Consider the following 121,896-nt stretch of genomic DNA (forward strand, 5'->3'; position numbering starts at 1 on the left):
GCGGAGACCACAGCCATTCTTATTTGTTTGTTTCGGTCGCGTATCTTCCGCTCTAATCGCCTAAGCTAAAAACTCGCCGAATTGCGGAGGAATTTTCAGGCCAGAAGCACGAGAGTGGATCTTGATAAAATCCCGCCGCCCCCGAGAAGCCTATTTCCTCTCTCCGCTCTCTCTCTCTCTCTCTCCTATTTCGCTATTATTTTTATCTTCCTCCTCCGAGAAAGAAGGGAAAAGACAGTTAGAGACAGCGGAACGGGCGGAACGCGTCTCAGATGAAAACTCTCGATTGTGGCTTGCTGCGCGTCCAGAGAAAAGCAACCCTCTTGCCATCGCTTAGCTGCATAATGCACCGCTCAGAGTCGACGGTTTCGACTACCGGAATTTCAGGGCGGGTAAAATTCGACCGCAGTTTCAAGCGCGAAGACCCGCTTGTACAACGCTCGAATCGTTCCTGCGATATTTTTCGTGATTCGTAAGCGACTTGGTATAACAAAAGTGCAACCTTACCAATTCGGCGTACAACAAAGTTGAACGAGGGTTCCTTTTATCCCTGGGAATATCTCGGCGGACATCTCGTAGAGCATCTTCTTGTCTGAAGAATGCCGAATAATTTGCTCCGGTTGTTTCTGTCGTCCGTCCCGCCGTTCGCCCCCTGTGGAAAGATAAGGGGGAACCGCAGCGGGTATTCGGCCTCTGGAATCCGACGGATTTGTTGCGATAAAGACGTGGAATTTCACGAACACATGACGCATCGGTCACACGCTAATTATTTCAGAGTAGGTGCTTGAATCCGCGGTGTTTCATCGAGACGAATTAGATTAATTGGAAGAAGTTTTTTTTTCACTTCTAGATTTTGTTATAAGCACGTTGTTGAGTTGTTCTTTCTTTATTTTTTTTTTTTTGTTTTTTTGCCAATTCTCAGTCTCTCGAAACTTGATGAAGTAGAAGAAGAAAGTGAAATAAATTGGTTCGGGGTGAACGGGAAACGTATGCTGCGGTCTGGATCCAGCTGATGGAATGTTTTTTTCCACCTATCGACGGACAAAACAGGGTGCGTGATTGAAAACTCTATCTGAATAAAATATCAGCCGCATCACGTCCCGCGAGCTTGTACCAATAAAGAAACGAGGCTAAATGGGAAAATAAACAATGGAACCTCGTTAACCAACTCGGATTTAAACTTTTCGAGGATACGGTAGATTGCCGCGTGAAATCTACTCTAAGAGATGAAAAGGACCCTCAGATTTGGGCCCGTTTACCTTACCGCACCGTGCCCCTTCTAGTTCTTCTCCGCTTTCTTTTTCGCCTGGGCCTTAGTTTCATCATATCCTTGATAAATGGTTGGGCAACTTACGAACCTCTTCGAGAGGAGATGAAGAACCTGGTTTTATGTTTTCACGGTGAAACTATCTTCTTACACCGTCGAGAAAGTGAGAGAGAGAAAAACTCGGTTTGAACAAAGTGTTATAACCTCAGGAATAATCAGGTCTATTTTTGAAGGGCCATCAATGGGTTCGAGCCTCGAATGGATCACGAAAGAAAAAAGCTTTCTTTTTAATTAGCGTCGAGACGTTGAGGCAGCTGCATTTTTCCTGATTCGCGGCCATCATCCCCATCCCGCAAAATCAGTACAGCATGGAAAACTCGCGGAGACAGTCCGTCTCTTTGCTGGACACCCCTAACACGACCAACGCTCAATCACAGTCTCGTCATCCGACGGTGTGGACCGCAGCCGAGGGGCAAAAGATTCATCAAAGTCTCACTCCCACGCAGAGCTCAGTGTCACGGATCGTCTGCGTAGAAACATTGCGCGAAGCCTAAGGTCGCAGCTGGTTTTTATCCCCAAGATTGATCGGCGCCCCTGATTGTTTCAGACGGCAGACGCTTCGCGGGAAGGAATTGAGAAAGACAAAAATGCGCTGCTGGACACTGCAGGGTGTTTAACCGGGGAGGGGAGGTTGAGGGAGATGGAGAAGGAAGACAGAGAGGAACTTTCTCTGTAAATTTTAATGAATTTTAATGCGCAGGGGGGTTATTCGAAGAACCCTGCAACGGTGGGTTAGTATACCGACTCCGTTACTTCCCCACTGTTCTCACCTTGCAGGTTGGTCAGTTTTGTTGTACGGTACGCAATGTATGGACTGTCGCATAACTTGTAATAACAGAGTTGTACAAAAGCTGCGGTGAAATGACGCTGCTGTTCTCGGTGTGAAGTTTTATTATTTACTTTTTCGTCGTACCCCCAGCAGGAGCGCGTGATCGAAAGCGGTCGATCCTGTATTATAAGAGAGCAATTCGTATACAAATGCGATACTCGAGTGACTGCAGTCCATAACAAAGCCATTCCGACCCGGACCAGTTCCTAAATCGTTATACCCACTCGTACCGTCGTCGTTTTCCCCCCTACGAAGCAATCCCCAACGACGCGAGCCCGCAGGGGTGAAAGTCTCCCCCTGCGATCGGCCTCAGACAAGGTGCTCGACTCCCATTTGGAAATCATCTTTTTCCGACTTGTATGCGCCGCGTCAAGTGTAACGGACTCGAGAGCGGGGGGGGGGAGGGGGGGGGGGAGGGAGGAATGTTTCGATGAGGGAACAATCGGGGGAAAGGCAAATGCAGCCGACAATCGGACGGAGATCTATTTGTCTAGTTCTTTCGCTGTGTTATAACAATTGTCCGGTTGATAATGCCGAGGGAAATATCATAATAATTGATGATTCAGCATGCATGGCGTTTATGCGGCACGCAGACTGAGGAACGAGTTTGGTTCTTTAAGAGCCACAAGACGCAGAACCGTGGGGTAATATCAGCCTGACAAACGAGGTGTTTATTCAAATAATTTCAACCCCAATTGAGCGCGATGTATGCCGACTCCCGGTTACCCGCGTCACCCGTTTGCTGTTTGTTTTCTTTTTTCTTTTTTTGTGACAAGTGTAACGAACGCCGAAGCCGCTCCGCGATCCCTGAGTTTCCACGCTTTTAGCCACTTGATGGATGTTCTATTTATGATGATCGAATGAAGCATCTCAACCCCTCGATCGTTTCCGGAGCTAGAACAGATCGGCATTAGCATGTTAAGTTCATTATCGCATACTCCGTTCTCTTTTTTCCTGTAAGTCAAACCTCGGTATGTAAAAAAAATTGCACTACGACGATGTGGGTACCAAGGTATTCATGGTTATACACACTTCGTATGTAAATTTATAATGGCAAGCCACGCACATGATGAGGTCGATGTAAAAAATAACGATCAGTTGGTACACATTTGTGAAAAATTTGTCGACATAAGCAGTCAGCAGTGAAATACGATATTATATCTACCAGGACCGACGTAAAAGCCTCGCCCATGTAGAGTTAAGAGGTAATGACTTTTGGTCGAGAGTTCACCTCATACCGAAGTAATTTATTGAGGTCTGGAGCCATTCTCGAGTCCGGTATATGTATGTATGAGCTTTAGTTATTCAAACAATAGCGCGGCCTGAGCTCGTTTGCGTCACATAAACTTCGGCGTTTGAAGACCGTGCAGCGGGGATTAACTTCGGAATGTCTAATTTTTATTCTGAATTTTTTTGAATTCCTAATCGCGGTGCGGTGACCACCTAGCGAGTGTGCGGAGGTACTCTACTGGTCGTGTATCTTTACATACAATGAAACAATCCTGCATATTTAACCAGAAATCGACGCGTGTTGTATTTCAAATATCCGTTATTACGTGAGTTGGACTCTGAGAAATTGCCTTCCCTAATTGACTGGTTTCGATTTAATTATAATTATTTTTCCCCGTAGTCTTGCGCCGCGTACCCTTTACCCGGCATCAACGGCAGCAGTGACGGAAAATTCTCTTATATGCTGCCGGATCGTCACCGATTCTTGCATATTTAATTAGCCGGTAGTATAGTAGCATGTCTTTAAGTACCTTTTTTTCTCACATTTTATAATACCTCGACTCCTGCCTAATTAAGATGCCACTCAATTAAGCCGGGAATCATCCGCGGAGTGTCCGCCAGTCAAATTAACCATAATTAACGATTCAATTATTTCTTAAATGGCTGGATATTATTAATAGCGCGAATATATCACTTGGGACTGCTGCGCAAGTCCGTCTTGTACATACCTATGGGAAAAAGAGAAGAAACTATCAAATTTAATAAAACCACCGCGGTGACTTTGACGCGTAAAGTTGCGTGTCGCAACTAGGCGTTACCGGGGATGCAAAATCGGTGCGCCCATTGCCGTTGGTTGGGAGTTGGGGAAAAAATCCTGGCCCCCCGTCCGCCGTCATTAAGCCTCATTTAGTATCCACACCTCATTACAATATTGCGGCATGCAACCGCGCCGGCACACCGCGGATTCGGATTAATCAACAAAAAGCTGCTAACGACGACACGTGATACTTACGCGACACGAAAAAACCGCAGCCTCTAACCCGAGGCACTCGTTCATGAACTCAACGCTTTTTGCTCGTCAATTCAAATGCCTTTTCCCCCCGTAGAATCGGCTACCTGTACAAGCCGGAGGTCCACGAAGCACGAGAGAAGAGATGCTGAAACGGAAGCAGCCGTATCGGTCAAAGGGGTCTTTCAGACCTTTTTTCCGTCCAAGCTTTACGCCGTTTGTTGCTGGCTGCTAGACAAAAGTCCGCGACGTTCTCCTGCGGCACGGAAAAGTTTTAATCCGAGTAAATGAAGATCGCACCTTTACAAGCTCTTTGCTGACGTTTACGAATGACCTCAATTAAACGGGTTTATCCGCGCCACCAGGGGGTCCCCGACGTCGAGAAGAAGCCATTCCTACATGACAACGTAAGATCCCCACGGGGTGACTCCACGCACCTAAACCCGGGGCCCCGTCGGCCAACCGCAGAGAATGCACAAAGCGGTCCTTCGGGCAGGGAAGGGTTGTGGTCAGTTGTTCCAGCCCAGAAACTGGGAACTGGCCGGTACTCTTCTCTCTAACACCGAGCTTAATTTATTCATCAAATAAAACGCAAGTGAACCGTTGGAAACGGTTCAAATTGACGACGGAACTCGGGTAATATTTTAAGGTCCACGGTTATTTTTCCCAACAAGTTTACGTTGCGATTGACTTTTCTGAGCATCAGACCAACGATGAAAAATTGTCATTTATTCGTTTTCACGCACCTAATGTCAAGTGCTGATGGCCTGCAGTAGACCAAAATGTGATTTATTAAGCCTAAAGCTCCTTTCACGTCACTACCGGATAATTATTCTGAAAAAACCAATTTTTTCAGAATGTAATTCCAATCTCCATTTGTTCAAGTCGGTTGATACCAGTACCTTTGACCAGCTGAGAAAAAGAGATTGTTTCAAATCCCTCTTCCACGACTGTTGTTGCCTTGTAAGTGGAGGTATGTAGGCTGTACTGTTTAATACAAGCATATCCTGATGGATCTATAATACAGTAACTCTCCATTTGGCTGGCTAGCTTTGGGTTTGTAGCCGGTGGTGAGGAGCGAGAGGCTGCACATGCTATTGATGGAATGGTCACGGTGTTGATAATATGCAACGTTCATCAAGACTGGTATTGATCGAGTGAACCCAGCCCCGACGTAATAAGGCCCTTTGTGATCGACGAACGTATTTTAATAACACCGATAGGGTCGAAGATACTCGGCTTCCTAAGTCTGACGTGAGTATAAACTGATCTGAGTTGGAGTAGGTTAGAAATAAAAAAAATTGTTCTTCGGGCAAATGGTTCAGACTGGTTTTAAATTCGGTGAGGTTGAAATATGTCTCATCATTTTTCTGCAGGTTGTAATAATATTCGAGGTGTTAATATCTGGTGATCTTTGCAGAGGACCGTCTTCTTTTTCCCTTTTATTTTTCATTCTTCTTGTTTTTCTCCTCAAACACCTATTACCTGCTTCAAACGAGAAGGGGGGGGGGGGGGGGGGGGGAAATTAAGTGGGAAACGCGGCCCTCTATATAATTCCTCGAATAGCATGTCAAAATGGCGCCCACGCGCCTCCGTATATTGTTAGCTTTTCATTATCGTCTCGTTTTTATTTCAACCGTCTTAGAAGAACCTTATTAAAGCGAGGGACTTGTTTGCATTGTCTAACATTATAACAACCAGCCAGCTGCTACGCGAGGAAATCAGAATTTCACATAGATACAGACATTGGTTGGGTAGAGGTTCTTCGCTTGCTCACAATTTCACTTGGGTGAAATAACCAACGCACACACGTACGCACACACACAATGGTCGATGATACGTAACGGTAAAACGATATCGTGAGCAACTATTTTTTACTTCACTGCACTATTGTTTTTTCTATATACTATATTCGTTTTCATACAGTCTTGGCTCTTTTGGAGATAAAAAATAGGCCGCTACGTGCCGCACAAAGAAAAACATTCCGGTTCATCATTCACGTCATACCTACTCTCCTTACACGTGCTCGATGATTGCGATAGCGTCGTTAATGCAAACGATGATGGATAAAAGGCCGAGTCGTCTATATCCGTCCTCCGCAATACGTGCACATCCATCGATCCGTGCAACGCGACCCGCGTCTGTATTTCAGACAATTAAGTGTCCAGACACAGGATATCCTCCCACCTCAAACGCGCCCTGCATGTTTTTAGGCACAGAAATAGAATTTCCGCTTCTCCTCCACCGCGGTCTGCACTTGGCCCAGCGAAAATGCAAGATTCGCGCGCACTTGTCGCAGATTGTATAATTTTTCGTACCCAGAGACAGGCGTTATCAACAACTGCAGATCGGACCCTCCGACTGGAAATCACTTCCTCCTCAGTCGACCCCTGGAATCGAGGTTGACAGGGGGAAGGGGGAATTGGCGCAAATCCTTCCTGTCGCAAACTGATGGGATATAATGCTCGTACAGTGGACGGATGGACAAACGGACCGACGTTGATTGGAGGCGTTGCGCGTGTCAGGTTTGTCTAGACGCTGTCTCGTCAATATTATAATAGTAGTTCACAGTCTACGGGTCACTACAGGGACAATAATAATCGTGGTGCGTTTGACGTGATTTTAAGCCGCGATGAAACGATCCTGCGGATGCTGGATGATCGATTAATTTTCCAAAACGATATCGCGGGACGGACGTAATTACAACGAGAAAGAATAGAAGGTCCGAACGATCCCCGGACCGCTGAAGCATATACCTATAGGTAGGTAAATTCGAGACCATCAACTCTTTAGTGGTGTTTCAAGGAACTATGAAACGAGTATCTCGAAGGTGCGTTTAGTGTCTATAAAAGCCGCGGAATTCCGTGATCAAATTGAATAACTTGGCCACAAACTTGTCGCCCGGTTTACGGCCCCTCGTTGTATATAACGTCATAACGTTTATGGTAGCCAGTGTGTCAGTCTCCACGCTCGTTGCTCGTGTATGGGTTGTGGGACTCGTCTAATACACTCGGTTTCACACGTGCGGTCAGTCTTCGGCTGCGCAGCTCGGCCGCTAGGTATAGAAACGTCACAATCGCGTATATGGCCACCGAGCAATAAAACTTCTTTCTCGGACCGTTTGCGTACATACCTACTAGCTGTCGCATCGAAGTATCGCTGTTTTTCTCAGCGACCACTATTCCTCGATCCGCGATCCCTGCCGAGATTCCCATGCGCTATCGCTTTGCCTGCACCGGCTCTTGCAGCTTCTACGAAAACGCAAAACGCAACTCTTCGCTGCTTCGACGGATTCGCCGCACGCTGCACGCGTCCCGGTAGAATAAAAATCTAGGTTCACATTGCTTGCGATAAAAGTGGGAGAGAATCGTCCCAAGTACGTTCAAGGTATCGGACAGCCGTATTCGGCGGTCTTGAAACCCCCCTAAAGCTCCGGGTGTCGACGTTCTCGTGACTCGCCGTTGCCGTAATTTTTTGAACCCCGAGATCGGACGATTGTGGATGTGCAGTGGGAGCACAGAGATTGGAAAACCCGTGCATCAGTGGGAAGCAACTTTTATGAACATAGCATAGCCGCTAATCGAGTCAGGCCCAACAATAGACATGAGCAAAGACTCGGACGTATCGGGCTGCGAGTATAACTTATGAGATCAAACTCACGAGAGGAGAGGAATAAAAAAAAACGTGGCTAGTAGGTAGTACGTGTCCTGTATATTGGTCGTCGCGGTGAGCTGCGGAGAACGCTGCGGAGAACGCAGAGATCGATTAATCAGAAAAAGATCGATCCACATGGGATCCGTGAAGGCATTTCAACGCTCTCGAGACAAGAACGCGTGCTGCTCTTGGTTCTCTGTTTCGATTGCGCGAGTCGGTACATACGTGAGAGTATAGAAGGAGCGGGAGTGAGAGAGAGACCAAGATGAAAGGGGAAAGAGAGAAGGATAGGGGGAGGAGGATGCATCGAGGGGCAAATAGAAGAGCAATATCTCTTCTGGAGAAGTCGGATGAAAGGCGCTGGCGGAGGAGGCGAAGAAGGCGAAGGAAGCTGCGGAGGCTCGAGAAAGACGGAGACGTGTACACAAGAGGAGAGGAGAGGAGAGGAAGACAGAGGAGAGAGGATACACGACGGGTAATCTATGCTGCTATCTCGTAGCGCACGCGTGTCCAGCGAGATTCCCATCCGCCGCGTCGCTCGCGAGTCGAGGCCACCTGCCGTCTCCCATTCGATAGTGGGGGTCGGGATTCAGAATTCAGAATTCGGGGGCCCGCGGGTTCGGGACACCGCATCCTGGATGAAACCACCTTCCATCTCCACCGACGAGTGCGGATCTTTGACAATCGCGGGAAGAAACTCGAAGGACCCTTAGGCGGCGCGACGGATCCTGGAATCGCGCGAATCGACCCAAGGTCTGAAAACCATTGTCAGATCTGTAAGGCAAAATTGCGCAGGGGTCTGAACCGATCGTGATGCGAAGTAGTGTAATAAGAACCAACTCGCTCGGACGCGTTTCGTGAAACTATTCGGCTTACTTGCAATAGCGATTTTTTCCGAAACTCTGCCACGGAGAAGAGCGTAACCATGATTATTCGGCATGTCGTATGTCCTTGAATAATTTATTGAGTAATGGCCTGCGGCTGTTATTCCAATTGAAGAACAGAAGGACGGGGATTTCAGTGGTCCATTCACTGACCGGCTTTGCTATTCAAAGTGGCTCTTATACCACCACGGGACGCTTGTTTCTCCCGAGGAGAGATACCTACTCAACTTGCAAATTGGCAGCAAACGCCGCGGGTAAACAGGCGTCCATGAGTGTACACATTTCCACGGGACAAACTCGATTGAATTGTATAATAACCCATAAAATATACATTGCGAAATAGCGATCGCGCTATATTCGTTCCTTCGTTCCTTCGTTCGCTCAGCAGATTATATTATACCTCCGCGTATACCCGCGACATACGTTTTACGCGATTCAATTCCATTAACCGCCGATTTCTCATGCGGCAAAGACGCATGTATCGCAGATGCGGCACCTCCGCCGCATTCCCGTCCCGTCGGAGACGTGAATGAAGCGCGGATGTAATATTCGTTGTAAATATTTATAAAACGTCGCGACGCAACGGATGCGCTGCGAGGTGGTTGTTTTGCCGGGGACGCGACGTTTATGATCTGATTACGGCATGCGAGTCTTCGAGGCCTTGCCGCTGAGCTTAATATAACTTTTCGCGCCCAGCGACGACGCCGGACGCGTTGAATTTCGGAAAACAACCGGACGTCGCCGGATCGCCGCTCGCCAGTCTGGGCAACTCCCAACTCCTCCGACATCTTTTTTCCCATTTGTAGCACGAGCTCCTGTGACACGGTCGCTTGAGCTCATTACATTTTTCTCCGCGGCTGATCGTCTCGTGCCTCCCCAACGAATCCTCGACGTAACGTCCCTGCAGCGTCGCGACATCGCGATTACACGGACTACTGGCCGAGGAGAGAATCGTCCGGCGATATCTCAGGGCGCGTGCAGGACTCCGCTGGCAAGAACATCGTCGAGGCGGTCGATCTTCCGCCCGGTTCCCACAGGCTCCAGTCGACCGCGTCTTCGTCTCGTCCCCGATCGGATGTGCACTGCGGTTTTGTGGTGCTCCAAATGAGTCGTCGCCGATTCGTGGGCGAACGATTCTACCATTTTTCATTCGCACGAACTTTGGTGCTATTTTACTTCTCGTGATTTTCTTGCTCCTCTCTTTTTGCCCCCAGACTTTTTTTGGCTTCAGCACCTTCCACTGCCAGATGGCCGAGGCTACGCGGGAAAATGCGATACTCCGTGCCCGTGCAGTGTGTTATGTTAATCTTCAGCCGCATGAAAAAGGAAAGCGTCTCGAACCCTTCAACGCTGACTGATTGGCGTATGTAAATTTTTTAATGACGGATCAGCCCGGGCTGTTGGCAGACGTGTGACGTCATGCTGGGCCCGAATATCGAAGCAGTTTTGATGAATACGAGAAGGTTAGCTCTTCTCCCCGAGGGCATTAGGCCCACTGCAGGTCCCTGCGACGGGGCCCCGAAGCAGTGAAAGAAGCGCTCATCTATCAATATTATACCCACTCGCCGTGAGACGAACAGAGTGCGGAGGGAGCTGTTTTTATTAATAATTTTCATGAATTTCAATGGTATCTAACGCGAAAAAGTCGAAACGATCCCTTCGTGGCCGTTCAAGTTTGGCCAAAGCTGGCACCGATGCTCCGGCCTGTCGGATTCGGCCCTGCGGAGGAAAGAGAAAAGAGCTTCGGATCGTAACACGGGGCATGAAGTAAGATAATAAGATAATTATTATTTTCAGTTTACGAGACAACGAGCCGTGTACACAACACTACGGTCCCCGTCCGCGGTAACGCGCTATCGCGAGATCAAAGCCATTGTGATGCCCCATGGCCATCTTTTATTCCGAACATGAGAGTTATCAGGTCTCATACAACGGCGCTCCTCCTCTGCCGACTTGTGAATATATATCATCTCCGATAAAATCGAGTTGCGCGGGTCAAGAATCTCATACCCGGATACTCGTGAGCGATCCAACAGAGAGACTTCTTCAACCGACTAGATGAAGTATCCGCCCTGCGCTAATTCGGTCAATTATTCACACCAATTACTCCATACAAGTCTCGATTAAACCGATGTAAGTCGTAAATAGACGCGCCTGTCCTCGTACCGAGTCTCTCAACCCGACGCTGACTGCGGCAGGTGAGATCTGCTCCCCTTATCGTGTCCGTCTTTGTCATTGGGTTATACACACGCGATGATCGTTGCTTCTCGTCGACTCGAACTTTACATAAATACATATTTCTGTGTCACACGCTTCTATCTTATACCTACGCATAATAGGCTAGAATGGGATGAGGATATTTTTACGCAGCAAAATACAAGAATTTTATCCATTCAGATGACAGCGGTCGCATACCTAAACTCTTACATGCGAAGCGGCTGGTCTCATGCCATACAGCTGGATGCGGCTGATTGTGGTTATTTTGACTCTTGAGTACAAATATTTATCTTCATCCCTCCGCGCATTCACACACCACATGTGGTATTAAAACCCCCCGATCATTTTATTGGTAAAGGCATTAATCTTGATCAGGAAAGTTTGAACGCATAAATTTATTCATGGCGCATACCTACGTACACCGGCCTGGGGTTGAGTCAATATTTAAATTATTACTATTGACCATTCTTTGATTAATGGCCGGCTTGCGCGAAGCGTCGATATACCTTTCTGCGGCCTACGCCACGTTCCTTTCAATCTTAAGATGTCCTAAAAATAACGAGGCGAGAAAAGAAGCTCATCGCGAATTTACCCCGTCACGCTCGGCTTGTGTGCAATAAAATTTTTAACGGTGATACAGATGTGGCTCGGCCGTACGCGCGTATTAGTGATTCCGCAGTCGCGGCTGAACAATGCCGAGTGAATGATACGATGAACTTGGTACGTACATATATACGTATAATGCAGCTGCAGAAGAGTATTTATCGCCGACGGTTAAAGCTCTTGGAGACAAAAACGTATCGACGACGAATCCGGCTCCGAAACTGTCAGCCGTAACAAATTGTGACTCCGGTTGTTGGACGCCCGCCGTTGTTCCGTGATTAATTGTAACGACGTTCGTATGCTAAAAGAGATTTTTCTGTTTTTCTTTTTCCTCGCTTTTTCATTCATTCCTCCTTACCTTTTTTTCCCCACCCCCTCCCGTCGGAATATTTGCATGTCAAGGTGGATTGATGCCCGGGCATTCGGTATATCGAGAAGAAATGCATCTGAATACTCTATCGTGGTCACGAAAACGAGTCCAGAAGCGGACTCGGCGCTACTTTAACTTTCAAATATCGTCTGCCGTGCCGGTCCGATTCCGATTAAACGTCACCTGAATATCGAGTCCGCGGCACGTCGGATGCAGGAATCGATCCTGCGGCGTATAATAAACGTGCATTCATGAAAATCAAACGCGCCCGTGAACAGCGCGAATCCCCCTTTTCCTCCCATTCGTCCTTCTTCTGCTTATATTTTTTTAACCTCGGTCTCTTATCCGATATCGAGAATAGATTGTAATGCATTCGAATTCCGTAGAAAGATATTCCGGAAGTAGATTGCGCCGCGCGCCTCGAAGCTGCTCTCAGATTTTTCCATCGGCGCTCCGCAATCCGGGAGCCGTCGAACGTCGCTGCAGCCATCCTCGGTAGACAAGACAACGATACGGACAATAGTAAGATATAATTTAATCGCTCCTTTTCTTCCTCCTTTTCCCCGCTTCTCGTTCCTTCTGTGAAATGTCAGAGATACATGGCATGGCGGTCGCGTTTGCCCGCGTCAACGTAACTCGGAAAGAAGAATTGAACGAACGGTTATATACGGGGAGTCTTCGAGGTCTGGAACGAAGGACGTGCCTGTCCGACTGCCCGACCATGGCACGGTGAGACTGAAGAGGCTGGTATCCACCATGCGGCAAGAACCCGGAGGGATATTTCATCACGACGAACATCTGCATATTGCTATATCAACTCGAAGAAACGTCGAATGGTCCACGGGGGCATAAAGCATCCAAGGAAACATCGTAAACCATGTGATATCATCTTCCAACTTCGGCTTTGTCTCCGTATCCAGCATTCGCTTCCTCGGGCTAGCCGGGTACCTCATACATCGTATCCTATCGTTCCTCACGGCCCTCCCGAATACCTGTAACGAAAATGTTTTTCAGGAGCAGAAACTACGACTCCCCCGATGCAACTCAACCGATTATTAATTGGCCAGACACTCGCGAGGTATTTTCAAAATCGACCGCAAAAACAGCCTCTGTTCCTTTTCACTTCCCTGGATTCATCTCGCGGATCGAAACGAGGGCGCGCAATCGGCTGTCTCCGCAAGTCAGGTCGCGCAGTGTTTCAGCCTAGCTTCCTGCAGTTAAGAACGAATGTATGAATGTATACGGTGCGCCAGAATTCGAGGGAACGAGCACCGTTTCACAACCATTACACCTACCGGAGCGGAACCGTGATGTTTGCAGAGGGACCTTGTGAAGTCTTCCGGCGTAACTCCATCCAGGCACTCTCTCGATGATGCGTGTACTGGCGGAACCTCGTAAAACACCGTGAGTAATTTTTGAATGAATGCTTCGTTTTCCGTGGGCTTAGACGAGAGGGATAGGATGTGTGTATACGGTATACGTACGTGTAGGAAGGTACCTACCGTTTTCGTTGTTAACCCCGCGTCTGCGGAGGCGCCACAATATTCTTACGAACGTTCCTCGGTCCCCTCGAACGAAAGCATCTTTGTCTGCCCCCCAGCAATAACGAGTTTCGTGGCGGCTTGACACGACTGGGTTTCGACTCGGGTTGTGCCGAAGATAGCCGGGCCCATAGTGGTTTTTGGGCGTGTGTACCGTCTACCCACCTACCTATTTTGAGAGAGAGAATGGAAGGGAGAGCGAGAGAGAGAGCAGCGCGTTACACGGCCATACACCTGCCTACGCGCGAGGGGGCAGTTTCGGTAATAACGTATGAAAATAAATACACAAACCCGCGGTGTAACTGCAGAGGTAACATTATACGGACGTAACGTCTAGCTGAAAAGTGACTTTTTGTCGCTGGGTTATTACGCCCCGGGTTAGCCGGTGCCTAGGCAGCCTGCAGCGGGATGCGGTCCGGGTAGTAGGCGAGATACCCGGCTCGAGCTATCATCGAAGCGTAACTTTTTAATGCGGGGCAAGATTCTAGAACGTAATACACGCACGCGGCCAGCTATTAACAAATGCCTTGCGTCTAAGTGCGCCGCGCGGTGCCCCGCGGGCGAATCAATTTAGAATCAATCTTGTAACCGCGGTCGAAAACTCTCCGCAGCTCCGAACCATGACTCGGAGAATCCCCTGCCCGCGTATACGATCAAGGATCGAGGATGACCGCTCCGGGCACAACAAATTAGTTTATTCCTATTCTATCCTTTCCCCCGAGTAGCTCGGACTGCTGCCTGCGCTCCGGGCTCGTCATCCTGCAGAATGCTAGATCGTCTCGAGGTTCGCTCTTTTTTCCGAATCTTTGAAAATCCAGGTCGGATTAGAAACTGGAAAAACTCGGACCTTCCCAAATCCAATATTCATTTGAGTCCGATGCGGTTTAACAAATCTAACCATGAACCCACCCCTTTCACATCTCGTTCGCTAAGGAAGGGTGTAAAATACCGCCGCAATGGGGTGGAGGATCGAACGGCGTGCAAGGGGCAGGACGAAAAGGATCGGGACGCAGCGCTTCATTGAATGAATAAAGGGCGATATCTTGGTCCCTTTGGAGTGTTTTACTATACTGGTCCCCGATCCCCGGAGAGTTTAATTATTCCCGGCATATTTACACCTATTTCTCTTTAGCGTTGACACGGGCTTGAATTTTTCCGGCGATTGAATTGCCGATAAGACGTTGTACCGGTCGACACCGCGCGAACTTAAAATTACTTATATTTCTTTGAAGGATTCCGAACGACGTGAGCAGCCCGCTGGTCAAACGGAACATCGGAAACCAATTAAAGAAAACAAATAAGCTTAGGTCTGGACGGCCAAGCTGTTCGGTGCCTGCATCGGATGCTCCTTATATGCGCGGAGGATGAGAGGGGGGGGTTGTTAAATTTGGTTCGTGGAACACCACGGTATCCTCTTCGGTCTAACGATATCCAGCTCTTCAATTAAAACTCGGAATTTAAACGCTCTTCTCGGTTCTGGTATTGATTTTCGATGTATCGGATTCAACGCCGACTTCTTTCATCCCAGGATCCAAATCCCGACGACTGAAAAGATCTTTTCCTTCGGATATGTCGATGCCTTTCCCGATCTCTGGTGGCCTGGAAGTAAGAATACGAGAATGCACTTGACTGCACCGATATCTTACACCGTCCGGTAGACGTAACACGAACTTGAGATGACATTTATATGTCCGTTAAAGATTTCCGTCACACCGCGAAACTGAATGAATAGCGTGAAGAATCGAACGAGAAGCATTGCGGAGAGCCTGAATCATCATCTCCTTGACAATGAAATTCCTGGGTAACATTATCTTGTGGGAAATACGGCGGGTACGTGCATGCAATACGGCAGGAGGATCGCGGAGATGTCGAACGTCCTTTCGAGGCTGTCGGCTATTGTGTGTTGTCCAGACGTTCGCGCGAGACAAAGTGGTGGGAACGGGAATCGTGCTGGAATCCACTGCAACGTCCATTGTTTCAATCGGCTGCATATTACAATACGTATGGGTACGAAGACGGTGATGAGGTGACGAAATATGCCCGAACAATCAACAACCTATACAGTGCTGCACGTCCACCATCGCAAGATTGCCTAAGAGCTTAAGCGGCGTTCATACCGCGTCTCAATATTAAGAATACGTACGAGGAAGGTTGCCAATCAACTGTTAATTCCAAGGTTCGTTCGATCCAATCTTGTCTTAAAAATAAAACAAATTGAAAACTTTCAGGCGTAACATTATATTTAAGCAATCCAAGTGACGATTGGAGGATTAGACAGGTTGCGGAATGAAGCGTAAAAGATTTTAACACCCGCGGTGCATCGAATATAGAGCTTGTGCTGTTATTTCTTGACACAATGCTTCGAATTATTTTCATTTGCATTCCGCTCAGCACGTAAGCGACACTCCCTGAAACGTGAATTCGATTTCTTTTCCGCCTGAGATATTCCGATCGCTGACTCATTTGATAAGTAACTACTTGTAAGCTCTGAATCGAGTTGACGTAACGGGCCGTAAGATTGACAGAATATCTTATCGTGAGAGTAACTCAAGGTTTTTTACCTGCGCAACAAGCCGTTCGATTGGTATGCATCGGTATTATATAATCACGCGTTGGCCAGTATTTGTTCATTACGCGGATTAAACCGGTGCGGAAGATCCGAAGGACAAGGGAAGGAAACGGGTCGCTTCGACAAGATTCCGTGGAATATGACCAGGAACGAGGAAATAAAAACAAGTCGCACCACTTTGGCTCTTCAGTTGTCGCGTTGGCTGGAATAGGATGCGTCGGAGGCGCGTGGTGCAGGCGGCGTTCGTCTTCCGAAAGGATTCTAATTCGAAAGTCACACGTGGCGAGCGGCATGGCACACGTGAACATCCGACCTCGGAGTCGCCCTCCGCCTACATCTTTACCCTAATATTCTCCAAGTTTCTGGGAATCCTACCAGACCCCAAGAACCTCCCACCCGGTATGCGCAGGCCTAACGTTTTCCCGCCGCGGGTTTCCCTCGGGACTTAATTAGCCCTAATTTACAGCGGAACGTTGCCCTCCGGCCCCGGAGACCAGGGCCTCTTCGGCGTGCGTTAACGCGAGTGTCTATCCACGTGGTGAGCTGCGAGGAGGCGAGTGAAGATGTCTAATAATCCCGAACCGGAGCGACGAATAAAAGTCTACGTAGGTGCTTGAAGCGGAGACGGAGAAAACAAGACCGAACGATCGCTACGAGCCGAGACGAGAGACATTCTATCACTTTTCACTCCCTGAAGAACAATCCCCGGCTCGGGCAGGCAAAAGACGAAGGCCGAGTAGCGGACCCGGAGAGAGCACTCAAATGCGAGGACAACAATGGACCCTCAACGTCCTCTCGTGATTCAATATGCATCTGATGGACGTGAAGAGAGATACCCCAAGCCCTTCTACTACGGTAACCTCCGCCGAACTACCGCGAAGACGTGGAAGGTCGGTTTTACGTCTTCTCTCAATAAGCGATCACCTGCCTCGATGTGCTGGCGTATCGTGAGACATTGAGAAATCACTCCCTGCTTTCTCCTTCTCTCTCCCTCTCTTTCTCCCTCTCTATATTTCTTCCTCTTATTCCATCGTGGAAAAGGTCACAGGCTAACCACGTCCGGGCATCACTTCATCGGGAGAAACTCACGTCTACGGTTTTAGGATGACCATATTTGAACCTCGATATTTAGTCGCCTGACGATATGTCTCAGGTCCACTGCTAACCCTTTAACGGCCAAGCCTCTTTCCCGTTGAAAAAAATCATTTCTCTGAACCGCGTCAAATTTTTCTCAATCAGAAGGTTTGAAAAATTACACCTTTCAAAAATGGTATTTTCGAAGCGAAGTTATTCAGTGAAAACTTTCTTTGGAATGCGTTACTATTTTTCAAATTATTTCAGAACTCTCAGATCGAAATTGAGGGAGATATTTTAAGAAACAACTGTTTCGCACGTGTAGATGATATGCTACAATAGCCGTTGAAGGGTTAATGTCTAAAACTTTATTTCACGCTCACGGGTTTGAGTTGATCTCGGTGACCTGTTTTTCAATAATGCATGCTTCAAGTCTCGTCGAAACAACCTCATCTCTCAAACTGAAGACACGTATTTTCGAAACGTAATGTCGTAAGCGTTGCGTCGAAATTCATTTTGATCGCCTATTTCCTGCAGAATGAGGCGGTAAGCCAAAAATTGGTAACAACAAAACGACGAATGACAGTAAGCTAGCACTGCGGTTTATTTCTAATTCTATGAAAGTAGTCGGCTCATAGAGTAAAGATGCAACATCGCACACGAGACAGCGAACGCGGTTATAATTCGCAAGCTAGTTGTGCTGTCTAGTAATGTCAACGACTCCGGACACGCATTCGCCGAGGATACAGGATGCCATGTCGCACCTTGGAGCGCGTGATCCGCTCATTAGAACCGAGGCTTGTCGCAGTTGCCCACGTGTGTTAAGAGTTAATACAGAAGCCGCGAGTAAGCGGAGAGCCGTGATCCGCCCACGCGGATAAAACGCTTACACACGGCTATGCGTGTGCGTGTGTATATTTAATTCAAATCCATCGTAGCGGGTCCGAGGATCCGCTCGAAGGTACGGACACGGACCTGCGCCAGCTTCCCTCCCACAACCCGGCTACCAATAAATTCCTGCCGGCTAGAACTCCCAGCCCGCGCCTTTTTCACGGGATCTTAATCCTTATCTACGGTAGCGCGGGGCCCACGGATGCGAGCTTTCGGTTTATAGGACCCAATAAAAGTCCCCGTACCAGTTGCCAGAAACTAATTCCAATCTCACCATTGTACACCGCGGACGGCGGCGCTAAGTACGAAGGGACAACGCGAACGCGGTGGACCTTTGACGGGGGTACGTGAGTTGGCGTAAGGGGGACGGGGGAGGGAAGGAATTATAAATGCACGGTTCGTTGATAGAAAGGTTGATATAACCACAACGCAGCCATTGTCGCTCGGCGTCTCGGTCGCCTGTCCGTCCAGACGTCTCGCTCTCGCGGAGGAGGCAACTGAGATACGAACCCAAAGAACCGTGCTCGATGCATACAGATAAAAGAGCCAGCCGTCAATTGACGCGGAGTGTCCTTTTGTCCGAGACACGCTGCCGAGCAGACTGGTGCCATCCTCGAAGTCAATGTCAACCGCGCCCGTCCCGGGCGTGTCAGAATGTCAATTATCAGTTTGTGTACCTCGTTCGAGAATGTCCTACCTGTGTAGGATACGTCCGTCTACCTATGTATGTATATGCCACTGCACGTAATGCGGTAGCGGCCAAAAATGGAGTCGACGAACGCCGTGAGTGCAATTGTGTAATTTTAACTCGTTTTTTCAACTTACCCAAAGGTTTCTGCACCTCGTTTCTTCGACGAGGCGGACACGTTTTGCGGCATTTCGCTCACGCTGCTGCGAGATCTACACTTGATAAAAGAATACTCTTTAAGTTGAGATGCGTTGGGCAAGAAGATTTAGTGAGTGCAACCTCAAGAGGGCGATATTCGTGTATACCAAATCCGTAGTTCAGGAAACGCTCTCAAAATATTTGACAAAAAACCCGCTCAGCTGCAAGGGTAAATTATAGATAGGTACTATTGCTGTTTATCCACCCGGTCTGCAGTTAATTATTATTAATAGTAAGCAAATGAAGAGCAGCAGCAGCAGCAGCCACTTGAGTGGGAGCATAATTAGGCGTGTGGTACAGTTCGATAGGTTAAAACAAGCCGGTACAGTCGCCGAAAGAGCATAAATCCCCATTTACAATGCAGTCAGAAGCCCCGGGGGCACACGTGTCCGCGGGTGACTGAAGTTCGCCGCAAGCCTCGTCCCTGCCGATGAATGGAACTCTTTGACTGACGAACGGAGGCCGCGTTATGCTCCGTCTGCCAGGCTGAAGTCTGTTTCCTGTTTTTGGCTGTGCCTCTTTTTTTTTATCGAGCTGGCACAGAAAGCCAATACGAAGTGTTATTAACGAGGTTCGGTCGTGCCACCAGCAGCGGCCAGAATGCATCGCCGGTCGAGAGTTTATATAACTATATGTATTTTTTCTCCTAGTCCCAGCTCACATCCCTCGACTCGACATTTTTCTTCTCCTATTTTTTTTTCTTTTTTTTGTACTCTTCTTCTTCTTCTTCGTGCCTTTTATTTTCTTCCTCCTCTCCTTTTCTTTACCAGTCGCAACAGTTGATATCCTCGATGACGCGATTCTCACATCCACTGAACTGTACTCGAACATCTTTTATTCATCTCACGAGAGTCTCTCATTGACTTTGGTTTCTCGCTTCCCACTCTGGCTTCTGTTCTACGCCCGCGCTCGCCCACGTTAAACTTCCGGTACTTGGAATCCTCAAAAGTTGCAAGATCCGTTTATTTGTCGCAATTTCCTGTCTGCGATCTGCTTCCACTTTTTTCCACCTGCGTGACATCCTCGCGACCAACTCGAAATCTCGCAGCTCGTCGGTGTCGAAGTTACGTCAATCAGCATGATGTCCTATGTAGAAGCTCAACTACAGGCACCGAACAAACTGCTCCTGGTTTCAACAAGGATGGAGTAATTGGACGGTCACATTCTCCGCTCATGGTAGTATCCCATAAACAAGAAAAATAGACAAGATCAGAACACTTTTGGCCCTAAATCCGAAGATATTATTTTCACAAGACAGGGAACAACTAGTAATTTTTCGTGCCGTGAACAAAGTGAAGGGGCGATGTCAAAGAGCCAGTCCGTATTGTTCGATTGTCGAGACGTGCAGCGGTAATTACAATCTTCGAAAAAAACGAAACGCCAACAGGCGATTAAAGAATGGCAAGCAGACTCGGAGCCGCAGTCGCTGGCGTTGACGTACACGTGACATTTAGTGAAAGAAGCATCTAATCGAAGGGGTGGTCCAATTCTCAAGCGACACGGGGTCGGCACGGTGCGAGGAGAAGCGGCATCATCTGGGATTAACGAGGCGTTGACGAACAAAAGTTAATGGGGGAAGAGTGACAAGGGAAAGCCTCGACAAGTACGAAGACGCGGCATACGGAGAACTCGATCGCGGAGTTTACACGAATGCGTTCCGGTTTCTCTTGCAGAGTATAACAAGGAATGCCGTCGAAGACGTCTCCACGGCGCAGAGGGCGAGATCACCGCCAGGTGCTGCCGCGGCGCTCGCGTCTCGACGGCCGAACGATTTTGGCAAAATCGGTTTCTTTTGCCTCGAGAGCGGCGATCGGATTGATGCGACTGGCCGCCGACTACCGAGGACAAAAACATGGCGGCACGCCGGCAATTAGCACCGGACACGACCCGCGCATTCCATCAGTCTCCGGTGGCCTCAGCGAAGGTCCAGGTCTGGTCAGGAAACCGCGACTTTAATGGCGGCCCGACGACCGGTAGGTGCAACAGATCGACGAATCGCGTTTCTCAATTGACAAACCGAACGCGGGGCTTAAGCGCTTCGACCAAAGCTCCTTCGCTCCGTCGCCGATTTCGTTCCAGTTGAAGCGGAACAGCTGTTGGCAGTTTTTTTAACATTTACCTTCGTTATTATCCCACGGCTGGAGGACCCAGTTCGCTATTCTCTCGCCGCCCTCGAAGGACTATCGCGTGGGTGAAGCAAAGTACCGAATTTTTCGCGTCCACAAAGAAAGGCTGAAGAATCCTTATTATACTCCGTACGTGAAATCCAAAGCGCAAGAAGCCTTTGTGCACCACGGAAATTTTACCCCATTCCGTTCGTCCGCCAGTTATATAGTCAGGGGGTGATTCTCGAAAGCCCTTATACCGTGTTATACCGATTTTTTCGTCAAACCTCGGAAATCGGAATGAAAAACCCGAACGCACCCATTGTACGGAATGCCTCTCACCGTTGTGCAACCTAGTCTTCCAATCCCACCGTCCCTCCCGAAAAAAAAACATCCCTCCATCCCCCGCAGGTGCTACCTAGCCAACATATCAACAGGTAGATTTCACTCCGAGGTCTAAATTCTCTCAGGTATAGATATATAGATATATTCAACAGATGCTTAGCTTTAATACTTCAGTGAAAGGCTAAAATAATTTCAGAAACGTAGCTCCACCATTATATTCACATTCGCGTTTACGTAATAATTAAGTTGGTCAGAATTGATTTCTGAAAGAAAAACGTGTACATGTCACGAAAGAACATTTCTATATAAAATCGATTAACCGCGCATTCTGCACTTTCATAACTCTACGATTGCACGTTCATTCTATCCTGTATCCGCTTTAAATTGAAGGTAAAATTTCACACCGTCCCCGATCACTTTCACGCGGAGAGAGAGAATTATACGTGAATGCTCGTATCCTGTGTGTTGTGGCTGTCTTGTATACCATTATTATATCCTCTTCCAGTTTCGACAATATAATACAACGTGAGCAAACAGCACGCGGGTAATGATAAAACGATTGCCTAACACTATCGTTTTAATCCCACCGGGCACCTACCAACATATCGGCTTGACTTTGTCCACGTGGAATATGGAGAATGATCCAGGAAACTTGGGCGTCTGGTTCCCACGTAATCAAGTGGGTAAGCTGGACCGTGAAACAATCGTAGAGACGAGTATTGGCTGGTTTGTTTGTGGCATATTGTTTTTGCGTCGGTGGAATGCCTAGGTGGCCGTGGAATCAATGCGCCACAGTGATGGGATTACGAATCGTTTGAAGGGCGGATACGCGTGGCCGGCGACGATCTCAAACGGCGGCATCCACTTAGACAACGCAGCCGTGCATAATTCGGGTAATCGAATATACAGGGTTAGTTGGAATGAATCGGGTTAGACACACTCGATATTATAAAATTAACCATCCTTCGAACGCCTGCGAGCGATATCCATTCGCGGCTTTGCCAGAAGCCGCGCTGCAGGGTTGTTTGGTGTATATATATAATATATAATTCATAAATTCATCCCCACGGATATGTGGTATAATTAATTTAACGGAGCACGCCTTTTTAACCTAGGATGAAAAAGCAAGGTAATAAACAAACAAAACTAAAGAGAATTTAGCTGATATGCACGGTGGATCGTTAACTTCGTTACAGCTCGTCAGGAACGCGCGTCCTGCCATCCGAATTACTCGCTTTTTGGACACCGAAGCGCTAAACTCCGAGCTCTGAAGTACAATTTGAACAATTGTTCCGCGGAAGGAAGTTAGCCGTGAATCAATATTTGGACCGAACGAGATCGAAGGGCTGATAAATATTTTCAAACACGTATGCCGGGTGAACAAACGAATGAGTGAAAGTCCCTTTGAAAGGATTCCCCTATCGCGAACGGAGGAAACTCGTTCGGCGCACAACAAAAGCCTTTTTCTGCCTCGTGTCATTGCGGGCACAAGGCCGACAATAATAAGGCCCCGCGTCGGCCGACGCCTGCGTCCACGTAGAGGTATATTGAATTTCCAAAAATCTGAAATTCCCTTAGCAGAGATTAAAATCGACAGCCAAGATTCCACAAGGGTTTTATAAGGTTCGTTGCTTTTCTGGGTTATACACCCTGATTCGAAAGGGGCGAAACGCGCCGGACTCCCTCTGTCCCACCTATACAAAATCCTGCCGACACACATGGCTGTTTTTTTTTTTTTCTTTCCATTTTTTCCTCTAATTCTTAACCCAGTGGGATCAGAGAATTCAATCGTGTACCGACTGCACGAGATTCTCACGCTGGCCCATTTCGAGAACGAGAAATTCCGTCGACATTGAAGATTGTGTAGAAAAAGCTGAAAAAAAAGTTGCGAAGTGATTGAGAAATCAAGAAGCGTGGTATGACCTCGAGCTCTGCAAGCACGGAGAGTTGTTACAGCTATTGAAGAATTATTCTATTCTAGCAATAAAATCATTAATTCACAGAAATTCCATTTTAGAATGATATTGCAAGGTTCGTGCGTGGTATGTAGTAGACTTAAGGTATCGCTTTATAAAATCATACATAGTATCAAAGTGAGAAACCAAAGTTTGGATGTTCGGATGTTCAGAAAGTGACGTCACCCAAATTTTTTTTTTTCTTGACGTCTTCGATCTATATAGACGAAAATCAGCTAGCCGAATTTCTCAGTCTGGAATCAACCGCGCAGTAGAGCGGACGTATGAGCATCGCGCTCCGCAGATTTCGAGTACCGGGTTCTCTATCCCCGTGGTTCCTGCACTCCGGGTCCACTACCTGGTGAAACTCGACTTCCAGGACAAGCGCTCCGTAGTTTCTGCGCTCCAGGTCTGCTACCTGGTGAAACTCGACTTCCAGGACAAGCGCTCCGTAGTTTCTGCTCTCCAGGTCCGCTACCTGGTGAAACTCGACTTCCAGGACAAGCGCTCCGTAGTTTCTGCGCTCCAGGTCCGCTACCTGGTGAAACTCGACTTCCAGGACAAGCGCTCCGTAGTTTCTGCGCTCCAGGTCCGCTACCTGGTGAAACTCGACTTCCAGGACAAGCGCTCCGTAGTTTCTGCGCTCCAGGTCCGCTACCTGGTGAAACTCGACTTCCAGGACAAGCGCTCCGTAGTTTCTGCGCTCCAGGTCCGCTACCTGGTGAAACTCGACTTCCAGGACAAGCGCTCCGTAGTTTCTGCGCTCCAGGTCCGCTACCTGGTGAAACTCGACTTCCAGGACAAGCGCTCCGTAGTTTCTGCGCTCCAGGTCCGCTACCTGGTGAAACTCGACTTCCAGGACAAGCGCTCCGTAGTTTCTGCGCTCCAGGTCCGCTACCTGGTGAAACTCGACTTCCAGGACAAGCGCTCCGTAGTTTCTGCGCTCCAGGTCCGCTACCTGGTGAAACTCGACTTCCAGGACAAGCGCTCCGTAGTTTCTGCGCTCCAGGTCCGCTACCTGGTGAAACTCGACTTCCAGGACAAGCGCTCCGTAGTTCTGGCTGTCCAGGTCCTTGACCTGGTGATTTTCGACCTTCAGGACTAATTTTCTGTAGATTTGGCTGTCGAGGTCCTCCACCTGGTGGATATCAACCTCTTGGACAAGCGCTCCGTGATTTTGGCTGTCCAGGTCCTTGACCTCGTGATTTTTGACCTTGAGGACTAATTTTACGTAGTTCTCGCTGTTTAGGTCCTGCTGTGGCGAGCGAGGATTTTAAAGTTAGTTTGGAATAAAGTGGCAAAACATCGTTGAGGAATTTCACCCCGAGGTACGCAGGAGCGGCAACAGCATCTCATCTCATTCCGCGACGCCCCATAAAAATTAATCCCGATCGTTAAACTCGCATCGTAACTGTCAAAATATACGGCCCAGATCCTGCGCGAGAAATCTTTCCTGGTACGGTGCGCGTGTACCGCCATAAAATAATTGTTCCTCACGAGCACACAACTGTCAACCGTGCACAGCGATGACGAACCGATCCACCCCTGGAATACCGATTCTAGTTCACTTTTTACAACATTATATAATATGGCGGGTGAAAAGTAGTTTTTTTTCCTTCTACATTACTGAGTGTTCTCCATTCTTGGCAGCCTCGGATATTTGTAAAGCTTTCAGCGGGACTCGGAGGAGGAATAACTAGCTAATCATTAACGGGGGAAACTGGGATTAATCAATCATTTTGAACTGAAGTTTGGATGGACAGTAGCGAGTCGTTGAAGGGAGAGACACCACGTATGTGCGTGGAGATACAAGGTATGCAGGGATCCGCCAACCTTCCACGACTTGTCGGGGCTTTGTCTATGGCACAATTTAAAGGTAACATATACGCACCACTATCGTAAAGGGGGATAATGGCCCTGAGGGAGCATTAAACCGAGGTATAAAGGAGCTCTCAGCCATACGCCATAAACTACCCTGCGTGCAACGAATTTGTAACATTTTATTTGCGAGGTACGAAAGAGCTTGAGCCAAGTAGGGAATGAGGTTATAGGCCATAGGGTACCCGGAACACGTGAGAGAGCAGATTTGCTACTTTGTACGTCTGTTTGACGACTGACATTTTTTATACTTATTTTCATTTTTATATTTATTTTTATTCCTTTTCGGACCGCTTCAGCCGAACCCGGGGGCTGTTTGGCAGCGGTGAAAAGCCGGCTGCCACAGCACAGATTTATGCCCGATACCCGTATGAGACACGAGGGCAGTTTTATGATCGGTTCCGTTACAAAGTTTACTCTTTGAAAAGCATCGTACCTGCAACTCGCAAGCCACCGGCTTAAGTCTGACAAAAGCATCGCGAAGTCGTTAAAGGTGCAACTCTCGTGCGATAATACCACCGAAATGCATAACACCTATGCCGTTTAATTTGTCGGCTTCACCAAATCGCCTTTTCTTCTCGGCCGTAAATTCAACTCTTTTCGCGATCAAATTCGAGCCAGCTTCTTCCTGGTGGAGATAAATAAACTTGAACACCCCGTTTCGTCGTGATTGTACCGACGGGCATTCGCACCTTCGTTAACCCGTTTTACAACACGGCTGAAGCAGCAGTCCTCCTTAAATGCGCGCCGATTTTTACGGACAACCGTCTCTCCTTCTCTGACAATAAGGGTCTTATCTCATTAACGGTTGGGTCTCATCTAAAGTACCCGCAGACCTTTTTCTTGCCAGCTAAATGGCCATAGAGTCAGAGGGTAAAGGGCTGCAGCCGTAGAGATACGAACAAATTATGCTATCGGTGCGATGCACATGTGCACTTCGAGTCGTTGGAGGAAGAAAGCGGAGATTCGGATTGAGGATTCCCGGTAAGAGGAAACAGATTTAAGGGAATTGATTACTTTACAGACTCGTTTCACAATTTACGGTGCTCCCATTCCTCGAAATTTTTCATTCCTTTCGTTTCAAAAATTCACTTCTTGTTAACTCGTTTTTAATTAGGGTTATCGGAAAATTTTCACAATTACCAGTTAATACGGCGCTGATTTCAATTGATACGCCAATAACAGGTGAAAAAATAAATGACAGAAAATGTGTTTTTTTTTTATCATTCGCTTCGTTCGACGTATTGGATAAGAAGAATATCAACCTTAACAAAGATCTTGATATTTGTAAATACAAATTAGTCGCGAAGCTGGAGACGACGATTCTTTTTCTCGGTGCATTCCGTAAAGCCGGGTTGGAATATTTTTTCGCTTGGTAAAAATCCAGTAGATAGAATCGACAAAGGCGCGATTGGAAGCCGGACATTATCGTATGCTTATGCGTGTATAAGATACACGTGCGGTGTAAGGGAACGCATCGCGTCGCCAATCGCGATTCGCTAATCGTTAACCCCTGGCCGAAGAGCGAATATATCGAGCCTAAAGATACCGGGGTTTTATTTATGTAGCGTCAGCGTTGGTTGGCCAATTAGGCGAGGGGTTGAGTAATAATTGGCGTCGCTAATTACGGTTCGGATGCACTCCTCCAGCCGATTTATAATAGAACCCCGGCTGGGTAGAAACCGCAGCGATGATCGGAGCGTTAAGATCTAGGCGAAGAACGTAGCGATCATTTGACTCGGCTGGACCAATAAATACATGTAAGGATGGTATGATCAACACGGATGAGCCGGCGCAGCGCGTTTTATGCAGACATTCGCACCTTCCTCTGTAATTATATCAACCTAAAATCAAGGATGAATTAACCGCGAATTAAGGAGCGTATAAACTGCCCTCCGTTATATACCCGCTTCGAACACTAACCTTGTAATCATAATCACGCGATAGGTATATAACAGTTTTACCCGGCGTACATAAGCTTATTGTATATATCCATGCATACCGTATACGTTTCACAAACGCGGCTGGAAAATCTCGTGTATATACATCAAATTTATTACCCCAATTTACTCACGGGCGTTAGCAGGATACGTGCAGCGAGGCCAGAGAATTACCTTAACTGGCTCCTTATCCGGGCCATTAAGAACCTCGCGTAATATTCGCTCCGAATGGAATATAATATTATCAAACCAAGCACAGTACAGAAGCTCTCCCGCAGATATTATGGGATAAAGCTAAGGTACGCTAATTTCATAGCAAACTCTACAATCTGATAACTTGATAAGAAAAAACATGAAATATACATACATCATTCTCAGTCGCTTTTTACTGAGCCGCGTGATCATTGAATTCCCACCCCTTCTCATAGTGAAGATACGAGGCGAACGAGTGCAAATAGTAATACATGTATACGTGTGTACATGTCAATGGAGAATTTAGGGATCGATTCAGTTTTTTTCGCCCGTATTGCATCAGCGATGAAACTACTTTTTTGAAGATTTATATCCGCTTCTTATTTGGCTCCGTATTGTCTTACCGGGCAGAAAACAGTTTGTTGTTCCCATCGTTTTTTGCGGTATAATTGCAGATTCTGCGGCCCGCTGATCGCAGTTCGCTCTTTCTTTAACCGGGGGCAAGAAACACTGCACGCTGCAGGGACCATCGAGTCGTTCGTGTTCGATGTTCCTCCTCTCGATCCTCCCCTGCCTTCTCTTCCTCGCGCCCAGTCGGCTCCCAAACCACCTTAAGATTCTTCCTTTCTTGCCGTATTTTATCGCGTTGGTCTCTGCCGCTTTTTTCGTGGTTACTTACAACGAACCGCTTAAAAATCAGTTAGTTTTTGCCCCAAGAAACCTTCGACTAATACGACAGCCCCGTTCTGTCGTATTTGTGCAGTCGAGTAATTCCTGCACAGCGAAGAATAAGATTATATGTATTTATAACGTTTTCATCTTTATTATTCATTAATTTTTTTCGGGCTACCTTGTATTATATATATTATATAGGTATACCTATGTGCGATGCACCAACCAACTTTCGCGATGCGAAAAAATTATACGATTTTATTACCGCACTTTTGATTATCTTTTCTTTTTTTTTTTTTTTTTTTAATCATTAATGGATTTTTTTCAACGCAAAGATTATTCGCGGCGATTTCTTCAAAAGAAATAGAACGACTCAGTGCCGGAACTGGCACACTTTGCCTGTTTTAACGTCCCGATAATTGATACGTGCTTAATAACCCTCCATATAGGTTTTGCAGATTGAAAATATCCTCGCAAATTTATGGTGGCAGATGTGGTCACATTATTAAATTCCATCCTTACATTCGACGCGTACGCAGGTATTAGTGCGTTTGTAAAGTGATACCTCGGTACTTTTTACGAACTGTGCACAGGTGGACTGCTAATTATACGCGTTAATTGCCCGACTGTTATATATATTATACACGTTATGTACCTACGACGATAATTATTAATCATAAATTATTACGGACGCATTATTGCGGATTTCTCTATCCGTTTCGATATGCACATCGCGTATGATATTCGAGTCCTCGTTTCAGTCTCAATTTATAAGCTGCAGCTTTGATACTTATATATTTATAGCGACGCTTATAAATAATTGCTCGAATGAAATAAATATCCCGTAATGGCAAAAGTGCATTTCGATGATTTAAACGTTCAATTTGTTTGCCAAGTGCAGCGTGGTCTGTCTGTTCCCCGTTATGCCATAAAAGAGCATGGGCAGAAACTCATTAATAAGCAATAATATCCTGTCAATGCATTTCTGATCGATATGGACGTCCCGCTGAGTCCGATCTCGCGACTGCAATTGCAGTCTGCTGGCAAAAAATCGTGCGACGAATAAGATTCGGACCGCATGCATGCGAGTATCCCTGGTGATATCGGATCGGCGGTTTCTCAGGGTGCGCAGAATTGACGAAAAAAAAAAAGAATCTTTTTACAGAATATAATCGCAACGAGAATTTGTCGCATTATGCAACTTTACATCTGCAAGTAAGTTTGGCGCGAGAGCTGCTGCATCTCGATCGGCTCGCTTATTCCCACGGGATTCTGCGAGATCAGAATCCAGATCTCCAAATAACTGCTACCGCCTCTGGAGGACTGTATGTCCGCAGCTTCAACCATATTCCAAAGAATCGAGTGCCCCGCAGTCTCTTCGAAAAAGACGTTCACCCACCGCTGTTTGCAAGCGGAGAGAGCATTTCGCGAGTTCATACTACGGCGCCGATATTTTGCAGTGCAATAAATTCGAGAGTCACGCGACTCCGCCGGATGCTGAGATAGCTCGGCCAAATCTGTACTCTCTAGCAATTTTCTTCTCGCGCTTATGTCTGTGCAGATTGTGATACGTATGTTCGAATCCGTAACTTTGAGCTGCTCGCCAAGCACAGATAATGCGGATATCCCTTTCTTCGATAGCATGAAATTAGAAATTCGTTTTTCTTTTCATCGATCGTCAGACACACGGGACCGAAAATGTCTGTTATCACTCGTTTGTCAAGTTCAACTCATGTTGACTTCGTTAAAACTATTTTATACGGGAATAATTTTCCCTCATAGTTGTGGGACTTGACGGAATTGTGATCTTCTAAGTTGTGGAATAATTATACGCCGCCTACCCGTACTGGATACCCTTCATTACCCGAAACCATACACATAGGAGTCGACCAACTTCCCCTCTATTCATCGACTTTCCCTCAGTAAAGGATCCTTTCATCCAATATTTGGCCAGACATCCCCAAGTGGGACATGTGTTTAGAATCACTCAGCGACAGCAGGTGCGACCTGCCTCCCTCGAGTGTAGTACACACATTATAACACTCCACACGTGAATTTACGGGTGGTCCATCCCCAAAAACGTGCGAGCGTTGTGGCGGCGACGGCGGCGGCATGGCAGCAGCAGCAGCAAGCCGTGTGTTTGTTGTCTCCTACCCCTATATACGGCGCAGCAAAGCGGCGAGCAGGTCTTGGTGATTGTTTATTTTGCTTTCCAATATTTTTTAGACAGAGGTCTGGTTTTCAAAAGAGCAACGGAACCATGAAGAATGGCCTGCGATACGTGAGTGCCCTGGATAGAATATGCCTGTAACATACGTATAACGGATATGCAACGACGGAGCTGCTGTCCAACAGACACGAATCCACGCTTATGTACATTTCCCAACAGAGACTGAATGAGGCAAATTATTGGGGTAAATAATATTCACACAGAAACTCCCTTTCAATATTCATTCACTAAGGTCCCTCTAATGATGTACGAAAAAGAAAATTCCTGCCTTCTCTATAATATTATTTGAATACATACATTTATATATATATATATATATTATATTTAATACATACATATACATAGGCAGTCACATACAGGAATAAACAGCCTGTTCATTGCTGACGAGTACCCGATTTTCATCGTATTTGTTTCTTTTTTAAGAATTGTTTAAAGAACAATAAGACAACAGTTCCTAACTGTAATCTTATAAAAAGATGAAATAAAAGTAAAATTTAATTATTTGCAATACCACAAACAGTACCGCGCCGTAACGGTAATGCATATGAAATAAAATATTTTAAATTGATCACTGTTTTGGTACATCTTACAGTTGTAATACAAACATATTGTAGAAACAGCAACGCAACTCAATTTCAGACTCATAAAAATTTACATGGAACGGAAGACGATTCAGCTAATTATTAAAGTGTACTATCACATTCGAATATTCGAAGACCCATCTTGGCAGGCTTATTATTTCAAGTGTCATTCGAAAATATCAGTTAAATGGTATGTTATTATTACACGAAACGGATTTCGAAAGGTAGCAGTATCATTCGGTATAACGCTTGAACGCACACGATTTCAAGAGTATTATTTGTAACGAAATTCAAACTGTCACATTTGTAACATTTTCGTACCCAGAATGAACTTGCATAATATTTCAATACCATTAGAAAATGGATTTACTGTTCGATTCAATCTATTAGATTAATACGTATGTGTAAGAAAAGGTAAAATTCTGCATTGAAGTATTAAATAAATAAAAAGGCTTTCAATATGCACATTTGAATTAAGTAGAGTCCCTGAGTTGGGGAATTTGGATCAGAAGCAAGCTCTATCTGTACATCAAGACGAATCAACCGGGGATTACAGTTAGTCTCTTGGTAACACAGAATTATCGGTAAGGTAAGGATCTGTTTCACCCTCTACGCTCTGCAGTACCAACAGAAGCAGGGTATTTTGTTGGATAATGTTGGGTCAGGTTAAATCACGTAGTTGCACATTCTGCCACACACAAAGCGAGACTCGAGGTGACATTTACACCATATGCACCCACGTTTAGTTCAGTAGTGAAAATATCGCAATTAAACACGGTCCAGGATGGGGAAAAAACGTGGAGAGACGCTGACACTCGAGAACAATGAAAACACACAATTTATTGGAATGCTCGTTGCTGTGTTTACCATATTTATCACGCTAGGTATAATATTACATGAAATAGATTAGTCTTAGGTTATGATTTTCGACAAATTATTGTGTTTCGTTGTGCACCGTTCCCGCTAATGCACCGCATTCAATTTACACAAGTACATAACATTTGAACATGTAAACATGCGCATTTTGTTACTAATATTGAAAAATCTCGTTGCTGCACGAATTTGTATAATACGATTCGATCTATATATAGACAATTAATCTCAGAGAGATAAGAGTAACAACAATTTTATGCATAATGTATGTACGTGGCATATGGTAAGATGATATATTGGCATTTCTTCCAACAATGCAGGTTACATCAAGCTAAATTAATATCGTGCCATTAAAAGCATAGATCTCATATTAAAACAATATCATAGAATTTACAATAGTTGTAAAATAGTATTAAAATAGTGAATAAAAAGAAAACAACTCTAGCTTCGTGATTGTGTACATAATAACAAAATAGATACATTATTGGAAATTGAAATATTGATTTCTTCCGTAGAGTCAAAAAAGAAATTGACTGTACACAGTTTGTAATAAAATTTCTTGTTTACAAATCCACAGTTTTATAACAACGACATCGACTTGAGCAATAATCATGTAAAAATATATATAGTTACATTGTTTTATTCAACCTAACTAATGATCTACATACTTTTAAAAATATGTGGCATCATTTTATTATTTTAGTTGTATTTGCTGTATGGCGTAGGAGAAGATCCGTTGGCCGAAGCCTGATCTTGGCAGGGCTTAGTAACGCTGGAAAAACATTGCTGTACGCTCGGCTCCTTCATTCCAAATATGTCGCGACACACACCTCTGTTAAAGAAAACATCGGGGACGTTACCATCAATAACGTAAATTTGAAACTAAACTTATTTCATGATTGCAATTTTTTCCACATTTTTAGACTAATGTGCTATGCTGTAAAAACATAAAATATTAGACAGAATAAATCTACTGTTCTCTTCTTTTTTTTTTCAGAGCGCTTTGCGAATTGTTGACATTCCTGGTCACGAGCGACTAAGGCAAAAGTTTTTTGACAATTACAAGTCTTCAATAAGAGGATTAGTCTATGTCATTGATTCAGTGACCATACAAAAAGATGTCAGAGATGTTGCCGAGTAAGTAAATAGTGAATTACCGTATTGTTCCGAGTACAAGACGGCCCTCAATTCTGAGACAGTATTTCAAGGTAGTTTTTTAGTTACCCGCACGTCAGACAACTCCGCATATAAAACAAGGTCAATTTTGGGCAGGTGCTGTCAACGACAAAAAACCTCCGCTTATATTCGGAACAATACAGCATACCATCATTTCCAATTAATTTCTCACGATTATGAATAGACTCCTCTTCAGCATTAATCAACTGTGATAAAACTTCGCCATTCCTGTACAGTTTAAATTTCTTATCTGTTACAGATATTTATATACGCTCCTGTCTGATCCTACGATTCAAAAAAATGGAACCCCCGTGTTAATTTTGTGCAATAAGCAAGATCAAACAACAGCCAAGGGATGCAGTGTGATTAAATCTTTACTTGAAAAAGAAATTAATTTGCTTAGAGTAACAAAAACTAATCAGTTAGAGACTACGGATGCCTCTTCGTCAAATTTTTATCTTGGCAAACAAGGTAAAGATTTTGAGTTTATTCATGTAGGCTCGAAAGTTGATTTTGCTGAAGCCAGTGCATTCGATAAAGATTCTGAGACTTCTGCTGACATTGAACAATTGGATATCTGGCTACAAAAGATAGCTTAGTACTTGAGATCTCATAAATCATGCTTACACCATATCGTTTCATTGGCTGTATCGAATCTACACGATTATTGACACAATATGCACATGGCCATATACGTGTTTTGCGACATGAATAATAATTTTTAACTTTTTTTTCTATTCATTATTATATTGCTTTATTTCAGAATACATATTGCATTTATTACTTAAATACATCATTACTGCCTTTAATTTGATTTGATATAAGTCGTGCTATCTGTAAGTTACAATTTTTACTCTAAAAATAAAAATTAATTACATTTAAAAAAAAGAAAATCATAAAAGAAATAGCGTTACGTTTTTGCAATGGTAAAAACAATGTTGCAACTTTGATGGGGGGGTGAAAATCACGGTGTGTACTATGCAGAAGACTTGCCTACCTCAAATTTTTTATAGTTTACATGGAAGTTATTTACCTACCAGAATTTTTAACTACCAAGCCTCAAAGCCTTAGCTTACACCAATAAATTATACAAGTATTAAATCTCTACGAGAAATACATAAAAACTAAAATGTTTATTACTTTAAGGAAACTCATAAAACTTTCACTGAATTTTGAAAATCGAAAATTAGTCATCTAAGATCGATAGGGGAAAATCCGAACATCAATTTCCACGTGGTAAGCCGTCCGTCATATTTACAGATGATATCTACTGTTTACCGACGCATGCTGCGACGTTGCCAGATTTACGAACGACAAGTTGAAGTTTATGTTATTGCTTCAATAGCTAAATTGTGACCAATTACTGAACGGTAAAACTTTATTGATTACGGAATACCTTTGAAGTGATGTAGAAGATTCGTATTTACATGACTCAACCCACGGTCAACTCAGCTTACCGCCGTGTTTATGTTTCACGAATAAACGTTACAGACACTAATAGTAAGCCCACGAATGAACCTGCAGTCAGTATTATACACATGTCACGAGTCGTGAAGAGCCCGAGAAGGCACGACTTAATTTTTCCGAACATCCGTGCGCTTTAATTCTTTTCCGAATTAATGAATCAGCCAAAGTATTAAACATGATATCGCATCTTTCGACAAACGTATCAATGCTTCGGCGCGCGACTGCGATCTTGACAGCCGACAGTCAGCTGTTCAATACGGTCCAGCTAGATGACAACACACTTTGCAACGTGAATATGATCGATATTCTCGAAAGCTTACCGACACGAAGTAAGGTGATGTTCCCTGACGTGTTGACACAAAGATTGTTCAAATACCAACTTGAACATGGTAGACAGTGTATTCCCAGTAGGGTCCGTTTTGTCCACAGTCATGTAAACTGGATAAATCTACGGAGGATCAAAGGTAGTAAAACCAGTTCAGGTTTAACCACGGTCCCGTGAGTTAGTAAAAACGTGGTAAAAACATACAGGGCTCTGCCCATTGCATTGCCTAAGCGGTCGCGACTCCCTATCGCCTGCTTGATACAAAAGTATGACTTAACCAATAAACGAGTTATTGAAAATAAAACACTGCAAATATATTGAAGTTGAATTTCGTACATAACTCTAATTAACCGTTATATTTGCCACTTTGACGAATGCATCTCACGCTCTATTGACAATTCTCACGTAGAATTCATGTGAAAATTCATATCAGAACCTTATACGTGAGTTTATAAAGCAACGAATGAAAATCTAGACTTTTTAAGTACAATCAACGAACAATCTTCGCTCGTCCCGGCGATACTAAACACATAACGGCGATTAGAAACAATGCAAAGCAATCCATTTCATCTATAATAAAAATTCAACGAACAATATGAATTAAGAAACGATCAACAATCGACGTATTCACGACAATAATGTACTTAATAGAAACAATTAATCATGTGACGTATGAAAAAGTTATTCAAAAAATTACGTACTATTGTTCACCATGTAATAGGTCTGCTGAACATACCGCATTAAAAAAAGCACCGAATGCTCTACTGCTTGCGATTGTGTGAAACACATAATTCATACACTATTCCAAAAATTTGTTTCCATTTCGTTGTAGTTTTACAAATTTTTAGATTAGCTGATACACTTATTTGCCAAACGTACAAATTTAATAAATTAGACCCCCATCTAAGACATTTTCAATCAATATTTCCGACTTCGGAAATACAATACAAAAAAAAAAAATGGGAGACTATGAAAACTTCAAAAAAGTCGTATAAACTTCAATTATTTCAGATTATTGTAGTCTGTTATTTTCGCAGATTATAATTTGTCTATTTTCAGATGTGTGATGACAGTGTTAAGCAAGTTTTCAAATGTTGTCACATTAAATTTTCGTTACCAGTATTCAAAAGGTAAGTGGTTGAGGAGCCATCTTAGCGATCTGAAAGCTTCTTTATCGGCGGGTGGCATACGCAATCCCACAACGCCCGTTTTCTTCGAAACAGTTTAAACGGCGTTCATTTTTTTGTATATAGTTGGAGATAGGCTGAACTTAGTTTAAACTTCGATTAACGTGGGAGAGATCGGGTCTAAGTCAATGCCACGTCAATGCTACGTCAATGCTGTAAGTCTTTAGTCAACACGGTCAACACGGAAGATAACAGTCCCATCCCCTTTCATAAAAGGTAGTCTTCAGTTAGCGACGCCGTGGGCACGAGAAACACGAACACGCATCTCTCGATTCTCTTGATTCCAAGACTATTCTGAAAATGGGAAAGTCTACTGTCTAGTGACGAATCAAAGCGCACTCTGGTTTTCGCAGTTTGAACATTTGTACCGCAAACAAAGTCCCCCCAATTTATTTCCTGCTAGTGCGTCTCAAGTTGAGAAGTGAAGGTTATTTTCTGCCTATTTTGATTTTCACGTAGATTTTTATCGGTTTTCAATATACTCTAACTACTGCTATGTTATCCAGTGAAAAAATACCGTCTAATGTAACTAATAACTATTGAAAATACTGAGATATCTTTTTTTCTCCTACGGCTTTCCAGTGTCAACTGAAAACATCCCAAATCAGATATTCTTGCTCTTTATTAACTCAATTATTTTAAAATTTCACGTGGAATATTTTGAGTTAATTATCTCACCCCCCACTTAGGTCTTCCATCAAAAATATCCAACCTGTGTTCTGTAATTAAACTGTGCTTAAATTTACTACATCAAATTGGTATTGAAAACTTATCGCATCATTTGTGCTCTTACTCAGCGCAGCCCGAGCAGGCTTGGTGAAAAATAGCATCTCGTGGCTTCTGCCAATCATCACTCAGTTTTCAAGAGTTATGCATTTAAATGAAAGAGAATATCTTGTGTAAAGGTTTTTTTAATTATCATCCATCACTCGATTAGATTTCCTTGTTTCTCTTAATGTACAGGCTTTCGTCAAGCGCAACGTCTAGTATTTAACTGTATGACGTGTATTTAGGGTAATTCTATACTATTGAACTTAATTTTGATTTTACTCATATTCAGATAGCTCGCTTTCAAAATGGCACAGCGTTTTCCTGTGCCAAATACAGGAAATAATGGCCCACCATCACAGCGATACCCTCCTCCTTCCGTACCACCAAATCTGAGACAATATTCTGGCCCCAACTTCCCGGTAGGCAAGGTTAATTTTGATTCTTTATTATTTACTAACTACTAAGTCTCTCTCTCTCTCTCTCTCAAACTACAGCGAGCAACTTTAAATTCACTCGAGTTATTATGATCCAATACTTTAATTGAAAAAAAAAAATGATTTTTCATGGCAATTATTATTAGAATATGACGGCTGAGGTTTTTTCTATTTGTAACATTTTTAAATTTGAAAAAACTCCTTTGTATCCAAATTGTCTACTGTTCTTTGGGTGAATGTCTCTTTACGCAGATGCAGCAAAGGTCAGGTTTTACCCCACCTCCACAAATGGGCAGCGGAGGCCCAGGACCTGGAGGAATGATGAGGCCAAACCAGCCATACACTAATATGCGCCAAGGACCTATGCCCACACCTCCAGGAAGCAAAAGATCTACTGAGCAACGGATACCAATATCTCAGCAAAAACCGTGAGTCCATTTTATTTCTATAATCTTAGATGTAATGGTTATTATTGCTCATTTTTTGAACATACCATGTAATTTACAACATTTCTTCGTATGCTTGTAACATTATAAAGCAAGTGAATGTTCAATTTGTCAATTTGTAAAGTTATATGATGCTTATGGTACTGAAATTCTTTGCTAAGTCTTTTTCGTTACTGTGTTTTTTTGTACGTTTTTCATGGTACAAGCCCTCACTGTTCTGGATTAGAGCTCAAACTAAGGTACAAAGTTTTTACCAGGCGATGCAGCCATCGTCATAACTAATTTTTACAAAAATCTTTTCAAAATTAATTTTGATTTTTGAGCTATGATTTTTCACGCAAACTCACTAGGTATTTTTGGAACAGTGATTTCTCACATTCCACGTCGAAGAAGAAGAAGAAACTGGCAGACAAAATTCTACCTCAGAAAGTACGCGATCTTGTACCAGAGTCACAGGCGTACATGGATTTGCTTGCTTTTGAGCGTAAACTTGATGCTACCATTATGCGCAAACGTTTGGACATCCAAGAAGCCCTGAAACGTCCTATGAAACAAAAACGAAAGTTGAGAATCTTTATATCTAATACTTTCTACCCAGCTAAAGAAGCTGGCGAAGGAGAAGAAGGTTCTGTTGCTTCGTGGGAACTTCGGGTAGAAGGAAGACTTCTCGATGATACAAAAAATGACCCCAACAAGGTATCAATGAGCCCAACATTTTCGTATTATACTGGGAAAAGCGGCATACATGTTTTGGGTTGTTTCATAGGTCAAGAGAAAATTTTCATCCTTCTTTAAAAGCTTGGTAATAGAGCTAGACAAGGACTTGTATGGGCCAGATAATCATCTGGTTGAATGGCATCGTACGCTGACAACTCAAGAGACTGATGGTTTTCAAGTTAAAAGACCTGGTGATAAGAATGTTAGATGTACAATTTTGTTGCTGCTTGATTATCAACCACTGCAGGTACATTTTATCATTAAAACATATTCAAATTGTATCAAGGTGGCGACTGACCGAGTAATCCGAGAAAACCAGAAATAGTCGGGGAGTTCCGTCTATCGGGAAAAGTCAGGGAATTATGATGGTCTACAGGAAAGAAACTGTACTTTTTTGATAAATTGTTTTCAAACTTCAACTAGGCTTGGTAAATTAAGTTAAGCTCGCTTTTGGAAATGTTACTGTGCAGTTTTTACACACACACATACACACGCGCGCGTACATAGCTTTTAGTCATAAAAACCACCCAACATTACCTGAGTTTCATGAAAAAAGGTCAGGGAATTTTAGTCGAGCAAAGTTGTCGTCACCCTATGTATGTAAACATCTAATTATGTGTAATAATTGAGACCCTACGTGCAACAGCAACTTAACTCGAGTTAAGATTTGGACAATGAAATATTGAAAATTATGATCTTATGGGTGTGTAGTGATATCAAAGGTTAGGACAATTTCGTCAAAACAAAAAACGATTGATTTTTTTCATTAAAACACCTGTACATCAGTTAACAAATACTTTATTCATATTTCATTGTCCAAAACTTAACTCGAGTCAAGTTCTTGTTGCACGCAGGGGTTCAATTGACTTATTGCCAATTTTGCAGTTCAAGCTCGACCCTCGCTTAGCTCGCCTACTTGGTGTTCATACACAAACTCGACCAGTCATCATCTCCGCTCTCTGGCAGTATATAAAAACACACAAACTTCAAGACGGACATGAACGTGAATTTATAAACTGCGACAAATATCTGGAGCAAATATTTGCTTGTCCTAGAATGAAATTTGCTGAAATACCTCAACGCTTGAACCCATTACTTCATCCGCCAGATCCAATTGTTATTAATCATGTCATTAGTGTAGAAGGTACGTACAATAATAATCATTGAGCATCTTTGTAAATGAATACAGTTTGATTGCCAAAATTGTTGTATGGAGTACATCAGCTTTTAATTTGTCAAACTTTTCAATTGATTTCAAATGTGGTTGTTCCTCGATTTGAAGAATATGAATCCAGGTATAATACTAATTCTTGCTCCATTGCCATTAAAACATTTTCATTTAGGTACAGAGACAAAGCAAACTGCGTGTTATGATATCGACGTTGAAGTAGATGATACGCTCAAGACCCAGATGAACAATTTCTTGTTGTCGACTGCAAGTCAGCAAGAAATTCAAAGCCTTGATAATAAAATTCACGAGACAGTGGAAACTATAAACCAGTTGAAAACAAATCGGGAGTTCTTTTTGAGCTTCGCAAAGGACCCTCAGCAGTTTATCAACAAGTGGATTATATCACAGACTAGAGACTTGAAGACAATGACAGATGTTGTTGGCAACCCCGAGGAAGAGCGTAGAGCTGATTTCTACTATCAGCCTTGGGCCCAAGAAGCAGTATGTCGATACTTTTACACTAAAGTTCAACAAAAGCGTGCAGAGTTAGAACAAGCTCTTGGAATTCGCAATTCATAAACCTCAAACTATCCCATAATTGCCAACGGTATCGTCAGTTAGGCATGCAATTGCCAACCAGTACACTTTCCTGAAGGACACGGTTTAATATGATAATTTTTTATGTGCTCATGCATAATTAAGGCGAACGATCCAAATGATTAAAAGAGTTCTGTGAATTTTTTTACATGATTATAACAATTAAATTCAAATCGAATGAATTATAGCCAAAATTACCCATATATAACTTTTATTGGCACGGCATTACCAATTTATTATACTACGTCAGGTGAATATGACTATTGCCTCAAGTACAAGTCAGGAAGGTAAAAAGCAGTAATACGATTATATAAAAATTGTATTACACTTTATAAATGTAATAAAAACCATACCATAGATAAAGTCGAACTTTTAACTGTCGATTATACTGCGTATTACCACAAATTTCTGATTATTGATGCTATTCAAATTAAGAAATACGTCAACGAGGTCTGCTGATGCAACTTTTTAATCATATTTAATAATCTTTCAGAAATGTATCGTGAACATTTAACAGTATTTATAACATTTAATATTTTTGCTAATTTCAATTTGCCTCCGTGCATTCAATGTCACTAGATTCATCATCAATACAGTCACATTATTGAAACTCATACCTTTGTGGTACATTCACAATATTAATTGAAGTAAAGTATGTGACTCTTTCACCGGGTATACAAAAAATAAGTCATGATTATACACATTATAGCAAATAAATAATATTGAGATACAGCCGATAAATTTTTGTGTTTGATATCGTCCTCTTGACAACATGAACTCATTTTTTAGTTCTTATATCTGATGCTGCTGAAGTTCGTAGTACTCTGTAATTATTGGATGAAAAAGTTGTAATAAAGCGAGCGAATTCTGTTTGGTGTTTCAAACATTAATTATTTGTCATATTTGTATAGTAAATAGTTTTACAGGTTTAATGTAGAGTATCAGAATAATCTACAGATTTCCACGAAATTTTTTCGTACGGAAAGGATGTCTCAAAGTGGACCAATCACACTCACACAGGGGTCAATTTACAGCGGTTATCATGATGCATGGAAGGACCTGTTGTAGCTTGAAAGGCCTGTTTCAAGGTATTCTCTATACACAGTAAAGTGAGGATGACAAATCCTTTGTCACTCAAAGTGCTTTTAGGAGATCTTGTGTGCATTCCTTCATACAGTGTGTGATATTCCAGAATCTGCTCCAAATTCGGATTTTCTTCCTATAGACTATACGTTTCTCAAAATTAGGTATTTGTGAATGAAAACTTGGATTTAAAACACAAAAAATGCAGAGTTCCAGAGCATAAACATTGTAATTTTATTTATCAGTTTTGATACCTGTCAAATGACAAAAATCACAATGCTTTCTTAATTCTATTTCATATTTCAATACAGATATACAGAATAATATTGAAATAATATATGCAGATAGTCGCATGGATTCATAACTAGTATCCAGGGCTCGTTATTTAAGGTCATTCAAAAAGTTTATCTTGGCTTCAAAGCATCCATCTAAATTATTATCCTCAAAAGATTTAAAATTTCGGAACCATCGTAGGAATCTTGATTGAATTTACCTGATTACAAACGTGAAACAGGATCAGACTAATTCTACATTTGTCTATTGGAAATATGATTGGTTGCATGACTAAAATTCTGTTAAATTTTTATAAAAAATCATCTAGTCATATATATTTCTATTAAAGAATGAGAAAAACTATTTTCTAAGCTTCCTAACTGCGGAAACCTATGACACTGCTTTCATCAAACTAGCAATGGGAAATTAATGTAAAGTGAATGATTTCAAAAGTTGAAGCGATAAGATACCGATATTTTTTCGAGCTAGGCGTATTCGAAGAAAATTACGAAATCTTACATTACAAACTTGATGAATAATTTGAAGTGCAGAATACAAGACATTTCATCTCGTGTGAATAAATTGTTTGAAAATAATATTCCAGATTACAATTATTTACTATAAGAAATAAAGTATTATATGGATCCACATAGATCTGCTCCCGGTGCGTATTGTTTTCATGTTACATACGTGAATTTGCTATGTATTTCTAGATGCTGTCGTTATCCAAGTTTAAGCTACAAGTTGATACCAATTTTTCTAATTGCTATCCTATGATACGTTGGTAGGAATCTTCACAGCTAAAAGCTCCTAGCTTATTTATCACAGCAGTAAGTAATTAGTGCAAAATTAGGTATTCGACTTGTGATGAATCTATTGATTGTTATAAAACTGTTATCAGTTAATTACTGTAATATGTGTATAGCCTGTTTTTCTTGTTGCAAGCAAATAGATCATTCACTGCTTCAATCAAACCTATACAGTAACGAATGATTTTCTCAAAATCCTAGTTTTCATATGTATGTGTATGTAACAGTGCTTAACTCGTCATAGATTAAATGCGGATGAACTAATAATTCAAAATAATACATTATTTATATGCAGGTTTCGCCAAGACAATAGGTGCCACGATAGGCATGCACATTGCTGTATATTTGACGATCAAGGTCAAAGATGCCATCACGCAGTGTTGGTTTGTTGGCAAGTTGCAAAGTTGTAAATCTTATTAAAAATTTAGTAGTTATGACTTAGTTAAAAGTTAACGGCTACAAAGTTAAAAGCTTAGCTGTTATAAATTAACTGAAAACAGAGTTTTGCAAGATAATTCAAAAATCAATATCACAGATTTTCAGTTGAGAATATTTGCTAGCAATATCAAAGATGTGATATAGATTGTAGAATTACTCTTTTCATACGCGAATAATTTCCTAAATCATTATTCTCAAGATTTTCAATCCCATTAAGATCTTTGTAAAAACGGAATCGTAGACTCGAAAAAAAAAAACCTTGAAATTCTATTAGTCTTGCAATATAAATTGCTATATTTGGTACAAAGAAAACCACATGCAGGATATATCTGAATTGTCTGCATTGATATTTTAGAAATCTTTTGCTCAATAACCTAATAATGTAACATTCAAGACTAGACAAGAAGGACAGCTTGGATTAGTTATTGACTAGATAACAGATTTTTTCTGATATTTAACTTAAATAAATAGTTGGTAGTTAATAGTACATTGTGCACCTCGAGCAAAAACGGGCGTTTGCGCACCACATACAAAGCTCAGAGATACTCAACTCTATAATAAGGTACAAAAGCCCGATTTTTCTCGAGGTCCACATACTATTTTCTTCAACAGTGGAGCGAACGCAAGTTTTTGCATGGCGGGTGATTCTCAGGTCGGTGCAAAACACCAGATTTAGTTTGGCAATGTGGGCAAGGGCTAACGGAGGCAAAAGAGGAGGATCCAGGAGGCGAAGCCCCCCTCACTTGACTATAACCAGGATTTAAAAGTTATACCTACATTTCATTGAAAATTCTTGAGAATACATACTTAAAATGACTCTGGTTATCGTATTTTTTCGAATTTCTCAATTTTCATTACATTTTTTATTTGAAACGAACACTATCGAGATAAAGCTTCCTATTTTAAATCTAATCGCTCATATTTAATGTCCTTTTTCTCACATTCTTCACGAAGACCCATAAGTAAGCCCTCCGACATGATTCTGAATTTTTTATAGAATTTTTAACTTATACTGTGTTCAACAAGAAAATAGAAACGTAGATTATTTTACTACTGGAACTGAAAACTTGATTTCAAATCGAATTAAAAATATTATAATCAATAACAAATCATGAAACGTTTTCAATCCTCCGCGTTTCACCGACCCAAAATCGCCCGTTTTCGATCCTTCCGAACGGAGCAAAAACGAGCGTTTCCGCACCGCTATTGAAGAAAAATATATATAATTCAATTTCACTTATATGAAGGAGATTCAATAATATGTTCAATAAGTATGCCCATTTTTTCAGTCTTTGGTACTTTGGTCAATGCGGTAAAAATAAAATCTGAACCCGAAAACAGTAATTCCATCTTTCTTTGTAACAGTGAAAACGGTGGTATTTGGTTAAAATTTTCTTACGTATTTGAACTCCTGTCTAGTCTTTAAAATGCGCCACGTATTACGCCAAAGAATACTCCCTGTGTTATTTCCTATGTTCATAATTCCGCATAGAAGTCATGTAGCTATGCTGGAGAAAGTGCAAAATCATTCCCACAATATAGGTATAAGAACATTAACTAAATATAAATAATTTGTCTTTTGCACAGCACAATCCATACATTCTTGAAATAAGAGATTTTATCGTGTTCTTACTATAGTGAGACTATAGTTGACTAGAATCAATAAGGTATATCATTATAAAGGCATACATTTTTTCGGTGTTAGGTAGTAACTGTTCATTTACTTGGCAGTGAAATCCGGCCAATAATTTAAGTAATAACGATGCGTTGACCCTTCGAACAACCGATCAAGCCACATTGGTAACCCATCAAGTAGTTTATCTTGATATAAAACATCATTCCTTGCCTGTGAATGCAAACATATTACATAGAAAACAAAGTTATGCATTAGGCCAAGAAGTTGCCATTATATGAACGCGAACCTCCTCATAGGATGCGTCAGAGTCACTGGAACTGTCGAATCCAATAAAAGCGCCAGCTTCTGCATCATCTGATCTCAGACTCAACTGCTTGGTCATTCGTTCCATGCGCTGCAATAATAATGAGAGTAAGTTAAGAGCTGACAAGAATATAAATCAACGAGACATTTAAAATGAAACAATCATTAGGCCTGTATTGTATTTCATTCCAAATTTTGGCAATTATTCTTACCTTAAAGCCTTTTCCTTTACTGCATTCCGGATGCTTTGCATGGTACATACAAAAATATTTCCGATGACCATTTAAAGATAACACGGTTCCGACACAATTCTTAGGATTTATGTTGAGCTCTCTTTGTTCGGGTAAGCTTAGGGATAAAATTTTTTTGTACCACTCTAGTCCACGTTCCAATGATAAGTGTCCAAACATTAAGGTCTTATTTTTTCTAGATAAAAATGTAAAAAGTAAAGTACAGCCATAATAAACTCATGATAAATTAGAACAATGGTGATAATTTATGTTACCTATAAGGCCACACAGCTCTGTGAAAAACTGGTAGGAGTTTCAATCTACTCTGAGCATCAACTAGTAGTATGATAGTTCGACAACCTGGTTTTAAGAGGCGTACGAGACCATTGTATTTTTCAGCTCTTACTTCATGCAATCTTAGCTGTGGCTGTGTTGGAAGTGGTTTTGTGTTTTGCTTGTACTCAGCACGTCTTGCCTGAACACTAGCCTCTTCCAATGTCCTGTAAATGAATCGAGTTCGTAAATAGGTGAATTACTTCACACTACATAATTCTCTGTTCAATATCAATTTTTGATGTGAAATAAGACAAATTGTAAAATGTATTCTCAATTTGGCTTACAATAAATGAGACATTCCGTAACCAGCAGCTCCAATCAGCAATAACGTAGCCAACACTGACAGTAAGGGCAACAATTGCTCCTTGCTTAAATTATCTGAAAGATAATCCACTGCCAATAATGCTCTACCAATCAGTCTACCAACAGTACCCTGTAATTATAAATACACGTTTAAAGTTGGTATTTGTTGAAAATAATATTTGTTGATACTTGTTAACGTATTTTTTATATACTTTCATAGGTATCGACACTAGAATGACTGACAGCGACAAATTTGTCCCTTTTTTAGGTTCACCACCGTATAAAGATAGCAGAACTTGGTTGATCTACTATAAAATGATTAATGAGTGATTATTTTTTAGGAACCAAATATTAGTTGAATTTTATGATAAGTTTCCATCACAGAAGCAGGTACACTTATTTTTAATATTGCTTTTTCACACATATTTATGGATATTGAATTAAAAATTAAGGTTTTTCAATCGATAAAGAAAATTTCCAAACATGTCCCAAATGTAAGTCAATCCCGCGTGTAAGTCGAATACGAATTTTTACGGCACTATTCACGACAAAAAATCTGTACTTATAGTCGGGCTATTAGCTATCGGGTATTTTGGTTTTCTTAATCAGAGTGTTTTGGTAAATACCTGTGCGTGTTCGTCAGTCAATTCTCCTACCTCCGCAGCATATGGCAATGCTTCAGAGGTACGTAGTAATCTTTGTATAGTTTGTTCCAAGCCCTGTCGGGTTTCATTCCACTGTGCATCACCTTGGGTTGTTACGAACCATCCATTTGGTAACCATTCATATTTCAAATGGTTAGTGTCACGCCTCCAAATTATAACAATATGTAAAAGCGGTTCCAGTGGACTGCCTTCACCGCTAGATAGTGCTGAGACAAATTCTGGCTGTGTTTCCTTGTACACGTATGTATATCTTACTCGTTCTATGCTGTAATAATAACATGATCAATTTGTGCTATTTCATTATTTGAACTATTTTCAGTATACACAGCTGTAAAATTAAACCATCTGCAAGTGCTCACCTGTAGGGCGATTCTAATGCCGCCTGTCTAAATTTATGCCTAGCTGCATCATGCAGAGGACTGTTTTGAGAAATTAAAATGGCACACAAACGCTTGCGAGGTCTTTGCCATTCTGGAGGACAAACAGAGTTTAGCATAGCCTGATTAGAGAGCCTGGGGAGTGTTAAAAACTTATTATTTGCAATGACGTTATGCATTGTTTCACTGGGTATGTCTTTCATGCTAACACAAGCGACTGGCTTCTCCGAATTTTCATTGAACAGCAACAGTGTGTCAAGATCTCCTGAGACTTTGTATTTCAATGTGATCGAGGTAGTCTCAGATTTCCCCACCTTAAATAATTCAAATAAAACTAAAGATTGTGTACCACTACTAGTAACTCTTAGAGTAGTCTTATTTAAAGAACAAAAAAATTGATATTAAGAATAATAGGTCCAAGTGTACCTGGACAAATCCAAAAGCAACTCTATCTCTGTGATGAAAAGCCATGAGAAGATATCGCAGTCTGACAGATTCTCGCCTCTCAAATACCAGTGCTCGAATCCTATTATCCAACCACCCGGACAGAAAAGTGTCTACGTTATTCTCATTTATATTCTGCACCAACTTGTATGGAAATTTGCTCCTCAGGAATTCTAGGTGAAAATATTGAACAAATCAAAAGTGAGATATAACAGATTTGATAGAATCTTGAATTTCATTTTTATAATTTCTTACCAACAACTTTTTGAACACTAAACAATGACTCTTTGTAAACACTTGCGCGTCCATCAAAAGTAACAGTCAAACATGGCAATGAATGTATGCCAAGTTTTCGAGCTAATGCAGGTTCTTTCTCCGCATGTGCTGTTGCTAATCCAACACCTAATGGTTCTAGTTCATCCATTAATCGACGCCAAGTAGGCTCTACTTGAAGACAGGCAAAACACCAATCGGAGTAAAATAGAATGAACTGCGGGTTTCGATAGCTCTTTGAAACGATTCCATTTTCAAATGCTCTAAAAAGGAACAGATAAATACATTCCAAAGACTTACTGAGGAAGAGATAATGAATTCGAAGTAGAGAATCTTCTAAAAGGTCGAAGTATTTTATCACAGAGTAGAATTTGTTTCGGAGCAAATTGACAGCAGAAAATTCTTGCCCACCGATAACTGATGCTCATTTTATGGAAGAGTGTGATATCTCGATTCTGGAAATGGAATCTAAAATTTCCTCCAAATAAATCTTCCAATGGATCAGGCATGTTGACGTGGCTGGTGTCACGTCTTTGCCGCGGCATACCTTCGTCAGTGATACCGTAATTGTCAAACTTTTTTCTCCTCTCTGGATCAGTTAATAGCTGTAATACATATTGGCAGATATGAAAACTAATTCTTATTGGAGTTTGAGTAATAATTTGAATTATATAAAATGAAATTAGTTTAATTACACACCTCGTAAGCCTTGATAATTTCAACGAATTTATTTTCCGCAGCTGGATGATCTGTTTTATCGGGATGCCTGTAAAAATATTGATCTGGTTAATGAACGGAAACAATGAATCATCGAGATTTCTTACCATTCCTTGACAAGGTGCTTGTAAGCTTTTCGTATGTCCTGTATGGTAGAGTGTCGAGATACTCCCAAAATTTCATACGGATTACCCAGGGGTTCAGCGGCCTCAGTCAAAGGTAGCAATTGGATAACAATAGAGAGCGTGGCTAAGACTAAAGATAGTCTAGCCAAGGATACAATGTTCCTTAAATTATTCTTCATCATTTGTATCTTGTTGTCAAACAAAGTGAAATCCACAAAGAAAAAATTAATGACACGAACCACTTTGGACACATTTAAACACTTCGTTTCGTAATTTTCGTTTTCCTTATTCCTTACATCAATCCTCCCTGCACGTGATCGACGATTAATACTCAATGCAATTATCTTTTCCAATGGGTTTCTTGACGCTGTAGTTGCGGAAGATTTAAACGGACATTTGTCGACAGTTTGAATACGGAAATAATTTTTGTTCGGAGTATTAACCATCAAGGGGGTTGACAGACTCGTAGGACTCGACATTTCATTATTTTTTCGTATACTTTCAGGTTTTGAATCAGCTGCGTGTAACGGACTGTATTACGAACGAATAAAAAAGTCTATTTATTGCGGGAACTTAAGGGGCGTGTTCACTGCATAGGCAATTATCCGTATATAATTATAAGCTATATGTCCGGATACTTGTGTACACATATATCTAACAGAGATATCGTTCTGCTACCTGTGCTACGTTTGAAACGGAATGACGGGATTATCTACAAGGAAATATTACGCTTCGTTCACTACCCTTGGACAGCGCAACGTCTGATTGTCGTGCACTGCGATTATTTGAGTATTCGAAATATTCTCGTTCGGATTCTACCGCGATTTATTCTTCTAAGATAAGGTTATGTGTCAGTGAAGTATGTTATTACTTTACAATTTAATAGACACGCGTCGCACGACATTGCTCTTTTATCCGTCTGCTTTAGCAGGTTATTCCTGCCCTTATCCGTGCTCTACTAATAATAACTCGACGGTCAACCCTACTTTGATCTTTATGTAGAATTTTCTTCAATATTTTTCACATGCCACTTATTACAGTGACGCCAACACACTGGCCACCGACACCTAAAATATTCCTAGATGGTTATCGACCCTAAAATACCTACCACCGACAAAAATCACACCTTGACAGAGCTTGCAGCAAAATATGCGCATAAACATGTATATTCAAATATTGATCCTTGGCATTGGGGGAGTAGGATGAGCAAATTCAAGCTGTGAGAAAATTGAATAGCATCCCAAATATAGTAATGGAGTAAGAATAGACATTTAAAGTCATTTTATTACATTTTTTGAACATAATTTACAATACCATTATCTGGTCATAATAATTATATGTATGTACACTGCAAGATTTTTATTTTCGTATCAACGCGACATTTGCGACATAATGTTATAAATTCAACTAACATGGTGCATGACCACATTACTGGACTTATCGCCTATACTAGTTGACGATTTTCCATGCTTCTTTCCTCTTCTAAATGATAAAACACTCGGTTTGCTACTTTTTCTTCTCCTCGCATTTTCGACCTTGTGGCCTGTTCTGTATTAATGTTGCATTTATATCTTTTTCACAATTAGAGTACGCCATACCTAGGCCAAAACCACCTCCTGTTATTATTGGCCACTTCTTTCCTGTGAGCAAAAGTAAAATGATGATTATATTGTGATGGATTAGATAATTACCAAAAATCATTTTCATGACATTGTGAACTTCACCGTTCATTTGTACTCATCAATACCAAATGGTATCCAATCGAAATGAAAAATTTCATTATAATGTTCGTGCTTGTCAATTGTTTGAAAATCTTGATACAAATCGAACGAATTTGTTCTTGAAGATTTTGTACATATGTAATAAGCCAGTGGTCATAACTCAGCGCTTCTGTAAGGCCGATTGATAAGCCAAATGACATGATGCAGGTTAGGAAATTGGTGGCTCCAAAATTTATCGATTATCAAATAATGTTATGACGAAAAGCACACGACATCTCAATTAATGTACAACGTTCAAAAAAGTATGACAGAATATGAATTTCGGAAATTATCAACTCACTTCTAAAGAAGAGAAGGGAGAATACGGATCCTAGGAACACACCACCGCCTGAAATCCGTCAAAACATGAATTAATTTCAGCTAAATATTGAGTTGTGTGAAACCTTTCATGGTTTCGTAGTAATATAATATGAAACGACCGTTCGTACCTAGTTTAAGAACAGCGTCCGTAAAGCAGCGATCCCATTTTCGCCCAATTTCGTCCTCAGTCCATGTTCCAGCCATTTTTCCTGCCACCAAAAAAATTGTTACGTCATAAGCATAACCGCTTGGTCAACCACCTAGAAATGATGGAGTGTAAGTACAGGATTTATTAATTACTTATTTATTCTTTAGATCTCTCCGAGTTGCTGTACCGAAACTTCGTTATTACTTTTGACCACGTGCAATAATCAAGTTACTTCCATTCAGACAGATTTGGTCAAGAATCTTTCGGCAAACCAAACGCAGCCGTGCTCGCGGCCACTTGATTTTCGTGTGGTAAATTCGATGAGTTCATTCTTTGTTATTTCATAGATGACGCCACCTCTGAACAGAATATTTATAGCTAGATATTGAGGGGAAGCTGGAGCAGTCTTCGAGTCTAAGGGGGTGGTAAAATGCTCTTGCAGTAGCAGGTTAGGGAAGAATGTAAACGCGGTTACTCCTGGAAAATTTTTTGAGACCAGTACTCTGCAGGTGAGTAGGCCTGGGCGAGCCCGGGGCCATAAGAAGCCGTGTCAATAATCCGATAGCTTCTTAAGGGCCGTGTTCGAATATTGACTGACAGTACTGTCAGCAATCTTTCATCTCTTTTGCGCTTCCAAGTTCGTGAATAGCTCTGACTCTGTCCTAGGGAATTTTGAGTACTGTCAGTCAATTTACGAACACGGCCAAGGACGTTGCATACTCCCGGCGGAACTGCTGCTTGCAGACGTTCAAGCGATGCAAGTTTTCTCCGTTATTTATAAAGATATCAAACTTCTATTAGCAGCATTTTGTAGGCGAAGGAGCAATCTGTGTCGTGTATTTTTCCGAATTTCAACTTTTTTTTTTCAGAGTCGTAAAAAACAGCACTGAAAGTGAGCAAAGTTCCCGTTGTAATAAAACAAAAACGAATTTTTTTTTCACAATTCTACGAAATACACGACACAGATAGATCCTTCACCTTTGATTTAGAACTAAGAGCAATAAAATCGAACTCAAGAGTTGCGAGAAAACTTGCACGAGCTGAAGCATGAAACAGTGGATTTTCACCGCGAAAAGCGATTGCTTGCGAGCGCCATCTCTGGCTTAAGGCGCCTGTCGTACGAACTAACGGCCGTAGCAGCAGTCTGCATTTAACACGTGCAAACCCGTAATTGGGTATTTGCATGGTTTTTATATTTCTTAACTTTTGATGTTTTTCGATTCTATAAATTTTTTTAGAATTTTTGAAAAAAAAATATTTTGTTTTTGTTTATAAGTATTTAAATAATTTAATAAATAAAAAAAAGGCAATATTTAAATGAATAAGTAGCTCCATCTCGCGTATGTGACGTCACAATGCTGAATTTTTTTGAAATTTTTAGCGCCAAGTTCTCCTGTAAGCACGCCGTACGTGTAATCAGCTGTTGCTCTGTGTTGTGATTGATGAAAAGAACGTCTGATAGTGCTGTTTATTATAAACTAAAGTTATTAAATTATTTAATATGTTATTAAAAAACGATTTTTGTTGGTGTATAGTACCATTTTGTGAAAATACTCAAACTAATGCTTGCTTAACATTCTTAGTATAATAACATTGACGTGATCATAACCTCCACACAATTATCCGTGTGAGTTAAAAAAAAAAAAAACACCACACAAAAATTGATTTCTATTTTAATTATTTTCACCGAAGTCTGACATTAATTATACAATGTATCAAACTTAAAGTTTAAAAAACTTACTTAAAATTTTTTTAGCGCTAGAAAATATTGTACATTACTCTTTGAGGATTCAAATAAACGCGCCAGTAGCAGCACAATGACGTCAAACCAATCACATTCCGTTTTATGTCACGTGACTTTTATGTGATTTAGGACCACTTTTATTAATTAAATTATTTAAATATTTATAAACAAAAACAAAATATTTTTTTTTCAAAAATTCTAAAAAAATTTATAGAATCGAAAAACATCAAAAGTTAAGAAATATAAAAATTATGCAAATACCCAATTCAAACCGTGAGCCGTGAGCGTTATTCGGTGTGTTCTTCGTGAATAAATATTAGTAAAGTATCTAAAACTCCTTGATAAGTGTTCATCAGTCATTCACTATGACTAAGATAAGGAAAGTGTTACGGAAAAGTAAGAAAAACGGCCAGGGTTGCAAAAATTTGGCGGTTTATCAGCGGGAGAGGTTGAGGTAAATAGAATGGCATTAAGTTTGCTTACATAGACTTGATCGTTTTCATTTTCAGGCCGACTAACTAACATGCATGTTTTATTAATTCAGAACACCGTATTTTCCTGACAATCTCTTGGAATTATTATTTAACGTCCCTTTCTCAATGTGTGTTTTGTCAACCTATTCTTCCGAAAATCATTTTCCATCTTTCGTCCACTTACGATTACAAACTTACCGATGACTTTTACCGCACACTGATCTACCTAACTGACTATTTGATTGTGATATTTGACATCTACTTGCCAAAGTCAATGCACAATACACTAATGAATTGAAAACCTGACGTGCTATCGAAGACATTGTTGCAGCGTAAAGTTCTGCCTTTTGCCAGCAATAGTAGACTTCAGACGTGCTCGACAACTTCCGATTCGCGACCCTCGTCATATAATTGAAGCTACAAATTCTGCGGTCAAATCAAAACACTCACCGACTGATGTTTCCACCCGTAAGAAAAAGAAAACGACAACCGACAGTACTAACGAGTAACTATACAGACGTTTTTACATATTTCTATATTTTTCCTTTCATTTATAACTATTTCACAATAATGTCACATACAGAAACTATTCTAGATTCAAGAATATTCTATTTCTTGGATCAAGAGTATGTTATTTTTTTAATAAAAATATCACATATTCTGGAATGAAGAATACTCAGCACTTGATTCAAGAATATTTTAATTTTTGATTTAAGGATTGTTTTCTTTGTGTGTAGCCCAATTTTTTATTTTTTGTGCCACAAATCAACCCTCGCATGTATATCCTGCTTGTTAAATTTTCATTTTCCAGTTACAGCCCATTCGAAATTTTGCATGGATACAACGTGTTTTGACATTATGTTTTCAAGCTCAGAAATTAATGAATTTCTGAATAATGATCTTTCATATTCGTTTGCTGAATGTTTGCATCTTTCATTCCATAATATTCATTGAAACAGTTTATTTTGAAGATTCGTTTTATTTCTATAATAATTACTTGTTATACCAAAGAAACGTCATAACTGAAAGCGAAAAGTATGGTATTCCACGCAATCACATTTATACATTTTATTTATTGACGCGTCATTACTTTTGATAATGATTTGTACCATAGATTTTACTGATTTTTCAATACGCCTTATCTATCAATTTCTAATATACTCCTGCATGTCCACTCAATTTTTTTGGTTTAATAATTTTCTTTTGAATATCTATTGATGTATGTAACACTTTTAATTTTTCCTGACATGGTTGAGAGGTTGAAACGGCATAGGGTGGGTCTCTTCATCACAGCGACCTCCACGTGGCGAGACCTGGGTCATTGATGGCAATGTATTTAGTAGGGATGCGCGATTCTAGATCGATTTGAGTCGAGAAAATAGATCTTTTGTATCGATACTTTACTAATCGATTTTTTCTAGAATCGATTTCAAGTCTGCAAGGATCGGATTAGGTTCTTCAATTAAAAAAAGTTTTGAAAATCTATTTTGGCGTTCTGTATTTTCTAAATAACATAGGTTTGAGAATACAAAAGAATCGAATAATTTCTAGCGCTGAATAAATCTAATATCACAACTAATAAAAAAAGCTTCCCACCTAGTCGGTTGGATTTGTGTAATATGTATATGAGAACTATTGCTGTGATAAACAAATATGACCCAAAGCAAACTATTGTTAAATATCAAAACTGTTGAATAAGTACTACATTTTTGTGACACAATTTTTAATCTTCAATATAGCTACTGGTTTCCAGTTAAACAAAAAAGTAAAAATAACGATCAATCTTTTGTATCCGATTTTTTGGATGAATCGATTTTTCCAAAATCAATTTTAATCGATTTTGAGAATCGATCTTTTGCTTGATATCGCCCATCCCTAGTATTAAGTCATGAATTAGCTAACTGCTGTTTCGGGTAATTTCTCTTGTACTATTTTTCACTTTACTGCAACGAGTTATGCAATAGATCTCTTGAAAACTCGAAAATTATTCAATGATTTCTGTAACTTATTATTATTTGCATAAGCAATAAATATTTGAAATAATATGTATACGTGCCAACCTCTCTTTGGATAAACGTATCCTAATCTCATCAACCTCGCGAAACTCATACGGGCTTCCAGTTATATTCCTCGCACGTCAGAACTTCAGAACGTTCAAGTGCAAGCGGCCTGGTCCCAACGGAGTGCAGAGTGGAGGGCCGTGACACGCGAGGGGCATAGACTTAAGTCCCGCCAACTCTTCCCCTTGGCCGCCTGGCTTGAGTCGCGCGGGAAGCCGAAGTTCCCGCGCGAGCTCGGTAGGCAACGTCCTTAATCGGCGGAAGCTATCCAACACAAAATCCCATAAGACCAGTAATCGTGAAATATAATCATTATACGTAATATAATTATTACATTTCAGTGCATAAGACTCATAAAACTCCATTACAGTAACTGTCTTTCAGTCTTCAGTCAACGCCATAGTATTTTACTGCCTAGGTCTTGACGAATAGGAATGCCTATAAAATAGGACATTCGCACTCGGTGCACATCAAGTAGCGCTACTCAGCTTTATTGGCATCCCTATTGCTGTTTACTGAAGATATAATTCAACGCTTAAGAATTTGACTGCAAAATACTGCGGCAGACTATTTTTCTAATTTTCTATATCCGATAATAGCAGAGAATACTATATACTTTGATAACAGCCGCGGTCTGCAGTACCGGCACAGCCAGCTGAAGTATGCCAACAGAGAGGGGTATTATCAGTAACATTATTATGAATTTGAATTCTATAATGTATACATTTGAGATAACAGAAAGTTTCTGATTTCTTTGGTTAAAATTTTTTTCTCATACACATTTTATTCGGTCTAAACTCCATAAATCTCATAGGCTTCGGTTCGTGGGTTTCAAATCTACGCCCGTTACCGTAACAACCGCTAGCGTTTTGCGCAGCTCGGTCTGACCAGGCGGGAAATGAGAGCACCAAACTATAAATCCGAGCAGGTGTCGCGCCGCAGCGTCATTCGTCTCCAGTCAATCGTCGACAGAAGACTGTGCTCGTTACTCGTCGCATTTGAGGAGCTCAAATTGTAGAATCTAGATCGCATAGTTTACTCAATCACACAAATTAATCAAGTTTTTGCTCGTATGCGCGCTGAGTTGAGACTTTTTAGTTCCGAGCGAAAGCGCGGCATTTGCAAGCTGGCACTCAACACGCAGAGATAAAAATCGCGTAGTGTTTAGTAATAGTAAAGAATTTTGTTGCAACTATTATGAAATACATCTGAGGTGTACAAAAGTATTTGTTTTACTAATCGTATTATTTTCCGTTTCAGGACAACGAATAAATTTTTTTACGAGTACGCTGATAAATATTGAGTATTCAGTCGAACGGGAAATTCATTTCAACTATTCTTGGTAGAAAATTAATGTAGATAAAAAAAAAAATACAATTCTTTTAATTAATAGAAATAATCGAGCTAGAGTATATTGAAGCAAATGTCATATTCGGCTCGACATATTTATTTATCAGTGTATTTATGTTTATAATTTTGTGAAATGCAGCTTTATCTGTTTTAGCTAATCAGTTTTTCCCCTATTGTCTGTAATTATAGCTTTTTCATATCTAAGCTATTTACTTTTTAATCTGTGCCAACTCATAAAGTTTTGTTCGCTGCACTGAAAAGAACAAATCTTATTGTTTATTTTTTCTGTCCGATACGGAAAAAAATGTAGTTTAGATTTTACATCTGTTGAGATGAATACATGGACAGCACTTGTTTGGAGTCTATAGTCTATAGTCAAATCTACATCAATTGTCGTAGATCATCCTGAGCATAGTGTAACTCGTATTACCGGATTTGTAAGTCTTGTTGCAATTGCTGTAGATTCAACTCCAAAAAAGTGCTCTCCATATATTCACCTCAGAAGGTGTAAAATCTACAATATTTTTCTTTCCGTGTAATCCTGATTCTCTGTTTCAGGTGTGCTAGTCTTTGCTCCAAGCAAGTAAAACTGGCTGTTGACTAAAATGAGAAAGAAATTTCGATCAGAGACAATTTTGATTTAAATTTATTGAGTCGATCATTTGATTATTTCAAAAATAATAATCATTTTCTTTTTTGGAATTGCCAATTTTTCTCTGTACAATGTCGACTGTTAGTTTTTACTTGAACAATACAGTAGGGGGACCGGGGTCGGTAAAACAACACTAATAATTCAAAAATTAACAAATAGAGCGGGGGGGGACACGAGGAGAGAATGAAGCAGTTTCCGTGTCCGAACATGGCCGTTTAAGTTCGGCGATGCTCCGAGGTCACCATACGCGAGCAAGTGGAGCCATTGTGTTTTTATGTATAAAAGTAAGTATTATTGTTGCCGTTATTTTGTTTTTTATTAACAAACTATGTTAGTTACGAATATTTTAATTTCTGATGTAAGAATTTCAATTATTGAAGTATAAATTGGCATGATTCTTTTTTATTCAAGTTGTTTGTTTCGAAAGTCAAGTCGACAAAACGTTTAAAAGATGTCCGGGGGATGGTAGCAACAATTTTTTTCAGGGTCGATTGAAACGTTTCATCCCATGTGTTTCATTACTTTCGTCATCTTTCATCAGCTTTCAATTGTATTTAAGGTTTTATTATTAAAATACTGTATACAGGGTGAGTTTTCTCCGGGGTCTGATCCGGGAGGAGCTTGGATGTGCTGAGACTCCGCCTTCTATTCATACTCATCCGCTTCAGAATAGTAGTGTGTAATTATAGAGCAGATACCCTTATCTCCAAACCTGTTTATGTCCACACGTATTCTGAAGCGGAGGAGTATGAATAGCAGAAGGCGAAGTCTCATTGTCAGCACATCCAAGCTCCTCCCAGATCAGACCCCGGAGAAAACTCAACCTGTATGTCATAAAATTGGCACAAATGTGATGTAACTAATTTTATTACTTTGTTCAAGTTCAGTATTTAATTGAATGAGACTGAATCTTGAGTAAGACGTTAATGTTGCGCATTATTCTGTAATTTTTGTCTCAATAATTAAGTTTATAACAACATTATTCTGCTAAAGTTACAACAGCCCCGAGTATGAAGTCGGTTAAACAGTTTTTCCAATTTTTTAAATAGCCCCCAGATGTTTTTTTGCAATGCAGATGATGCCACTATAGCCTCATACATTAGTAATCAGATAACTAAGATTCACTTACAGCATATTATCAATTGCACTTGGTTGAACTTTGGTTTGACTTTCCGGAAAATATTTCAACCATCCCCGGTCTCCCCTATTTTGGAAATGTTTTATTTCGATTTACAAGTGTTCCTTCTCACTTATGTTTGCAATTATTATAACTAATTATATGTTTCTCTGTTACAGATGACTTAAGTTTTATTGGCTACACTGACAAATCAATATTTCATTCTATTAACTATATTTTTTCTGCATTTTAACAATTTTTTCAGTTTCTCATGATGTGGTTTGGATTTTTCACCTTCTATACTTTATATCGCAGGTCCTGCAAGATGACTAAACATCTGTATTGAAATTATGTATAATATAATGATGCAGATGTATTAATTCAAAATCACTTAAAACATGAAAATTAAATTCCATTGGTTCTCGAACTAATAAACAATCTATTTTTTTTGTCATTATTTATCTCAAATTGAAATCACAAATTTTAGTTTCACATCTAGTTGCTTACCGTATTTTCATAAAGAAACATTATTAATATGAAACGTCTAATCAAGTCCGTAAATTTCGTTAAAATAATTCATGAATCTAATTGAATCTAATTTGAATGTATACTTATACTTGAATTTCTTTAGAAGACAAATATAAGATAAGAACAATATATGCTTAAAGGTAATACCAAAGCTCTATTACGCTTTCGAAACACCTCAGAGTGTATTCACAATGCTTCTCTTTATCAACAACGATTATTGTAGGCTTACCGTTAGACAAGACTAAAAGAGAGAACTGTCGAAATAGCATGAAGAATTGCGTTACTGCTGAGTATACTAAAATGAAGGTACCAGTATTTTGAAATGCAGTGGCAGATAAGCTTCAGATCTTAGTAATTTTTTTAATGCTTGGCGTTTTTGGTACCACTATCAGTTAATTAGATTCCATAGTAAATTTCAAATATTTAATCCAGGGAGAGATTTGCGAGATCTGAGGTTTTTTCAAAGAGAGCTGCCAAGAGAGTTTTTGTAAAACAATAAAAATGTTTGATAAATAGAATTTATATTTATTGACCCTTTACATGCAGTAAATATAATTATATCTTCAAATTTTTAAATTTATTCATTCACATAAAAATAGAATTTAATCCACTCGAATATATTAATATTACAATTGTGTAAGATGTATTTGGTCTGGGTATCTCCCAGGGTACAATATAAATAATGATAGTTGGAAGAGCGATAAAACACAGCCTAGAAAATTTGGTATTACAATGAAACCATCATTCAATAAGTATCCATACAATAGCCACTGGAACGATACTATTAAAGATGACAATATTATCGGGAATGGTAAAGTTTCGGCACTTTTAACCCTCATAACATGAGCCTGAAAAATATTCACAGTACATTATTATTCAGAAAAAATATGTCAGATAGGCATATATAAATTGGGATTCAATTAAACCGTACAAGCATGGATAATGGTGAAGCAAAAAATGCAATCGCGAGGCCAGAGCTAAGGAATCCAACTATCCGTCTCGCCTGAACTTCGTCAATCTCATACTGACTGTAGAGGTAAACTGATATTACAAATATGACAGCTGCGCTTAGCTGTTTCAACGTCAATGATTTCTTCATACTATATGACATGAATACGAGGACGTATAGCAACTGTAGCGAAATTCCAAAGATATTCACTACAATTATTGTCTGATCACCGATCAGCATGCCATACCTAAGTGCCAAACTGCATCTAAAATTAACGAAAATGATCAGTTTCAAAGTTTATGTAACAGATTTTTTTGTTTACAGCGTATCCATTCACATGAAAGCGAAAACACTAAGGCTAGCTTTGTATCATAATGTTATAGCTACCAAAAATATATAAAAACTGTGAATACAAAGTTACCTGACTTGTGACATAAATTCATTATATATGATACTATAATCTTACGATGTAAAACACGTCACAAACGCAAGTCCAGAGGCCTCACCAGTTGTTCCATTGCGAATGTATTTTCGGCACACCAATCTGCAATGTCAACCATCAGTAAATGTTTTCAAAGGTATTTAAACAAGAAACCCATACTTCTGTTTCCAGTTATTTTCAACTAGTAATAACCCAGTCTTTGCAATGTGTTAAACAAAAACACAGATAAAAATAAACTTATTTACTTGATCCAGCGATAACATCGCCTATTTTGATAGTGCACATTTATGAAACATATTTTTAATAATTTACGTAACTGTTATTTATATTTGGCATAACTAGGTTTTGGCTATCAAGGTTATGTTTATCTTTACCGAAATTAAGGTTAATGTTTCACTTACATGCCCGCTAAAAATTGTAGGATCGTTGACACTGAAGCTGTCACGGCGATAAATTCTTTGAATTCTAACCCTATCATATTATCGTAGCATACATTTTAAGTATCTATGTACGTTTATGTGTAAGTAGGATTTGCACCTAACTGTTGATCAATCTACCGGGATTCTAATCCGTGACACGATGCTATAAATTTTTATCGACGTGTAACAATCAATCCTACATTACTTTGCCGGCGAAGATAGAGTTGTCAGATTCAAGTTGGATAATGCAGAAATGATCTTGAACTTACTTTAATCACAAAAGGTTATAATATAGAAAATTGGATTATAGTTGGTAGGTACATTCGTAAACTGACTTAAACTAATGGCGACTTAAGTCTGCACCGTGATCTGTACAGCTGGCACATCTCGAACGGTACTGCACGGTACTGTGCCCAGATATGCAAGTTGACATTAATTTTTATGCAACTTTTACGAGTATTCGTACAAAATTTTAATTGTCATATTATGCTTCAGTAGGTAATTATCCACACAAAAGTGTAATCGTACAATGCTATAATAAGTACAGTCTATGCGTCATAATCTACGAAAATTATTCGTTGCAATAATTATAAGAATCCCGGATATTGCCTTGTTTTCTGTAAGCGAAATTGAAGATGATTGGCACTGCTAGCACATCTCGAACGGTACTATGACTCACTATACGAGTTAAATTAATTTTGATACAAGTTTTACGAGAATTCTTACAAAATTTGAATTATATTATGCTCGTTCAGGTCATCAACATAAAAGCGTAATCGTACTATGCCATAATTATGTAAGTACATGCTATGCGTCGTCATCTTACGAGATTTATTCAGTGCAATAATTATAAGAATCCCGGATCTTGCCTTGCTTGCTGTAAGCCCTGTAAGCGAAATTGACGACGCTGTTTGCCAATTCAGACTTGCGTGGGTATATTTGACGGAAAATAATCACGATTCGGGTTTCGCAACGCCTGTTTGTTTTCTGTTGAACACAACATTACGATTCGAACAAGGAAGCGTTTGTAAGTCTCTGAATAAATTCTAGAGTCATTTGTACGTCACTTGATGACGCGATTGATTGAATTGGTACTCATCACGAGAAATTGAGGCAATTACAACTGACGTCAAGTACTCATAGCACGGCACGCCCGAGTTAAACGCTTTGAATCACGAATTACAGAGCGACCACCGCGTAAACATAAATGTGTACACAAACTGCGGTTCAGCTACCAATTAAAATAAATAACAATTCTTGCGTTGTGTACAGCTTTATTTCGATTTGACCTATTAATTGACTCTATATACAGTAATTAGAGGACAGCCAATGTTCGTCATACAGTTAACTACGTTTCGTAGGAATGAACAGACAGTTGGCACTTTTACAGGGGAAGGATAAAGTCGAGTAGAATGCGGAAAAGTGAAATAAGAGATCCGAACCAGCTTTGTCAACAAAATATTTCTTATTATTGTCAGTTGCGGATATTATCTAACATAATATTAGCTGGTTTAGTTAATTTTGTCTGCATAAAATACATTTGTGTCATCAAAAACATACCTGTATACTCTACATATTTACAAATGAAACAGTAACGAGGCTTTTAACGCTTATTATTAAATATCTTGTATATGTATATCTTATATACAATTGGAACAATGATGTGCATTTCAATGCTTGTTATGAAATATCAACAAACTTTTAATAAGATTATTCCTTGGAATGTAGGAAGATATTAGTTTTTCTTCTTTTCTGGTACAGATTCTGATTCCTTGGTCGATTTTGACGGGTATATCACAAATAAGGACAGTTGTGCCGACAAAAGAGTAAAAGCAACGGCATTCTGAAACTAATCACAAGCAGATATTCTAAATGAAATTATTCCACAGATACTAAATAGTTATAATATTTAACAAGATCGATTAATGTAGTCGTTTTTCATTCATCGGAAAATCATCAATTTGTTTATCTATACAATAATGACTATAGTAAGCAGAATGTTATTTCTTTGCAAACTGAAAGCGATCTTTCTTGGTTAATATATTTCATTTTAACTTACTATTAGAAAGCCGTTGTCGATAATAAAGCCGTATAAGAGCCACTGAGAGGTCACCAGAGTACCCGTGAAAATTAGTGGGAATGGCATCCCTTCTGTGCTTTTGGACTTTATGATCGTACCCTATGAACAGAAAAATTATAATGTGATAAATTAGGATACTGTTGAAATTTGCGAAATTTATTAACGCAGTACTCTGAACTACTCCAGACAACTTTAATTGGAACTACTTCTTCATTTGTACAGGAATTTTTGAAAACGATTAATACTCTAGAGATAAATTTGCTAAATATTTTAATGCTAAATATTAAGTAATTTGATGTGCTATTTTATGCGTATCTTCAATCATTTTTATATTTCGAAATATCAGTGTGCACAATTATACTTACGATATTGAGGAGTGGAGCCGAAAGGAGAAGGAATAACACCGTGGTAAGGATAATTCCAAATCGGTAGGCTATTTTGTCTGGGTGTTCCATCTCCGCATAGCCAAGAATTGCTACTAGCACAGCAATTACTTTACCTGCTAAAGCAAGTGTACCAGTCTATAAAGATATTGAAATAATTTAATAAACTATTGCAGTTAAATGAAGCAAGTACTGTCATTGTTTCCTGATATTACATCTATGTATATGCTTTGGTAAAATATTGAGCACATTTGATACTTCACATAGTTACGAGTGCTTATTCTTATCAACGAACGATTAAATAAAATTTAAATGTTACACAACAATAAGATTACATAGACAGAAGGTACACTATCATATAAGATATGAGGCTTTCGTATAGTCATCATGAACGGTGTGAAGCAAATACGTATATTGATATGTGTGTGTATATATGTCATACTATTTATATATTGATATACCTTATCAGGGGAATAGGCATAATAGAAGAGGAAGTATCCAACATTCAATAGAATACCACATATATTAACACTTATCGTTGGTGTGTCGCCTAGAATGTAACCATACTTGAGTGTCATGATACCCCTGTTGATAATAAAATACTCAATTAGTTGCCAAGACAGATATCAGAAGAATATTAACAATATCGTCATGTTTGAGGATATTACATATCATTATAATACCATAAGCTATATGGATTCACAAGACACCAACTTCCAAAGTTACATTTTTATGGCATGAAATTTCAGACTTTTGTTTTACTGTTTTATCAAATGTTCTTACATTCCAAATCCACCAATGAATGGCATCGCTGGAAAGCCTTTGGCTGATCCTTTTTTGTATATGTCTTTACACACAAATCTGTGAAAAGAAGAAAAAACTTCAGCACAGTCAAAATTGTTAAGTATCATAATGCGCTAACAATATCTTAGTAGCCTCAATAGTTGTGTAATAAATACGAAGGGAATAATACCTAATGTATAGAGGATGTTTTAAATTTTTGCCAAGGTATCTTCCTTTCTTCTAAATTTATTCTAATCGGGAAAGGTGATCATGATTTAGGTATTTTTAATGAATATGATTTTCTTAAATAAAATAACATTTGTTATATCTAAATGTAATGTTGAATCAGTTGCGAGGTATACGGTTTAAAGGATAAACAAATGGTGTCAAAATCTGCAAAATACTTTTGCAAAACCCCTACTAATGAAGTATTTGCAACAATTGATTAATTTAATTACATCAAGAGGACTTACACGCCGGCGAACATTTGTGCCAAGGTTGTAAGAAAAGCACTCGTGGCAACGATTTCCCTGTAATCTTCCAAAGCCATTATGAAGTTTTATCGTTAAATTTTCTATTAAACTTTCTGCTTAGACAGGAGTAATCTTCAACCACGACCCAATCTCTTCAGCTGTCGGAACGTAACTGTGCGGGACCGACCTGTATCGTTGCCGTATTGACGGTGAACTTCTGTTTAAAATGAGATCAAATTGATCAAGCGGAACGATAGTAGACACGGGAGATAAAAATCTCTAGATAAACATGGTCGCGGGCCAATCATGTCAGTCTATTAACCTTCGAATTCATTAGGCGTTTTTCACAATCCCTAACAACCTGTACTCTTGCGCAGAAGGTATGTTTTATGTAACATTGCTATATCATAACCATTGTTGATATTTTTTTATGAATTTTTTTACGTCTAGCAGACGATTGTTAAAACGTCACGACCTTTACATGCCCTCCATAAAAGGACTAAACGAAATACCACGAACGAAACTACACGCAATAAAGTCTCAAGGACATGAAACCGCAAGATGAAAGAAAGCCACGTGATTTCTTGCACGTGCATCGAACTCGTTGAACTCTAGCCGCTATCTGCTGACTGCTAAAGACAAGTACATAGTCATAACTTTATGGACCAGTAGCAGTGACTGAAGGCTGTTGATAAAGAAGGTTACCCTAATTTATACATTACGAGTCGTACCCAATGGGTGTTTTCCATTTACTGACTCAAATCGACTTCTGTCGCTATTTCTGGTGTAACCGGCCAATCTGGGTAAAGGAATACACCAGAAATAGCAACACAAGTCAACTTGAGTCAGTAAATGGAAAGCACCCAATATAGCTCAGCCGTTCAGTGTACAAATAAGCTTTCGGTTTCGAAAATACCGCGCAAACCGCCGTTGCGATAAAGGCCAGACCAGTTCATGCCCTAACCAGAGAACTGAGATCAGCGGTCATGGAGACTGTACAAGGAGCACGAACTTCATTTACACATAATGTACCTATATCGTTTCCCAAAATAAGACGTTGACTAAGGCTCAGTCAACAAATAAGAGAGCATTAATGTTCCATAAGTACCACTGATCACGTACCAATACGGCGGAGCGGGAGAGTATAAGCAGAGATCATCTCTGGTATAAGGCAGTAGAGCATCCCTGCAACCAATGACACTTCGGTGCTAATGGAACACCAGCGACGCTGGTGATACAAAAAATAAACCTAATGTGTACGATTACTGCGACACCATTCAAGTTCGTGCTCCTTGTCAGCGGTAGTCAAATTGAAAGTTAGATGCATAATGAATCTTGTTAATGAAATTAACCGACGATTTGAAGGGACCAGAGTTTCAATAAATCATAAAAAATAACTGTCATTTAGTAACATGTTATAAATGTTAGTTAAATGAGTAATTGTCGACAACTAGAATTAACAAGAATTGTCGTTATAAAGAAATGTCACTCTATGTATGCTGATAAATTTCTACATTCATAATCTTAAAAAAATATTTAGTACGCATAATATCTTACGTGGTGTACTATAATATCTAAATTTAAAACTCACTTGTCATCATGTTGGAAGGCCTTGTTGCTTGGATACTGAACAATTACTTGGGAAAGTATGTGGAAAATTTAAACACTGATCAATTAAGCATCGCTCTACTGTCAGGTAAGGTTACGGTACTCTAAGAATTAATTTTGTTTTGATATATTGAAATCAATGAATCAATCTTTAAAAGTAAGTTCCTAACATGGGTCATTTGCGAATACTCTAACTCGATTATCCACTAGAAAAAACATTCATACTTAATTATCTTTCCACAGGTGAGGTGGAATTAGAAAATTTGCCTTTAAAACGAGAAGCTCTACGACATATCGGATTCCCAGTTGAGGTCAAAGCAGGATTCGTGGGCAAAGTTCGCCTGCATGTACCAGTAACACAAATTCGTACTGCACCATGGGTGATAGTTATAGAACAATTATATCTAGTGGCAGGGCCAATATGCCTCAACGAGGTTAGTTCACACATACATATGATGTTCTTCCTATAATCAAGTGACCTGTTAAAGCAACAATCATGCCATTAATTTCATAGTATGACAACGAGGCAGAGGAACATGCCGCCCAAGAATACAAACTGGGTCGATTAGATATGCTGGAGGCAAGGTGGCGAGCAGATACAGAACGCGAGCCTGGATATTATGCTACCAGCTACAGTTCGTGGCTAAACTATGGTACATCACTAGTAACAAATATAATCGAAAACCTACAACTCAATATAAAGGATGTACACTTTAGGTATGAAGATGATGTTACGCTGTCCTCGCATGATGGTGAGTAGTGCCCAAGACGTAAATGATCTCAATTGTCTTCATAATTTTGCTATGCATTACAGGAACGGGAATTGCATTTGGCGTCACGATAGGGGCATTAACGACGCAGAGCTGTGACGCTAGCTGGATACCAGGCTCGACATCTTGGAATCTCGGGGATGCTTCATTTAAATTAATGGAACTTGGGGGCCTGTCTGTCTATTGGGATCATGTGAAAAAAGAAGAACTCCTTGGTAACTTAAATCTTGGTGACTTAGCTGTGAGTACCTGGATGCAGATCAACATCCTTGACCAAACCATTAAGACTTAGTAACACAAACACTTCACATATACATAATTACAAATAAATCTTGCTAACTTCTTTATTAAGCAAATTTTTTTTTAACATTTTGGCCACAGGTTGAACAGATTTATTCACCTGAAATCGTTCTGACAAATATCTCGCATATAGTATTATTGAATAATTATTGATTTTTGGTAGCTTATACAGAGAAAAAGACATGTCTATTGTTCAATTAATTCAAATGCTTCTGTTTATTCATTTTCAGTAGACATCTCAGGAATGATTAAACTTTTGTCTGTCCCAAAGTGAGTAATCGTCTCCAAGTTCATTTGCATTATTTTCAGATTGCAATGAGTGAGTCCAAAAAAGGAAAGCATAAACATATTTTATCTCCTGTAAGTGCACAGGCACATATCAAGCGAGACAGATCAGAGAGACCTTTACGGTCTGTAAATAAACCAAGACTGATAGTCGATTTGCTATTGGATCAGGTTCCACTATCTGTTATTGACGTGAGTATGAAAACTTCCACAAATGTGTTTATGTTACTGTTGTCAACTACTGTAATTATTTACAGTGGCAGTACGAACAAATTGTTATGTGTATTAAGAAATTAGAATATATTGACCGTCAAAAGCAACAAAGACGTTGCCGGCCCAATGTGTCGATTAGTAATGCTCCCAAAGAATGGTGGAGATATGCCGCTCGCTGTCACATAGGCAGGGAAGCCCTCAAAGTGAAGATGTCTTGGGGGGATATCATTGAAAGAGGCAAAGAGAATGTCCTATACGTTGAGGTGTGCACAAAGCTATTAGGTCAGTTTTAGTAAATATTATTTCAATTAAACTTTGAGCATGACGAACATTAGCGGTATGCTAAATCAGGGTATCTTGATGTCAGGGAAATCTGGAAAACTGGGAACTGTTAGAGAATTTGCATCCGTCTGGAATAACCGGGAAATGTCAGGGAATGATTTGTTATTGACACTAGACACCCTGTCAATAGATACCAAGATATAGCAAATGTCAAACACAGTATTGTTTCGATACACTGACTGCTATTGAAGATGGTAGCCACACAAATGTGAGGTGAATGTGTTGTATATAGATAGTAGCAAAATTGGCAAAATTTCAAATTCAAATTTTTCGTTTTATAATTTTATACTTATTTATTTGATATAATTATTACTTGGTGAATTTTTGCTTTATATAATATAACCAAAGAATGTGGTTTTCATTTTCAGGTACTCCTACAACAATTCTTACTGCAGAAACTAAGCAATTTAAAGATACTGTTGAAACGGAGCGCAGCTTTGATGAGTTAAGGATTTTGCGAGAGTTGGCAATGGCAAGAGTAAGACCACCGAAAATACCACAGGCTAATACACCTGCGTCACCACAAGGTCGAGGCATGCTTGTGCAGTGGTTTCCCCAGTGGTGGGGCTGGTATTCAAAAACATCCAACAATAATATTCAAAGTTCATCCACATTCGAAGGAGAACTTTTAGATGCACTAGCTGATACTATGGACGATGATACTTTGATACGAAGAGATACTATTTTTGGGCAATTCAATTTCACATTGTCAAAGGGCGCGGTACGGCTTTGTACATGTAAATGTAACACAGAGGATACTCAAACTGTTATGGAACTACAATTCGAAAAAGTTAATCTGAATTATGAGTCCCGACCGAGATATGGGTCACACAGATTTTCCATAAGCTTAGGAGCTTTGTTTTTACATGATTATTTGACGGAAAGTTCTACTTTTCCAGTATTGGTACAACCGCAGACTGCATCTGTTGCCACTAATAGATTACGAGGCTCCTCAGATAAGTTACCAATGCAGCCCCTTTTCGAACTCATTTACGAGAAAAAACCATTTCATACAAACACAGATCATTCTCTGCAAGTCAATTCCAAGTCACTCGATGTTGTATATAACCCAGTCGCAATGCGTTGGCTAATTGACTTCACTTGTAAACCATACAGACATGCATCAAACCAAAAATTACAAGCTATGAAACGCAGAACACGTAAACAGCTTATGAAGAATTGGGAACAAATTTTGGAGGGTGATCTAGTTCATCGTACCACGTGGGATTTACAGTTTGATATCTCAGCACCACAAATTTTGTTAGTCGAGAGATTTACAGACTCGAATGCTGCGGTCATTGTTGTTGATTTTGGAAGGTTGCATTTGACTAATGGCGCAGAAAAAGATGAAGTTATAATCAGACCTGGGTCATCAAACAGTGATGATGATGAGAAATATGCAACACCTTGCTCTACTCCACCTGGAAGCAAAGAGAATGGCTCATTGCAAGATCTTCAAGGTTTATCAGATGCAGTATTGCATCAGAAGCTCTATGATCAATATGTTGTAGAATTATCAGACTTACAAGTTTTGGTTGGCAAAGTACGAGATCATTGGAAGCACGCACGTACCAGGGGAATGTCTAGTTTACACGTGTTGGAACGATTCAATATTTCACTTCAGATTGAGAGACGTGTGGTAACAACTACAGATCCCCAGTTTCCTTCGATCACAGTGTCCGGCAATTTACCCAGATTGGTTGTACATGTGAATGAGCAAAAAGTTGAAGCCATACGTTCAATGTATAATTTATTATTGCAGTTATCTAATGTATCTGAAAATGAGAAGGGGAACACAGAAAGCCTGGAACCCGGAAGTCCGAAAAAAGAGGAAAGTCCTGACAGAACATTATCCCGGTTAATGATGATTCAGTTTATAATTGATCAAATGACATTTGAACTACAATCACGAGGACGCAGCGTTGCAGAACTCCAAGTCTCTGGAGTCAGAATTGCATTGAGCAAAAGGCCAGCTGATCTGAGTGCATCACTGTCGGTTCACAGCCTGCTCCTTGTTGATGCCCTACAAGAATTTGGACCAGATTTTGAACTTTTGGTTGCTAGTCACAAGCATGTGGGAATGGATAGTGTATCAGGTAGTCTGCGAGACTCTGAACCGGTTTCTCCAACATCACCAGTGTCTCCAGGATCCCCAGATCCAACTTTACCTAGAAGATTAACATCTCCCGTTGCTCTAACTCGAGCTTTGTCCACACTAGTTAGGGACTCCAAGACGTCTAGTCCTCCAAAAACCAATTCCTTTATAGGACTAGATCAGTTAGATTCTGAGGCTTTAATTACCATCGAACTAGTCCTAGTAGATGATATCTCGGAAAATATTCGCGTTGCTAACATACAATTCAATAACTTGGATATAATTGCCAATCAAGAGACCATAGTAGAGCTGATAGGCTTTGTGAGAAGAGTGTTTCCTACGCATAAATCAATTTCGAAACGTGTAGAAAGACTTGGTTCCTTAACAAGTCAAACTCTCGAAACGAAAACATTGACAAGAACAGAAATCACGTTCGATTTTCACAGATTAAACGTTCTACTTCTACGAGCTGTTATGCAAGACAGTCAACTGATTGGTCAGAAGATAGCTACAGCAACTATGTCGGATGCTAGAATACAAGCAACTCTAGACAGTAATGCTCAAGTTTCGGGATCATTAGGAGGCTTACAAGTACTGGATCAGACTCTGACAGGGAAAATGCATCAAAGAATCTTGAGCGTTGGCAGGGATCCGATCGCCGATCCACCCCACCACCCGTTGGAGCATTTTGCAAATTTATCCAGCCAGCCAGAAGCCTTTCGATTTTCCGTGAATAGATGTTATAAACAACTATCTCAGTCAGATAGTTTTGTAACATTAGCTGAAGTAACTATCCGCATTGGAAGTGTCTGGTACACGCATGCTCCTCATCTAATATCTGAGCTACGGTCATGTGCAGATGAATTCAAGCAATATTTGAGTAACTTCGCTCGCCAAATCGGAGCGGCTGCTACAGACATGGCAATTGGATTAGTCCATGCAGAGGAATGGGCAGCACCACCTCGAAAACGTTTACCAAGCTTATCTTTAGATGGCACAGACAATTGTGGATCATTGTGTTTAAAACTCGATGCTGTCTTAGACAGTCCAGTTCTAGTACTGCCGCGATCTTCTCATAGCACTCAAGTTTTCGTCGCCCATCTAGGTACAATGGCTCTGCAACATGATCCGCCAATTGATCAGACTGCGAATCAAAAATTAACTTTGGAAGTGCGTGATATGAATTTATACTCTTTGGATACTTCATTGAAAGGTAATTTGGTTACTGGAACTTCTCCGATGAGAGCTGAAGAAATGTATTGCTGCAAGGAATATGGGAAACCCATTTTACATGATACTGGATTGAGAATAGCTTTAGAGAAGGAACATGCGAGTTTAGTCATGACTCCAAGTTTTTCACTAGAATGTGAGCATCCAAATAATCCTGTCATTCAAGTTCGTGGCACTGTAGTAACTCCTTTAAAAGTATCACTATCCCGAGGACAGTATGAGCAACTTTTAGACACAGTTCATAGATTGGTGAATAGTTCCAATATAGAACTAGTTCCAACAGAGCAAAAAAGTACAAGCGCCAAAGTATCTAACTATTCTGAGAGATTTGACCTTTCAATAAAGGTTTTGTTTGAACTGCCCGTGCTGAGTGTAGAATTAAAGCAAGATCACCTAGAACAACCTCTAGTGGATTTGTCAATGCAAGACTTTGTTGTCAAGTACGAAAAGCTAACAAAATGTGAATCTACAATAGAAGTAGCACTCAAATCCTTACTTATGGAAGACCTTTTGTGTCCAGTTGGATCTAGACATAGATACATGATGCAATCTTCAGCACCTATTCGAGCAAAACTACCAGCTGGTGTTTCAAAGTCATGCCCTGATTTGCCGTTTGTGCAAAGGTGGAAACGCGATTTCGGCAGGGGTAGTTTACCCGATAGACTTGAAACAGATACTTTATATGGAGCTGTACCTGCACATTGGCGGAGACAACCTATTTCGCAGCTAGATACACCAAATACTCCACCGCCTTCACCTGGAGCAATAGTTAGTGAAGAAAATTTGGTATTGATCAGCATAACCATGACACAAGTAGATCCGATGATCACAGACAACGAAATACAACGGAAATCTATCTGTATCGATTTTAACTGTCTGGATCTAGTGGTTAGTGTTGAATCTTGGATGGTTGTACTTGATTTTCTAGGAATTGGATCTCCAGTTAATTCAGATCCCCATGTAACTTTGCATGAAGATATTTTAGATGTTGATCAAGTTGATGGAACTGAAGAGTTTCCATTATACTCTGAAATAGAAGTTGAAATAAGGTCTCTGACTCTAGTTTTAACACAATTGGAAAGGGAAATTGCAAAAGCAAATATATCAAATGCAAGTGTACATATTCTAAAATCAAGCCACAGAACTAAAACATCCGGATCACTTGGATCCATGTCTTTATTGGATTTGACTCCTCATGGCAGACTTTATCGTGAAAGATTTTTATCATCTGGTAGGGAAGCGCTTAATTTTCAATATTTGAGTTACCTGGATGCTCAAGACAGACCTTATGACGCACAACTAAAGTTAAAAATGTCAGCAGTACATTATGTCCACACACAAAGATTTCTAGCAGAGTTGCAGGCCTTTTTTGCACACTTTTCTCAACTAAGAACTGTTATGGTAAATCTTCGAAATGACGGAGGAACTGTACTAGATGTGAACAAAAGAGATATGCGCTTGTCCTTTGAACTTCATGCTGGTGCACCAGTTATATTACTTCCTGTGAGCTCACGATCAGAGGAATTGATTCTTTTAAACCTTGGAGAATTGAGTGCTCACAATTCTTTCAAATTCGCCGATAAAGTGAAAACTTGTCTTATAGATGTAATGCTACTGGAATTAGTTAACATGGATGTTTATACAGCAAAAAGACTTAAGTCTGACAATCATTGTCATAGCATAGACGTTTTAACCATAGGTAGTTTCTTAGTAGAAAAGCTAGGTCCATCCTTATTAACAGAAAAGTGCCACTTGAAGCTTGAAGTAGAGAGAAATTTAGACACATACATCAGCAGGGATTTTCCAGACTGGAGCATTCACGGAATTTTGTCTACAATGGATTGTGCACTAGATCCAGCGCAGTATATGTTGATTCGTGGATTACTTTCTTATAACATTGGCGAAAGTTTGGATGACTTACGTCTGTTGATGGAAGATCTGAATAATGACGAATATTTCAATAATATGGAAGATACGTCTGAGAAAGTATGGACTAAGTCATGTATTAGCCTAGAATTGGTTAATGTTACCGTCGCATTGCATCCAAACCATGGCTTAGCTGCTCTGGCATGTGTTAACTTTATAAAATCACGGCTTACTTTGGATTCATTGAGTGATGGCTCGCAAGATATAGATTTGGTTTCTCAAGAAATTTTGGTAACTGATACCCGATTCCAAGATGAACCTGTCAACCACCGATCAAATGTTTTCACGAGTATTCTACAGCCCTTAAGAAATTCAGGGAGTATTGAGAATCACGTTCAAGCCGAAGTACATCATAGAAGACGAAGGCATAACGTAGCTACTACAATCATATTACATAGTATGCGACTTACTGCAATACTGGATTGGTGGGAAGCAGTTAAAGACTTCATAATTTTGAACGCACCCGAACCTGATCCAATAATTGGAATTGTTCCAATGGTTGTTCTACAAGACAACGATGAGACCAATGTAACGAATAACATACCATTTGAACTGAAACTCAATATTACAGATTCTGAGTTAGTCATTGTTGAGAATACTGCACTCTGGGATACCAATGCGGTCATATTAAAATCTACTACAGTGTTGGCATACAGATCGGCACCCCAATTTGGGGAAAAACCACTATCTTGCAATTTATCGCGTTGCGAATTATTTTCCTGCATTTTAGGACTTGAAGATGAAACAGCATTGTCTATCATTGATCCAGTTGGGGCGAGCTTTGACTTAACACAAGAGAAGTGTCTAGAGATACAACTGCAACCGTTGAGTGTGAGATTAAGCTACCACGACATTACAATGTTCACTAGAATGCTCCATTCACTTCCTAAACAAACTTTGTGGGCTAAGCAACGGTCTAATGGACCACCAGCTAATGCGAAGAGCTATGTTATGAAACTTTCTGCTCTTGGATTTGCAGAAACTGATTGTGAAGCAGCTCTAGATCGCTGTAATGGTCAACTTGACGATGCTGCTCTATGGCTAACACAAAATGCTGTTCCGAATACTCAAGCCAGTGCGAGTAACGTACTTTTTGTTCAAGATATGGAGCTACAAACTCCATGTTTAAGAATTTGCATTATAGATGATTGTAGAGATGCCGATGTACCTCTGTTAGAAATGACGATGTCAGAACTATCACTGAAACAGTCATTACCAGGACCTGGGACAGCATCAGCGAATTTCAGCGTAGACTATTACAACAGAGTCTTGAGTGGTTGGGAACCATTTATAGAACCGTGGAGAGCTACATTTCAGTGGGAACAAACCCTCACAAATTCATTAGCTTTGAAAAGATTCCAAGTTTCAATTAATTCTGAGGACTCAGTTAATGTTAATATAACATCGACCTTGGTAGAACTTGTAAAATTGGTTAAAGACAATTGGATGCAAGATTATTACTTGTCTAATAAAGATTCAGCACTGAGCAAGTCATTTGGAAGTCCTCCAGGATATCGTAGACGATCACCGTTTGTTCCCTTTGCATTAAAAAATGAAACTGGATCTAAATTGTGGTTTAAAACCATTATTGCAACAGCAGATACCGTCAGCGATTTTAGTGGTAGTTCAAAGGCGAATAATACGTTGGAACTAGACATGACTTGGATCGAAGTTTCTCCAGGAGAAACAATTCCCTTCACATTTGAAGGTAGAGGAAAGTTGAGGCACCATTCTACACATATTGTCAGAAGACATCAAGTATCTGTTTTAGTAGATGGCTGGAGAGCAGTGGAACCTGTCACTGTTGACAGAGTTGGAGTTTACTTTCGTCATGCAAATGCAGATATCATTGGTAGTTCACAGGTAACACAATGAAATTTTACTACATAGCTAGAATTAAGACAAGTCTGCATATTCTATCGATTTAAATGAGTTTTGTTAAAAAAACTGTATGCTGTTTTTATTATAATATGAATTTATCGCAATATGCAATTTCTTTTTATTGTTCCCAGTCGCAATTAATATTTCCAAAGGCTAGAGTCGTTTTTGCTGTTGAACTCGAAGGATCAGCACGGAAACTTGTGACTGTTAGATCTGCTCTACAAGTTATCAATAAACTGGACTATGCTGTGGAAATTAAACTGGAAAAACCAGTCAATCACCATGGAAGTTAGTATATGATTACTTTTATAATTTTATTGATATCAGAACTGATACAGAATGATTTAGTATTCTCTTCAAACTGAAGTGTATATGAGACAAAATTAACCTCATGACGTTTTTTACAGTTCCTTTGGTGGGTCCAACTGTAAATGGAAAAATATTGCAAGTAGCTGCGAAAACAGTGGTATCAGTACCGTTGATGCATACGGGAGCACATATGTGGCTGAGGCCAATATATCCAAACCGGTTGTTTCAGTTTTGCGTAGAACCTATTGATTGGTCAATTGTGAGGAAACCATCAGAAGTAACTGAAATTCATACCACTTGTAAAACTAATCAAAATCATGTATTCAGGTATATTGAAAGATTTGGAGTCAATTGTAAAATTGTACTGTCTGGCGGAATGTGTAATATGTATCTGTAAATGTATATTCATTGCAGAATGTGTGTTGCCATAAAACGGGATAACTACCCGCCTGATGCCAGTCAAACAGCTCCAACAATTCCAGCACATACCATCCTATTCCTGGCTCCTATCACCTTAACTAATTTGCTTCCACATGAGATAGCATACACTGCTGGATCTGAAAGTAGCAGAATTCCTCCAGGCAGGAATGCTGATCTACATATTTCAAATAACGATGGACCATTAGAAATAAACATTCAATTGGAAGGATATCCAGGTGTTGGAACGGTGAGAGATTAACTGCTGAGGGACTATCATGAAAAAAAATAAATAAATAATGGCCCACTGATTCAAATGCTTATTTTGGTATGTGAAAATACATTTTCTTACAGCTATTGTTGCCTCAAAACAGTACCTCTTTTACGGGTCGAATGAGGCTGACGGATTCTTCTGGCAGAATACTATTTTTGAATGCTGCAGTTGTCGTGGAAAAAGGCTCAGCATTGCGAATTAATATAACTGCGCCGTATTGGATCATAAATAAAACAGGATTGCCATTGGTATTTAGACAAGAAGGTGTAGGTGTAGAAACGGCTGGTCAGTTTGAAGAACATGAAAGAGCTCGAATGGTGGCTCCATTATTATTTTCATTTAGTGATGACGAGGCAAGCAGAACATTAGTTGTCAGAGTCGGGACTGGTGTACATCCATATGGATCTCCGCAATGGTGTCAACAATTCCACCTGCAACTTGGTGTTCAAGTCAGTCCCATATTGATTTCTAGGCATATTAGATACATACATAATACTATAATAGGTGGTAATGACACTGAAACTAAAAAGTACATATACATCTTAAAACACTGAATTACCTCAACTTTTTAGGTACACCGTCTACGGGTTAGCTTACGTGATGGAAGACCAGACATTGTATACTTAATTGGTGTGGCGACTAGAGCAGCACGAGGCAGATATAGTGCTACTACCGTTGTCACACTGTCGCCCAGATATCAGTTGCACAATAGATCATCCTGTACCTTGGAATTGGCTCAAAAGTGCTTCACTACTACAGTGGTAAGAAAATTATGCTTAATAGCTTTACTGCTGCTGGCTCCAATGGGATCCACTCGGCAGTGTCAGCGACTCTGATAGTTATTATTTTCTGTTTTTTTTTGTAATACCAGTTGTAAGTTGCCTATCGAGGTAGGTCATACCTAAACGTCATACCTAAAAAAGTCTTAATAAAAAATGACAACTTTGGAATATAGTCAAAGAAGATATTTTCAAGCTAATTATGTATGTTGCGGACTTCAATTCGCATCGATTTCTATAGTTCTAAATTTTTCGCCCATATTTTTTAAATATTGATTCATTTTTAAAATTTGCAGAGCCACCCAGACGCACAAGCAACATATATAACAGCAATGCCAGACTGTTATATGCCATTCCACTGGCCTAGATTGGATAAAGACCAACTTTTGTGTGTCAGAGTGATTGATGTAACCAACTGTATGTGGTCTGGAGGGATTAGATTAGATGGTAATCATTCACTGACAATCAACATCAGAGATGCTGCAGGAAAAATGCATTTCTTACGAGTTGATGTAGTTCTGCAAGAGAGTACGTATTTCGTTGTATTCACGGATGCCGACACCATGCCGCCACCAATAAGAGTTGATAATTTTTCTGAAGTACCGCTGGTCATTAACCAAGTAAGTAACGTTCCTCATAAGCAATTTTGCAATTGGCCTTGAACTTATATTCTATTTGCTATTGAATTTGTTGACAGGGTTATGATGTAAGTATGCAATATCCTTGTATGTTTCTTTACAGACAGGAATAGCAGAGAGCCAACAGTGGACTGTCAGGCCACATTCTTCTGTGCCTTATGCATTAGACGAGCCAATCCACTCAGCTAGTTTAACAGTAACTGCCCCTGGAGGTGTTGCAGCATCATATGATCTAAATATTCTTGGAGAAACTGGAGGATTGACATACGAAAACTTTATCTATATTGCCTTCACAGGTAATTGATTAGCTTGTATCTGGAATTTTAACAGTAGGTTTCATGAGCAACTTTAAATAATATCTTGCAATCGGACAGGGACTTTCAAAGCTGATGGTGATATAAGTTCGAGAGAAAATGGTGTCGATCCTTTGGATGTAGAAACGCAGAGTCTTGTATTAGAAGCTGGCCCTGGGGGTTGGGTAGCTCTACGGCGAAAGCAATATGGAGCAAGATCCCAACTTTGGAGAATGACTAGCGACGGCCAGCTGCAGCATGAGGGTAAACAAAGCAATGTTTCGATAAATTTCTGACTCCTTGAGAGCTTTTTATTCAGATGAAATTTGCTTTTCATAATTTCGAACAGGCTCTAGTCCACCCAGAGATAAACATTCTAGAGCACCAGAAACAGTACTGGTTTTGGATATAGCTGGGACTGCACCTCAACCATTTTCGTATTGTGCTCTCGCATTGCGGAGGCCAGATCCACGCAGAAGATCCACCCAAACTTGGCAGTTCACAGATGACGGAAGATTATGTTGCGCTCATCAAAACATGTGTGTTCAATCTAAAGATGGGTTTATGGGCCTGCATGAAGGTGCGACTAGAAAAATTTCTCCCGATTATAAGTTGAACGTATTTTTTATAAGGAATAAATTTTTCAATCCAATGAATTATTTAGGAAGTATTATGCTATCGATATACCATGAATTAGTTGAAAAAATTAACAACAACGTAGAAACCTTGTGTATTACGTTGAAATGTCAAGTATTTCTTTCAACCATGAAAAATTTTCATTGCAAGCTTGCTTTATTTCTCACATTACTCACTTTAGCAATAAAATGTTGCAGGGTGCGGCGTTGCCCGCTGGCAAATGTGTACGTATAGTTTTAGTATATCACACAGGTGCTGATTTTTTTCTCTAAAATCTTTATGAATATATTTGCACACAGATTTGTTCCTATTGCAAAACTCCACAATAAAAGAAACAATATTTGCTATATTTTCTTAGATTATCTGTAAATTATATTTGTACGCTGAGTATCTCCGAGTAAAGAAGAAAGAGTTGGCACTTTTGGTTTTTTTAGTATCCCTTATTTTTGCATTTGCAGAAATTTTTTTTCAATACCTTTTTTTTTTAGACATATAATTCAATTGAGATAATTTTTTTTCGAAAGTTCATTTTTTAGACAATTATAAAAATTATTGATATGTATAACAAATCCACCTGTGTGTTGAAAAACATTTTCTTGGTTACCTTAATGCTGCTGTTTTAAGTCTAGTTTAGTAAAACATTGTGTCAACTCCAGAATTTTATCACTCCAGGATAACTCAATCTGTATATATTCTAATTTATCCACAATTCAAAAATTGTCTTGCATGTAGTATGCAAACTAATTTTTTTTGCAGGGAGCGAAGCTGTTCTTGGTCCGCAAATGCATGTTAGCCCACCCCCGATTGAACAATGCGTTGGTAGGCAAAGATTGCGCCCTGGTTCGGGCTTTTTGTCAGTTAGAGTTTCAACTGATGGACCGACAAGAGTATTACAAGTCTTGGACATCAAAGAAAGAGTGAGCAATTTATCAGAATGGATTCCAAGTTTTAGGAATCCCAATAGTACCAATGGCGATTGAGAAATTCTAATAATTGAATGAAACTGAAAAATATTTTAAGCATTGTAACTTGTGACAAAATTTCTTTATTATAACATTTTATTTACAGAAAAAAACTTTTGCGCTACTCGAAGAACGCGATTGGTCGCACATTGCAGTAACTCAACGACCTACACATATTGGTCAAAGTGCTCCAAATGCAGATACTTGGGAATTACAGCTAAGTGTAAGATTACCAGCTGGATTAGGTCTGTCCATAGTATCACGCAGACCAGCGGAGGAATTGTTATTTGCTAGATTGGCTGGTATTGCATTGGAACTTATGCAGACGCCTACAAGTACTGCATTGGAATTAAGTGTGGAAGATGTTCAGGTCGACAATCAATTATTCGAAGCCCAATGTTCCACTGTATTATACATCACAAGATCATCTCGCGCTGATATCGATAGTCGACCAGCGATTCATGTAGCATCTGAAAAATTACCTTCAAAAAATCAAAATGCTGAGATTTATAAACATCTAATAGTTAGCATCAAGCCGCTTTGTATGCATTTAGAAGAAAGATTACTGCTAAGGCTCGCCGCATTTGTGGGGGCTAGCAAATCTGACTTAGACGCACCAATGGATGAAAATGATTTCAAAGCACAAAGATTTATTTCAGAAGTTTCTGCTGCCCATGCCACAAGATATTATTTTGGAACGTTGAAGCTAGTGCCCAGTCAAGTAAGTAAACCGTGTATTATAAATTGACAGTTAATTCGTGGCAACAATGTAGAATAATATACTATATAAAAACTCAATTGTATACATGTTTATGAAGATGAGCAAAATTGAACTGAAACTGTACTGAAACTTTTGGGTCTATTTTTTATATTTCTAGGTGAGATTAAGTGTTTTGACGACAACTAAACTACCTGCACAACTTCAAGCTATTAAAAAGAAATTGGGATTGACGTTAATTAAATTTGAGGATGCCACAATCGAACTAGAACCATTTATTAAAAAACATCCCTTTGAAAGTAGCCAGTTTCTTATGCATTCCATACTAAAACATTACAAAGATGTAAGTTCTAATAGTAATGATACAAATATAAACTAAAGTCACTGTAAGCATTTATTTACTACGCTTAGGTGAAAGAGAGGAGCAGTGTCAATTACTATAAAAATAATCAATAAGTCAAACTGTAATGCAAATTCATCAACATCAAGTAATTTCTAGTTTTGTTCCAGGAGTTGAAATGGCAAGCTGCTGTTATTTTAGGATCCGTGGACTTTTTGGGGAACCCATTGGGTTTTGTAAATGATGTGTCTGAAGGAGTATCAGGACTTATATACGAGGGCAGTGTGAAAACATTAGTCAAAAATGTCACTCATGGTATCTCAAACTCAGCAGCCAAAGTTACGGAATCTTTGTCTGATGGGTTAGGTCGGGTTATACTGGATGAGAGACATGAAGAAGCCAGACAAAGAATTCGTGCTAATACTACTGGGAGTAGTGATCATATAGTAGCCGGCTTAAAAGGTCTTGGATTTGGTTTGCTGGGTGGTATGACCAGCATTTTCAAACAAACATATGACGGCGCTTCTACTGAAGGTTTCCCTGTAAGTTTATTAATGAATGATAAAGTTTTTCTGACTTGTTACCGTAGTTATAGGAAAATAAGATGCCCCTAAGTGCAAGATGTATTTCTATCATTTTCACTAAATTATCGCTATTCTTAAACACACCTGATCCAAATCATCCCTAGCCATTCCGAGCAGTATTAAACGTACGTGAAAGCGTGCTTTCTAACAATTTATTAGGGTTTTCCGGATCTGTGTCCCCATATGAGACACACGCAGATTAGAAAGGTAATTCATTTATTAATGCTAATTTGTATTTTAGGGATTCTTCACTGGTTTTGGGAAGGGTGTTGTTGGAACAATCACAAAACCAGTTGTAGGAGTGTTGGATCTGGCAACGGAAACAGCTAGCGCTGTTCGGGAGACTAGTAGGAGGCATGTATTTAACGTATTTAAATTTTTTATTAATTATAACTGATCAGTGAGGCGTATTGTGAAAACATGAATATGTTGACATGTCTTATAATACATGTGTATTATGTTTTAGTGCACATCGTGCAATACCAAAGCGAGACAGACCTCCACGGGTGGCTTCTGGTCCTGCTGGCCTTCTTCCTCCATACAATAGTCATCAAGCAGAAGGACAGGAGTTTCTTTACAGTATAAATAACCACAATTATTCAGAGATATTTGTAGCCTACGAATGTTTACGTAGTGGTACTGAAGACTTGCGGGTTTTGGTATCGAATGAAAGAATCCGAGTTATATCTGGTGGTACCAAAGGTATTGTTACTGAAGTGAGTCTAGCAGAATTAGTTCATTGTCAACCTACTCATAAAATCGAAAGTAATGGGACAACACTGTACTATATTGAGTTGACATCACGGACTGAATCTGGAGCACTTAATAATATGGATGGGCCTGAATTACTGAGAAGACCGAAAGTTCGATGTGACAGTGAAGAAGTTGCGAAATGGGTGAGTTGTATTTTATTTTAAATCAGTTTCTTAGGACACAAATCATTACATGCAATGCATATCTAAAATTGCATATAAAACTGCAGGTCGCACAATTATATTGTTGCTCCACTAATTCAATTACAATTTCAGATCAATCATCAGTATTGCCATAAACATTCTTATTTTCAGGTGTCTCAGCAGATAAACTATGCCAAAGGAATGCACGAGGAACGAAGCTTGACTTTAACTTCCTCAGACAATATGCTAGATGACATGAGAAGTTATAAGTGATTTCATATGGCAATAAGTTTTTTGTACAGTTAGAGTTTTTGAGTAATTCTTTCTATTCTGCTATTGTAAATTATTTCTTAATTTATTAAAATTATAATATATAAGAGACTGATCTAAAACTGGAATAGTATTGTGTGAAGTAATAAATTTTTATTAGAATAATGTGTTAAACTCTACTATGTCGAATTTACTAATTATTAACATCATGAGTACATTAAAGCATAGAGAAAAATAGGTCGTACTTTATCAAGATCATGGCTGCAAGTAAAATTCATATTTTTTTATTCCGTCTTATTTACGATATAAGCCTATCAATTGCACTAAATTTTTCACTATTATACAGTTTACTTAAAGTAAACTAGTTTCAACCGTGGTTTCGATATTATCGAGGCGTAATCAGATAGTAGATATGTATTATTCCATTCATTTACGAATTACATTCATGAAACTTTTTTTACAGCTTTATATTACTCGCCAACGATCTTATCAAATTCATTGACCAGCAAATCTCGTACCTGATTGTACTTGCACAGTTTTCGGCAGTTAATTCTCATTCAGCCAAATAAATTGTTAGAGATTATAATTCTCATGGTGAACAGTAAACCTGACATCTGGCGATATCAGATCATATCACAAGAAGGTGTTTTCCGTATTTTCAATTGATGTGCGGGATTATCGTAATCGTATCGTGAGTTGGGATCATTCGGAAGATGATTATTACAAGTTACAGTCCATAATAGTAAAAGATATTTCTCTAGAACTGTTTATAATATACACATCATCAGGTTTGGTCTCTTGCCCCTATAAGCTTAATTTTTCTCAATTTGTACGAACCTAACCTCAAAATGGATGACAGCTCGCTAGATGAAGGCCCATCAGTAGATTTTGGTCGTGCGACTTTAGAAATTGCCAAAGAAAATGAAGCTTCTCACCAAAGTCAAGGAGAGACTTCCTCCAGAAATACTGGTATTAAAGTACTTACTGATTAATCAGTCTTACGTCGTTAATACTTTGATGGACAGATGAACAATTATACATATATTTACTACAAGACAATTTATTCAGAGCTTGCTAATTTTTTATACTGCACTTTCATTACACAAATAAATTGCATTCTTTGAGAGAAAGAAATCAATTTGTCTGTGAGTTGAAAGTATTTACTTTAATTTCTGTGTAAATTTACAATCTCAATGTGAAATAGATCAATGAGCTGATTGTGAACCAAAGTATCCTTCAATTGTGTATATTCTTTTATAATATGCAATGGAACACAAATGTTGACATTGAAGAGGAATCTACATTGTAACTCTTGAATAAGTCGATTTACGCATTAAATTGACAGTTTTAGTGCTTGCCAACAAATTTTACAGCATTGATTTACATCTGTTCTTCATCGTTGCTTTCAGCTCCAGAAATTACAAGTGCCAATAATGTGCCCGGAGTAGCGCAGACACCAAAAAATGTCACCACTCTACCATTCAAACGTCTTGATGCCCACACTTTTTTCTCAGATAGGAATGATGTTGTGGAAAGAGCTATTAAAGATTGTACTGATACTTTAACCAAAGATGTAGATGGAGAAATCATTGGCTGCTGGCTTTTGACACAGTTTGTAGTATTTACATTGTAATTTTAAACGTTTTTCCAAAATTAAAATATATTTTTCAACTACGAGCAAGTTTAAATAGAAATGGAATTACTCATTGAATGTCACTATTAGAAAATTTACGTGACAGTAATGAAATGTGATTTATACTATTTTATCTAGGATCAGTCTCTGGGATACAGAAAAAGAAAGGCTTGTCTTATTGACACAAAATGCACTCTTCTCAGTTAAATATGACTTCATATCACTCAAGGCATTGGAATTTAGTAGAGTACCTTTGTCAGAGATCGATACAGTTGTAAATGGAGAACTTGTTTACCCACCAACATCACTTGTACCGTAAGGGCTTCTATATCATACTCGTTATGGTCACATAGAATTTTATAACTTAATCATTTGCAAGTAACATTTACAGAAAGTAAGAGGAAAGTGTAATGTAATTTTATTTGTACTCTATTTTACGAACAATGTTAAATTGCTTTTAACAACATTCACATGTCTGGGAAACATTCTTTCGTACATAAATTATTGGTGGATCTCGTTTTTTATTAATCTCATGCAGATTGATTTACACATTGCATCTAGCAGTCCTTTTAATCATTTCTAGGCGATTAAATGGCTTAGCAGAGGGTGTATCGTCTATCTTTCATAACGCTGTTCGCCAACAGTGGTCATCCTTCACTGCACGCTCCAGTTTTGGGGAATTTGAGTCTAGGTACATCCATGGGTCGGATGTTATATAAATTTTTCCGTAGTTAGAGTACTCCCTTACGAATTGCTTTCACTTTTCTTAACTCATCTATCTCGATATTTTTTATATTTTTTCTCTATAATTTGTGCAGTTATAGAATTTTTCTAACGGCTAAGTAACTTTGATCCTTTGTTCGATTTCCTGAATGCACAATCCTAACTTTCAGACACACGTTTTCTAAATAATTTATTACGTAGCATGACAGATACTATCTCAATGATAATGTATTAAATATAATGAAGACAATTTTGTCTTGACCTTGGTGACTTGTTGACTAATGTTATTCTTGGATATGAAGGTCAGAACTCAAAACACTTTTTAAAATTTTTTTTAAATAAAAAAAAAAAAAAGTGTTTTGAGTTCTGACCTTCATATCCAAGAATAACATCAGTCATCTATTAAATATAATATTGCATGTTTCATTTATGTTTACTAATGATTCATTTTAAATTGTATCTAGTAGTGTGCGTATGTTGTTATTATCATAGCTTTTCAAAATGATATTTCAGATTGCAACATCACGTATCTAGGTAGAGTCTCGCACCCAGTAGACATCAGTTGATTTTTAGTTTATTTTATTTCATACTATTTGCATTGATATAATAATGCTCTATAGAAAAAAATTGTGAAAGCTCTAAGCTGAAATACTCTTCACAGAGGACGAAATATGGTTGGGTTACAACTTATGTGGAACAAAGGAAAGCCTTTACCTTTAGAAAAGAAATGGAACCCATTCGTTAAAAATATTCCGTGGCTTACATTTGCCAGCCATCCGTTATTCTGGCATAAGGGTAAATAAGCATGATATTAAATTGCGTTCATGAATTTTTTTTAGTTATATGATATAATCATGCATTTCTTTTTACAGGTACAGATCTGGAAAAAATGAAGTTTGATGTGGAGGGATTGCATGCGGCGCTAGTCAGTTTAATAGGAGAAAATTGTCATGTCGTTTCTAATTCAATCGTACTAGAAAATTATTTAGGTCTAGGAGCGCTGTTGCATAATAGAAATGCTCTAGGATTTTTTAAAATTCGTGGCAAAGTTAGTTTTTAAATCTATCCAAGTTTTTAGGCACATAAAAAATGTATTTTTTTGCTGTTCAATATATCGATTAAGTTTTCGGCAGATATTCAAATGCATAACGTTAATACAGAAAAAGATTCCAGTAATTTATTATGAAAATTTTCTATTTATCAATATAAATTTATCATGTGTTATAAGTATATGGATGTAATGATATCAGTGAAGTATTACAAATCCAAAAAAATTCAATAGCATACATGATCGACTTTAAGTACATAACGTAGCCAAATAAAATGGTAGGGAAATTTTAATGTGCTGTACGATTATGTTTTTCTTCTAATTCTATATCATCACAATGACTGTTGTAACTGATACATATTCAATATATTTGAAAAATGTTTATTAGACTGGGCCAAAAAAAATTAAGAATTGGCCCAGTCTAACGTTTATATTAATAATTGATATAATGCACACGTTTGCTTGTGTACTGTGGCAATGCTTGTTGGCATACTATTGGGTATTTGCATGATTTTTATATTTCTTAACTTTTGATGTTTTTCGATTCTATAAATTTTTTTAGAATTTTTGAAAAAAAAATATTTTGTTTTTGTTTATAAATATTTAAATAATTTAATAAATAAAAGTGGTCCTAAATCACATAAAAGTCACGTGACATAAAACGGAATGTGATTGGTTTGACGTCATTGTGCTGCTACTGGCGCGTTTATTTGAATCCACAAAGAGTAATGTACAATATTTTCTAGCGCTAAAAAAATTTTAAGTAAGTTTTTTAAACTTTAAGTTTGATACATTGTATAATTAATGTCAGACTTCGGTGAAAATAATTAAAATAGAAATCAATTTTTGTGTGGTGTTTTTTTTTTTTTAACTCACACGGATAATTGTGTGGAGGTTATGATCACGTCAATGTTATTATACTAAGAATGTTAAGCAAGCATTAGTTTGAGTATTTTTACAAGTTGGTACTATACACCAACAAAAATCGTTTTTTAATGACATATTAAATAATTTAATAACTTTAGTTTATAATAAACAGCACTATCAGACGTTCTTTTCATCAATCACAACACAGAGCAACAGCTGATTACACGTACGGCGTGCTTACAGGAGAACTTGGCGCTAAAAATTTCAAAAAAATTCAGCATTGTGACGTCACATACGCGAGATGGAGCTACTTATTCATTTAAATATTGCCTTTTTTTTATCTATTAAATTATTTAAATACTTTTAAACAAAAACAAAATATTTTTTTTTCAAAAATTCTAAAAAAATTTATAGAATCGAAAAACATCAAAAGTTAAGAAATATAAAAATCATGCAAATACCCAATTTTTTAATCATGTAATATCGCACAATGTGGTGCAAGTTTACAAATAATATGAATAAAAATCAACTCTGAAATGTAAATAATTATTTAGATGTGCAAAGTTATCATTTAAATGTACACCAATTTACATGGTAAATACTACAGAAGTAATACGAGGCAATGATACTCTGTGAGATACTTTGTTGATATTGAGGTGCGATTTGATAAAGTGAGTTCGTAAAAAAAAGAATGCAAAAATTCATTGTCAGAAATATTTTCTTCACGTCGAGAAATTAAAGAATTACGCAAACCAGGTGAGTTGGGTGATTGTTCTCGAATTTAATAAACTCGGTTTGCACCGTGCAGGTATTTTCGAATAGTAAAAGTGCGCGCAGTAAGAATTTCGAGCTCCGTGAAGAATAGATTTGCAAGAAGATTTAAGAGCTACCGGTGGCTACCGCGACTTCATCGGTAGTGGGGTTAAGGACCTCCATTGAGATTGATCCGTCTACACATAGATCTTCGAATTTGTGTGGTGAAGCAATTTTATGGCGATTACTTTTAGTTTGATCCGTGACAATGGTATCATTGGAAGATATTCAACGCTTATTGTTGTATTTGCAATTTCAATAGGATAATCTAATTGTATTTATTCTCGTCTTCTTACCGTCGTTACCTTAAGGTTAGTCAAGATCATTTCCTTCAACAGGTGTTGTTGCGCACATGCTATATCGTCATAATAGAAGCATTCTTGCATGATTTAAATATCCTTCATTGAATACCAGGCAAGGATAAGCTACGTAAAAACAATGATTCAGGGAATTGAAAAATCGAAATATAACGGGAAGCTATATGAAAATATTAGTATTAGTCTATAGTTTTATATATAATCTAAATAATTGATGGATTTTTTTACTCATGCTTCCTAGTACTGTTATTTCTTCTGTTTTCAGAGAGAAACCTTGAACATTGTACATCGTCGACATTCATTAACTCGCTAACCGGATGTTGTCTGGAGGTTTCGCAAGTAGGTCAATCAGATAAAGCCACGTATCCGGCAAAATGGTTTTTCTGCTAGTAAAAACTAAAGCCGTATTCTTCATCGGCTTTACAATTGGTGGGATTCTTGCACTGATCTTAATGTTAGCTGAAGATTTAATTAGTACCAAACCTGTTTGCAATGTGAGACCATCAAGATTGTACAGAAATCTAGAGGAAAAGGAGAGCGAGGTACAGGGACAGAGCTACCGAAAGTGGCTGCGCCTTCAAAATGTAAAAATCTCTAAAGCTGACATGGATGAATTGATGTATGCCAAAAAATACCATACAGCAGCAACAAATAGTCCAATCTTAGAGTCAGATTGGCTGAAATCAAAAATTCATATTACATGTGTAGTATTCGTCGAAAAGATCAAGCTTGCCAATGCCATAAAAAATACTTGGGCACCACATTGCAACAGGATATATTACTTCGGAGCTGAAAAGGATAAACGAATTCCTATAATCAAATTCGACATAAAACTTACATCTTCTTGGCAACTTCTCTGTGAATCAATAAGATATATCTGGCACGACGTATCAAATTATAAAATATCCTTAGACACCCAAGCCAAAGACAAAATAGAATGGTTGATTTTTGTGAAAGATGATACAATGGTTATACCAGAAAATTTAAGGTACTTTGTAGCTCCGATGGATTTTGACAAAGGCTACTATTTGGGTCACCCCATCACTCTATGGCAACAAGCGTACAATGTAGCACAGGCAGGCTATGTCCTTAGCAAGGGCTCGTTTCTGAAAATTGTATCCAACTTCAATACCACAGAAAAGTGTGCCACTGGTGGTAAATATTGGAAGAAAGAAGATTATGATCTTGGTTAGTAGGAGGAACAGAATATATTTAATCATACAGTACGCTCAGTAAAGTTTAATATCCCCATGTCTGATTTCAATATTGTAGATAGATTTAGAACTTATGTTTTAGCCTACAGTCCGCAGTAAAATTAATTATTTGAATTTCTTTATATGCAGGAAAACACTTGGGGTCTATGGGTATTTATCCATTGGATACTAGAAATGAAGATTTGAGTGGGATCTTCCATGGCTATTCGCTACAAAGTCTTTTGTGGGGTGTAGCCAAATCTGGTAGCTATTGGACCCATTCCCTATATCCTATAGGGCCTGATTGCTGCTCGCCTAGATCGATAACGTTCAGTGCAGGAGTGCCGGATGAAATGTACAACACATATTATATGCTTTACCGCCTTAATGTTTACAAAGGGAATGGTACTTACGGTAATCAACCAGCGGCTACGGATATTCCGGACCAAGAGGTGAGATATTAATTTTTTTTTCCATCAGTAATATTCAAAAATACAACAGTGTAAAAATTCTGTTTCTACTTAGTTTTGTTCAACTACACAGTACAAATGTTAGCTAATATCAAATATTATTTATGACAATTATTTTTACTAACTGAGTGTTTTAAATATGTTTTTTTAGATGTGGAAGATTATACTTGAGGAAGAATTCAACATCACTAATATAAATCAAATATCCAGCCAGCAATATTACAAAATTTGGCGCGATAGATACTCGGAACCAGAACAATTCATTAAGAATAATTACAAAAACATGCCTGATGTATTGAGCTCACTACTCACAGCTTATGAAGCTGAAAAAAAATTAGATCAAAATAATACATTAATATAGTGATGTGTTCTCATATTATGGATATGATGTATTAAATTCTCAGATGCGTGAGGTAAGAAACATTGTTCCTAGTCAATGGAATCTGAGGTGCTTACAATTCCTTTGCAAACGTATGTACAATTGAGTTTATTTATTTGAAGGGAAGATCCTAATACATATATTCATATAAAACTTAAAGATATAATGTAAAATGTATCAAGAATCTTAATGCTTATTAATACTATTTAAATAATTCCATATTGTATATGATGCCTTGGGCTTGAGTTTTAATTATTATGCCTCTTAAAATCATACATAGTATTAAAGTTCGAAACCAAAGTGTGGATGACGGATGTTTGAATGTTCAGAAAGTGACGTCACTCAAAATTTTTTTTTTCTTGACGCCATCGATCTCTGGTAATCGTCGATGACGAAAATCAGTTAGCCGAATTCGTCATTCTGGAAACAACCGCGCAGTAGAGAGGACGTATGAGAATCCCGCTCCGCAGATTTCGAGTACCGGGTTCTCTATCCCCATGGTTCTTGCACTCAGGGTTCGCTACCTGGTGAAACTCGACTTCCAGGACAAGCGCTCCGTGGTTCCTGCGCTCCAGGTCCGCTACCTGGTGAAACTCGATTTCAGGGACAAGCGCTCCGTAGTTTCTATACTCCAGGTCCGCTACCTGGTGAAACTCGACTTCAGGGACAAGCACTCCGTAGTTTCTACACTCAAGGTCCACTACCTGCAGGAACTCGACTTTCAGGACAAGTGCTCCGTAGTTCTGGCTGTCCAGGTCCTTGACTTGGTGACTTTTGACTTTCAGGACTAATTTTCAAGTGTACAAGTTTGATTATTGAAAACGCTATGTCTTGTACTGTCAGACCAATATGAATGCTTCAGATAACATTTTGAATCTGAAAAAAAAACCGAACGACCAGGATCAACAAATTAAAATTGGTGAGGAATTGGCATAGTATACATAGGAATAAGAATACTTATAAAATATTTACAAATTTAGATAGCTATGAAGAATGAACAGTTTTGTGGAAGGTAAGTTTTATTTTTATCAATGAGCATTTTTCTGTTAATGAGCTACTATTTTTTATCTAATAAATGGGCATCGATAACATCCTTTTTAATCATATAACATTTCCGGTGGTGTTTCCACGAAATAGATATATTTCCGAAAGCCCGAATGCTTGATAACTCCTTTTCTTTACAGTTATAAGTTTTCTCATTACTTGGATGTTGATTGGGCTCTACAAAAATTCTGCTATTTTGATCAGGATAAAACTGGTAACTGGAATGAGTGGCTGAAGATACTAACACTGATTGAAATGGGGCAATTAGAACTAAGAATCAATTTTATATAAACTTTCGGGTAGAGCCAATATTATTACAAAAGTGTAGCGTGAAATTAAACTGTATATTACATATGAAAGCAATTCTGACGCCAATTCCAGCCTGAATCTAAAACAGTTGAAAATTTTGGTGAAACATTTTGCAACTTATTGACAAGAAATATACACAAGTGTAATAATGGCTCAGCCATACAGAATGTGTAGTTCTTTTCGGAGTCATCATTGCAGAAAAAGCGAATATTTCACTTGATCAAGCATGACGTGCCATAGAAACAAATATTTAAGCTTTAATAAATTTAAAAATCCATGTAAAATTAGTGTTACTAATTTTTTCGACATGACGAATCAGTCAATGTCTAACAAGCAATTAATTTTGATCTTTCATAAAGCAGCATTACTCGTATCAAAGATAGTTCGAATGTATAATAACTGTTATTAAACTGTTAGAATACATTACACTGCGTGTAACTTCGATTATTGAGAGTATATTGATATATTAATATCACGCAAAGGCTAGTATATGTACTGCTAATTGACTTTTGTTGTCAATTGAGCCTTGCTTCAAATTGCTGATTGTGTATCAAATAATCGACACATTGTCGATTTATATGGAAAAAATTTAATCGCTGTAGATTTGCATTTTGTAGTAAGTGACCTATTTTTCGAATCTCTCGGAGCCGTCTGTCGCCCTTACCATTTATCAAAGGTCTCTTAGTTTTATCAGCTTACCATTTCCTGTCATGGAAAGGTATAAAAAACCTCCGCAGGATGAATTCCCACACTCTGCTCTTGCTTGTGAGAATGGAGTAGGGCTCGTATGGGTGTTGACTTGTGTTACTTAGAGAAGAGCATATCTTCTGAATAATAAAAATACTTGTGAAAATAACATAATATAATGTTTTCGGTGAGATTATGTCTCATCGTTATTACGTTGTCTATAATAGGCATAGTTTTGGCAGATGAAGACTTAAATCCTGCCAGTGTGGATGTTGCGGATGAAGAACCGTTAGTATGATGTTATTATATCTTTTCTAGTTTGACATCATCTCCGATTGTTAGAATAAACTTGCATATAGAAACTTACGCCAGTTTGATGACACAGTTATTAATTTTTGCACTCTTCCTATTCTGTTTTTGCAACAGTTTAGCAGACAGTGGCTACTCTTCTGGATCCTCCCATTCATACAGTGTAAAAGGTCGCTCAAGAGTAAAGTAAGTAGACTTTTCTAAGTTTTTCACCTGTAGCTATTAGTTGTCGCGTTAAAACGTTCGTTACTTTAATATTCGGACCTAATTTTACAACTAGTAGAAATTTATTTTTCTGGTTCTATTTTTTAGCATCAAATCACTGTCAGTAGTTATTTAATTGGGAAATATATTTTAACCGAAAGCGAAAACTCAGCATTGCATATTATTAATACAGTTGCACCTGCTATGACGGGAAAAAGATGAAAAATGTTCTTATAAGTGAACTAAGATTCTATGGAAATTGTATAACTGTTAGATATTCCCTGGTAAATTTCAGAAGATAAAAGAAAAACTTAGACACTGAACTTGCATAAATTCTGAGACTCTGATATGTACTTCTATTACGACGTGCTAAATATTTCTCTTAGAATTGGTTAAAATTCTCTGTAAGTCTTTATGAATGTTTCAAATCTGAAAAAATGAACTTATTCTCAAACGAAATTTCAATTATTTTGAGAATACTCACGATGAATTTTGAAAAATTGGCATATGTGTTGTAATAATAATATCAAAGCATAGTAAAAATAACTGATGACCCACTATCTAATACTTTCAGAGGAGGCCGTTCCCGCAAAATATCTCAAAAATCTACTACCTATTTGGGTCGTGAGAAGAGTGGCAGAGTAACAGCTAAGAATGGAGCCAAAGCTGAATGCAGTCCTCTACCTGCCTATCTTATGAATGGATTACTGGAATATTCCCTATACAAGTAAGTCATTGATTATAAAACTTGTCACTAAAAATATTGTAACATGTAAATCGTTTATTTTAGTAGCGGGAATTGGGCATCATGTAACCCAGGCTACACGTTTCCAAATGGTAAAAGGCGAGTGTTTATCACCTGCCGAAAAAGTCAATGGATGGCCGACGATATAGAATGGGACAGTATTTCCAGTTGTACACGTAAGCTTGATTTTCTTACATTTGATTCTCAATAATAAGCACAATCCTTCGACGTATTCCAGCCTTATAGGTTTTTCTGATTGCAATCCATTTTCACATAAATATCATCATTCTTTAAATAAGCTATTATGTTTTCTCTTCCAGCCGAATGTCTACCCGAGTGCCAAAACAATGGTATTTGCGTTGCACCAAATCAATGTGACTGTCCAGATAATTATTCTGGGGCCCAATGCCAGTTTAAAGACACACCATGTTATAATCTGCCTCGTCCGCCATTGAATTCAATGATAAAGTGCAGTTCAAAGTAAGTACTTAAAAAAAAGAATAAATAATCATTGTGCTGCGAAATAGCTCTTAATACTTTGTTGCGTATCTAAAATGACTTTAGGATCCAAACCACAATATAATTTAATAAGCCTTCAATTACCATAATTTCTAAGCGTTAATCACACACAACCACATACTTTGAGATTTAATAGTTCTACCACTGTAAACAAGTTTAAACCACATCCTGAATCAGAGCATTTACACTACTTGCTGCGTCAGTATGTAACCACAGAAAACTTCCTGTCATGAGCAATTCCAACATTCTTAAAAGTATAATAGGGGCCATTCAAGTATTACCTAACGTAGTTTTGAAAACTTTTGCATTCCATTCATAGTGATAACGATTGATAACGTTTGCGTGTTTTGCCCACTACTGTTTTGTAATGTTAACTAACGCTGTTTCAAAAGTTTATCGGAATGTCGGTGCTTTACCTGGAAATAACAGAATGCCATTTAAAGTCACATCCTAATCAATTTATTCGAACTTTATTAAATATTAATCATTATTAATTATTAATACATATTAACATGTTCCGTAAAACGTGAATTCATCATTTATTGAGTATTACTACATTACATATTGTCGTCCTTCTTAAATGCGTGCAATAAACATTACATTTCTTAAGATTAGTATTGAATAATTCATGCATTATTAACACCCCCTTTTAAAGAAAATTTCTTTTTATTCTCAAGTAGGTGGCATGTTGGCTTTGAGCACGCACTTCAAATTTCCTATGGTATCTAACGCTTGCCTGGAATACCTACTATTACAGGTTTCTCTAGACGCCAGGTTCAATTCCTGGCTCCGTCATTGATTTTTCGAAATCATCAAATTTTCGAATTTTACATTCTTTCAACAATATTCTTCTCGTAAAAAAATGATTTGCACATCCGCATATCATTCATTAGACGGCCTTGCTTGTCTTACGTGGCTTCCTATCAAGAAGCAAGAATTTCAGATGTAAACATTTCACCTACACATTACATTCTTACTGGCGCTTGAAGAGACGAAAATTTCTTAACACATACATACCCGGGCACATGACAACAAAATTCGAAACTCACTGGTGATGAGAGAAATTAACGACAACAGAGTCAGGGCGGCTAGGTGGTCTAGTGGAGTAAGTCTCCGGTAAAGCATCTCTAGATGCCAGATTCGATTCCTGGCTCCGTCGTTGATTTTTCGAAATCACCAAATTTTCGAATTTTACATTCTTTCATTACAGGGTAACATTTGATAATGTTTCTCTGAACGGTCTACCCCTGTTTTAGCCTTAGTTAATACTTGAACCGCCCCATATTTATGTGATATTAGTACAAAATTACCTACTATATGTATTTTGATTCGTTTTGGTATCGTATTTCAGATCGTGTACTATAACATGTGTGCCAAATCATGCATTTCCAGATGGTTCAGGTATCACAAATCTTATTTGTAAAGATGGAAATTGGTTACCAACCAGAACTGATTGGGTCTCCGTACCAGATTGTGAAGGTGAATATTAACGACCTTACTAATTTAGGAGTGGTGCATATGATGTATTAAATTATAAATAATGTTACATTATAGTAGAATTTAGAATGATTTGGACTTTTTTTATTGAATAATTAATGTTTTTTTAGCTGTTTGTTCTCCACCATGCCAAAATGGTGGTAATTGTCTCAGTCTTAATCAGTGTCAATGCTTGGAACAATTTCGAGGCCCACAGTGTCAATACTGTAAGTTGAAATATTGTATGGTTTTTCTTTTCTCCTTAGTTTCAAATTAATAGTCAAAACCTGTTGAGAATATTGATCAAAAATTTGAACAACGAAATTGATGTAACTCTGATTCCAACTGTGCTTATAAGAATATCATTTTTAGCTATGAATGCATGCAACATTGGAAAACTGGGTTTCAATGGCGGCTACAATTGTTCTGGCGATGCACTTCATTTTTCTTGTACCTTGAACTGTCCTGATGGAATAGAATTCGAATCTTCACCAGCAGCGGTTTATACTTGTCTTTACAGCGAAGGGATTTATAAACCACAACCGATTCCACAATGCAAATATGCAAACAATATGATAATTATACCCCTCGGTAATTCTCGGAATTCATTCTTCCAAACCAGCAATCAATCTGCATGGTCAACGCAAGATATGTTTGGAGCGATTTCGGGTAGCAAGAATCGAAATGGATCTGAATTCAGGTGGAATGCAGTCGATGAATTAGGCACCTACAACAACGTCGAGTCGAATCAAGTAAGCAATTGATATAATTTAGAAAATTATGTATACAGCATTTCTTTGAGATTCAACTATTTTTTTTTTCAAGAGTATTTTTGTACTTCTCAGTCTCGTACCTAGCTATATTGGCAATTAAGCCTTATTCGTTTGTATTACTTGATATCATTGTAGTATTACGAAATTGTTATACGTCATATGAAAATTTGAATCCTTCCTAACAGCAGAACCGAAAAGATCACTATCACATCATCGAAACAAAAAACACTGGTCAGAATTTAAACAGCGTATTTGGAGAGAATGCAAAAGAAATTGTCATTGTTGAGCAGAAACGCCCTGAACCTGGAGTCTGCTTTACATGGGGAGGAGTGCATTACAAAACTTTTGACGGAAAAATATTCAGCTTTGAAAGTGAATGTACCCATACATTAGTCCGGGACGCACAAAACAATTTATTTGCCATTACAACAACAAATAGTCCTGGATGTAGAAATGGTGAAGCATGCTTCAGAATTGTCAAGATATTTATTTATGGAAAGGAGTATACTCTTTCGCAAAACGAAGAAGGAATACTGGAATTCAGGACCATCAAAGAGGTTGATCTATTTTCCTTTGCACACTATTTCTTTTGTTACTTTAACTATATAGACGGGTTTGCTCCCATTGATCTGAAAAACCAGTACCCTTACTCAGGTTTATTTTTAATATTCTTTTTATATATTATCGTCATAGGCCTTGACTATACCAGCTCAACTGTCAGGTTTGCGTGTAGAAATGTCTGCACAGTTTATGATTGTAACATTGGATTCGATTGGTACTACCGTAAAATGGGATGGTGCTCTATTGGTTGAGGTGAAAGTGACCGAGAGTCTTTGGAATAACACGGTGGGTTTATGTGGTAACATTGATGGAGATACCAATGATGATTTGACAGCTAAAGATGGAAGTCATCCTAAAAGTATTGCCACTTTAGCCAGCAGTTGGCAATCACAAAATCTTGGTGGTACGTTAGTCACTTCGGAAAAAAATTTACATTATGATACAGTAATTTTATTCTTTAAAAACTTTCAGGTATAAATTATTTACAAATAAAATTTTTTTTTCAGAAACTTGTGACGAATACCCCAATATACAACATTCCTGTCTGAACAAAAATGAGTTAAACAACGAAGCTTCAGAATTCTGTTCAAAACTGCTATCTGATCACAGGTTTGAAGTTTGTGCTAGGGTGATTGATTTGAGTATTTTGCAATCCACTTGTAGATGGGATTACTGCGCTTGCAAATATGAAGACAAGAAAAAATGTGCATGTGACACAATGAATGTTTACATCAGACAATGTGCACACAAAAATCTCATTACAATGTTGGGCTGGAGGGACAACAATACTTGTCGTGAGTAATCTGTACTGAAAATATTACAAAACCAACTTCCGTATTATGTCACGTTCTTTCATGAATAATTATACCATTTTCACCAATTTTGATTCCCCTGGAACAGCTATGAAATGCACGGGAGGTCGAATTTATATGTCTTGCGGTCCAAAGACACAGGCATCTTGTGGTGTTGCTAGTGAAGTGAAGAATGAACGAGGACTCGCTTGCGAAGAAGGTTGTTTCTGTCCAGAAGGTGCTGTCTTACACCATGGACAGTGTATTTCGCCTGAAGAATGCCCTTGTAAATTACGTGGCAAGGTGTTTCAACCAGGTGGTGTTGTAAAGAAAGGTTGTAATACTTGTACCTGTTCATCTGGAAAATGGATTTGTACCCAGGCGAAATGCAGTGCACGATGCGCAGCCATTGGGGATCCACATTATATAACTTTTGATGGCAAACACTACGACTTCATGGGGAAGTGTACCTATTATTTACTGAAAGGTGACAATTACAGTATCCAAGGAGAAAACGTTGCTTGTCCTGGCGCTCTGTCTGAGGTGAATATAAATTGTTTATTGTTGGAAATGGTTTCCTCTCATTATTTCATATTCCAAGCTTCTTACATATATTTTCAGTACATAGTCTTTCATATGTTTGCGATAATATATATGGCCTTCATTTTCAAAATGTAATATTGCACCATCATTTTATTCATGCTTCTTTTGATAGTACAATCAATATTCGTAATATGTAATATTTGTAATTTAATAGAATATGGGTTACACGTCATCATTGTCATCTGAGGCTCCATCGTGCACTAAAACTGTAATAATTCAAGTAAAAGATGTTACAATCAAACTAAAACAAAATCGTCAATTGTCGGTTAATGGTGAGGAAGTAACAAACTTACCTGTCACATTGGGAGGAATAAAACTTCGAGTAGCCAGCAGCATTTTTCTGATAGCCGAGCTGCCGAATGGCATAGACGTATGGTGGGATGGAATATCTCGTGTATACGTTAACGCACCACCTGAATTCCATGGTATATTGCTTTACAATATTTACTTATTGAACTTGACAATGCTGTATGATTTATTTAATTGCTGTTATAATTTTTTAATTCTATCAAGGATATTTGTAACAATTTCACGTCTTTATCTTTCGATTGATGCTTTTAGGCAAGACAGAAGGCCTGTGTGGAACATTTACATTGAACCAGAAAGATGATTTTGTCACACCTGATGGTGACATTGAACAGTCTGTAGTTCCTTTTGCTAATAAGTGGAAAACAACGGAGTTGTGTCCAGATACTATTAAAGAGCCAAATCATCCTTGTGATGCAAACCCTCAAAAAAAAATTCAAGCTGAAAAGTACTGCACCAGATTAAAGTCACAGTTATTTTCTGGCACGTATTTTTATAGCTTTCATATCCTCTTGAAAATTGACAATCCATTTTCTACATTTTCTTTACTTTCAGGCATTTGAAATAATCCGATATATTATTTTTCAGATTGTCATTGGCACGTTGATCCAGAACCATACTACAAAGACTGTTTGTATGATATGTGTGCTTGTGAAATCGATATTAGCTTATGTCTTTGTCCAATATTAGCAGCATATGCTAAAGAATGTGCACATGAAGGCTTAAGGTTATCATGGCGGCAGGATATTGATCAATGTAAAATTCATTGCCACGCAGGACAAACTTACCAAGTTTGTGGCAACAGTTGTACGAGGTAAAAATTGAAATACTTTCATGAAGAAGTACAAAATTTTGTATGAATTAGTACTCTAGAACTTCAATAAATCTTGCAGGTCCTGCAGTGACATATCATTTAATCCATACTGTAAACAAGATTGCGTTGAAGGTTGCAACTGCCCTGAAGGTCAAACACTCGACGAGAAGAATGAATGCGTACCTATAGGCCAATGTCCATGTCAACACGCAGGTTTAGAGTTCAAAGCTGGTTATCGTGAAGTTCGACCTGGAACAAAGAGCCAGGAGCTGTGCACATGTGCAGGTACTCTTGGAATTTCAAGTCAAATAATATTTTGAATTGTAGTGTTAAACGTAATACTGATTTTCTCAAAGCTAGTAGTCTTTCTGATGGCTTTTTATCATATTTATATATCACCATGATAAGCTATGCGACGAATTATATGTATCTGATTAAATTGTGGCAGGAGGTATTTGGAGCTGTAATCCTGCTAGTCTGGATGAAATACGTGATTACCCTGCTGCGGCTGATTTAAAATCAATATGTAGTACAGCTGCAAACCAAGAACTCTCAACTTGCATGCCAATTGAGCCAAAAACTTGTCGAAATATGCGTAAACCTGTTTCCGAAAGCCAATCGATTTGCAAACCAGGTTGTATTTGCAAGAAAAATCACGTTTTGGATGTACCAAGTGGTAAATGTGTCAAAGAAACAGAGTGTCCATGTTATCATGGCGGGAATAGTTACAAAGAAGGCTCCTCTATGCAAGAAGAATGTAACACATGCACATGTAACAATGGCAAATGGAAATGTACCGATAGAATATGCGATGGTAATTGATCATACAGCAAACTATTTTTAATGCAGTTATGTTGACTCGAAAAAAGATTAAATAAATGATTACAATTTTCTACACAATTTATGTCATTTCGTTTTCTTACAGGTGTTTGCTCAGCATGGGGAGATTCACATTACACAACATTTGATGGGAAAGCTTACGAGTTTCAGGGTGTTTGCGATTATGTTTTATCTAAAGGAAGTTTGAGTCCAGAAGAGGCTTTTGAGATTTCCACACTAAATGTCCCATGTGGAACAACCGGTGTTACGTGTTCCAAATCAATCAGCTTACTAGTTGGCACTGGAGTAGATCAGGAAACTGTCACTTTAACGAAGGGTAAAGAACTACCAAAAGAAAGTTATAAAAGGATTGCAATTCGACGAGCTGGATTATTTGTATTCCTCGACGTACCTGATTTGGGTTTGGTATTACAGTGGGACGAAGGTAGATAAGTTTAAATAATTTTAAATCTTTAAATTTTCTTTTAATATTGCTCAGAAGTTGACTCAAATTCAATTCTCTACATTTATCTATTTTTTAGGGACAAGAGTTTACCTAAGATTAAACCCGAAATGGAGAAGTCGTACAAAAGGTCTCTGTGGCGATTATAATAACAACGCAGAGGATGATTTTAAAACTCCGTCTGATGGTGTATCCGAGGTATCTGCTACTCTTTTTGGAGATTCATGGAAGAAACAAAGTCATTGTCCAGAATCCACTGAAATCGCAGATACTTGTGCATCTAATCCAGATCGCAGGGTCTGGGCTATTCAGAAATGTAACATACTCAAATCTGCAGTATTCCAAGACTGTCATTCAGAAGTAGAAGTGGAACCATACTTGGAAAGGTGTATCTTCGACACATGCGGCTGTGATGTAGGTGAGTAATTAAAAAAAAAAACATGTATCTGGATAACAGATTTTCAGAGCATTTTTTTTACTTGTATTTGTTTAAATAATTTAATTTGTTTGTATTCATAGGTGGGGATTGTGAATGCCTGTGTACAGCGCTGGCTGCGTATGCTCAAGAATGTAATGTGAGAGGTGTACCAGTCAAGTGGCGTACCCAAAAACTTTGTCCGATGCAGTGCGATGAAGATTGTAGTACCTATTCTCCATGTGTCTCAACTTGTCCTCGTGAAACGTGCGATAATATATTTATTCTGGGAGATAATTCACATTTGTGTTCTCTGGATTCATGTGTAGAAGGATGTTTGCCCAAGCCATGTCCGGAAGGAAAAATATATCAAAATTCTAGTTACAGCGAGTGCGTTCCAAAGGCATCTTGCAAACCTGTATGCATGGTCATCGATGGGGTAATAAATTTTCCACGTTCAAAATTGATGTAGGAATTATAGCCAAATTTAATTTTAGAAGTGCCTGCAATGAATTCTTTTAGTGGCCAGGAATTCAGTACATTTTGTCCAAATTGTATCATGACGAATTTATGCCTGAAAATATTTAAATTTAATTTCTTTCATAGGTAACATATTATGAAGGAGACCAAATAGAGAGTGATGATTGTCACAGTTGTTACTGTAGCCGTTCAAAGAAAACCTGTCAAGGGCAACCTTGTCCAACTACTCCTGAATCTATTCCAACTATTCCCATGGAAGAGAAACATGAGTGTATTTCTGGGTGGACTACTTGGATAAATAGAGATTTGCCTGTTAAAGGAAAGAAAGTGTCTGATGTTGAGCCACTGCCTTCAACTTTAGATCTAGTGAGTTTCTGTTCTGATATCATTTGAATAAGTAAGGAAAGTATATCGTTATTTTAACTCTTATTTTCATTTTCTGTTTTAGCTTGGTATCAAAGGATCGGCAGTTTGTACAAAAGATCAAATGGTTGACATTAAATGTCGATCCGTACAGAATCATATTACACCAAAAGAAAGTGGACTTGACAATGTAGAGTGTAGTTTGGAACGAGGCCTTTATTGTCAAGCGCTACCTGATCAAAAACCGTGTATAGATTTTGAAATTAGCGTCCTTTGTCAGTGTACTCACACTACTGGAACCATAGAAACTAGACCCCGTAAGTTTCAAGAAGTTTCATTCCATCAGATCTAAAAAATATTTTGTTTAAGTCGTGTTCGTTCTATAACCATTTTAAAACTATGGCAGAGACAACAACATACGAAAGTACAAATATCACCAAATATTTACCTTGTGACCTGGCAAAGCCTTATCAAGCACATCCAAGGGATTGTCGTGCATTTTTCCAATGTGCACCTGGGTCAGATGGACCTGAGTTGGTTGAAAAATGGTGCGGCCCAGGCACACTCTATAACCCAATAAGTCAAGTTTGTGACTGGCCGTCAGTTGTGATTTTACAGAAACCAGAATGTGCTATTGAGACCACGACAACTATAGTACCACCAACAATGGGTATAAGACCCACTGCAGGTTGAAAATTATTTGTTGTTAATCAACAGGACACTTTTCCACCACTCAATGCAATATTTGTCGTAAAAAAATTACCTGTCGCTGTTTTTTAGCCCAATGTAAGGATGGCGAAGTTTGGAGTGAATGTGCAGTACAATGTAGCCGAGCCTGTCAGTACTACAAATACATGCTAGTGAAGACTGGTGTATGCGATGAAAGTACCGATTGTGTTCCAGGTAAGTTCCTGTAATATATTGCGAACTTTTTCACAAGACCAATTGATGGGAAATTTAAGAATAGTTGAACTTGATTTTTGTAACGCATGTTTGGGCAGTCACCTGCTGAAAAGCTCATTTTGTCTCATGTGTCTCTATAGTTGTATTATCAGTTTAGTTAAAAATATAATAGAGTGAAATGCTTTAGTAAAGGTGTCATAGCAATCTCATTCGTAGAACTGCTACCATTAAGCTAATAACATGTTGTGAAAAAAACCTGAGTTCCATATGAGCAGCATTTATGGGCTTCTCAAATTTCTAACTTATTATTGTTTCATAACTTTTCAATTCATAGGATGTGTGCCCGCCGATAGAATAGAATGTGCGTCGCATAGGCTTTACAGAGACTTTCATACTTGTGTTGACATTCGTGACTGTACATGCAAAACACACGATAATAAAGCCATCAAACCAGGATTCCCTGTAAAAGAATCTGAATGTGAATTGTGTCTATGCCTAAGAAACGTTTACACCTGTGACTATTCTGCATGTACAACTAGTCCATCACCAACAACATCAATAACAGTAACAACTACACAGACTGAAGTCTCCATAATTGCGGAAAAAACAGAACGGTGCAAAGAATCTGATTATATTTACTTAATAAATGGAGAAGAAGAGCCCCTGTCAGATCAAGCATTTGAAGCGAGCAGTTATTCCACTCATTTATCTAAAGCACCAAATGCCAGATTGAATAATGAACCATCAAAAGGTTCCGCAGGTAATACTTCTCCTTTTAGCAGTAAACCATGTGTATATATTTTGTTAAGGGTTCAACGTAAAAATCCTTCTATTTCTATTTTAAATCATGATTACGGTAATTGAATTAACATTTCCTAAATAGGAAGTTGGATACCGGCAAAGATGGATAAGAAACAGTGGGTTTCTGTGGACCTAGGCCAACCGAAAACAGTTTATGGTGTAGTTTTGCAAGGCAGTCCATCAACTGATAATTATGTTGAAACGTATAATGTGTATTATTCTCCTGATTCAAATGATGAACTGTATGAGCCAGTTACTACATTAGGATCTGAACTACCAAAGACATTCCATGGACCTTGGGATAATAACACCACAAATCGAGCGGTATTTGATGAGCCATTGGTAGCTCAAAAAATTAAAATTGTTCCACAAACCTGGCATAATGGTATTGCAGTGAGGTTTGAAATCATTGGATGTGATAATCTAACTGATGATGCTGCACGAATGATTCTCTTTACTCAAAAACCAAGCACAGTTATAGTTGGACAACCTGTTTCTACCAGGTAATTGTTCACTTTTGCTTCGTCTCACATTTGAGAATATTTTGACAACTGGTCTGTTTTGAAACTATACCTATTGTTCTTCCATTTCAGTACCTCAACTGCAACAACTCATTCAATCCCAGATTACACTTTCATTGTAACCAGTGAGATGCCAATGCTTGAAGAATGTGCTCTAGATAATTACATTTTATTAATGATGAATTCTGAACCAGGTAGCATTACTTTAGATGCAAGCAGTGAGTTACATCCTAAGGTTTCTGTAGAACACGCATTCTTAGATAATGAAATACCTAGTAGTGGTTGGGTACCAGCAACTACGGATAAAGAACAATGGTATGTTATTAAATTATAATGTAAGCCTAACTCTTACAACTTTCTTTTGTATAAGTCCCATTCCATTTTAAATGCTAAGGTATTGGAAAACAATTTCTCTTTGGAACTGTCCACTTGCAACCAGTTATTATTTCTAAAATCTGTTGCAGGTTGGGTATAAAGCTTCTGGAACCAGAACCGATTTACGGTGTCATTTTGCAAGGAAGTCCATTAGATAAAAAATTTGTGACAAGTTACAAAGTTTTGTATTCCGAAGATGGTGTAAAGTTTTCATATATTATGGACAAAGATGGGACAGATCAAATATTCATTGGACCTGTTGATGAAAATGAGCCAGTTGCACAAATGTTCGACTACCCAGTTGAGGCAAAGGTTATTAGAATCAATCCACAGACTTGGCATAATGGCATTGCAGCCAAAGTAGAACTCATTGGATGCCAAGCAGGTGAAGAAGCTTGGGGATCATTAATAGGCCGTAACGATACACAGAAATCCGGTGTAAGGAAAGGACAGCATGCAGTAGAAATTGCCGACGCGTATCAACGTAAAGTGACAGTTATGAGATCCAGTAAGTATTTGATCTATGTCCTCAACAGAATGTAAATTGTTCGTAACCATCAATCAATACAGAAATAAACCATGTTTCCACACAATTCATTTCAGTCTGTAACGATCCGTTGGGATTGGATGACAGTATTATGTCTGATCAACAAATTGCTGCATCCTCTTCATATGACAGATTGTTACCAAATCTTCGATTATCATCTGATGGCATATGGCGTGCAAAGAAGGATAATCCTCATCAATATGTTGAGTTCGACTTTTACGAACCACGCAATTTAACTGGAGTAGAAACTAAAGGCTACAATAATATTTGGACCATTACCTACAAGATATTATATAGTCATGACGGGCGGCAGTGGAACCCTGTAACTACTACTGATGGCACTGAGAAAAGATTCTTGGCCAATTTTGATGATAAAACGACACGAATCAATTATTTTGAACGTCCAATTCAGGCGAGATATTTGAGAATTCAACCAATCACTTGGCACGAGCATGTTGGACTAAAGGCTGAGATTCGTGGATGCTATTTGCCATACCGTAAGTAAATTACCTGTGAAATTAAAACATTTCACTTTATTTGCTCATTTGATTTCAGCTGTTACTACAATATCCTCTAGCACAGTAGCAGTTCCACATCGCGGAGATATCGAACATCCTATATTCCAATCATATTGTAATGTTTGCGACGGAATCTCTGAACCATTACAGGAAAACTGCAACTGCGATTTCGGTTGGTGGGATGGTGAATCCTGTGTAATGAAACAGGAATGTCCTTGCGTCGTTGGACACATAACGTGAGTAATCAAGTGAAATGAAACTGCATTCTACTGATCATTAATTTCAATGTGCCCTAGGCCAAAAACTTTACCTAAATTATTATCCTAAACTAAAGTCTTCTGTGATTACTTATTTTAGAGATATCGAAGTTTCAAGTCTGAAATCAATCTAATATTCGTCATTTGATACTCATTTTATATTATCGGAATTACAGGTATGCAGTAGGAGCCATTTATGATACGGAAGATTGCCAACAATGTACTTGTACACCTGGTGGTGTATCAGCCTGTCATAGAAAAGAATGTGAACCCTGCAAGACATTTGGCTTACAACCAGTCTTGACTGAATTATGTTCATGCATTTGCAAACCATGTCCAGATGGAACTAGGCTATGTCCAACCAGCGACATTTGTATAAATGAAACATCTTGGTGTGATGGTATCGAGGATTGTCCAGACGATGAAACGAACTGTACCACAGCTACATCGTTTATAAAATCCACAACACCATTGGAACCTGAATACTACAAATCTACAACACCTGTCTATCAAAATCAAGAATCTACAACAGTAGAAACTGAAATACTCGAACATGGGACACCGGTAACTACAAGCGTTATTTGGTCTGCAACACCAGAACCTCTAACATCAACATTATCTGTGGCAATTACTAGAGAAAAAATTATGAATTCGAGCTACGCAGAAGGTTAGTCATCAAGTGTGTCAATTTTCATTAATGCATGTAATATGACTTGCCCGTTTCTAAAAATCCATGTCTTCATTTCAAATTATTTAATATTTTTTCTCTGTCACAGTTGCTCAAGATCATTGCCTGAAACCGACTTGTCCTCCGGGTTATAAAGTAGTTTTGAAACAGAGAAGATATTCAGAAACATATAGCATGTTAAAAGCAGCTCTAAACCGTGGTATTAAAGGAGGTACCAAAGGTGGCATTAAAGGAGGGGTCAAAGGCCGCGTTAAAGGCAGTCCGTATAATGGTGGTTCATCTGTTACAGACGAGTTCAAGTAAAACTTTTTGATGTGCTTATAAATTATACACATGTTGAGTTAGGATGGTTGAAGATAAATAACTATCTATTGTCAAGTTCTGTGACGTTTAAATGAAAATTTTATACCCCTGGGAAACATTGAAAAAATGTCATAGATTTCCGGCTATTAAGTGATAAAATTAAATTGATAATATTTCTGACAGATTACCTGACACACTGGCTCCAACGGAAATCGAATGTCCCCAGTTTTCATGTATATCAGCAAAGCCTCCACCTCCACTGTGGGGTGTAAAAGAACCAGTGGTAACATCATGTCCTAAAGAGCAATGTCCACCAAACTACAGATTGATATTTGAAAAAATGAGCTTTGCTCGGCCAGAAGCCTGCCCTAGATACCTCTGTAAACCTCCCCCTCCCAATGAAGCTGTGTGTAAGGTTACTGGAAGAACATTCAACACCTTTGACAACTTAGAATACAAATATGATATCTGTAATCATATTTTGGCAAGAGATTTGCATCAAAATAATTGGTATATTACATGTAAGTTTACTGGAAGCTGCACCTAACTTTATAGACTTTATTGAATACAACAACGACATGTATTGAAATTACTGTTGCGGTTACTTATACTTGATATTCACAAGATTTATATTTTTTTTTTCAGTGGTAAGACAGTGTAATGAAATCGGTATGTTTTGTGAAAAGGTCCTTACCATCACATTTGACAATCACGTGATATTCTTATATCCTGACATGCATATTGACTTTGATGACTACACATTTTTACCACATCAAGTGAACCGCCTCTCAGATAAGAACAAGGCATTCAAAATAACGCGAGTCGGTGATGCCCTGCACTTTGTGTCATATCGTTATGGATTTTGGATAATCTGGGATATAAACTCAAACACTAAAGTTGGTGTGACAACTAAATTATCAGGTCATGTCGATGGGCTCTGTGGATATTTCGACGGCCACATTAGTAATGACAAACGACTACCAAATGGTCAACAAGCCAGAAAGACAGTAGATTTTGGTAATAGCTGGGCTGTAGATGATACCCCCGAATGTGAACCACAGGTGATTATTATTTAAGAGTGTATTCCCATGCTAATTATACAGAGCTTATTTCAATAATATAATTGCGACTCTTTATTGAAATCATTCGATTTTGTGTATGTATTTCACAGGTTTGCCCACAACATGTTCAACAAAAAGCTTGGGACATGTGCAACACCGTCAAACAGCGATCGTTTTCAATATGCTCAAGTGTTGTGAATTTGGACAAGTTCATATCTCGTTGCTTGGAAACTATGTGTAGTTGCTTGCGCGGAAATTTGTCAGACGCCGATTGCCGATGCCGTGAATTAACTGCATTTGTATCAGAGTGCCAAGCTGCAGACCCAAATATTGACTTATCCTCTTGGCGTGCAGTGCATGATTGTCCAGTTTTTTGTCCAGCACCGTTTGTTCATAAAGACTGCTTCAAGTAATCTTTTAAAAAATTTAATACATTCCTCAAAAATATCTTGAATAGTCACGTATGACAAACATTTTATTTACTGGATAACATATTTTTCTTTTTACAGGTATAAATGCGAATCGACATGTAATAATCTACAAGAAACTGATCCTTGCCCTGTCATGCCAGGTATTTGTTTCTCTGGTTGCTTCTGTCCAGACGGAACGGTTCGTAGAGGGGATGAGTGTATCTTGCCCACTGAATGTAGAGACTGTCTTTGTGATGGATTTGGCAATTCAAAATTCGTCAGTTTTGATAGGAAAAACTTCACCTTCAATGGCAACTGCACCTACATCTTATCCAGAGATATAGCCAAGGATATCAAAAGTGGAAAAGGCGAACATACTTATCAAGTACAACATACAACATTTTTCACATTTTGAAGACTATGAGATATATAAATTGTTCTCTTACTACTTACGTATTTTTTAAAATCTTTTTTAGATTCTAGTAACTAATACAGCATGCCCTGAAGGGGTGTGTACTAAAGCAATTATAGTTCTCTACAAAAATCACTCCATACAAGTAAAACGAGGACAGCAATTGAAAGAGGTATTTAAAGTTAGCATTAAATTCAACTCCAACAAACGACGTACAACACACAACATATTACTTAAATCTTAACATAAACTTGATAACTGAATTTATTTGCTCTATTTTAGGTAGTAGTCTTTGTTGATGGGCAGTTGATAGATAGGTTCCCATATAAGACTGAATGGGTAATGCTTGAAGGAACATCAGGGAGAGATGTTTCACTTCTCATTCCTGCAATTCAATTAGAAGTAGCCAGTTATCAACATAATTTTGCATTCACGGTAAGATTACCATCTCATACTTTTGCCGGAGCTATGGAAGGCCTTTGTGGAGATTGTAATGCAGATTCTTCTGACGACATGAGAAAAATGGATGGCGAGGTACGTTTTAAAATATTGCAATTCAAGTAGTCGGTAATAAATGTGACAGATATAAGAATCTGATAGGTGAAACTTTTTTGACAATACAGTTTATGTAATGGTATTGTAACATTTTCTTCTAGCTTGTCAATGATGCAAATGATTTTGGCAATAGTTGGCTTGCAACAAACGTCCCAACTGAACTAGACATTAACAATGATAAATGCGCTTCTGAACCAGAAAAAGAATGTCTGATCCCATTACCCAGTGTAAATCCATGCAACAGGCTCTTAGATCAAAAACTATTTGGTCAATGTCATGAATTAGTCGATCCAGAACCATATTTGGCTACATGTCAGCAGGGCTTGTGTGACGGCATTGATATTTGTAATGATTTGGAAGCATATGCAAGAAGTTGCTTACGAGCTGGATTATGTCTTAATTGGAGGACTGATGATGTCTGTCCTTACAAATGCTCCTCACGTTAGTATACTTTTAAATTGTTTTATGAATCCAACAATTCAAGATTCTTCATAAATTAATTCTCGAATCTTAATCTTTCTCATTTAAAGTGAGTAATTAATAAGAAATGTTTAACTCTGCTTTTATGAGTAGTATCAGTTATTTTTGCATTTTATAGCTTTTACATATCAGTCGTGTGGTCCAAGTTGCCAAGAAACGTGCAATGATGTTGAAGCAGTTCAGAAAGTGAAATGTCCCTCAGGCCCAATTGAAGGTTGTTTCTGCCCACAAGATCATATTCTTATGAATGGAACGTGCATTTCGAAAAACAAATGTTTGGTTTGCGATAGAGATGGACATATAGAGGGTGAAATCTGGCATCCCGATAAATGTACAACATGTCATTGTGAGAAGAAGATAATTACTTGTTCAAAGACGGAGTGTCCTGCTTTGGGAAATATTTGTTCTGCAGGCCACACTCCGATTGAAATCTCTGAATCTGAGAATGAATGTTGTCGTAAATATCTTTGTAGTGAGTATCATTTGTAAATACAATAGGCAATATAAATTTTATGCAAATAATACCACTTCAAAGCATGATACATGGTTCTAGTAATATATGGACGTTTTTTTAATTTTATATGCATTTTACACCTATTCAATATCTTGATGAATGTTTAATGTAGCTCCAGTTACCACTACGCCTCCAACTTGTGTGGATCAGCAAAAACCGTCATGTGGGTATGGACAAGTTCCAAAATCGATTACAGGATCAGACGGATGTTTGAAATTTGTTTGTGGTGAGTATATTATCTCTGGGTATGAATAATGAGTATATTATATTTGGTCCTGTACCATACGAAATCGTTCAAAATTTGTTAATTAACAAACTTGTATTTATTTCTAGAATGTATTCCGCCAGAAGAATGTGAATTGTTAACATCAGAAGAACGAGTTATTGAACCTGGAATGGTTGAAGTAGAGTCAAACACATCTGATTGTTGTCCACGGCCAATTCTCGTTTGTAAAACTGAAACATGTCCTTTGCCTACAAAATGTCCAGCACTTCATAATGCTAAATCTGTTGAAGAAACAGGAAGGTGTTGCCCTAAGTATGAATGTAGTGAGTATTGACGTCCACATTACATACGAAATATTTGAAAACAATTTTACGTTAACTGTACTGTATTTTACTTTATCTTGCCCAAATAACAAAATGATTGACATTTCATGCAAATTCGTTAATTTTACTTTCATATATGTGGTTCGTTTTGCAATCATAAGATGATCGCAGTAACGAAACACAAATGTGCTGCAATTATGCAGCAAGTTATGCAATTGGAGTAGTGTGTAGAAAGACTAGCGCTTAATATACCGCTAATTTCTGTATTTCTTCTGCACAATAATCTTAGTCGAAGTGTGATATCATATATTGTAATTTTGTTGCTTATTTGTGCTCCGTTTATGAAAATCAGATCATTATTGGTAATGTAATAGTGATTTTCACACAATCTTTGTTGATCAAAATACTCCAAGTCGTGAGGTTACGTCAATTATAATTGGGTTACTTAATAAGAATTCTATCATATTTCTGATCACTTTCACCTTATTTTCATTTGGTAGAACTTCAAGAGGATATTTGTTTATACACTCCTAAATTTTATGGCAATGCTGATACTGTTCAAATTGTATCACCAAAACATCTTGGGGAAAAATGGCAAGATGGTCCATGTACAACATGTACATGTGAAAAAGAAGCTGATGAAAACAAGTCAAAATGTGTTACAACTGAATGCACATCTATTGACATACATCCAGATGTAAACGACTTTGTGCTTGAAGTAGTGCAACCCGAGAACCAATGTTGTCCAAATTTCAAACGTATAGCATGCAAAGACCAGAATAATACATATTCTGTAAGTAATATTTTAGTTAATAGAATTCTCTTTCCTAAATTCAAAACTAACTGAATGGAATAGAATGTTGTATTAAATTCCGTAGCATTGATATAAATAATAAGTAAATTAAAATCCATTCAATATTCAGTATGAATTTCGTATTTCTACAAATGCATAGATTGGCGATGTATGGCGGCCTAACTCAGCAGATGCTTGTGCAACGATGGAATGCATTAACAATACGAATGGAGTTCAAAAGCAACTCAAACTTAACAAATGCAATACTGATTGTGAAAAAGGCTACGAATATAGAGAACAAGAAAATAAGGGTGTGAAGTGTTGTGGACAATGCGTTCCTGTTGCTTGTGTGGTTAATGGAGAAGTTAAGAATATTGGAGAAAAGTGGCAGTCTGATGATCATTGTACAAACTATTCTTGCCTGGCAATCGATGGTTCAGTAAGTCAATGATTCGAATTTTTTTCCCTTCACCAGTTCTTACATATTCGATATTACTCCAATTTTTTACACATATATTGATTGGGTTTCTCCTAATTTATAGCTTCAGGTTGAAGGTTTCACAGAAACATGTAAACAAATTGATGCGTCCGAATTACAAGAATTTGAAATAGAGATTCGTCCAGTCAGTGGCAAGTGTTGCTCAGAATTTATCAAAACAGGTTGCCGTTACAATGGCACAGTACACAAGCCAGGAGAAAAATGGATATCATCAAATGATGTCTGCCTGACTGAGATGTGTATTTCAACTGTGGAAGGAATTGTTAAAAAACGAGAAAGAACAACTTGCAACAAACAGTGTACTCTGGTAAGTAATTTACGGCACTTTACCGTATTCTTCAGTACTGTGACATGTAAACATACAGATTTGCAAGTTACAACAAAAACTGCAAGATGTTCACAATAATAAAGTTCAGTGGTCACTTCCGAGTTTCCTGAGACCTGATTAAACAAAGAACGTTCTCCATTAAATGCACCTTTCCAGCATTTCTCTTCCTTGAGAGTAGGTGTCAATAGTCTGGTACAAAACAGTAATTTGAAACCTTGTTTGTCCACGTAATAGGGGAATTCCTCTGTTCTTTTACTTTTACTTATGTGAGTCCCTATGACGCATGAGGTATAGGGCTCGGGCTGCCTCATTACGTAGTAAGCAATATGCATATAGTATCAAAAGTTTTCATAAGACACTGAAAAGTCCCTGAGAAAGTTAGCCCCACAAGAAAACCCCTGTACAGGTTTCCATGATATTTTTCATTTTTTCAGGGCTGGGAATACCGAGAACCACAGCATGACGAATGCTGTGGAGAGTGTAAGCAAGCTTACTGCATTGTTGGAAAAACCTTGTATAAACCTAATACAATTTGGAGTTCCAGTGACAATTGCACAATATTTGAGTGCAGACATGAAAGCGATCAGGTACGATATAGCATGAATTCATACCAATCGCTGTTCTACACCTATCAGAACGTCTATTGATTTTCGAATACGTGTAATACATGTGTGAAGTAATATATGCGTCGTTTCAGTTTGTAATAAGCAGTTCCTCGGAGACTTGTCCTGATGTAGCAGATTGTGCACCAGAATCAGTTTATAATGATGGTTGCTGCAACCGTTGTAATATAACAGCACTCAATAAAAAGCGTAAGTTTGCTCATTTTGTAACTTGGTGTTCTTATTCGTTCATGGATCATAATATAAAAACTTTTATTTTTCAATTTTTCTACAGAAGATTGCGTTGCTGCAAATATTTCATTGAGTGATACTGCTGGAATTGTGAAGTTGCGTCGAGGTAAGCATGGGCTTTGCCAAAATATCGGTCCGATTGAAGGTCTCACCGAATGCCGTGGCAACTGTGATTCGTCAACGTTTTTCAATACCTGTAAGTTATTCACTATACTTAGTTTGGTCTGTAAAATCTAAGCGTGTAATTACTTATGTATAAGTTAAAATAATAGCATAGTATATGCTAAACGATTTCTGATGTTTTTAGTAACCTTACAACAAGAAAGCAACTGCCATTGCTGTTCGCCGAAAGAATACAAAGGACTAATCGTTGAACTCTTTTGTGAAGATGGAAAAACTGTAACGACGCAATTAGCCATACCTAAATCATGCACATGTGAATCCTGTGCATCTGCCAAGCAGTCAGTAAAAGGACGAAAGACTTCGAAGGCATAATGTTTTAATCAGCCGGAGAACGGATTTGAAATTTTTTTTGTAAATTTAGGAAAACTTTGTTTGTTTCAAGATGGACGAATAATGGTCAAAAAACCCATTAAGATGTAACGTAAAAAAGCTTCGTGTACCAAAGAAGCATAAGAATTAGTGTAAGTATTGATTTTAAAATGAATTATTTTAAATTAATAACTAAAGTACAAATAACGTCAATCTCTTAGCATTTTTAAGTCTTAGCAGTGTAAGGATTATGAATATTGTAACAAACAGGATTGAAAATTAAGCTCAAGTCATTATTTTGAGCTGGAATAGTTTTAATCACCTTGTAACCACATGCGATTCACTTTAAAGAGCATGCGACGGGCCCAATGTTTTGTTAACAAGAGTTATGAGACATGAAACATGAGATATGACACAGTAATAATGGTAATAATAAAAACAAGGAAATTAACAATATGGATAAACCCCTTTGAAGTGTGAACCAAATTTGGCCGATTTTGAATGATGCTGAGATTCTAATTCTTTGGTGTACTGTACCGACGTAATTTTGCGTAGAGAAATCGATTGGACGCAGTCCGAATACGCTGCGAGCAAGTGATCAAAAGTAAGAAGCAAAATACCAAAAATTTCTTTCGTGACTTTGCTGCAGTTGGTCTTACACTCTTTTTGACGTGTACTCTGGTGTCTGAGGGTACAATGAGCCTACAGAGCGTTATACGAATCAATTGGCAGACAAAAAAGTTCTTGCCTTAAAAAAAAATAAGGCTAACCCCTTTGTATTTCAGCTGAAAATCTATCAAAAAACATCCGAAACTTGGCCCATTCCCAAAAACACTGGAATCAACTCAGCAAGACGCTATTCAGGCGCATTTTCGCGACAGAAAACGATAGAGCATAGGCTTACAATGTTTTTACTTTTGAAGCAGCCCGTCTCAGTTAAAGAGCTTTTCACAGCTGTTTTCTGTTAAGCACAATCGTACAGTGCTAGTTTGTTTGAATATAGCAGTCATAAATCAGCTATGTTCTTGATTTTGATTTACGTTGCCTCCATCAACTGTTCATGTTTATTTTACAGTTCAAACTAATTTTTTTTTATGAACGCTCGTAATGCTCACATAAAACTTGGGTGCCTAAATTTGTGGAAAAAAATCCTGATATACTTTCAATACTTACATTCCATGCTAAGAAATTGCAATTCACAGCCCGTGGTTGTCTCTCCAGAATGATTGTGTTAGCAACTGCAGCTTTTCAACCCGAAGTAGGACTGGGTGGAAACTTTACTTACACATCTCTTGGGTAGAAACAGTATCCTGCGCAAATTTTATGGAAATTGATTCGGCAGTTTGACTTATATACAAAAAATTGGGGGTCCTGAAAGTCCTCGAAAACCACTTCTCGGGTGCTAATACGTATTTCATATATAGTTTAGAAATTTTTTCTCGTTCCAAAGTTTTTAGCGATGGCAAATTTACGAGACACTTTGCAATGATCGTCCATAAAAAGCATGCGTAGAGCCCAGTATTGTAGTAACAAAAGTAGACAAAGTGACATGGAAATATAGATAAGTCTCACAAGATTCAATGATGAACAAGTGATAATTCAAACTAGTGTCTCGCTTCGTAGAATCCTTTCTGTATTTTCACAGTAAGAAACAACCACAGAGGCAATTATGTGAAAATAGATTTGAGCCCATGTATTTAGTTCGATTGTGATCAAACAAGTCGAAATATTAGTTACAAACACTATTTTTCCAGCTTGATAATAAAAATAGATGAAGTAGATTGATTCTAAGGATATACACATGCATGTAATTCACAAACATACATAAATATCTATTTACAATACTGTACATGCACGTTTTTCCACGTCTGTTCGCATCACTCGATGTCTTAAATAATAGTGGCATTTTTATTGAATAAATAAATTCCTGAAAGGTATGAAAAACTAAACAATTCTCAACACATATCTTCCACTTCACTATTGCTGTTGTTTTTTCTTGATGAGCTCTACTAACTGCCGATAGCGTATCTGACACTCTTCCTACACAACAAAGAATAAAATATATGTATTGACCATAATTATATGCCATGAATATTACTGGATAGTAAAAAATATTCAGAAATACCTTAGATTTTCCGTCGACACAAGTTGCGATCTTCTCCCAACGATCCTGTGACATGCCCTTGGGATATTTACTTAATGCAGCTTCAAGTGCTCTTTGTTGTTCCTGACTCCATTCACCAACTGAATCTGTTACTTCCGCACGAGTTTTGATCTTCTTTGGCAATTCTTCTAAAGGAGTTTCTTCAACAACTTGATTTGGTTTCAACCCCTCATCTTTGACCTTTTAGAATCACAAATCATATCTCACTTTTACAACGATCTTAAGAAAAACCAAACTTAGGTCCACAAAACTGAGAAAGTTATTAAACTATAATTACTTTTTTGGCCATGTGTGTGACTTCAGTAACAGTTCTGTTCATGGCATCTGCGATCTTCTCCCATCGATCTGAAGTACCGCCAGGATATTTTTTAACAAGTTTAATTAATTCTGATATATCGTCATCGGTCCAAAGGCCTCCTCCAGTCGGTTTTGGCTTTTCAATCACATGGGTTTTCTGATAATTCTCTTGTTTATAGTTATGAACTTCACTAAAATTACTTCCACTACGTTCTTGTAGAGTAAAACCAGCTCTGCGTCGTCTTGGACCCCGTGGTATGGGCTCAGGCTCGGGTTCTTCATTCATTTGAGCCCTGAGGATATGAAAAGCAATATTTGGACACATAGCCAATAATCTTTGTTCACCTCCACACAGAGAATCATACAAGAGATTAGTATGAGTTGTAGACAATGATCGTTACTTCAAGAATTATGAATCTCCACTCACAAAGCCATTTCTTCTTCTTCCTTCTTTCTACGTCTTCTTTCCGCTAGTACTTCCTTGATAGCTCGGATGCCTGATGGAATGCCAACAATGGAAAAGAATGTCCACCGAGGTAGTTGGAAAGGCAAAGTATTCCATACGCTTGGTGTTGGAATTTTCTCCAAGATGTCAGCCAAATCTGGTACATCCATCCTACCTTTACGATTTTTCTTCTGCATTTTCTGCAGCTTGCTCCCTAATACTTGTTCCTGTGAAAGGTGTATTACTGTTAGCAAGGTAACAAAGTATAGCATAATAAATCAATTGAATTGTGTAATAATAGAAAGTGATTATAAGACTGGTGCAGTATATATGTTTGAAGTTGCAAAAAAGCATCTCTATTTCATTACTCAGCAGCATTATTACTCTTGCATAGTCATCTGGTACTTACATAAGTATATCTTTTTTCAAAATACGCCGCCCATCCAACAATATACTGGCCAATTGTAATAACTATAAATAATATAATGCTCATTTCTAATAGTCCCATTTTTCGTACATGACGATAGTAGTATACAGCCGATCGCCAGTTAGGCAGTCCATTAACAAGAACATTATTATATCGTTCCCGTTTTCCAGGGTCCCTCAGGACATCATACACTGCGACTAGCTGTGAGTTAGAAGAATGAAAATAACAGCAATTATTGTGGTCAACACAGAGCAGAGTTTAAATACAATAAACGGTGCACGACTTTCGAAGAACAATAATATCTAAGAATCAGTTAGCATCTTCAGAAATACTTACATGCCTAAATTTTTCGTCAGCATCTGGAGCGCTGTTTTTGTCTGGATGCAGCTGAAGTGATAACCGCCTAAAAGCTTTCTTAATATCTGTAGAATTGGCATCCTTGAAACGAATATGATGATTAGTAATGACACGAAACTAAAGGAAAACCATGTTGGAGAGTAAAAAAGATTGGTGAATCATTTGAAAACACCGATTTGTGTAGGGAAAATTTGATACACTTCTTAGATGTGATACAAACCACAGATTGGTATTAGATTCAATAAATGAAAATTATAATGATTATTAACGGGATGTTCTAGTTACCTGGGGAACACCTAAGAGAGCATAGAAGTTCTGATTAACTTCTTCGACGACGTCGAAAACTTCCAGTTCATCGTTGTCCCATGCTAATGAGAATCTGCATATGTCCAAAAATTGCAAGACACCGAAAATCACTAGCGACACCCTCATTTTTAAATTTTAAATATGTACATAACACATGTAGATTACTATCAAATCATTTACTACTCTTTTTGCCGGGCTATTTCGGAAACTGCATCATTTTCTGAATAAAACGAGGAAAATTTTGGTATAGGTTAACAATGCATATGCCACATCCCTGTCTGCTGCTAATGCTGCCACTGACTAGTGCTGACTATTCATTGGCGTGAGTTGAAAGTCGGAACCAAAGAGGATGGAGTTTTTGCGGTTGACGTGCTACAACACCCAAACACCTGATTACAGGCAACCCATCGTGCACTAAACGCTTGATGTTGAAACTTCTCTGGAGCGCCTTGGGTTGGTCAATGATGTAGCTTTCGGTTTTGCACAAAATCATATAAGTTGGACGAGTATCACAATCAGCTTTAAATTACTTCTAAGAAAAATTATGAAAGGTGAATCCACGAACGATTATAGTTACGTGCTAAATTACTTCTTCTGTATTCAGAATCAATAACATCGGTTCAGATCATACATTTAAAAGTTACAGCTAAAACTTATTGGACCTTTAATTTTTGCAAAATAATTTTGAGACTGAAAAAGCTCGGCTAAATTTGAGTATTTTATAAGCTGGTCTTAATTTATATCAGCTATACAATATAGCCAGAGATGCTGTAGAGCTATAAAAACCGGCCAAGAATAAAATGAGCAAATCGGAATCACAGCATTTCGATCGTGCTGCTATGTCGAATCGGTCTTGCGATTTTCCGTTTGCGAATATAGGTTTGTCACGAATTATTTTTATGAACGAACATAATTTTTCATTGACAACGAAACACAACAATATTTATGGAATTGCAAAAACCAATTATACAAAAATACTGGCAATTTCCGCTTCATAAATCAAAGTTTCATTCCAAGGTATACTCGGCTATTCTAAAGGTTTCTAGCCTTACAGTCACATCAATTGGCTGTATGTACTTGATATTCGAATTTAAAGAAATCTTATTTAAATTGACAAGATTTATAGTGTACACTTAAAATTAGACCAGCGCGTTCATCCAAATGCCACATAATAGGCATGCATTACGTGTATGCGAATAGCGCAGAATCCTGTTGTGACTCTTCGACAGTGTTCTATATCGTTCAAATATCCCTCAAAATTATATCGAACCTTAGAGAGGATTTACATAATTTGATTTTCTGATACAACTTTTTCTTTTGAATAACAGTGGAAATAAAATTAGATATCTCAACTATATTCGAATATAAATAATTGCATCACTCCTTAAAAAATCGCGCCTTTCCGTTAAAGCAACGCGTGTCTGTTAGAGCTTGGATGAAGCCGATCAATACGAGGCCCGCCGCACTCATCTGTGCTGGAAAATGTGCTGATAGTCAGTAAATTCCTCCCTACTTGTAGTCGTAAGAATTTTTTAAATATTTAGCTGAGTGTAACATTACGTGGTTGTGACTGATTGAAGTGCGCCTAAAAGTAATTTTTTCAATAAAATATTTTTGTACGTGTAGTATGCAATGGTTACTATTTGACACAATACCTAAGAACAGTGAAGATCAGGAACATCGAACGAAATTATGTAAGAACATGGTACGATCGAAAGTGCTACATTTTTTTTCAACAATCAATTTTAAAGACAGTCACGATTTAAGGTTTAACATCATTTTTGATACACAGAATTTTTAAATAACCCACACATATCTGGTTCTTTTGAAGAAAATTATAGTGAATCATTTACACTTCTAAAATGAACTTTTATTTGCAACTGATATTAAATAATTTCATTTGTTTGTTCGAGATAAATATAACGCGCGTTAATAAATAAAATTAAATAATGAATGTATACACTCGTGATTACTTAATACTGCAAATAGTATAATTTTTGCTTGTCGTTATAATGTGAGTGCTCAAAGACTGTTTTCTTCGTAAACGTAGTTAACACAATTTTCGCGAGAGCGTTATTTTCGCAATAAGTGATGTATTACGCAATTACTCGCGCATTTCCAAACTCCTAATCATGAACATTTAAAGGAAACGGGAATTATTTTATTATGTATCATAAATTACTAACAATTGTTGAGCGATTTATGTACGACTATTCCATCATCCATGGGAAATATACCAGTAAAACCTGAAAATCACACAACGATTTACACTAAACTTGAGTCTAATAAGTGCAATAACAAAACTTGCTTGTAACTAATATAGTGAATTTAGAAACATTTCCTTTTCAATACCTGTGCCCGAAAAGGGGGCCAACTGCTGTAAGGGATGTTCACAATTCTGATTTCGACCTATTGGTACTTATGGTATGTGTGATGTGATTAGCAACTGGTATATAATTGTGATTCACCGTAACGACTATGTATACTGTTTCTTTGATATTATTATTCCTTGTAGTCAGAAACATGAACTATTTTTATCCTACAAACTTCCCTTACATTCCTTTCGATCACCCTTTATACATTATATATTCTCTATAGGGCGGCTGTATTAGCAGGACTTGCAATAACAGCTGTGTGCGCTTGTTGGTTCTGGAAACATTATGCAACTGGCTCAATTGAAGATGGGTCTCCATCAGACAGAATGTCAGCAGCTTCCTGTTACTTACCTCCGCATTACAGCCGATGCAGTTCGTTTTTTCAAGCTCTACCACCTCCTTACAATGAGGTAAATATCCCCTATTCACAAACCTTAATATTAGCAAAAATCTGTCTGATACATTGAATAATGCCACCTAGGTGACATCAAAGCCGGACCTGTATCCGTTGGTGATTGGCTATGACGAAGGCATAGGCAAAAGTACTTCCGGCTTGGTGATGCGCTACTTTCGATCTTTGTCTCACGCGAGTACGTTGGATTCTCTGAGCTCAAGTTTTATGTGCAATGTGGTTAACGAGGCTAACACTATTATCCCACCACCATACTCCTGTAATAATAGCATAGATGAATTGTCAACCGTTGAATGCAGCCGAGGTCCAAACTTGAATGGCGGATCTATCATTTCACTAGCAAACCACAGGACAACTTCTGATATCTCTAGTCTGGCAGCTCAATCCCCTTGCTCACCTCCCAGAGCGACTACTCCCACTATAGAGGTAGGGTTCATTTAGTATGGTTGATTGATATAACAATAACCCATTTCCGGTTGTTTGTCTCAACTTCTGATTATAGGTGAGGGAATTATTGGATAAGATCCACCAGCTCCCTGCACAGTTTCCACACGAGCCAAACGTCAACGTTTTAACGACGCAAAATCGACCACAAATGCTTCATAGTTTGAGTTCGTTCGGGGCCTTGACACGGCCTCTAAGTCCTGGAGAATTAGTGGCATTTAGGCCCAGAAGAGCTCGAGGGAAGATGTATATGCCTCTTGGCCTACCGAGTTCAAGAAGTAAGTCAAAAAGGTGGCTTTCTCGATCAGCGCCCACAACACCATGCGGGACCGCACCTCCGCCGCTATTACCTGGGCAGAATAGGAGACCATCCCAAGTCGAGAATAAGAGTATAGACTATCAGGGCGTTCCCTTGCTTTCTGAACAGGATGAAGAACCACAGCAAGTTTGACAGGATGAGAATTTGGTGCCTGAGAATAAGTAAAATAACGTTTTTATGAAACAAAATCTTGATAAAACAGGTTCTCATTGAACAATAAGAGCTTTCGATCCCTGATTGAAAAGTGGGTATATGTGACACATTTTAGTACACTAATAAGTAAGTTTCAAATTATACATTACATTCCGCAGCAGCAAAAGTATACCAATATGTATGCATTATCTCTTCAAATAAATCTTCAAAGCTTCAAATGTTAATGCTCAAGATAGCTTTGAATATTATAGAACCTGCTGCGTTAACTTTCATAAACCTTCTATAGGTAGATATACAAACAAGGGAAATAATTTAAGCAATCTTCTCAACTAGATCAATTCTAATAGATGTATATTTATAACAAAACTATTTCATGTTGTAAAACATTAAGTTTTCAGATTACCGGAAAGCTGTTCGCAGTTATATTACTTGAATAATTACACCTTGTGATAGAATATTATTACGAAAAAAGACGTAAAATGAAACTTCACACACCAATAGATCACGTGATCTAAAGATTTGAGAGATTTATTAATACACACAATTTACCTAAGCAACGATTACAGAAACCTTTTACCTGACCTATATCTCATAGGTAGGTACATGCAATAATATATTCAAACATTACGTACATGATTACTTATTGTTAAACAGGATGAGTGAAATAATCGATAAATAATGATATTGCAAAGTACTACATGCTGAACTAATTTAGAGAAATAATACGTCCATTCTGGCCTTCCATTGTAGGGAATTAATATTCATACAAGAGACAAAAGAGAAATAAAACTAACAATTCCAGGACAATATGCAGAAAATTTATACAAGAAGGATAGTAGTACACGAACATTGCATGTATAGGATGTGCCTACAACGGAATCCTTACATAATAGAATAATCTCAGCTGAAATTTCAGGCCTGACAATAACGCCCTGCGTGTTGAATTGAAAGTGTCCCGATATTTGTTTAGTAAAGCGATTACGTGATTTACAGCCAGTTCTGAACTCATTATTATCCAACAGTAAATCTTCAACCAAATTAATCTGAAATATACCTAGGAAAGCTAAAAAAAAAATATTTAAAAAAATATTAACGAGGCCTGACAATGTCATATAAAAATTGTAAGTAATTTATGTATGCACTGTGTAGTTACATGTATTTTTTTATGGAGTCTAATGTGAATAAAAATGAGCTGTTGTGGCAGGAGAAAATCACTTATTGTATGCGTGCTTTCCTCGCCAGTGTTATTATCATTCTGTCTAATACTAATACTCTAAAAACTATTGTTAACCCTGATGGTTTACAACCCATATTCACTAATAGATGTGTACCATAATTTCTAAAAGTCAATGGCATAATTCCGAAGCACAGGAGTGTAGGCTGATAAAAAATCGTGCATACATATATGCATACACTGTAGCAGTGTGATATTAATTAAAGGTCGTCCATTCCATTTCCCCATATATATTCGGGATGATGAAATTCACAGTACAGTTCAACTCATTTTCACGGCAAAGAGTTAATTTTCGAGTAGTTTGGAGGTACACGTTTTTGGGACGAATGTGGTGCTCAGGAGTAGTAATCATTTCAATTGGGTATTGATAACA

At 38.6% G+C, this 121,896-nt stretch overlaps 12 protein-coding genes and 3 long non-coding RNA genes across 39 annotated transcripts; 8 read left to right on the forward strand and 7 right to left on the reverse strand.

The window, feature by feature from the left end:
• The first annotated feature begins 12,543 nt into the window (after positions 1-12,543).
• On the forward strand, positions 12,544-14,979 carry LOC124297671 (uncharacterized). The gene is made up of 3 exons (XR_006906655.1): positions 12,544-13,067; positions 13,138-13,527; positions 14,897-14,979. It is a non-coding gene; the product is annotated as an uncharacterized LOC124297671 (long non-coding RNA).
• Positions 14,980-31,669: 16,690 nt separating this feature from the next.
• On the forward strand, positions 31,670-33,824 carry LOC124297669 (signal recognition particle receptor subunit beta). The gene is made up of 4 exons (XM_046748939.1): positions 31,670-31,866; positions 32,559-32,725; positions 32,853-32,992; positions 33,291-33,824. Exons 1-4 carry the CDS (start codon positions 31,767-31,769, stop codon positions 33,628-33,630), a joined length of 747 nt encoding a protein of 248 aa, XP_046604895.1. The 5' UTR covers positions 31,670-31,766; the 3' UTR covers positions 33,631-33,824.
• On the reverse strand, positions 31,803-34,799 carry LOC124297670 (uncharacterized). Its single transcript, XR_006906654.1, has 2 exons — positions 34,428-34,799; positions 31,803-32,687 (listed from the first exon to the last, which is right to left on the reverse strand). It is a non-coding gene; the product is annotated as an uncharacterized LOC124297670 (long non-coding RNA).
• A 1,343-nt stretch (positions 34,800-36,142) lies between these two features.
• Positions 36,143-40,887, forward strand: LOC124297066 (brahma-associated protein of 60 kDa). Of its 8 annotated transcripts, none has more exons than XM_046747666.1 (8): positions 36,143-36,165; positions 37,071-37,209; positions 37,468-37,643; positions 37,868-37,900; positions 38,012-38,357; positions 38,428-38,625; positions 39,264-39,522; positions 39,722-40,887. In XM_046747666.1, exons 2-8 carry the CDS (start codon positions 37,087-37,089, stop codon positions 40,126-40,128), a joined length of 1,542 nt encoding a protein of 513 aa, XP_046603622.1. In that variant the 5' UTR covers positions 36,143-36,165; positions 37,071-37,086; the 3' UTR covers positions 40,129-40,887. The 8 variants fall into 8 exon arrangements, with proteins under 8 accessions (XP_046603622.1, XP_046603621.1, XP_046603619.1 ...); XM_046747665.1 differs by lacking the exon at positions 36,143-36,165 and adding an exon at positions 36,204-36,226; XM_046747663.1 differs by lacking the exon at positions 36,143-36,165 and adding an exon at positions 36,302-36,437.
• LOC124297065 (dnaJ homolog subfamily C member 16) lies at positions 40,076-49,207 on the reverse strand. Its single transcript, XM_046747662.1, has 12 exons — positions 48,141-49,207; positions 48,016-48,082; positions 47,728-47,921; positions 47,299-47,579; positions 47,026-47,216; positions 46,582-46,913; positions 46,184-46,487; positions 45,539-45,687; positions 45,194-45,418; positions 44,901-45,114; positions 44,672-44,779; positions 40,076-44,595 (listed from the first exon to the last, which is right to left on the reverse strand). Exons 1-12 carry the CDS (start codon positions 48,635-48,637, stop codon positions 44,470-44,472), a joined length of 2,688 nt encoding a protein of 895 aa, XP_046603618.1. The 5' UTR covers positions 48,638-49,207; the 3' UTR covers positions 40,076-44,469.
• Positions 49,208-49,411: 204 nt separating this feature from the next.
• On the reverse strand, positions 49,412-50,722 carry LOC124297067 (MICOS complex subunit Mic10-like). Of its 3 annotated transcripts, none has more exons than XM_046747673.1 (4): positions 50,592-50,722; positions 50,368-50,499; positions 50,220-50,267; positions 49,412-49,798 (listed from the first exon to the last, which is right to left on the reverse strand). In XM_046747673.1, exons 2-4 carry the CDS (start codon positions 50,441-50,443, stop codon positions 49,665-49,667), a joined length of 258 nt encoding a protein of 85 aa, XP_046603629.1. In that variant the 5' UTR covers positions 50,444-50,499; positions 50,592-50,722; the 3' UTR covers positions 49,412-49,664. The 3 variants fall into 3 exon arrangements, with proteins under 3 accessions (XP_046603629.1, XP_046603630.1, XP_046603628.1); XM_046747674.1 differs by having other exon boundaries at positions 50,575-50,715; XM_046747672.1 differs by having other exon boundaries at positions 50,368-50,448; positions 50,540-50,705.
• An 8,112-nt stretch (positions 50,723-58,834) lies between these two features.
• Positions 58,835-61,323, reverse strand: LOC124299119 (sugar transporter SWEET1). Its single transcript, XM_046752075.1, has 4 exons — positions 60,104-61,323; positions 59,727-59,804; positions 59,243-59,525; positions 58,835-59,159 (listed from the first exon to the last, which is right to left on the reverse strand). Exons 1-4 carry the CDS (start codon positions 60,178-60,180, stop codon positions 58,938-58,940), a joined length of 660 nt encoding a protein of 219 aa, XP_046608031.1. The 5' UTR covers positions 60,181-61,323; the 3' UTR covers positions 58,835-58,937.
• Positions 61,324-61,567: 244 nt separating this feature from the next.
• On the reverse strand, positions 61,568-64,395 carry LOC124299118 (sugar transporter SWEET1). 2 transcript variants are annotated; one of them, XM_046752074.1, is made up of 7 exons: positions 64,163-64,395; positions 63,841-64,057; positions 63,368-63,445; positions 63,046-63,169; positions 62,567-62,722; positions 62,181-62,300; positions 61,568-61,970 (listed from the first exon to the last, which is right to left on the reverse strand). In XM_046752074.1, exons 2-7 carry the CDS (start codon positions 63,915-63,917, stop codon positions 61,857-61,859), a joined length of 669 nt encoding a protein of 222 aa, XP_046608030.1. In that variant the 5' UTR covers positions 63,918-64,057; positions 64,163-64,395; the 3' UTR covers positions 61,568-61,856. The 2 variants fall into 2 exon arrangements, with proteins under 2 accessions (XP_046608030.1, XP_046608029.1); XM_046752073.1 differs by having other exon boundaries at positions 63,841-64,395.
• A 663-nt stretch (positions 64,396-65,058) lies between these two features.
• On the forward strand, positions 65,059-81,771 carry LOC124299116 (vacuolar protein sorting-associated protein 13D). 3 transcript variants are annotated; one of them, XM_046752066.1, is made up of 24 exons: positions 65,059-65,536; positions 65,692-65,882; positions 65,963-66,200; positions 66,263-66,459; positions 66,828-66,995; positions 67,061-67,298; positions 67,727-74,472; positions 74,622-74,778; positions 74,898-75,126; positions 75,214-75,466; positions 75,571-75,939; positions 76,063-76,251; positions 76,566-76,889; positions 77,011-77,203; positions 77,282-77,464; positions 77,550-77,780; positions 78,034-78,060; positions 78,593-78,753; positions 78,905-79,519; positions 79,677-79,859; positions 80,027-80,398; positions 80,682-80,794; positions 80,907-81,336; positions 81,508-81,771. In XM_046752066.1, the coding sequence occupies exons 1-24, from the start codon at positions 65,440-65,442 to the stop codon at positions 81,607-81,609; spliced, it is 12,006 nt and encodes a 4,001-aa protein (XP_046608022.1). In that variant the 5' UTR covers positions 65,059-65,439; the 3' UTR covers positions 81,610-81,771. The 3 variants fall into 3 exon arrangements, with proteins under 3 accessions (XP_046608022.1, XP_046608023.1, XP_046608024.1); XM_046752067.1 differs by lacking the exon at positions 78,034-78,060; XM_046752068.1 differs by lacking the exons at positions 80,682-80,794; positions 80,907-81,336; positions 81,508-81,771 and having other exon boundaries at positions 80,016-80,153.
• Positions 81,772-82,218: 447 nt separating this feature from the next.
• LOC124299117 (tumor protein p63-regulated gene 1-like protein) lies at positions 82,219-85,501 on the forward strand. Of its 3 annotated transcripts, XM_046752070.1 has the most exons (7): positions 82,257-82,297; positions 82,466-82,575; positions 83,016-83,217; positions 83,378-83,554; positions 83,823-83,930; positions 84,624-84,757; positions 84,835-85,501. In XM_046752070.1, the coding sequence occupies exons 1-7, from the start codon at positions 82,272-82,274 to the stop codon at positions 85,020-85,022; spliced, it is 945 nt and encodes a 314-aa protein (XP_046608026.1). In that variant the 5' UTR covers positions 82,257-82,271; the 3' UTR covers positions 85,023-85,501. The 3 variants fall into 3 exon arrangements, with proteins under 3 accessions (XP_046608027.1, XP_046608026.1, XP_046608028.1); XM_046752071.1 differs by having other exon boundaries at positions 82,219-82,575; XM_046752072.1 differs by lacking the exon at positions 83,823-83,930.
• A 1,279-nt stretch (positions 85,502-86,780) lies between these two features.
• LOC124297995 (C1GALT1-specific chaperone 1-like) lies at positions 86,781-89,275 on the forward strand. Of its 2 annotated transcripts, none has more exons than XM_046749495.1 (4): positions 86,781-87,001; positions 87,273-88,195; positions 88,351-88,652; positions 88,822-89,275. In XM_046749495.1, the coding sequence occupies exons 2-4, from the start codon at positions 87,382-87,384 to the stop codon at positions 89,029-89,031; spliced, it is 1,326 nt and encodes a 441-aa protein (XP_046605451.1). In that variant the 5' UTR covers positions 86,781-87,001; positions 87,273-87,381; the 3' UTR covers positions 89,032-89,275. The 2 variants fall into 2 exon arrangements, with proteins under 2 accessions (XP_046605451.1, XP_046605452.1); XM_046749496.1 differs by lacking the exon at positions 86,781-87,001 and adding an exon at positions 87,046-87,162.
• A 1,887-nt stretch (positions 89,276-91,162) lies between these two features.
• LOC124296938 (hemocytin) lies at positions 91,163-113,340 on the forward strand. Of its 4 annotated transcripts, none has more exons than XM_046747396.1 (49): positions 91,163-91,377; positions 91,516-91,584; positions 92,177-92,329; positions 92,393-92,523; positions 92,668-92,827; positions 94,218-94,345; positions 94,474-94,569; positions 94,715-95,094; positions 95,301-95,672; positions 95,809-96,079; positions 96,183-96,470; positions 96,577-97,010; positions 97,225-97,495; positions 97,632-97,859; positions 97,965-98,190; positions 98,270-98,475; positions 98,639-99,004; positions 99,116-99,454; positions 99,552-99,890; positions 99,992-100,326; positions 100,494-100,733; positions 100,816-101,047; positions 101,137-101,418; positions 101,511-101,633; positions 101,968-102,393; positions 102,517-102,937; positions 103,028-103,270; positions 103,420-103,838; positions 103,934-104,374; positions 104,433-104,631; positions 104,829-105,319; positions 105,429-105,639; positions 105,827-106,164; positions 106,289-106,704; positions 106,815-107,113; positions 107,214-107,499; positions 107,591-107,698; positions 107,809-108,060; positions 108,183-108,522; positions 108,680-109,033; positions 109,188-109,301; positions 109,409-109,624; positions 110,125-110,417; positions 110,578-110,856; positions 110,960-111,223; positions 111,679-111,831; positions 111,942-112,056; positions 112,142-112,294; positions 112,406-113,340. In XM_046747396.1, exons 1-49 carry the CDS (start codon positions 91,268-91,270, stop codon positions 112,591-112,593), a joined length of 12,798 nt encoding a protein of 4,265 aa, XP_046603352.1. In that variant the 5' UTR covers positions 91,163-91,267; the 3' UTR covers positions 112,594-113,340. The 4 variants fall into 4 exon arrangements, with proteins under 4 accessions (XP_046603352.1, XP_046603353.1, XP_046603354.1 ...); XM_046747397.1 differs by having other exon boundaries at positions 95,304-95,672; XM_046747398.1 differs by having other exon boundaries at positions 95,406-95,672.
• Positions 97,007-98,288, reverse strand: LOC124296942 (uncharacterized). Its single transcript, XR_006906483.1, has 3 exons — positions 98,165-98,288; positions 97,364-97,483; positions 97,007-97,276 (listed from the first exon to the last, which is right to left on the reverse strand). It is a non-coding gene; the product is annotated as an uncharacterized LOC124296942 (long non-coding RNA).
• A 352-nt stretch (positions 113,341-113,692) lies between the features above and the next one.
• Positions 113,693-116,902, reverse strand: LOC124296939 (dnaJ homolog subfamily C member 1). 2 transcript variants are annotated; one of them, XM_046747402.1, is made up of 7 exons: positions 116,566-116,902; positions 116,260-116,361; positions 116,014-116,124; positions 115,479-115,723; positions 115,032-115,344; positions 114,716-114,934; positions 113,693-114,630 (listed from the first exon to the last, which is right to left on the reverse strand). In XM_046747402.1, the coding sequence occupies exons 1-7, from the start codon at positions 116,710-116,712 to the stop codon at positions 114,568-114,570; spliced, it is 1,200 nt and encodes a 399-aa protein (XP_046603358.1). In that variant the 5' UTR covers positions 116,713-116,902; the 3' UTR covers positions 113,693-114,567. The 2 variants fall into 2 exon arrangements, with proteins under 2 accessions (XP_046603358.1, XP_046603356.1); XM_046747400.1 differs by having other exon boundaries at positions 115,906-116,124; positions 116,566-116,901.
• A 1,107-nt stretch (positions 116,903-118,009) lies between these two features.
• LOC124296940 (uncharacterized) lies at positions 118,010-121,503 on the forward strand. Of its 6 annotated transcripts, none has more exons than XM_046747405.1 (5): positions 118,010-118,291; positions 118,953-119,010; positions 119,185-119,371; positions 119,443-119,799; positions 119,876-121,503. In XM_046747405.1, exons 2-5 carry the CDS (start codon positions 118,973-118,975, stop codon positions 120,266-120,268), a joined length of 975 nt encoding a protein of 324 aa, XP_046603361.1. In that variant the 5' UTR covers positions 118,010-118,291; positions 118,953-118,972; the 3' UTR covers positions 120,269-121,503. The 6 variants fall into 6 exon arrangements, with proteins under 6 accessions (XP_046603361.1, XP_046603362.1, XP_046603360.1 ...); XM_046747406.1 differs by having other exon boundaries at positions 118,010-118,280; XM_046747404.1 differs by having other exon boundaries at positions 118,011-118,280; positions 118,910-119,010.
• Positions 121,504-121,896: the final 393 nt, after the last annotated feature.

Source organism: Neodiprion virginianus, chromosome 2 (genome assembly GCF_021901495.1).
Source record: "Neodiprion virginianus isolate iyNeoVirg1 chromosome 2, iyNeoVirg1.1, whole genome shotgun sequence".
In the NCBI taxonomy this organism is placed as follows: Eukaryota; Metazoa; Arthropoda; class Insecta; order Hymenoptera; family Diprionidae; genus Neodiprion; species Neodiprion virginianus.

What these genes read in the sequence shown, in the direction of transcription:
- LOC124297669 (XM_046748939.1), top strand. Translation starts at nt 31,767, where the DNA reads ATGGGGAAAAAACGTGGAGAGACGCTGACACTCGAGAACAATGAAAAC. An exon ending in TACCATATTTATCACGCTAG is followed by an intron (nt 31,867 to 32,558) that starts GTATAATATTAC and finishes TTATTATTTTAG; the next exon opens with TTGTATTTGCTGTATGGCGT. An exon ending in GATGTCAGAGATGTTGCCGA is followed by an intron (nt 32,993 to 33,290) that starts GTAAGTAAATAG and finishes TATCTGTTACAG; the next exon opens with ATATTTATATACGCTCCTGT.
- LOC124297066 (XM_046747666.1), top strand. Translation starts at nt 37,087, where the DNA reads ATGGCACAGCGTTTTCCTGTGCCAAATACAGGAAATAATGGCCCACCA. An exon ending in CCAACTTCCCGGTAGGCAAG is followed by an intron (nt 37,210 to 37,467) that starts GTTAATTTTGAT and finishes CTCTTTACGCAG; the next exon opens with ATGCAGCAAAGGTCAGGTTT. An exon ending in TTGATTATCAACCACTGCAG is followed by an intron (nt 38,626 to 39,263) that starts GTACATTTTATC and finishes CCAATTTTGCAG; the next exon opens with TTCAAGCTCGACCCTCGCTT.
- LOC124297065 (XM_046747662.1), bottom strand. Translation starts at nt 48,637, where the DNA reads ATGTCGAGTCCTACGAGTCTGTCAACCCCCTTGATGGTTAATACTCCG. An exon ending in TGACTGACGAACACGCACAG is followed by an intron (nt 45,688 to 46,183) that starts GTATTTACCAAA and finishes TTATAATTACAG; the next exon opens with GGTACTGTTGGTAGACTGAT. An exon ending in CTGACGCATCCTATGAGGAG is followed by an intron (nt 44,596 to 44,671) that starts GTTCGCGTTCAT and finishes TTGCATTCACAG; the next exon opens with GCAAGGAATGATGTTTTATA.
- LOC124297067 (XM_046747673.1), bottom strand. Translation starts at nt 50,443, where the DNA reads ATGGCTGGAACATGGACTGAGGACGAAATTGGGCGAAAATGGGATCGC. An exon ending in GGACGCTGTTCTTAAACTAG is followed by an intron (nt 50,268 to 50,367) that starts GTACGAACGGTC and finishes GACGGATTTCAG; the next exon opens with GCGGTGGTGTGTTCCTAGGA. An exon ending in CTCCCTTCTCTTCTTTAGAA is followed by an intron (nt 49,799 to 50,219) that starts GTGAGTTGATAA and finishes TTTTGCTCACAG; the next exon opens with GAAAGAAGTGGCCAATAATA.
- LOC124299119 (XM_046752075.1), bottom strand. Translation starts at nt 60,180, where the DNA reads ATGATAGGGTTAGAATTCAAAGAATTTATCGCCGTGACAGCTTCAGTG. An exon ending in CTACAATTTTTAGCGGGCAT is followed by an intron (nt 59,805 to 60,103) that starts GTAAGTGAAACA and finishes TTGACATTGCAG; the next exon opens with ATTGGTGTGCCGAAAATACA. An exon ending in CTTCACCATTATCCATGCTT is followed by an intron (nt 59,160 to 59,242) that starts GTACGGTTTAAT and finishes AATATTTTTCAG; the next exon opens with GCTCATGTTATGAGGGTTAA.
- LOC124299118 (XM_046752074.1), bottom strand. Translation starts at nt 63,917, where the DNA reads ATGGCTTTGGAAGATTACAGGGAAATCGTTGCCACGAGTGCTTTTCTT. An exon ending in ATGCCTATTCCCCTGATAAG is followed by an intron (nt 62,723 to 63,045) that starts GTATATCAATAT and finishes ATATCTTTATAG; the next exon opens with ACTGGTACACTTGCTTTAGC. An exon ending in TCGACAACGGCTTTCTAATA is followed by an intron (nt 61,971 to 62,180) that starts GTAAGTTAAAAT and finishes GCTTGTGATTAG; the next exon opens with TTTCAGAATGCCGTTGCTTT.
- LOC124299116 (XM_046752066.1), top strand. Translation starts at nt 65,440, where the DNA reads ATGTTGGAAGGCCTTGTTGCTTGGATACTGAACAATTACTTGGGAAAG. An exon ending in TACGCTGTCCTCGCATGATG is followed by an intron (nt 66,201 to 66,262) that starts GTGAGTAGTGCC and finishes TATGCATTACAG; the next exon opens with GAACGGGAATTGCATTTGGC. An exon ending in TGAAGCTAGTGCCCAGTCAA is followed by an intron (nt 79,520 to 79,676) that starts GTAAGTAAACCG and finishes TTATATTTCTAG; the next exon opens with GTGAGATTAAGTGTTTTGAC.
- LOC124299117 (XM_046752070.1), top strand. Translation starts at nt 82,272, where the DNA reads ATGTGCGGGATTATCGTAATCGTATC. An exon ending in CCACCAACATCACTTGTACC is followed by an intron (nt 83,555 to 83,822) that starts GTAAGGGCTTCT and finishes AATCATTTCTAG; the next exon opens with GCGATTAAATGGCTTAGCAG. An exon ending in TTTGGGGAATTTGAGTCTAG is followed by an intron (nt 83,931 to 84,623) that starts GTACATCCATGG and finishes TACTCTTCACAG; the next exon opens with AGGACGAAATATGGTTGGGT.
- LOC124297995 (XM_046749495.1), top strand. Translation starts at nt 87,382, where the DNA reads ATGGTTTTTCTGCTAGTAAAAACTAAAGCCGTATTCTTCATCGGCTTT. An exon ending in GAAAGAAGATTATGATCTTG is followed by an intron (nt 88,196 to 88,350) that starts GTTAGTAGGAGG and finishes CTTTATATGCAG; the next exon opens with GAAAACACTTGGGGTCTATG. An exon ending in CGGATATTCCGGACCAAGAG is followed by an intron (nt 88,653 to 88,821) that starts GTGAGATATTAA and finishes ATGTTTTTTTAG; the next exon opens with ATGTGGAAGATTATACTTGA.
- LOC124296938 (XM_046747396.1), top strand. Translation starts at nt 91,268, where the DNA reads ATGTTTTCGGTGAGATTATGTCTCATCGTTATTACGTTGTCTATAATA. An exon ending in AAAGTCACAGTTATTTTCTG is followed by an intron (nt 97,860 to 97,964) that starts GCACGTATTTTT and finishes ATTATTTTTCAG; the next exon opens with ATTGTCATTGGCACGTTGAT. An exon ending in GAATTCGAGCTACGCAGAAG is followed by an intron (nt 105,320 to 105,428) that starts GTTAGTCATCAA and finishes TCTCTGTCACAG; the next exon opens with TTGCTCAAGATCATTGCCTG.
- LOC124296939 (XM_046747400.1), bottom strand. Translation starts at nt 116,712, where the DNA reads ATGAGGGTGTCGCTAGTGATTTTCGGTGTCTTGCAATTTTTGGACATA. An exon ending in CTGACGAAAAATTTAGGCAT is followed by an intron (nt 116,125 to 116,259) that starts GTAAGTATTTCT and finishes TCTAACTCACAG; the next exon opens with CTAGTCGCAGTGTATGATGT. An exon ending in TCACACACATGGCCAAAAAA is followed by an intron (nt 114,935 to 115,031) that starts GTAATTATAGTT and finishes TGATTCTAAAAG; the next exon opens with GTCAAAGATGAGGGGTTGAA.
- LOC124296940 (XM_046747405.1), top strand. Translation starts at nt 118,973, where the DNA reads ATGTTCACAATTCTGATTTCGACCTATTGGTACTTATG. An exon ending in TCGACCTATTGGTACTTATG is followed by an intron (nt 119,011 to 119,184) that starts GTATGTGTGATG and finishes TATTCTCTATAG; the next exon opens with GGCGGCTGTATTAGCAGGAC. An exon ending in CGACTACTCCCACTATAGAG is followed by an intron (nt 119,800 to 119,875) that starts GTAGGGTTCATT and finishes TTCTGATTATAG; the next exon opens with GTGAGGGAATTATTGGATAA.